Source organism: Melanotaenia boesemani, chromosome 23 (assembly GCF_017639745.1).
Source record: "Melanotaenia boesemani isolate fMelBoe1 chromosome 23, fMelBoe1.pri, whole genome shotgun sequence".
In the NCBI taxonomy this organism is placed as follows: Eukaryota; Metazoa; Chordata; class Actinopteri; order Atheriniformes; family Melanotaeniidae; genus Melanotaenia; species Melanotaenia boesemani.
In genome coordinates, this window is record NC_055704.1 from 18,309,139 (window position 1) to 18,439,548 (window position 130,410).

At 39.9% G+C, this 130,410-nt stretch overlaps 1 protein-coding gene across 1 annotated transcript; it reads left to right on the forward strand.

Annotated features, from left to right (window-relative positions):
• The first annotated feature begins 2,857 nt into the window (after nt 1-2,857).
• LOC121635125 (piggyBac transposable element-derived protein 3-like) lies at nt 2,858-45,959 on the forward strand. The gene is made up of 5 exons (XM_041978193.1): nt 2,858-2,935; nt 3,181-4,309; nt 4,576-4,955; nt 45,555-45,710; nt 45,819-45,959. The coding sequence occupies exons 1-5, from the start codon at nt 2,858-2,860 to the stop codon at nt 45,957-45,959; spliced, it is 1,884 nt and encodes a 627-aa protein (XP_041834127.1).
• The last annotated feature ends 84,451 nt before the right edge of the window (nt 45,960-130,410 follow it).

Genomic DNA, 130,410 nt, shown 5'->3' on the forward strand with positions numbered 1-130,410 from the left:
TTTCATAAGTGTGGACAGGTAGGCGAGCAATAATTAAAGCTACTTGTATGCAGGATGTCTCTTTACGTAAAGTGGCAAATCTTGTCCTTGGACTCTCAATCAATACATGTTTATCAGGATTTTACAGTATAAATACACTCCATCCCTTAGGGAAGCATGGATTTGGTTATGATGTTAATTCTCCGATTCTTCTCACAACTGACAAAAACTAATGAATCTCTCCTCCTGTAACTTTAGTGGTATTGGTCATGATACACTGTCATAAAGTCACATTCGTTGACTCGGTCACAAGTCGGCCCAATTGGAAGCTTCATCTAAATTCCCAAAAAATTTTATGTAAAAATGCTAATTCCACTCTTAAAAAGAAGAACCGTTTACCCCTGAAGCTTGTAGTGTAGATACCACTTATTTCACCACACATGAAATCTAATAGCCTTGTTGAAATGTGCCGCGAGGGACTCGCACACAGTGAATGCATGTCTGAAGTCTGATAAATAGCAGAGGCGGATGAAGAGACATTAACTGTAAGCGTCCTGGGCACTGTAAAAAGACAAACTGCTTTATTTATCAGACTGGCAGAAAGGCATTATCCCGACAGGCAGAGGGCTGCAGAAGTAAATAAAACACTGTGGCAATATGGGGGGAAGAAAAAACAACGTACAAAGTGTGGAGTTAAAGGGAGACGATTTAAAGAGATGAATTAGAGAAGAGGAGTGAAATGTGGAGGAAACAAGCAGCAAGTGTCAGGCGAAGAGTTGAAGGATCACCCAGGGCCTAGTAATCATGCCCCGTAGAGCTCCACGTCAAGCAGCCCGGTGTGAATGAGTGATCACACCTACCTGCCCCTGTTTGTTCCCATCTCACTCTTTTTCTTCACTATCTCTCTCTCTCTCTCACACACACACACACTGAAAAACACTATGTGCGGCAAGTGTAATATCTGCCCACTTCATGAAATAAATTGGCCACCTACCAAAGACAGCAAGAATCAGATTACCTCCGGTGAGAAGTCAGCTATCGTAATTATTGTTACAGAATGTGTCGAGAAACTGTTCAAATATGTCATTCCAAAACATGGCCTCGGTGCGTGCGCCCCCTGAATTAAAGATATTTATTAACAATTATGAATTAATTGGAGAAAATATTTGGTTCATATACGGCGGTGTAATGTAGGCAGGAAAATGTGATGAGTTCTTGGTTTTTATAAGAATATCATTAACCCTCGTGTAATTAACCTCGTTCAAAAATTAACCACATGTTATTATCAAACCAAGCAAATAATTGAAGCAGCAGCTTAATTTATAATTTGACAATTTCTTTCCTCTTTTTTTTCCCCCTCCATCTTTCATGTATTCTTTTAATAAAAGAGGAAATGGAGAGAAACATTTAACAGCGTTGACTTTAATGAACATGTAGTGTGGTGAAAAGGAGAGGCAGAATTATCCAGCATTAATAGCATCTGTGGGCCATCCTGCCAAACTGAACAAGGTTGTCCCAGAGAGCCCAACCCCTGCCCCCTCCTAGTTTAAAAAGAGGAAATGCATGAAGCAGGGCCTCCCATACTTTCTTTAAGACACAGACAGAAGCCAACAGGGAATAATATAAAGATTTGGCCCTTGTGGAACACAAGCAGTCTTATGTATGGGTTGCACAGACCACCTAGGTCTTTTATGTCAAGACATAGCTAAAGAAAAGAGAAGAAGGGATTCGGTCTGTGTAGTAAGAGGGTGTACTATATGCTAAAAGGAAAATCCCAAACTCTCCATGGAACGTTATTTTAGGACTGTCCGTTGGGGCAGTTCTGTTGCTGTGCACTTGGATAACTTTAATGTTAAAAAGTATGTTAGCTTGTGAAGTTATATCACATGGGTTTAGAGGAATGTGACAACATTCAATCAAGACAGTCAGTGTTGTCTACTTCACTGAATTTACAAGTTCTGTAATGACTTCCATGCTTAATGAGACTGATATCAGCCTTAACATGAAAAGAACTTTTTAATTTAACACAGTTTTGTGTTTTAAAACCAGAAATATTACTGAAAAAGTAGTTACAAGTAAAAGGATGGTGACTGAGAGATCTTCAAATCAAATAAATTTTTTATAGAGCATTTTTCATGCACAAAGCAACATAAAGTGTTTTACATAATAAAAACAAATTATGCATGTTAAAAACAAAATTTAAAAGCCTTCACACATATATAACAAAAAACTAAAACACACCTCACACAATCGCACACAAACTCGCACACATCCGGCAAAGCGTGTGGTATTTAAAAATAGAAAAATATATGATTATAAAAGTGAAAGTCTAAACAAAATCAAATAAAATTCAGCTATAAGCTAAGCTAAAAATAAAGATCTTGAGCCTTGAGACAGCAACAGTCTCTGCAGCCCTGAGGTTCAGGCTGTTCCACTGTCGAAGCCTGTAAAGTTCTGCAGCTTAAAGAAACAGTATGAAGAATTTTGTGACATGCATTAGCATAAGTTGCAAACTGTAACCAATTGAAAATCTCATCAGTGTTGGTAATGTAACTTTTAATTGTACCAAATTAGATTTATAGGATTACTTTAATTAAGAACAGTGAATTACTATGTAACCTCACTTGCTGAGGAAAAGTAACTATTACTTAGATATGAACTCTCTTTTCCATACCCTGTTTCCTTTGGTTTTTAACCCTTTCACGCATCACGGTCACTACAGTGGACACATCTTCAAATGTAATTTTCTATTATAAAAATAGGCTTTTGATGTCACAGTTGCATGTCAGCCCCTACAGTGGCCCCTAGCACATGACCCCAGCACTGCCATCCTGTGGTCATTGGTTGCAACTGCACGGACAAATTGTTGACATCCAAGATGGCTGCTAGCAAACCAAACAAGCCCCCAACCTCTGGGATTTCGACTGCTAGCTTCTATAGTAGCAGAGCCCTGCAGGTAAAAAAAATATTTTGGGATAAAGTAACATCTAATAATCACTATAGCTTCAAAAAATTCGATGCATGACTTTGATGTTCTGAGGAAATTGTAATTTTACATCTGTCCACCTGTGTGGACAGCATGCATCAAAAGCACTATTTATGTTAAAATACATGCAATTGGTTTAACTCCTTATTTCTTGAAAATAGTTTATTTAGAGTAATGTTTTCGGGTAAAAAACAATCGTTTTATGTTTTTAAAAGGGCACACGTGCAGAGAAGGACAGGAGGGTGTACAGAATCGTAGAGGAACTACCATCTGTGTCCAGCGATGATGATGATTGCGTGAGCGATGAAGATTGGCTACCACCAGGAAAACAATCAAAGACAAATAATACAGTTGATGACAGTGAATCGGAGCCCGAGGAAGATGATGGAGCACTGGATGCTGAGGAGGAAGCGGATTCAACACTTGATGAACCCCCAGAACCACCATTGAGTGCTAAAGCAAAAACGAAAACACCACAAGAACCACCACTGAGTGCTAAAGCCCCGAAAAGAAAATATGTGTGGAAACACAAAGATGCTCCATGGGAGGGAAGATGGCCAGCCTTTTCTGGAGAATGGACTGTAAACGTCCATGCAACAGAGCCAGTCGAGTTTTTCATGCACCTGTTCCCAGAAGAGCTGATAGAGCACATAGTACTCCACACAAATCTTTATGCACTCCAGAAGGGAAAGGAGAACCTGGCATTGACAAACCCAGAGCTGAAAACATTTCTTGGAATAAATCTGGCAATCTCATACATCCGCTACCCAAAGACCAGAATGTACTGGTCCTCTGAGCAAGGGCTTCGATGTGATATGATCGCCAATGCAATGTCTGTTAACCGCTTCGAGCAAATCCTGAGGTATCTTCATTTTGCCGATAATGCCACACAACAGCCAGGAGAAGACAAGCTGGTCAAAATCAGACCTGTACTGGATACTCTTCAGAAGACCTTCCTCTCTGCAGTAGATCCCGAAGAGTGCCAGTCTATTGATGAGATGATCATTCCGTTCAAGGGACAGTTGTCCATTAAACAGTACATCCCCAAGAAACCAAAACCCTGGGGTGTGAAAGTCTGGGTGAGAGCTGGTGGCTCTTCTGGATACGTGTACCGCTTTGAAGTGTATCAGGGTGCAGCCATAAATGTTGGGATCAGCCAACTGGGATTAGCTGCAGATGTCATCTTACGCCTCTGTGATGACATACAGCACAAGAACCACAAGGTGTTTTTTGACAATTTCTTTTGCACCATTCAGCTCATTGCCCTTTTGAAGCAACAGGGCATCTATTCCACTGGCACATGCAGAACCAACAGGCTACAGGGAGCACAAGAGAAACTCAAGAGTGAAAAGCAACTCAAACAAGAAGGAAGAGGAGCTTGCTCTGTTGTCACCAATGAGGAAAACGTTACTGTTATTCGTTATTTTTTCGTTATTCTTTATTTGCACATCGAAATCACAATACAAAAAAAAAAAAACTTTAAAAGATGGATAAAAGTGCAGGAGAGAGGCAGAAAGCCAAAAAAGGCTTAAAAAGGCTTACTGTCACACGTTGGCTTGACAATTCACTGATCCATGTGGCATCTTCCTGCGTTGGCTTGTCTCCAACAGATATAGCCCAGAGATGGAGCAAGAAAGAGAAAAAGGTGCTCAACATCAAAAGGCCATTCTCAGTGAAGGTGTACAACGAGTTTATGGGAGGGGTAGACCAGATGGATCAGATGGTGGCCATGTATCCCCACAGACGGAAGAACAAACGGTGGTACATCCGAATCTTCTTCCACTTCCTGGATGTCACTGTTGTGAATGCCTGGCACCTCCTCAGAATGTCCGGCTTGGAGCAGAATGGTCTTCTGTCATTCAAAGCATCAGTGGCCCGTGCATTGATAAATGCAGGCTCCATCCAGATCCGGAAAAGGGGAAGACCAAGTGAGAACTCCCCACCTCCACTTCCTGTGAAGCGCAAAGTTGTCTCCAAGGTGCCACCTGAGGTTAGGTTTGGACACCCTGGAAACCACTGGCCACAGCTAACCAACACGAAAAATGCCCAAAGATGCCAAGATCCTGCATGCACAAGAAAAACAAAGTACATCTGCATTCAGTGTAATGTGGCTGTGTGCCCTGGGTGCATGGGACATTTTCACCTAAGACAGATTTGGTGAACATAACTAGAAAGTACGGGTACTAAGAGTGGCATACCTGTGCATCCAGTACAATGTAGCTATGTGCCTTCTTTTCAAATGACAGTGAAGTAATGACGGTGAACTATCACATAGTTTGGTGGTTTGGTTAGTGAAGGAAGAAGCGATTTGGGTGTTACATATTTTGGGTTTCAGTGCAGTATGGTTTATTTTGTGAAGCACTATATTTTTGGTTTCAATGACATTATGGTCACATTTATAAAGCACTGTACTTGTGGTTTGAATAACCTAGGGAATACAGGCATTTTGGGTTTCAGTGGCAATGGAGGCATTTGCATAGTATTTTGAGTTTCAGTGAAAATGTAAGCTTTCTTATACAGAACTTTAATGTGGGTTTCACTGACAATAGAAGCAATTTTGTAATGTTTATAACTGTATGTTACTTAAATGTTTAAAATGTGAATTTACAGTTTTAAAATGGGAATCTAAATGTTTTACAGTTGAAGATCACACAAATCAAATGTTTACATCAGTTTTCATGTTATTACTGTACGTTTTTGAAATGTTTAAAATGTGAATCTACATATTTAAAATGTGAATCTATGTGTTTTACAGCTTTTAAAGTACATTATATTTTATTCTACTTGATTTTTTGGGGGAGTTTCTATTCTCTGTTTCAATACAATTCATTTTCAGCAAAATCGACCAAACGCATGTAGTCCACTTTAGTGGACATGTCACTAAAAGCTTACAAAAAAGACATAAAAAAAAATTCAAAGTGCATTGTTTTTTTATATGCCATAAGTTTAATAAAAACACATAGTAAAAATTTTTTGACTGAAAATATCATAATTCATGCATGAAAGGGTTAATATCAGAATACATCTACCTTTCTATGTTATTGACTTTACCTTATAACCTGTTTTATGATTAATAATCTGCATAACAGGAATGATGGACACAAGATCCCCAAAACAGTACTTTAAATATTACATTTACAAATGAAAATCAATTCAAGCATTTTGGCTGAATTCATATGGTCGAAAAAGTTGTTTATTTTTTATTCATGATATTACAGAAAGTGCCAACACTAAAGTGTCTCTCTTCCGTCCCACATAGCCAGCATCATCTTTAGAGCAACAGATTTACCCAAATTGTAAGCTAGCAGCAGTTGTTGTAGCATCACCACTGTTGTGGAGTTGTGATCAAACCATATAAGAAGCACTGTTCTTTTTCTACCTTATAAGTACTCAATATTACCTAGACACAATATGCATTTCACTCTGATGTTGCTCTTGCCCTTTTCACTTACAGATTTAAAGTAATGCAAAAACTTTATAGCTGAGTAAAACTGAATTACAACTTTCCTTGCACAAAAACAATAGTAATGAACAAATGGTATGCATTCCAGTAGGACGAAATACTTTGTCTAAATAACTATTTATTTATTAGGCTGAGACTGTACTTGGTATAGCCGCTACCCATCTTTCTGGGCTTTTGTGTCGGTAGTTGGAAGAACGATCTCTTGGTGTCTGTGAAACAACTATCTACGGCAGCAAACCACAACACAACTTTTCGGCATATTTAACAGAAATTGTTGTTCCCAGATGTTTGCGCTTGCCCTGCACCTGTAAAGAATCCATAAAAAATTCCTGGATCCAGGCGGTGATCCAGATCACCCCCAAATTCTAATCACTTGTTCCTTATTCAATTTCAGAGATTTCTTGACAATTTTCTCAAAGTCCGCCCAAAACTTTTTGAGTAATTTTGCTAACAGACAGACAGACAGACAAACCAGTGTTGCTGAATACAGAACTTCCGCCTTGGTGGAGGTAACTATACTGGCTTGACCCATACTTGATCCCTCTTTAGCTGTGATTCACCAAGAAATCTCCATCTCTCAATCCCTCAAAGGAGGAGTGGCTGTCTGCCAAATCTGCCTCATCACTGACCTCAATGGTCTGCCACTACGATTCTTCAGGACAGATGTTTAACTGCCATACAAAACTCTATGGCTCACTGCCTATTCAATCACTCATGTGACAGTTAACGGCCCTCGGTGGCTAATGATTTTCTGTCATGTTCAGGCCACACTGTGGAACACGAGGATTAAATATCGGCTGACGATGGACACATCAACTACATCAATGGCCCCTTGTTCATCAGCCAAACCTCACCCTTGCCAGGTTTACCTCTGGAGCAAAGTGAAGTATGGCTCCTCCCTGAAGGGCCACTTTGTTCTCATCCTGCTGTCTGCTGTTAATACTGTATGCTTAACAGCCTGTGGGAAATTTGGGAAGTTCTCAAGAAGCATCATTTGGATTGAGAAGAAGACAAGCTGCTATGTTTCAAAACTTTAGGAGAGAAAGTATGAACCACTTTGCTAAGTTAATGAACCACTGCTGGTGCTCCTTTTTCATCCCCTTAAAAATGTTTTGGCATGGCCACTCTTTCCAGAGTCATTCCTCTGTTTATCATCAGATTTTACCTTTCCTTTCCTTTTCTTTTTCCTTTCACCCATCTTGGAGTTGTACCACCTTCTTCAGGAATGTCAAGTTGTCTGTGTGTACACAGGGATTTTGATGTTTCAGGCCACTGGTTCTCTTACTCTGCAGGCTTCTTACAAGCTCGAGTTCAGTCTTGTTTTGTGTCTGAACATGCATCTTGTATTCACCCTGACTTCGAGCAGGGCTCACTTCCTCTACACATCAACATTGTTTGCTGGATGGGCATCTGTGGCCGGGGTTGTGTGGAAAGTTTGGGGTATTTATTATTCAAAGGCCTTGTTCCCTATGCTGTTTTAGCAAAGGGAGGGGGATATGGATGCAGAGCTGACACAGTGTCACTGACAGGGAGAGCTTCAAAATCCATCAGTGGATGGATCCACCATTATTTGTTCCAGTCTGGAAAGGCCTAGGTTGGCTCACACAGGAATGAAGCGTGTCTTGCACCACAATGTTTGTGTGTGGGTTTGTCATGCATATATACGTAGATTTATGTGTGTTTATTACCACAAACACTCATTTTTCAAGCTTTTCACTGGTTGATTTTTATCATGTAGATTGTGTGTGTAGGGGCTTTCACCTACCTGTCATATCTTGCTTTGTTTTCGCTGGCCTTGGCAGGTTGGAAAAAGCAGCTTTTATTGAGCCAGCCTGAAAGTTTATTCCCAAAAAATCAATTCCATTGATCTGCTCAATTCATATGTGGCTTACTATCTGTATTTACCCAAAACATTGCATTTAATCAATGAAATTAATACCACTCTTCTGCTGCTTCTGGCTCACACAGCCATGCATGCACTCACACACTGACAAATCACACACTCTTTCCCATTGCAAACAGCCATAATGAACAGATCCAAATGTCTACAGCCTTCAGTCCTCCCTTACTCCCACCAGGCAACCCAACTTTGCACACTTTACATACAATATTCATGCCATATCTGAGAAAGAAGATTCACGGTCTGGTCATCTGAAAAACCCTGGCAATCACTGATTGTCTCTTGTCCTTATGAAAGAGAATAATTCTTTAACATGCGCCAAGACTGTTCAAAAACAGTCTTTTTTGATGAGTGACACTTCCCGTCCTCCGGATACTTTTTATGTTTCGAACTCATTAATAAAGCAGCACCTCAGAGAGCGAGGCACAGGAGTCACGAAGTGTGTGTATGTGCGCGAATGTCAGCGTACGTGTGTAAACTTCTGCTGTTTGAATTGTCAGGTGTGATTTTGGGACTCTGATCTTCACACAACAAGGTTCAATGACACCGGTTGTAGTGCTATTTATCGTTTTCCTCTCTGACAATCCAAGAGGTGTTACGGTAGATTGTCAGAGCAAAGCGGAGGTCTTTTTTTTTTTTTTTTTTTTTGTCAAACACTGAATATTAAAAGAGTCAAAAGTAAGAAGTGGAATTCCCTGCAGTGAGGTGTGTTACCCTCAAAAGAATGAGGGGGAGTGAGAATGATAAATTACAGGATGAGCCCTATTAAAAAATAGTTCTGTTACATTTTTTCACCTTCAAATGTCATCTACAGCTCGCCGTATCTGTTAGCATCTTTTGTTCTGGATTTTTCTGTCACATAGTTGAACTGCGGCTTGCTCTGTGGTTCACACTATCACAAATATAAAAGATCAGTGCAAATTTGCTTATCAGTGTGTTCTTTTAACATCTGTTTCGTTGCTTTGTTATGAATTTTAGGAATCAAATGCGCATGGTTGCATTAAAGTATTTAAATGGTAATCTTCAGCTTCTCTTTTGTGTTTCCATGCATGCTTGTGCCGCCGAATTGCCCGTGTTTAGGCTGCTCAGGCGTCTGTATTAAAGCTTAATGCACTTCCACTCTAATAAGACATGGGGATTTTGATGAATGCTATGAGTGCATGTTTTGAAGTTGCACAATATGCAGCATCTTATCTTTGTAATGCAAGTGTGTTTATGAAGCCTTGAGGTACAAGAATGTTTTCTAAGTGAGCCTCTCTCTGTGGAGGAGTGCCTAACACTTACAATGCATACACACAAACACACACGCAGAGTAATTTACAACTGTAGGCTTTTAGTCAGCATATTAAATGTGTCAACTCATAAAGTAAAATGCTGTAAATGTTTTCAATATTCATGTTTTCGTATTTGTCAACCAGCATTTCATAACAAATTCATGAAAAAAGCCTCTCAAACTGCATGCCGAGAGACGGCTTTGTGCACAGCATACATTTTTGAAGAGACACATCCATTTAGAGCTCACCATCAGAGATTTGCATCACAAGCCTTTGAAAAATAAAGATAAATATTTTGTATCATGCATTTTTTAAACACCACACCAAAAAACATAATTCCTAAGATCAGACTGATGCTGGGAGTAATTACTTGTTTTGGCTCAGAGCATCACTAATAGACTTTTATGTCACTTTGTTTAGTGAATAATTAACACTTATACAATATGTACAATCAGAGAATTGTATTATTGATCATTGTAGTTGTTTGTCATATCTTTTTGGCAACAGCTTGTGTGAATAAATAACAAGCTGCCTCTGTGCACTACATGCAGAGCTCTTCAAGCGTGTGATTCATCTAAAAGACAAATACCTGCTGTTTCCTCCCTTGTTAGATAGAATAATGTTTATGAAATGGGGAAAATATGGAGTGTTAAGCTTTAAAATAATCTTTAGATTTGGGGAAATTTTGAAATGGAGTCACGTTTTTTTAATAGCATGCAACCAAATTAAGGAATGCCAAAGGATAACCCACAGAAAGACACGTGTTAATACTATCAAAGCCACTTGTTGGATCTTATTCAATATCATACTCAGATGTCTACACCTTCTTTTCTTTTGTTTACATCCTTATCTAATTACTTATATAAAGCGAGTTCAATCTTTGCTACTTCAGTCTGCAAATTTGTCATTTATCTTTTAATGGAGTGGAAAAAGTGGCAGGCTTTCCTCATGAATGCTGTCACTTTGTGATGATAAACAGATCACGAGTAATGAATTAATTTGGGAGAAGTGATAAACAGCAGCAAATTAACATGATTTTCTCAGCTTTGTGTTGACAGAATATCTAATGAAAAATGAAAGGTTCTTTTTTTTTTTTTTAAACAAAGAGTACAAATATCAACCATCAGATACCCCCCCCCCTCTCTCTCTTCCTCCTCCTCTTTTTTTCCATCTTTTGCTGTAACCACCTGCATCTTATTCCAAACATTCCACAGGTTTTTATTGGGAAAAGGGCTCATAGCTAGCACATAACCTAAGAGTTGGAAGTGCAATTGCTATCCCAATAAAATCACATTCACAAGCATGTCTAATGGGCACAGGTCCTGCAATGTAGAAAACAGTCTTCTTGTGATCCAAAATAAGTTCACGGCCACATCAGTGGAGGTTATGGGGCTCAGCAGAGCGGAGCATAGCAGGTGTTGTGTTAGTCGGTCTGACTGTGTTTTAGCTTTCACTTATGAACCAGGAATTTACAGCTGAAACATCTGTCTGAGATCATCTAAACCCAAAGGGTGTTCACATTATCAATTAATAGAATATTTAAGTGTTTGAATGAAAATAGGTCCTCATGGAATAGACTTGCACACATCACAGCAGGGAAGCACAATTAATTGCATTTTCGGAGGAAGCAGAAGAGGCCACTCCACAGTGCAGAACATGGCCTTATTCATCAATGCGCTCTGTTAACATCATACATGGTTAGAATTGCATTTAAAATCAGACTAAATAACCTTCAGCTATTTATGAGAAGAAGTTTGAATTGAGCTGTGGCTTCATCAATTATCAGCAGCAGAAAAAGAATGAGGAAAAAAAGCACATCAACTCTTTAAGTCCATTAATGACAATGAACAGTGTGAATGAATGGATTTAAAGTGAAAAGGTTTACTTCCTAAGAAAAATGTGAGTGAAATCAGGCTTTGATGCTTATAGTGGACTATGTGCCTCAGGACAGTCTTCAAGACAGTTGTATTTAGATGAAATGGTGTAAACACAGTCACCAATTGCCTTCACTGTGACTCTGTACGTAAAAAGCACAATGTTGTCAGCAACTCCCCATTGCTGCTATGGAAACAGTTTTATTTGCACTTGTTCATACAGCCACAATAAAATCCTATATATTAGCCATATTAGCTTAGGTGGCTTATGTTAATTCCTAATAACCCACATATAAGGCTAATGATATTTCATTTCAACGTTATACATCTAAAAATTTACTTTAAGTATTAAAAATCCTTTTTTTCTTTTTGACATTGACGACTTTGGTGGCGTGGTCCTGCTCCATCCCATGAGGCAGAGAGAGGGCCTTACTGAGCATGTGCAGACTGAGTATCTTCATCTAGCTTGATTCTCATAAGAGAAATTGAGGGCGTTAACAATTACCCCCTACTTAAAAGTTCTTCTGGGTGTGTGCAACAAACTGATTGTTGGCTGTAAACACTGCTTCCCAGCTGTACTTTGGGTCACACAATACTGCTGCTCCCTCAATTTCCTTGTGCATTCATCTGTGAAGTGGATAGTTACCATTGGGAAGAGATGATGCAGTTGCAGAAATGCACATCACTCTTAATAAGAGGCAGACAAAAAGGTAGACTTGTTTGTTTGGAACCTTCCCTGCTTGGCACAGTAGATCTCCTAAGGTTTTGTTCCTTCTGCACTGTTACCCTTTTTCATTAAACCACAATGCATAATTATATGGAGAGTCAGTGGCATCCTCCATTGTTGTTTAATTAGCCAGATAATGTTGTTACTCGGTGCTGGAAACCCTTCATTTGTCTTGCTTAAGGAGTCTCTCTTTTTCCATTACAATAGGGAAATTGAGTTAGTTATTTATTGTAAGATGGATAATATGCAACAGTAATAAACAGAGCCAATTAAATCTTAATGAGCTCCAGTTTCTTCAGTTGCAACGTATGATGGCTTGCACCCGCATCATCTTCTTTCCAGTTCTTCTGAGTGTTTGTCATATACAGTAAAAAGACTGTAGCATGCAAAGTATTGTTTGTTTGAAATATATAGAAGTCAAATAGAAGCTACTCAGTCCCACAAGTCTCCTGTGGCATTTCTTATGTGACTTCAGTGATGGTGGACCATACGTGAAGTTACAGACAATTATTGATCGTTCCGATATTCTCCAGCACTTAACCTTTACACTAGCCGAACTGGGTATGAAGTCCTTTATTGAATGTGTACTTTTATGTTCTTCTCTGGTGACAGGCCTGATCAATAGTCTCCCTCCTCACTCTCATTAGAAGCAAGAGCTTTCAAGACTATCTTTAGCTGGGAAACTATCTGCATATGTGCCCTAAGAGCTTTTTACTAGGTGGACTAATTCAGCAATGTGGTGCAGCTGAAGATTTTATAGAAAGTGGGGGGAAAAAAATTCAAAATTAATTTTCTTTGTATTTTCTGGGAGTCCAGCTGCATTAAAAACACTATAAAATTACTCATAACTTGAGCTTCATTTTAAAGTACTGAACAGTGAAGAGTAGTCCATTCCCTCCTCTTACTGATAGATTGTCATCATGTCTTCCTTAATCAAAAGATTGGTTTTCTTCTCTCCTCCTGCTCCCAACTGTGTTGGGTGGAAAAATGGAATGTGGAAAATGGAGGCCTGTTCCATGGAAGAAGACTGCTGACAGTCTGCTTTGAGTGGTACTGTTGCAGGGTGACTGATACTCTGGGATAAGATTGGATAACTTAGTCCCACTAAGGTGTCTAGTGCTGGTCCTCGAAGGCCACAGTGCTGCAGGTTTTAAATGTCTCTGATCCAACACACCTAATTTAAATTAAATGGCTCTCATCAACAGCTTGTTGCCAAGTTTTGTACAAATATGTTGACTCATAAATGTGATTCGGGTGTGCTGCAGCAGGAAACATCTGAAACCTGCAGGACAGTAGTCCTTGAAGAACCAATTTTGGACACCTCTGGTCTAAGGATCTAAAGATGTGAGCCTTTGGTTTCAAAACATTTAATATAAAATAGTCCATTGCATTTTCTCTTGTTGTCTTGTAACCAGTTCTTCTGTTCCTACTCTTTGGCTGTGCACATGTGGAACCTGCATGCCACTGCCCAGCAACAAATTCCTTCCTGTGTAAGAAAGACTGAAAAAGTTTTATCACTCCATGTTGGAGTTTGACATTGCTCATGTGCATTACCCAATGTCTATGCTGAATCAATATACAGTGCCCTAGTATATATAGTAAAAAAAGGCAATCAAGACATATACTTTTACTCTTCTAGTCTTTATTTCTCCCTATGTAGGCATGATGTTTCCAGATAAGCACTATTAATCATTCCCCTGCATCTGTTCGTTCTTGTACACTTTCACCTGAAAAGTCTTTGCACTCGGAAAATAGCGCTTCTCCTCGCAATTGTCTGACACATTATCTCATTAAAATGTACAAAGAAAACTCCTTCTCTTTATCTCTGATAATCTAATTAGCATCAGCCAGATGGTTTAATAAGGGATATCGGCGCCGTTTAGCCTCCCAAACGGCCCGCTGGAGGAGAACAGTGGAGGAGGCTCCTCTCCACTCTCCTCTTCACTCTGAATAGCTCTCCAGGGTTCACATTATTGCTTCCTCTGCCTGAGGCGAACCACTCCAACTCAGGAGTTTAGGGAGGATGAATGCATCCAGGAGAGAGACATGCTCAAAGTGAATCAAATAGGCAGAGATGTTGGATACTGTTGGGAATGTTTTAAACCAAATAATGGCAGATAACTGACTTCACCTTTAGTTACCCCAAGGAGCCGGATACATTTCAGATTAGACTTTAAATCTTTCGCAGATAAATCAGTCCATTCACTGTGTGTTTAATTGTTGCCTGTGTAACATTGTACCAGTTCTAAGATCGTCTGTGCTTAGGCGATGGGAATTTTGAAATAAAAAGAAGCAGTCTAGAAGTTATATCTTCCAGTGCAGTGCTGGGAGCTTTGTGGTCCTCTAACTTACAGCTGCTAGGCCTGACAAGGCACCAGTTAAAATAAAGTCAGGTTTCATATCATTAAGGAGAAAAAAGTTCTATGTCCAGATTACATTAGAGAAGTCTTAGCCATCTAGTCTCTCCAGTTCTGACACTTCTCTCTCCGTAATGAGCGGATGCTGCTGCAGCCAAGACATGAATGCTCAAGTGAAGTCCGGTCGACAAGACATCCTCGGCCAGGCCCTGCATTGGCAATCTAGGCAAATACGTCGAGCAGAAAGAGGCTAGCCGGCAAGCCAAGTAACCAGACAGTGGAGTCAGTCGCTACAGCCCTCAGAGCCAGCAGTGAGAGAGACATGCTCAATTAACTCTCCAACTTCAGCAGGGCTTTTCCTGCTGGCCAGTGGAGAGGAACAATAATGACTGGATTTAGAATAAAAAGATGTGCACATCTACAAAGAAAGGGGTGTGAGTGGGGAAAAGGATGAGATAAGGGGCTCCCATTTAGATTGACGGTTAGAAATTGTGGAAGGTCAGTGCGGGCTGTGAAGCATCACCCGGGCAACTGCTGTGGCAAAAAAAAAAAAAAAACATAGTCCAGCCAAGCCTGATCACTGGTTGTGAGGCTTCACTGCTTAGTTTGCTCTATTTCTCCCTCCTTTTGCTTTACTTTTCCTCTATCTCTACTTGAGGATCTGAAATGGGGCCTCCAACATGTCACAGGGCAGTAAGAGAAGCTCTTTTAGGAATGAAATAATGGGATTTTTTTTTGTAAATATATAATGCCCACAGAAGATCAGTCACATTAAATGAGGGTAGACCAACCTTTAAATACCCGTGAGTTGGTCTTGTAATTCTGATCTCAATAGAGGATATTTGATTGGAGTCTGTCCCAAACATCTGCCTTGTTTTATGGCATAGAGCACGAGGCAGGAGGCTGTCCGGGGATGCTAATCAAGTGTTTATTACAAATAAACCAGATTCCCAAGCTCTAAAGACGATGCTTAACAAATACAAAGCAAATTATTTCTCAATCAACAACATTTAAACAGTCATTAGCAACAGTTGTGCAAAAGTGGCCTCAGGTAAAATATTTTAACAAGCATCTCTTCCTAATCTGCGCCGCCATAGTTTACATATGCAGACCGCCGTGTGCTAATTGCACTCAGCTGCAAATTGAAACAATATCTAATTTGTCAGTGAGATTAATTAGGCACACGTGCAGTTGTGCATTCCTAAACAAGAACCCACATAAATAACACCAGGTAGAGCCCTGCAGATGGGAATACTAACACATATTTTTTCCTCATTAAAAAACATATAATCTAAATACAGTACCAGAAATTTGGGTTTTATGACTCCACTAGACTCTCTTTTCATATTTTCAGCAGTGGTTCCACACTGTTTACATACAGTGTTCAACAGTTTAAAGGAATTTGTAGAGACATATCCTTCCTCCCATCATAACAGTAATTACATGCCTCAGCACTCGACACAACCTTTCAGTATTTCTGCACTAGAGGCACTTTTTAAACTGTTGTACAATCAATTAAACTCCCCTCAGCCCCTTCTTCATCTTTGCTGATCAGTAGCTTCAAAGACATTCATAATATTCCGACATACAGCATACTTTACCAATTTACAATGTGTGTGTGTGTGTGTGTGAGAGAGAGAGAGTGCATCTCAGTTTGTACGCTCATGCTTTTATGAGTGTGTGTTCGTGCACTTGTGCTCATGTATTGAACTTTACCAACTGCCGAGCAAAGATCACACAAGGAAGGGTCTCATTAAACTTTGAGCTCACTCAAAACTTTGACACACAGAACACTGAGAGTTTGCATTAGGAATATGAATGCCCATATTAATATTGTGTTGACCTTTTGCCATCCACAGATTCAGTACCGCAGTCCAAACATAAAGAGGCTGTTTTTAATTCCTTAGTCTAGAGGAGAGAAACACACTTCCATGCACCTATTAGTGGGGGAAAAAAATCTTTTTTTTCTTCTCAACTTAACGTCATCACATCACACTGACATGAACATTTTTAAATGTGCTTATAGCTCTGATTTTTAACATTCATACTGATAATTAAATGCATATTGGGTTATGTAAAAAGCATAAATGTTCCTTGACATGTAGGCAAAAAGGCTACAATTAAAAATGCTGAAGCACACTTTACAAAGCAGGTTCAAGGAGCGCTAAGACTCCAAACAAAGCAAATTCATTTAGTTTCTTTAGTGACACAGACACAATTTCCAATTGTTTACGGCTAATTTGCAGCTGTTTTCCACACATGTAAACGCACCAGCCAAGTAAGCTGTGGTCTGTCACGGTGAATGCCCTTTTTTTCCTTCACGCTTCTGAGAGAAGTGTGTTAGTTTACCTCCAGGACATGGATGGTTTGGGGGCCATAACAAGCAATAGGCAATATGACAGGAACAAAGGAAATGCATTAGTCAGACATGTTGTGTGTTTCTGGGAATCATCTCTGTGTGGAGTTCACTTCAGGAGAAATTACATTTTTACTTTGATTTAATTAAAGCTAAATATTGGGCAATCGTCAGGCACTTGGCAGGGTATGCTTGACACTGTAATTATCTCCTGAGGTGCTTTTGTCCTAAAGGCTGCATTCATGCGTGAAACCAATTCCAGCGTTGACTTGTCAAGGACTCCATTTTTTTTTTCTTTTTTTGTTTCTTAAAAAAAAGACAATGTTTGCTTACCTTTAAGCTATCTACAACCTGTCACATGCATGCTGACTTGATGTGGTAACTTTGACTTTCAGACCTGTGAAACAAGAAGCTGTTGAAAAAGAATCAGATCAACTTCTTATATAAAATATTAGCCATTTGTCCTCCGGTCCAGCATCCAAATAACTTAATCACATGATAGTAATAAGGTGTTTGGCAAGGTGTGTGATTTATAAAAGAAAGCAGTATGTACATGTACACATTCACCTCCACTGCTGTATATATATATATATATATATACATATATATATATATATATATATATATATATATATATATATATATATATATATATATATATATATATATATATATATATATATGTGTGTGTGTGTGTATCAACAATATCTCTCAATTCTTTCTGTTCACTCTGTGCTCTTCCTTTCACTCTCAGTTTTCTCTTGAATTATTCACTAGTGTCATCATGTTGACCTGTTCCTTGTCAGTGCTGTAGCAGAGTGTGTGTGTAAGCCCGCACTACAGCTGTGTGGGTGCATCTGTGTGTGTGTGTGTATGTGTGTCAGGGCAAAGCAACGCTCTCCTCATGCAGTCCTCGGCTGTAATTTGTGTCACTGACTTGAGTTTGATGGGTGAGCAGCTTCGCACAACACTGTGTCACGGGGTTGGGTGGTGGTGTGTGTGAGTGGAAAAGTGTGTGCCCTTGGGTTTCTATGTGTGTTTGTGGGTGTATATTTGCCTGCCACGTCCTCATGACTTTGTCTGTCTCCATCTTGAGATGTGGACATGTGAACCTGCTACTGTGCACTCACACCTGTGTCTGTGTGTCCTTGCATGTGTGTGTGTGTGTGTGTGTGTGTGTGTGCGTACCTGCAAGGATGTACAGCAGTGCAGCTCTCTCCTTTCCTTGCCTGCATTGGCACAGTGTCACAGTGAGGAGCCCGGAGGAGACATCCAAGGCCGCGGCGGTGAGGCGCTCACAGCTGCCACTTGTCACATTAGTCAGCTCAAATTTGGAGGAAATCAATTCTGAACCTTAATTCGCTCGACGACTCCCACGCCCGGTGCAGCCGAAGAGCCCGGCCACCAACGGCAGCCCCCTCTCCCTCCCTCCCAAAAGATGAGGAATAGAATCCCGGGGGAAACAAGTCATCAATCTTAAATCACCTCCTCCAAACTAATGGCAGTCCCAACCCGGCCAGTCCTGCTAAATTGAATTATTACTGGATTGACGAAAAACTGCTGAGAATATTTTTGAAGGAAGGAAGGGAAGGCTGTGTGTGTCTTAATGACAGGAAGTAGAGGGGAACTGGTCGGAGTGAGTCATGATTTGGGGGGGGGTTAGAAGTTTTCATACACACAAGTGCACAAACACAACTTGCCTGCGCAAGTGTTTGCACGTGTGTTCAAAAATGCATGCGCCTTAACACCAGTCAACCATTTAAACACACTCCCTTTCACTTTTCCCTTACTCCTACACATACATGCACCACTTACACATGCATTTTCTCTGGCTATGTACTGTATGCTAATGTTCATCATCAGTCAGGACAGATTAATGCACCAGCTTTCAGCTAGACAGACACAGCTACTGCATAGACCACCCTCTCCTTGAGACACAATGCATGGAGACAGGAGTGTGGATAAGGGGGCTGCAGACATGGCTCTCCAGCTAAGGAGCCTTCAAGACATAGTTTAAGGTGGGTCTATCCATTAGCTTCTATAATGGTGTAGAATATAATAGTGAAGCCAAAAGATATCAATTTAAAAATTAACTGTGAATTTAAGCAAATTTGTCACATGGTTGACTTCATTTGTCTAGATGGAAATGGTAAAACAACCATCTTTTATAACTCTTACAATGGAGGACAAAACAAAAGAGATCAAGCAAAGATTACAGTAAAAAATAATTGGACTGTTCTTGGACTGTTCAATGTCAGCTCAAGCAATCATAGAACTTTCTCAGTCTAGAGTTTTGTTTATCTTCTCTTTGATAAAAAGATTAATCCTTTTGTTGGAGAAATCCAAAATCCTTTTATTGGTAAACCTGTCAATTGCTGATGGGAACGGATGCTGGTCTAGAAGGTCCTAGCCACACTCGATTCAAGGGAAGAAAATAGTCTTTGTAGTCGTAGATAATGAAGAAACAAGCATGTTGGATCTCTATACAAAGCAGCGCTGATTCTGCACTGTTGGATGGATCGACGGACGGATGGACATCCAAATGGGCAGAGGGTTCCCAAAACATAGCTTCGTCTGTTGGCATGGTCTGTACTGTAAAAAGACAAATTGTTTATTCTGGGTTTGGAGTGTGTTGCTAGAGGAGGAAGAGTTTAGATATATCTGGGTCTTGTTCACAACTAAGGACAGAATAAAGTTGGAGGCAAATTAGTGCAGCGTCTGTCGTGATGGGCGCTCTGTATTGGTCTGTCATGAAGAAAGAGCATTGCCGTACGATTTGATGTTTAACATATGTTGCAGAATTGTTGTTAATAATCAAAAGAATAAGATTAACATGATGGACCAAACTGAGTATTCTCTTTGAGTATGGCTGTATCCACTGTTTGGTATAAGGTGAAGGCTCAGAGTAAAGTTCCTTCTCCCTGTACTAAAAATACCTTTCCACAATGTCTTCTGGGCATCTCTAAGGAAAGATGTCTTGGGCATGCTTCATCTGGAGGAGAACTTGAGCCTTAAATCTACATTTATAATAACTGGTGCTGTATAGAAAGAATTTAGTAAAAAATTGACATCCCTGGCAGAGCCATTTATAGCCATTTATCCACAAAAACTTTTTACCACTACAAAAACATTTATTTAGCTGTGAATACTTACATTTATTCACAGCTACTAACTTCGTTTGTCTTAAAAGAAATGCATGCTTAACCTCCTTGCCTGCACCACCCAACTCTCCTTTATAGAAGAAGCTGATGGAAGGCTTGATCATAACATGTATGTACTGTCTAGTGAGTGCCACTCTCTGTCAAGTGTATAGTGCTGTAAACACATTGAGTGTGTCAGCAGAGCCGATTGTTGAGACATATTTACCGTTCCTTGCTGTCACCAAATGCACCACGCATTCAGAGTTACAACAGCCTTGCGAAGCACATGAAAGTGATGGATGAAAGTTTTCCTCTCCCAGGGCACAGGGCTGAATTAAATTGAAAGCTACTGTTTATTTCCCCTGTGCCTCGTCGCTGAATCAGGTTTGTTTGCAATTGATTTAAGCCAGGGGGGTCCTTTGTGTAGGAAAGGCTAAGGTTTTCCTCTTGATGGAAAAGATGATTGAATTTGTTTTGTCTCGCATGCCTCTCCGCTTGCTCTCTTTCTATCCATTGCCTGTGTCAGTAAATCAGATCATCGCACTCCCCTGTCAACACACGCTCCTTGTTGAGCAGTCAAAGTTAATTTGCAAATGTGCCTTTGATTTTTTTTTGCCTCCTTTCCTGCATCTTCTTCTTAACTTTTTTTTCCCGCCACTTTTGAGAACTTCTTGTTGTTCTGCTTACTTATTTGGATTTTCTAACTGACTGACTTATTCAGTGGCATGGCAAAGGCTCACATGCTGCACAAACTGATAAGATGACGACTCCTGCCTCAGCAAGGTGATGTCTCATACCTTCTCAGAGCAAAATGCTGCCACACCAAGCCATGATAGGTTTCAGTCCCTGGTTAAGGGGAGCTTGTCAACCTGATTTCCTTTGTAGAAGAGCCGACTGCAGTCTGAGGGCTTCCTGTGGGGAAATGGCTACAGAATCATTATTCATTATCCAAGGCTTTGCCTGGGCCCGTCAGGAACTCTCCCTCGGCAGCAGTCCATCTCTATAGCCATTCATCATGGGTCTGAATGGAGCTGAGAGGGAGAAAAGAGCGAGACACTTAGGCCCTCCACTGGTGAGGCCCTAATGAAGGCCCCTCGCTCTACTCTCATGCAAACACCTCAGCGATATTAAGCAGGGTCAATTATCGGGTTGCTCTCAGGCAGCCATCAAGATACTGGTCCTACATTTGAGCATTAAGTGTTTAAAGTCCAGCTCACTGAGGAATAGGACCCACATTAAATGTAACTTAAACTGAGCTGTTTTAAATGAATTCCCGCAGTACTTTTTAAAGGCAGCACTTAACTTTTCTCTTGCGTTATGCTTCCTTTTAAATCAGGTTATGTCTAAAAATTAGGTGCTTCCGTATGAATGCTGTGCTTTCTATAGCTTTAATCACTATCCCTTATAATAGCTTTGCTCTTACAGTGCTGTGTATTGACTTACATTTGTTCAGTTCAGTGGATGGTTTTATTGAACACAATAAACCATGTTGTCAACAGATCTCTCCTGAGGATAAAAGTCATTCGTGGGCACATTTAATGCAGTAAGACAGTTTGTGAAGAATAATCTGGTGCATATGCGCGTTTGCTGTGCTGTCGCTTAGGTGTTACAAGGGTTATTAAAGCACAGCAATTGTGGCTTATTATTTGCTCTAAAATGCATCTTTAGCATTCCTTGGCTCAGCTATGCTACCATTGAGTACAGTTACAGCTACAAGCTCAGCCGCAGGTGCATGTAGAGTACATGTGTGATTATGCATTTCCTTCAGGCTAATCTGATGAAATGATCCAGTTTTGGGGAGGCATGGGTCCTATTCTGTTCACAGTCTGGGGAATCTCCAGCTCATTGTTGGTCGCCCTTTACATTTGTGTGTAAATCTTTACGTTTGCCGGTCCACAGGAGACTCGTCAATACTCAGAGCTGTACTGGCTGTGGCAGCCTCACTTCTGGGAAAACATTTGCCTTGAAGTACCGTCTTTCCTCATCTTCAATGTCAACCCTGGGGCTCCAAGACAACATATGTTCTCTGCATGTCCCCAAGACATGGCAGCCAGCGTGCACTCTGCACTAGCTAGTTGCACAAACGCATCATCACACGGCTATGGTCTTCCTCACAGCTTCCATCTATATCTACTCCAGCAGAAAAACAGATGGCCACAAATTATAGCGACAGTTTTGCCTTAAAAGAACCCTTTACAAACTCACAGCAGCAGCCCCCCCGTCCCCCCCGTCTCTAAAATGACAAAATCATTAATTGGCATTGCGTAAGGGCTGGCTGCCTTTGCAGTGTCTCGCACAGCATGGGTGCCTGTCTAAAACTCACAGATGTAAAAGATTAATCTTTTTGCCTTCAGGTAGGTGAGCTGGAAATCAGTGGGAAAAAAAAAAGGCAGTGCTCCGAGCCGTTTGGTTAGGGGGGAGAACAGAGAAGAGGGCACATCCGCACAACTGCAGGAAGTATTCAATATTTTGTCCTTGAACAGACCCCATGTGACAGTTACACCGTTCTTGTAGAACATTACAAGAAAGAAGTGACTGGAATATTAAAGATTTTGGATAATTTACATCATATTTAGTTAATGACATTAAAGAAATTTTCAGTCTGTAAATGATTATTTTAAGTTTACGTATTTCAGAATTTTGAATTTGACAGTTTTCATTGTGTTTATTTTTGTTTATTTGCATTTCTGGTGTCTTTAAACTGATAGCTCACTATATTTGCAAGGCCTGAGAGATTTAGAGACAAAAATTTTAGACTACTTAAAGGTCAGTCAGGGGGCTTCAATAAAGCACATTCATGCCAATGACTGGTCCTCTCAAATCTTGTAAAACAAAGATACGTCTATGTGTCTCACACAGGGGTATATTATAGAATATTACAACCAAGATTAAAGGTATAAATATTAACAACTGCTCATTGTTCTTTGACTTCAATGAGTGTGTTTTGACATGATGAAAATTACTGCATAATCGTTACCCGGAGTTAAAAAAAGATATGCCTAACATGACATGTGAAATAACATGTGAATAATTAACAATAATTAACTGAGAGTTAGCCTTTCTGTAAGACAGAAAGAGGTAGTTCTGTCTACCATCACACTACTGAGACAATCCAGGTGTCCATCTTTATCTTAACTCTCTGATCTGTCATTATCTACCACCACCCTAAATTAATAAAATTGTGTGTTGGATATTAGCTAGGCAATAAAAGGATGAATATTTGATAACAGAGGTTCAGACACTGTTATTACTTGGCCATTACATCAGCACTGTGAGCCCGCACCAAAGATAGGTGCCACTTTTTCATGTCAGCAAAAAAAAAAAAAAGAAAAAGATTTAAAATCATCACCTTATCATACTGGATTTTGCCTTAAACTCACATTACATTTAAATTTCTGATTGGCCTGGAGGTGGAAAAACATAGATACACTTTTACGAGAGCTGAATACAGATGATGCAAATATTTAGTTAATGTTTCTTTTCTTAGCGGCAGCAGATTTTCCTCCGTTGTTCGTACACTTTTATCAGTCTGTCAGTCCATCTGCTTCTTCACTGTGCAAAATCTTCATATCTCCTTTCTCTTTAAATCTTCCATTTTTCTTTTACCCTCTTCTTTTTTTGGTGTTTTTATTTCCATTAATCTTTTTCGAGGACTCTCTGTAATCCATCTCCCCAGCCGAGAGGTATTCCCTGAGGGTAAATTACTCTGGAGGCCTGCCTGGCCCCGCGCTGCATCAGATTGACCCTCAGCTTGTTTGCCATTTTGTATACTGCACTGTTTATTTAACAAGGAGCAGAGTGAGTGTGATTTCCAGGGACGGGTCCCTGTGATAGTAGCTTTGACACCCTGCCTGAGTAATGACCCTCATTATGGAGCCTCTGACAGCTCCCTGAAAGGCCTGATTTATGAATATGCTGGGACTGCAGCCCCACAAGCCTCCACATACCAGTCTCTGAGCATGGTCTCCCTTCCTTCTGTCAGCACCCAGAGACTGTACAGACATAAGCGTGGGCGTTTGCACGCAGATAGCACCTGCATGTGCACCTTAAAATTAAATGACATATGCATATGAAAGATGAGGCCATTTGTTTATCGTACAATCACTCCTTCTTTACTGTTCTCCCTCATGAAAATATCAGGAAAATACAGTCTCCCAGGTGGTCCTTAGAAAGTTGGTTTTAAGATTTTATTGCAAAATAGATTCTTTTGTAGTTAATTTCATTCCAAATTAGAGTTTTTGGTTTGTGAATACAGCAGCAACCTAAAGTGAGTTGCATGTGCTCATTTTATTTCATTTCATCAAATCTTATTGGTCAGTCCTTCATGAAAATTTCACAAATCTCACCCCTCAAGGATTAACCCTATTCATATTAACCCTTCTTAAATATCACACATATCAAAGGGCAACATAAATAAATTATGAGTTATATATATTGCTTCTTTCCCCCCCTTTTTTGCCCCAGCAGAATCAATTAAGCAGGCAGAAAGGAAGAAAAAGATGGTGTTTGGAAGGCACTGCTTGGCCAGGCCTTGAGAAAACCATGCCTACTGGAGGGGAATCAGAGGGAGTGAGGAAGAGAGGAAAGAGGCGGTTGCACAAATACAGAAAGTGGACAACAGAAAGAGAGAGGAAAAAGAGAAAAGAGTAGGGAAAGGAGAGAGAGAGTGGGAGGGCTATCCAAAGAGTTGGAGAGAAGAGGTGGGATATCCACCAGATATGCATAAACAGGAGACAGAACAGGCAGGCGGGCACGAGAGTGAACAGCAGCAGATAAAGCTATACGGGCTTGTCAGAATCCAGCAGCTTGGCCAGTGATTTATGAGGATCCCTAGTCAAGACTTCCTTCTAAATCCTCTATCCGGCAGCCTTTTGTTCACAGCAAAGATGCCCCCCTTCTATGAGGCACACACCTTGATTTGACCAGACCTCTCAGACATGCACACATATCTCCTGAGTCACTTCCATGCTTATAGTCATATGCTATCTGTACATCATTGATTCACTGATCCTTTTAACATTGCAGTTAGTTTCACATTTCAGTTAACTGTTTCAGTCTTGCTCCAAGAGTAAAAACTTTATTTGCAATGTTTCTTTTTTTTAAACTTTCTGTTTTCATCAAGTTGCAGTTAAAAAACAAACAAAACAAGTACAGGCATGTAATTTGCCATTCAGGCTCTGCAAGGAACAAAGAAACAGTTGCTTATAAGAAGTGCTAACTTGTATAGTCTGACCAATACGTGAACAAAAACTTGAAATTAGAACTCCAAACCTCAAAGATATGCATTAAAATATATCATTAAACAGCACAGCAGGAAGACAGGAGTCACCGAGTCATCAGTTGATTACAACTGCTGCAAGTTTATACATATTATTTAATGCCTGTTAAGTATACAGCCATTTGTTTCAGCTTTACCTCTTTTCATTTGGGTAGTCATTACTAAGTTTTTACCATTTCATGATGCAGCTTACTTTATTCATGATTTTTCACTGGTTTCAGAACATTATCTTCTCTACTCAATAGACCTTTGACACTCGCTAGTTGTGACAGATGAATGATGGCACATACAGCGTGGTTTGTGTCAATTTACTAGATTACTTGATGTAACCTAAGGGTTTAAGTTTGAGGTCATGAAAACGCTGACAAGTATAGGCTGCAATTTGTGGAGGTGCTTATCATAGTTGCTATTTGTCTTTCTGAGAGTTGCCTTATCGGGGAGGGTCACTAACTGATTTGACACACAGATCTGCATGCACACACATATTCTTTTCTCTGGTTTTATGCCCTGCATTAAAAAGCCCTGGATAAAAGGTAAGGAATATGCTTTATTAACTTTAAATATGCATGATATTTCAGAGGGAAAGTGCAGCACAGCATCAGGAATGTCCAAAAGCTTGACTACTTATTTCTCTCTTTTTCCCTCAAAAACTGTAAATAATTAAAAGCAGCCAGTATGGGAGGTAGAGCGAGAAGAGAAGAAAGAGGGAAAAGTCAAAGATATTCACACTCTCTGCATAAACACATTTTTATAACTGACCTCAGATGCCCCGAGACATCAAATCATAAAGATACAATGCACAACTGTCTCGGATCTCTCTTTCTTTTCTGTGCCCAGTGCACAAGGTTTTAACACACAGGCAGATTCACAGCTGATTGTGCAGAGAGCTGCTTTTTTTACAGTCTCGGCCTGAGAGCCAAAAGTCTGGGGAGTCACTCCTTTGAGATTTCTATTGCGTTAAGGGGGCTCAAGTTGAAAACTGATCTCAAATCAGGCCAATTGAACAGAAACTTCTAATAAAAGTCAGCCTGTCTTTGGACTTGTAGCTGTGACTGTAAGACCCCAACCCCACTGAAAGAAAAAAAAAAAAAAAACACAAAAAAACAAATATTGACACAGTGACACAATCTCTTATTAGTATATTGATTTCCTTTTGACTTCATATTTTTAGCCAGAGCGTGAAACAGCTTAGCTCTGTGGCTCCAGGCTCACAAGAAGAGGCTTAGCCCTATTAGCAAATGGGGATTCTGCAAACATGACAACCACACATTCACCACAACTCCCTTGGTGATATAAATAGATAAAAACATAAATGCATAAACAGGCTGTGAAAAGCTGATTACATTAGTCCCCTCTGATTCAGGGGAATCCACAGCTGAAAATGAAATCAGCATTGCTGCCAAGCGCAGCCTCTGTCAAATGATATATTCCAACTGTAAATGAGATACACAAAATTGTTTTTATATCATTGCACGTTATTTGGCCCCTTAATCTTCTGCTACAGCAGCAGTTGTTTTTCATGATTATTTCAGCTAGCAGAGTGATATTTAAATGAATAAACACAGAGTATTTACCCAGCATCATTGAATTGTCATGTTGGCTGCATCGAGCTTAATGGCCTTCTAGACTCTGGCTCTATTTATGGAAGTCATTTTATCTTCTGTTATTTATCCTCCTCTTGCCTCCAACACCCTCCCCTGATTTTCTTTCTTTCCTCAACTTCTACAACTGCCTTAGTTCACTTCTCTCCCAATGCATTGCCTCTCTGTTAAATTACAATTTCTTAAAAAAAGTATATGTAATAAAGGGGGTGTAATCCCATCACTGTCTGTCCTTCACGCTTCTCACACAATGATGTATTAATGGCACAGCCCTCTAATGAATGGAAGACACCAAGTTGCTAAGTCTCTTTTAAGATGTCATTTCTATTAATTTTCCTGTCTCTCTCTCTCTCTCGGCTCTGATGTATTTTGTATTATTATTTTTTTAATCCACAATGTATTTGAACCGTTTAAACTGTAACACTTGCATATATGTAAAGATTTGTGTCATATTATTTGTAGATACAGTATATAAATGTAGGGATGCAGTTCTTCCATGTTATGTATTGAATATCAAAGCTGACAGAAGCCAAAACTTGAGAAACAAATTACCTTAGCCTATTATATCACAAGAAATAAAAGGAAAACAGGAATATACAAGTTTAGAGTAATATGAGTTCTGCAGCACCGCTGATCCCGTTATCTGGTCAATATCCACCTCTTTTGAGCCGACGTATACTGTATGGCTTAATCTAATTTGTGGATTTTGGTTTACATCAAGCTAGACAGGCCCGCAAACCTTTCCCCATTTACATCTCCATTTCCTTCCAGCCATGCAAAGCACCTTTCAATGATGAAGAAGAAAAAAAAAAACATTTTGAAAGCTGTAAACCCTGGATGGGCTAAATTACCAGAGTGCAACAGGGGAGAAGCTTCATCATTTGTGTTTCATGCCACGGCTGCAAGAGAGCATGCTGCCATCCCTCACCGCTTGACTGGGCAGATTATGCTCAGGTATCAGCCACAGCCAAGAAAGCGAATTACTTGTGTCCAAATAGAGTTGTCATTTTGGAAACTTGAGATGCAATCATTTCCATGGGAATGGTAATTATAGAGGATAAAAACCACCTTACTGTCAGATGATGGCAAAGTATGAGACAATCACTCACTAATGAAGGATTTACATGTGTGAAGTGAACTAAGGTACTCCCTTTCAACTCTGGGATGCTCTGTTTCTTATTCTTAAAGTGTTCCTTCAGTTTAGTGGTGGTCCACTTGTATTCTTTGTACAGTACCCAAGCAAAATAAATATTTTTACTCGGGAGGTCAATATAGCAACTCTGTAACATGAGTGACACATTTTTAGATAAGAAGCAGTTACTGTTCTCAGTGCCTCACCTTTCTACCTAACTTCACATAACTAAGACGGTGTATTTTTTGGTAATGTAACCATGAGAATAGCACAATCAGGAGATTATGCTAGAGTATAGTTTTTTTAATTGTGATAGCACAATAGATTCCTAAATTATGCCACTTCATCCAAACCAAACAATGACAGAAACTAGAAAAATAAGGAATGTAAACAAGAAAGAGGAACAGTTGCTTTCTAAAGGTGGTCTACAATGTTAATGCTATATTTACAAATCCTCTGACTTTCCTCCAACCTTCCTCTAAGCTAGTATTCTTATGAGTAAACATTACAAAATTACATTTTTCAGCCTCTTTCTAATATTTTCTTTGTCAGTGTACCAACACCAAACTGAGACATGTAAAGAACATTAGCTGAAGAAAAAAAGTTATATTCTCTTGCATGATTGTTCTTTTTCTGATGTTGATCACAAGGTAGAAACATTTCTACAGATCAGGTTTTCTGCTATGGGGTTTAGCTTTTTTTAATTGACAGTTTATGAATGTGGAAACTGTGTTATATGTGGAAACTGAGCACACGTGGGAATTCATTTAAGAAAGTTTGCAAGCTAAGACTTTAATGTGAAATATGTAAAAACTGACCAAATATTTACATACAAGCAGAACTTAATTGGATTAAATGGTGCTAAAGTGGCTAACTGAGACTTCATTGATGGGGAAGAGATGATGATGATGCGGTTATAGTGTGTGTTTCAATCTCTGATGATAAAATAACAGGATAAACAAGCTGCTGGCATAATGTTGTGTATTTCCCACTAATGATAATTCTTCAACCTCCAGAAGATAAGCAGGTTGCAATGTTACATTTTCAAAGAAATAATATGCATAAACAGCGGTGAGTTTTTATTGGAGAATGTTATGTTTAGTAGCTTTCTTATGGAAATCCAATCACTGTTTGAACTTCCTTTGATTTACAGCCTACACAGAGCGGTAAAATGCTAATCCAACAATAACTGAGGCAGCACAATATGCTGCAAAGCCATCTGACTGTAAGGCTTATAAAAGCAAGGGGAGCAAAACGAACAAACACACTTCGCTGGACAAACAGTGTGACAAAGCTAGTCCAGGCTGTGTCTTCCTCTTCGCTCTAGACACATGTGCTAATAATAATCTCCAAAACTTAATTGTCACGCATTTCCAGAACTATTAGTCACACTTTACTTTTACAAATAGGCAAGTTTATTTGTATACCACATTTCATGTACAGGACAATGCAAGACAAAAAGAGCTAATGACCCCTGTTAGAAGCTCTGATTTACTTAAATGCGTGTGTACCACGATGTTGTGAGTGTTGTGTGTCTGTATTAATTTTAATAACTGACCATTACCTCACCAATCATCACTACCACCAGTTAGTATGTCTTCTTGCACAGACTGGGAACTTGGAAGTAGTGTAGTAGTTTTTTTGTTTTCTTAGAGGGTGGTGACATGAAGAGACACAGGAGGGGCTTCTTGTTGACTCATGGGTCTTCATGTTGGTTTGAAGTAAAAAAGCCTCACAAAGCTACTTACCACAGAGCCACAAAAGAGTAAAGTTACTTCATATAAACAAACTAAGCTCTAAAAACATCACATAACAGTTTTAAGTGAAGGCTGTGTACAGTATGCTTTAATATGCAACATATCCTTGCAGAAATATCCATTCAAAGCTATAACTACTAGCTTTGTTTTCATTTTAACTAGGAGTTTATGTTTCTTTATGTGTGCAAAATAAAATCATATTATGAAAGAAACAGTTCACTTAATGACATCCAGTGGAATTTTCCTTTTTTTTTTTATTTTGCTGCTACATGTACCATTAGAAACAAGGTAATAGTCATTACAACTTCTCAGCTGTTGCTGTCTGAGTCTCACCTTTATGCCCTTTGGCTTCAACTTTGACTGTCAAGGAAACGTAGCATGAAAACCACGATCAAGCTACCTTAACACGACTCCGCCTCTGCAAACACCCTTTGCATGCATATACACAGCCTCTCTAAATGAATGAATCTGTTTTATTATGACGAGCTTGTGCATTGTTCACCCCACCGATACCCAATCACTCATTTTCCCACTAAATACCTCTCCCTCCCGATGGCTTCACTTGGTGCTCGGTCGAAAAGGTCACACAATTAAATGGCTAAGGCCTTCTGTTCATGTCATAGAATGGTGATGTATCACTCCAGGCTGGCTGTACGTGTACCTGACACACTGTGAGCATGAATATGATTTCAGAGATCATTAAAAATTTAACAGCGTGACCTAATTACCGGAGCTCCCTATTCAGATTCCAAGCAGTAAGTGAGATGGAGAGAAGAGAAAGGAGGAGGAGGATCTGTGTTTGGCAGACTGAGCCTCATCTGGAATCAATTATAATTACTTTATGTTGCTACTTTGTCAATCAATATGGAACGAGCTGTAATGGATTGCTTAGGTGTCACATACTGTACTTGGAGCTTTGAGGCACTGGTGTTTGTGTGCTTGCATCGGTGGTGGAAGTCTCGGAAGAAATTGCTGTAATTAGTCTTTTGTTTAGTGTGCTACATTTAAGTGGATAAGGTTTGTGAACCCTATCGTTTATCCTGGAGTCAGTTGATTTCAATTTTAGAGTGATGCTACTGTGCCCCATAAAGGCATTGAAAGCACAGCTCAGACATGTATAATGATCTCAGATCTGTATAGACAACACAGAAAAAGAAAAGGAAAAAAGAAAAAAAAACACTATTGTTTTCATTCAAATCAACTTCCTCTCAGGCTTTTTTTCCCCCTTTTTACCATATTGATTTCTCAGTACTGAGTCGCAAACAAGGCAGATTACCATTATCTGCTGTTACAAAGCGTTTCAGGAATCTTTGACTGAAGTCATAAAAACCCGGGGCTTTTCATGTCTTTCTGCATCGATTTAACGCTTGTGAGAATGAATTGCAGATCAATTGGCTTACCTCCGGGCAGACTTAATGAGCAAGCAAAACACAGAGGCCTGTTGTTGGCCGCGTCTCACTTCATACTTTTCTACTACCATAAGAGCGAGAGGGAGAAAGAGGAGCAGGAAGAAACAGTGCAATGATTTCCAGTTTCCTGCCCTCTTGACATTTTTGAATAATGCTCAGCCAGACATTGTCCCTTAACCAAAGATGATTTAAGGCAACTCATTTTTCACTCCTGACTTGCGTTTGCAGGACATCAACAAAGCAACGCTGTGAAATTTTGTCCTGTAATCTGTGTGACTAATAACTGTCTTAGTAATTTTGTACTCAATGAGTGGATCTCATTATTCACCTTCTAAAACAATCTTAAACTTTTTTTTTTTGGCATTTTAAATGAGACAGTCCCTGTATGGCATCTTATCTTTGAGAGTTTATTGCATCCATCGCAGTACAAGGAAATAATGTTGCAGTGAAGCTTTGCAATGCCTAGCACTTCATTACCCTTTGTTTATCCTATTGCATCATTCCGATTTCTTCGCCAAGTGCTTGTCACTGCCACATTGACTTGAATTTCAGCTCTAATCTCACTTTGTCCATGGCCTGAGCTTAACCGCACGACTGCTGTGTTTAACTCACTTTCCCTCTGCTTTTCACCCGAGGGATTTACTATAAACATTTACCCTTTGCCCACCTGGGATCAATAAGGGCTTTTGCCATGTGGTAATCAGATGGCACTGCAAGTCCTCTAATCAGCATCTATCCAGTGAGGAGGCTGAGAGTGTGCAGTTGACGGTTCCTTGACTCCCCGTCCTGTCTCGCTGGCTGCCTGTCACCACAGTCTGTTTATATCCAGGGGACCTGATGGCAGGACGCAGAGTCATCCTGGCCTTTCCATTGCCTTTCTAGGCCCTTTGAGTGAATGTGGGTTCACCCAGGAGTCACAAGGAGTTGATAGAACTTCACATTTTTGTCAGGTTTTTGCTTAGTTTAGTGGTAATGGAATGGTAGCGCCACAGTGTGGCTGGTGAGAAACAGTTTTGAATGATTGAAAAAACATTATTTGGAAAAATACAGTAGATTTGATTAGACTTGCAAAAGGGGGACAAAAGAGAATTAAACAGGTGGTTTGAAATTCAAGAACATTTTACTCCTATGTGCTTCATTTATTAATTACTGCAGGCCTACACAGCATATTTGAGACAACACAACAAAACACAAAATACTAAACAGATAAATGCTGAAAAAAACCCAACAGAAAATGTGATCTAAACAAGCACCAAACTAAAAAAAAAAAAACAAAAATGAAGGAAAACAGGAAGATAAACAATGACATAAAAAATAGAACATTTAAGAAAACATTACCAACAAAACTAAAAACACAACAACAGTTTCTGCAGTGTCAGCATTTATTTTTCATGTTTTTTTAATGTGTCTTCTAAATTGTGTGGTCTCGTTTTTTTTGTCATTCTGTTGTGTTTTGTTTTTCTTTTTACTCTAGATGTGTGTCTGGTTTTGTTTTGTTTTTTTTTTTTTAGCTTTTTTTTGGGGGGGGGTTATTGTGCAGCTATAAAATCTAAAACTTTCTCCTCTTCCTTGACTTTTGGAATATTTGTGTGTTTTTGGTTTTGTTGAGTTTACTGACATGTTTATTTGTTGTATTTTCTCTGTTACTGTTACATTATGCACCTCTGTATCTCTGGAGTTTAAAAAAAAGAAGTTCAGACATTACTATAGGTTGCAGTTACAGTCATTGGGTTTTCACTTTATCAAATGTTCACAGAGTCCTCCGTCCACTTCTCTCTTTTCACCAACAAAAGTTAGTATTTAAGCTTCCATACTGCATCTAAGACGAGACGTGCAGGAGGTTAAGAAGCTGTTAGGAGTTTGTAGACTTCACTGGTCTGGACCTGAGTATACCTTGGTGAGATGAGAGGTATAATGTAAAAAGAGCTTGGCAGCAGGAGTGCACAGTTGAGGGACCTGTGAGCAGCGTCATGTTGAGCAGGAATATTCACAGCTGCCGTAATTGCTCTGCAATGTTTTAGATTTTGTGGTGAACATGTTTCCCTATTGTTCCTGCAGATATTATTATACTATATGGGGAGAAACACAAAAAGTCCCTCTTATTGTACAAACTAGGACCATTGAAAAGCACACTGTTCTGAATATGCAAGAAGCACGTCAACAACTTGCTCATAACCTACTATTAGTCTCGCCTTCTTCAGCTCTTATCCTTCTTTTTTCCCTCTTTAGAAGAGAATGGAAAGGAGCCCTAGATGGATTGCAATTCATTGGAGTTTCATTGTATGCAGTAATATACACTATTAAGTGGCGGCATATAGAAACAAACCTTTGATTAAAAGGATTTGAATCACAAAGAAACAGCAAGACCCCTCCTCAAGCTTTCAGTTAATAAGGATTGCTTTTTGACTTGGTACCTGCACATGCTGACTTTTGACACCTGTGGTTTTCAAGAGGGGTATTTCTGAAGACTCTCATATGGCGGCAACCCCAGATTAAATCAAGTCGGCTGTAATAAAGTATAATGTTATATTCATTTTGTCATCATTACTGATTCCAGTGCACTAAAAGGCTTGTGGATTATAATGAATTTCAAATAAGTTCAATGTGCTAATGGGAGAAGACGGAGAGTAGTGTGGATTACTAATATTAGTTATGGCTCTATGTTTCATTAGACTGTATTAGGAAAGAGAATATTCAAAGGAGACTTTTTTTTCCTTTACATCTGTGTTTTTTGATTGTCAGTCATTTTGAACTTATTCACCATAAATGTGATTTTTTTTTTTAACAGTGTTTAATGATAAACTTTCAGATTTCTTTTGCATCTGTTTATTTACATTATCCCATCCTACAGCATGTAGGAATTAAGAGTATTAGTACACATTGTTCAAAAAGCAAGATTTCATCCGTCTGTTTTCTATACTGCTTATTCCAATTCAGTGTCATGAGAGAGTCGGAGCCTATTCCAGTAAATAGCAGACGTAAGGCAGGAGACACTCTGGACAGGTCGCTGGTCAATCACAGGGCCAACATAGGAAGATAACCATTCATGCTCACACTCACTCCTGGGAAGAATTTAGATAGATTGGACGCCTGACATAGATGTCTTTGGATGGTGGGAGAAAGTCAGAGTACCCAGAGAGAACCCATGCAAACTGTACAGAAAGGCCACTGTTTCAACCCCTCCCCAGGTAAAGGCTCGAACAAGCAAACTTCTTGCTGTGAGGCCACGGTGTTAACCACCACACCACTGTGCAGATATGATTGAACTGCCGACAAAATAAGATAAATAACAATGGCACAGACTGCTTAAAAAAACAGGCTTTCTATACATAGAATCCAAGAGCTGTATTTATCCGAGGAAAGGGGTGCAAATCTATGTAAGTATCTCCACTGTTTGCATAATAGATTAGAAATTAGCATTTTTGTTCATTTTCCATGTATGCACAGTGCCTGGAAGAATAACACTCCATGCATATCAGATCAGCCTGCCTACAATTTTGCGCAGTATATTATTTGACAATCTAAAATGTGTAATTTGCATGAAATTGCTTAATTAAAACACAGTCACTGGGGGTATTAATTTCTTTGTCTGACAGTGGAGTGTAGTGAGGGGAGAGCAGGGGAGATGTAAAACGCTGTCAGATAGCGCTGTCACAGAGGCAGAGAGGAAATTCTGCCACGTTTTTTTTTTTTTTTTTTTTTTTTGTCCGCCCTCTCCTAACGGCACCAAGCGATGAGAGAGGATAACGCCTGCCCAGCTAATTTGGGTTATGGTGGTAAACGGAGGCCACTGCACTAGAAAGATACTGGGTGGGGGGAGGAGGGAGGGGGATCACAGGAAGAGATAGAAAGAAAGGGTAAGAGACTAGCAAAGCTGCCTTTGTACCATGGTATCATTGTTGTCCTCAGGGTGGAACTATGCCAGGCAGTTGATGATGATACAATCATGTCAGATACTACTGTGTAGCACTATTAGGCCTACATGAGTGTTTTGTGCCACAACCTTCTGGTTTGTTTACATATGTTCCTTTAATATTTTCACATTACACAGGGTAGGCCCATGGTTTTATTACTATGGGTTTGTTTAAAGTACAGCTGTTGTGTCTTTTTCCTTTTTTTTTTTTTAACCTTCTTTGCTGTCACAGAAATATAACCCCTCTTTTTATGGTTTTGTTTCTGGCATGAAATCAATTGCAGGAACCACAATGTGAGCAGTGGATCGAAAACATCCACTCATTAATTGTTGCCCATGCCTTTGGTGCTGCGCTGCGCTCTGCCATTATAAATGTGGGAATTGCAAGTGGAAAAGGGCAGCGAGGTAGGCAAAGGATGAACCAAAGAGATTCAGAAAAACACACAGGGAGGAGGAACTCTTTGGAGCATGACAAAGAGTGAGATTAAAGCTCCTTTCCCATTTCCAGTTGGCCCTGTGTCTGTGTGTGCAGCCCGCGCATCTGTAGCCTTTTGTCTTAAATATCAAAGGCAGCAAAGGCGCGTTAACATTTCAGTAATTCCAAAGTTACATGAGGAGTACATGGAAAGGCGGATAGGGCGATGAAGAAGTTATCAAACTAAGAGAGAGGGTGTGTTTCTTCTTCTTTTTACAGAGATGCTGAGAAAGCTCTTTGCCAGTTCTTGTGCTGTACCGATCAGTGGTGGCGCAACAAAATTAAAACATTTCACTGAGGGATACAGTATAAAACATGATAATAAAGACAAGGAAAAGAAACTTCACAAGCACGCAAGTAAAGAGAAGAAGGCAAGACAGTGTAGCATGAGTCAAGAAGGATTAAAAGAAGCTACAGAGAGAGAGAAATGCATATATTGGATCTCAAGAATTGAGGCAGACAGGCGGGCAGGCAGGTTCAGTTAGGGGTTCTTGTCACTGGTGTCAGCAATGAGGTTGAGGCAACGACAGCAGCACTGAGGGCAGGCTAACACTGACAGGACCTCCACTGCAGCCTTGACGGCCAGCTTCACTGGGACCTTAATTGGTCCTTTGATGTTGCTGGAAAAGGTGGTGAAGGCAAAGGAAATGGAATCTGTCCTTCTCTGCTGGCATGTCATTATATCACTGTGTTTATTTATGAATCACAACCTTATCTTTTTTTTTAAGCACACCTTAATAGTGCCCTATTTACTGATATTTTAGCATTTTCTTTTCTCTCTATGACTTACTTTGACTCTCCCCCTTTCTTTTGCTGCTCTTAATTCAGCATGTCGTCCTCTTTTTAGTTTTTTATTTTATCAGGGTTTCACTTCAAAGGTCCCCCTTGTCTATGCTACTCTTTCATTTTCTAGTTTTCAGTGACTTTTTTCTAATAATAAATCCACATTTGTATAAACACTGATGTCAAATATTTGAAATTGAGTTCAAATATTTGTTCTTTTTTTTCTGCATTACCACATTCAAAATTTAGAATTTTTAAATAATTGTCCAGGTAATAATAATGATTATAATAATGGACTCAAAAGCCACACAAAGCACTTAAATTTTACCATTAGTCCATTGTCCAATTATCCATTTTTGAGAAAAGTAAAGATAATTGAAAATAATGTAGAGCTAGTACATGCAATGTTTACGTGTTCATACTGCTTATTTATTTGGTTTGACAGTCATATTGAAAAAGTACAGAATATCTGCTGGTTTCTTAATACAGCTTCACCAGGTAAGACGAACTTTGTAGGGTATTTCTGTTTATTCCCGGGGCTGAACCTTATTTAGGTTGGATGATCATTGGCCGGCTCTGGTGTGGACATGAAAGCATCTGCACTGGTGCTAGATCTTTCAACCCTTGTAAAAGGGTTCGGTAAAGGAAGATAAACATTATATTCCTTGTACGGGGTAATCTTTCATTTTGGACTTAGTCAACCAAATACCTATTGTTATCCAAAGCTAACAATAGGATTTGGGCTCCAGATATTCTCTGTTTTTCTTCAGGCCTGTCAAACTTTTCCATTTTTGTCCTGAACACTTTGAAATATACAGATTGTGAATCTTAGCATCCTTTCTCTGAAGCTCTGCTAATCTCCAACTTATCATGAAGTAGCTACATTGGTCCACCATGTAAAAACTTGTTTGACGGCTGTAGGGGCGGCTGTAGCTCAGGATGAAGAGCAGAAAGTTGGTGGATCATTTCCCCTGACTATACGCCAAAGTGTACCTGGGCAAGACACTGAACCCCACAATTCCTCCTGATGTGTCTATTGGGATATGAATGTGAGTCAGAAAGCACTCAGTATGTAACAATAGAGTGCTCTATGAGTGTGTGTATGAATGAATAAATATTTTTATTTAATCCCTTATTAGATTAGTCAGACACATTTGCAAATAAGACATTTTTTCCTGTGCCATCAGACAAGACACACCAACAAAATATATAAATAAATTAAAATAAACAGGCAAAAAAAAAAAAAAAAACTATACAATGTTTGTGAATGGGTGAATGTGACAGTGTAAAAGTGCTTTGAGTGGTCAACATGACTAAAAAAAGCACTATATAAGTACAGTAGGGCTGCAACTAATGACTATTCTGATAGTTGATTAGTCATCGACTATTAAAACAACTAGTTGACTAATCGGATTATGTATCTCATGATTATTATAAATGGTTCTTATTTCACTTTCAGCTTTTAAATCTTGCATAAGGTTGTTATGCAAGTCTGACAAGCCTCATCTTTAAATGTTCGGGCATTGCAGACGTACTTCCATGGTACACAAAGTCCGCTATTTTTAAATGTGGATTGTATGTTTCTTGTTGCTGATATTTCAATGGGTATTTTTGTATGACTGCAGTCTTGTCTGTGATGATTGTTGACTCTGTGCTGCAGTACAAATTTCTGCACAGGCGGACAATAAAGTCTTATCTTATCTTTTTAGCTTACAAACCAATACAAGTTAGGGGCCTTCCCCCCTGACACTGGATTGCAGTTAAAACGCAAAAGTATTTTAGCAAACCACCCTTTCATCCACACGAAGCCAAGGACTAGCCTCCATGAAGCCTCAACAAGCCAGGTACCAAAGTGGAGAAGTTTGAGTCCGCTACCGTCTGCAGTGCTGTGCGGACTGCGAAGCCGCACAACTTGAGGATATGACATCAGAGACATCCTTTTGCCTTAATTTTTGAGCCAAACAAACAATAAGTATGTGACGCTCTCAGAGTGAGAACTAGCTGTGAAATGTGACATGTCCCATCAGCAGGCTTAGAAATTTTGTAAAGTTTTCGATGTGGTTGTAGAAAAGTCCAAAACTGTTTGAAGCTCATCACTTTTACCCCCTGTGCACTTATTTGTACTTATATTGACTCTCAGCAGAGCTGAGCAGTGTAACCACCACAGAATGATTTTTGACTTTGCATTTAAATAAAATTGTATTTGTTCTATCTTTGTGCAAGAGGTAGAAAAACAGTGAATGTATTTAATTTATTCAATTTCCCAAAGTCTTATTTTTCGCAGTATAACACTAAAATTTAGATATTTGAACTTGGCTATCTGTTTTTCCCCCACATTTGATTCTGATGTCTGGCTTCTCCTTCTCTCCGCTGTGACTGTGACTTCTTACTAAAATGCAGACAATTAAAGCAACAGCTGTGTGTCTTTATAAATATTTGTAAGCAAAGGAAGCTTTGTTTATGTCATTTATATATTGCATGTGCATGTGCATCTCTGTGTTCACATCAAGGCAGTGCAAAGGGTGTGCTGTATTAACAAGAAAGGGTTTGTTTGCGTGTGGATGTGTGTGCGTTGCCATCCCTGCTGCCTCTGCTGATCAAATGCTGCAACAAGGGTAAGTTCTGCTAATGTGGGGTGCTGTTTAGAGCCAGGGACTCCTTTTGAAATGATGATGATAATGGATTCAGTCCTCTCATTAATGGAGTCCGAGAGCTCATTAGGCAGCAACAAACAAGCTGGTGCAGGAAATGCCAAGTACCCCCATCTGCCTCTGTCTCTCATTTCATCCATGGATGTGACCATGTTACTGTCATTTACCTCAAACCCTCCCATTCCTCTCCACAGGCACAAACACACACCAGGGGGCACCGACACACACAAACTGAGACACACACACACACACAGCAGTGTTTTCTAGTCCTTAGCCGATCCACTTTTCCAACCTCCCATACCCAACTTCAAAGTCGCCCAGCCTTGGTGCACTCTGCTGGGACTCCCCGAGAGACTCTGGGTTGTGGGGTCAGGAGATCAAGAGGATTGAAATTGATCTAGTCTCTTTACTCTTGCTCAGCCCTCTTTAGCCTCTTGTCATCATGGACAGCTCCCTATAGTGGCATCGCTACACCTGCATGACTTGGGGAAAAAAGAAAAAAAAGGTCATTTTTATCTTATTTCCTCTCCCTGTCTTCCCAGATTAGAATTTCTTCTTCTTTTTCATGACACACTGACACTGAAAGAGCATAGTGGTGATTTTATGGAACTGGCTGTCCTCGCCTCAGTATTCCATCTTGGTCACTTGTCATTGTATAGCATCAGTTTTGGGAGCCAAATGGAAAAAGAAAGAAACTAGTCACTGTTGAGGAGAATAGTGTAAATTAAGTCCTTGTTCATGTAGCCATGTTTAGCCATTTGGCTCTAGCATACTGTACCTGTGACAGCTCTGGCTGAGTCCTATAGGTGCCACGTCTGTAATTTTAACCTCACCTTCTCTCCTCATTTCACTCACTTGCTGCTGCTCGGGCACTCCACTTAGAGCAAATCCCACTGACAGGGAGATAAGAAAATGATCTTTTGTGGCAGGAACTCTTTTGTTCAACAGGTTGTCAGGCAGAAGGACAAGGACAAATTTTACGTTTCATATAATTTATGCATTACCCTAATGTTAAGATTGAATGCAACGTCAGCTAAGATGTCATACATTTATAGTTTATCACATTGTCACAATGAATTACTGTTACTCACATGTAAATACTTAGATTTGCACATCATAAGCTCTGGGAAACGAAACCTAAAGATTGACAGTAGTGTCTTTTCAATGTCTCCTTTAATTAACTCTTTTGGAGACTAAAAGAGTCATCTGGAGAAGAAATACCGTGGATGACAGAGTTGTATATGTTCTCCATTCTCTCTCCATTGTTGAAGGAAGTGAAAGCTCCTTGTCAAGGAGGAGGAAAGATCAGAGTATGAGTTCCCCAAGAGCAAAACTCACAAGGGTCCACTCCAGCCTCATAAGGACTCTGTTATCCAACATAATGATACATGCCGGAATTATCAATTACTGCTTCACAACTTGCTATTCTCTAACTAAAATGCACCAGAAACTTTACCTTTCTCCCATTTCTGACATATTTTTTATTAAGTATTCATTCATTTAAAAAAGAGAAGTAAAATAGCATGGCTGTGATGGAGGAATGTGTTTCCTTCTCGTTCTTTGTGCATTATAATTATGGGCTTGAGGGATATCAATTAAATGTGTCCAATTACAGAATGCTTCAAAACTAGAATATAAAGTTGTGCCTCCTTTTTTGATCTATTTACTCGCAGCCGAGGCAACAGAGAGAAAGAAGGAGTAGGAAGTTTCAAAAACATCCTCTGTTCCACATGAAAGGGGCATTTGATCATATTTTTTTATTTTTGTCTTAAAGAGAAAAGCTTGCCAATGAGGAGTCATTCCCCATTAAAGTCAAGCAAAATTATCAGGCCTGCATTAAGGAGCTTTAAAAAAAAAAAAAAAAAAAAAAAAAAGAAGATATGTATCATGCATGTGGATATGCATAAACATGATGGAAGAGCTTAAGTAGAAAATGAGATCTGATGCCGTAGTGAAGAAGAGAAAACCGGCGTGCTCTGAATGCATTTAAATTTAAATATTCATGTCATTATAATTCTGAGGAATGTGGAGCGACCGTATGATATTTTATTGAGGAGGTTTTAAAAAATGAATGCTGTCCCTACTCCTTAATAAAAATCCTTGCCTTTCACTCGAAGTAGTCAGTCACAGACTACTGTGGGTCTTTCGTTATGTGACAGGATGGAGCGATTGGGGCGAGTAGACAGGAAGACAGGTCGCTTGTAAAGCCGATGGACAGCTAAGTATATGGACTGGACAGCAGCTGCAACTCTCTGCTAACATACAGTAAAAAACATATCCAACAGAGCGAGCTGACGAGATATCTATTATATGATCACACTGTACGGTACCCTGTATGACATCACTGATGAGGGAGGGTGAACACAAACATGCTAATCTTTTCCCCCCATGTGAGATACATAACTTACAAAAGGCACTGGTGTTAATAAAAAAAGCAAAAAAATCCATCTAAGACATTCTGTTTTAAATGTTGTGTCTCTTAGTCTCTTAAATATCTTAATTTTGAAGATGTAAATGTGATAAAGTCATCCACCAAGACATATTACATTCTGCAATGAAGTCATTGCGCTATGTTTTTTAGGTTTTCCAGTCCCAGTTATTCTCCATTTCAAGCAATTCTGACCTGAAGGAGGATCCTGTCCAATCTTTATCTCCTTTCAGACAGAATAGAAGCAGTAAGATGACAGGAGATGGAGCGATGGATTCAAAGGAGGAAAAAATAGTACTCAGTAATTATACTGTTTGACTGAAGGAGAGCTGCATCCCATGCTCAATGGCTCAGGGCCATGTTGTGGAGGGATGGGTGGAGGTGATGGGAGAGCTGGTGGTACTCTGGGTCTGCATCCCTTCTTCCTGTTAATTATCTTTTGTTTGCCCTTGATAATCCAGATGCCTGGTGTGCAGCCTGTAATGAAAACCCTGAATCACAAGGTCTATGTTTAAGAAAAAGGAGAAAAAATTATGGTGGTGGTTGGGAAACAATGCCGTTGTCATTACCACATCATCAGAGCATGATCAATAATATATGAAATGCACATTAAGCAGGGAGGGGCAGGAGTTTATGAAAATGACTTGTGTGAATAGATTAAATTACAACTATTATTACTTGGCGTTTGATGTCGTGCGTCAAAGTAATTACAAAATGTTTAAAAAAGAGAGTGAACTGAAGGGATGAGTGGAAAGGGAGTCTTTCCTTCTAGAGTTATAAAATTGAATTTATGTTGCTGAGAAAATCATGTCTCGAGTCCACAGCACCGAAATGTAATCCTCTAAATAACAATTTTTTAATTTATTCCTTCTGTGAAGTAAGATCATTAGAATTTGAATAAAGCGTGCATGTCCACATGATAAAATGCTAATATAACCCCCTTAGTGTGCATTTGTGTGTGTCTGTGTGTTTGGTATTGTGTAGAATTGTGATAACCTAGCCATCAGTTGTGTGTCTCATATTTCCAGTCTTCTTTGTCCCTGATGTAGCTTTACAGTCGTCATAAATCTCTCAGCCAAAAGTGCTCAAACCTGCAGGTCCATTAGTTTAGAACTCCACCCCGTCTTTTTCTCTCCAAAAATACACAAGGACTGACATTGGTTATGGATTACACCCTCATAAATCATTGCCTCCTTCATCTTGCCCTGATAGAAGCATGTCATGGTGAATAAGCCAAACAAGATGGCCTCCTAAGAGCTGCGTCAACATGGTGTTTGCAGATAGAGCTACTCAGAGGCTTTGTCAGGGGATTAGGGTGCTGAAGGCAGGGCCACGGTTGGAGCACCTAATTATCTATATGTTAATGGGACGTCACCACATTCTTTATTCTGCATGGTGTTTCGGCCTTGCTGTGTATTTCCTTGCATGTTTGTGTGTGTGAGATCAAGGATGAGTGCGGGAGGAAGCGGGGAGTTTTTTTCTAAATGACATGTATGGCACTGATTCTCATTTGTTCAGGGGAAGTTTTCAAACTGTGGAAACGATGTTATTACACTTTGCCACAATCGCGCCTGTGTAATGTGCTATTTGCCATGCCAGGCCCGGATTTCGCAGATGGAAATTAGGGGAGAAAATTGCCACTAACTACTCAATTACTGCGCTTGATGGTTAGGCTGACCCCAGTTGGCAGCAATGGCAACACAGAGCCAATCACCTTCCCCAAATGGCATTAAATTAGAATAGGGAAAGAGGACAATTGCACATATTCATCGGAGAAAGACATTTGAATTACCTCAGATGCTTTGGCTTCATATTGAACAATTAAGTGCAGCGATGGGATTTTATGGGATAGTTTGGAGGCAAGGCGCTATGTTAGTGTGATGGAGGCATTGTAAAAAGACTTTGTCCTTGGATTTTCAATCTGACAATTAAAGGAGGCATTAGTAATTTAAAAAAACTGTGAGAGAACCTGTATTGTCCATTAATCCTTTGACAATTAAGGAAACATTTAGTCGTCGACCTGGTACAAAATGTTTGGTTTGTGATATTCATTAGGCTTTACATCTCTTGTTCAAGTTGGATGAATTAGGCTGCAAGCATGCCCGAGTCTTTGCTTTTCTTGGAAAAAGTAATTTGATTTGATTCAACTGTTATTTCAAATCAAAAGTTGACTTTTGGACTCTGTCTCCCACTGTTGGCTTTAGTCATAACACTCAGAGCAGCACTGAAAAATATTTTTGATTTCTTGTGCCGCTTTTTCCTGTGTTTATGCTGAACTTGCGAGGAATACATTGAGGTATCGTGCTTTTAATCGGTGTAATATTTCACATTTAAGTTGATGTTTGTGCTGCGTGTGATGCATTTATCCAGCTGGGAAAGATGATCTGCACAAGGCACTCGAAAGAATAATGTAATTACCTGATTCACTTTCCAGAGATCACTTCCTCAGTAGAGGGGGAACATTTAAAACCACAGTGCATAACCTTTTTTTTCCCTTACTTGCACAATAGTTGGACGAGGAGGGTTCATTCAGTTCCACTAATGCACACAGTATCAAAACAGCAAATTTAAGAACAATCTTTGCCTGGAGTTTCATCTCAAAACTGTTAAACTGAGCATAGAAATTGTGCTTTTACTCCAAACAACAGATCACAACTTTATGTTTCAGCTCACTTTTCAGCAGAGGCAGCAGCAGGCCGCTGCGGTTTCACCTGACAACTGGAAGTTTAAGGATCCCTCCTCATGCAATGTGTTTTTTTCTGACAGAATCTGCAGCATCTGCAAGTCTGTAATCAGTATAAACCACAGTTTAGCTAAGATGTGTTTTCCCCTTCCAAGAGTTCACATGTGTTTACATTGCAGTGGCAGACAAAAGCTTTGACTAACTGCAGCCGGGAACAGTGTTCTGGCAGCTGCTGAAACCACTGGCAGGCTCCATGCTCATTTATCTCATCTTTATCGCTAAATCAATGGCCGCTCTCATAAGGGATGGATAAAATGGGTTGTTCTAGGGCTAACTCTTCTCCTTTCTCAAGGCTTTTTAGTTCTGTTTGTGTGTTTTCACTAATCTAGAAGTTGGCTTCTACTTCTAACCTGTGGAACAACATTGCATGCTTGCTCTGCAGCCTTTTAAGACTGTGTGTCTGTGTGGGCATCTGAGCACACTCTGCAAAGGAAGTGACAGAAATGCTGATGGAATTCTAATATAGTGCCTTATTCTCACTACTTCAGGCAAAATGGCTGCAGCAGCAGCAGATTTCGCCAAGGAGGGCACTTTTTGCTCACACAGATGCACATACACAATTCTCTCCAGCAGAATCACTAATAACACGGATCCAGTGACTCTTTCTTTTTTAATCACTTTGCCTTTTTATCTCAGACATGCTGTTTGCAAATGCATCATCACTACAGGGGCAAAACACATACCCGTCCTTCTTCCATATTCAGTAGGTAAGACATCAAAACAGTTTCATCATTAAATTGCTTACCATTTGTAGCCTTTGTAGCACAAGAATATACAATAGTTTTAAATCTCCCCATCCTCTCAGAGAGGAAAACAAAGAGTGCTATTAGTTCTTTATAGCAATGGAACGGCATCCCAAGGTTCTGTGCGGGGACATACCTTTTGGGATCAATTATGTGGCCACGGGCTCTTTTTAAAAGAGCTGCACCTGATTAAAACTCTGCCCGTTTCCCAAGGTCCCTTTGTGTGGAGTGCCGAGGCCCTCGCCACGGCTATTTATTAGCATATTGTCTTTTAAAGGTCATTGTCTGTTTTGCACAGTCCCACTCTATCTAGAGTGGGTTGGTGTCAGATTCATTTGCCATTGTTCTGCAGCACTTGCTGAATGAGTGAAGAAAAGTTGCGTGCCTTTCACCACCACCCCCCCATGGACAAGACCCGCTTGTATTGATACAGAGGCTGTGGAAAGATGGTTGGTGGTGGAATGCTGTCACAGCTGGTGAGGGGTTTTTCCTCTAGCCTTTTCTACTTCTTTTTTTTTTTTTGTAGTCGCATAGGAAAGGAGTTTCCAACATCCTGGCTTGAGCTGTTATCTTTGTCTAAATCAGTTGTCTCAGAAGTGTCTTGACAAAAGAAGGCAGCATGTTGAACATTGGCACACATCAAAGAGGAGCTGTAGAAAACTCAGGCTCGTGAGCGTGGATCAGTGGGGCGGACGATGGAGCAACGAGGGCTTTCTGCAGAAGAAGCTGTTGGAGATGCTGGTAATAGAGAAGAGCATGAGGGGAATAAGAGTGAGGCCCTCAGTGGTACAGAAAGCAGAAGAGACCTGCCTGTTTGCCTCAGATGTGGTAAATGCTGTTTCCCTGTAGACTCTATTAGAGTTTCGTCTGGATCCTACGTTGAGAGGCGAGGGGATGTGGAGGGTGTGGAAAAAGGAAGTGAAAAAGGAGGAGCAGGCTTTAGGAAGTGAAAGAAGAGAAGACATCCTCATGTTGTTTTGTGTTTCCTGAATTGCAAAGTGCTGTTAACGGTCATTTTTATGTCCTTATGATGTCCATGATTACCAACCCAGACATGCCAAACATTTGATCGGCAAGTAAGTAAAGCTATGAAAGCAAAAATCATACCTGTCATACCTGGGATCAGACTGAGTACAGTAGGAATTGGAGTTTTTCTTTAAACATTCCAACAATTCTGAACATCAAAGTTTGATTCATGTAATAGCTTAGCAAAGAAGCAATATGATTTAATCTTATCGAAAGTACAATATTTAAAGGATATTTAATTCTTGAAGAGTTATGTAAATTATTAATTTTTCCCTTTTTGTATATTTCAGGTCTTTAGGTATTATTAAAAAAGATAAGAAGGTATTGAAAAACTCTTTGCTTCCAGATGATCTCCCCTATTCTGTTTTCTAAAAGTTTAAAAAAATATTGATTCTAAATATAAATTGATTTAATTAGCAAGCATCCTCAATGTGGATTTTATAGCAGTAGCAAAGGTGGTGTCACCTTTTGGTTTTTCCACCATTTTGAAGCCTCAAGATGAACTTGTAACTGGAACTGTAGTTTAAGATAAGTGCACATGGCTGAAACCAAATCACACAAACAAAAAATAAACAAGACTGAATAGAAAATCAAACCTTTAAGCTTTTTCACTAGGCAGGGTCATGCTTTTCTGGAAAATCCTTTCATAAGATGTCTGCTTTCCATTACAGCACACTGCTATGATAGCAGTTTTAAAGTAAATCCACTTTGGCTTGATAAGTTCTCTTTTCTTACTTTTGTGATGCAGTTATTGTGCCAAACAAGGTTTGAAGAAACAGGTATGACATGTAACGAATGGCTTGTGCTTGGAGAGCATAAAAAAGACTGAAAGCAACACTTGTTTCCACCAACAAAACCCACATAGATGCTACTGTTGTACTTGAGTTGGGAAGCATCAAAACAGAAGAGCCTTGGAAATCTTCATCCAGTTTGTCCTCTAATTGACTCAATCAAGCATGATTTGACTTATATATGTAGTTATTTGTGCCTTAAGATGATGTTTGTTGTAAACCGGCTAATAAAAGAAAATCCTGTTTCACTTTAAATAGAACTAAAGTGACAAACCCTGTGATTACTCTAAAAAACTGTGTAGTCTAGTGGTACACAAGGGTCACCAAACTAAATCTTTTCCATAAGACTGCTTAGTGGTTGATGGGGCCATAGAGGAACAGAGACAGTAGTCTAAGCAGAAGAGATGTCGCCAGCTACTGCAGCTGAGTCAAGTTATTATCGTGACAAAGAATAATGAATAATAAAAACAGAAATCTATCAAATGTTAAAACCCACCAAGAGAAATAGTTTTTGTTCTCCTTGAAGGATTATTGTCTTTTTGTTATCATGCCAAGGAAAATCGCACAAAGGACAAAAGTGTGGAAGTGAGTGCTTTGCTTGATGAGACATCAAGAAACGACACTGTGCTTCAACTGTAAATCAGCTGATTCTTAAACTTGCTTTTGAGCAAAAGTGTCACTTTGACAAATTTAAGAAGAAGTAAGGAGGTGATCTGTGCATTTTTAGGTCACAGGGTAATGAGGTACTCTCTGTTTTACATCCTATAGAAAAAACTAGACTCAGCTCTCACCTGGCAGGAGGACTTCACTCTTTCTTGACAAATATGGGCTGGTGCAAGTGTGTGTGCTTGAGCCCTCTGTGTGTGTGAGACCAGATGTCTACCACAATATAGAGATGAGTAAAATCCTTAAATATGAGGACCTTGTGCCAATCCTCGCTTCTTTAAAGGCCTATTTGAAGGTTAATGCTTCAGTTTATGGTCGATATAAGAACAGCATGTACTGAGGGTTCCCAGAAGGGCTGTAATAAAATATTTGTCTGTCATGCGGTGGAGATACTGTCCGCATGTGCTGGAGGGTAGAAGCTTGGTGGGATGTGCATGTGTCTCTGCTTTAGCATGTGAGCGTTCTTGAGACGCTTTCCACCTTTGAGGCAGACACAGACAGAAATAGAGATGAAGAGTGTGTGTGGCATGTTTGTGTGTGTGTTGTGGAGGAGCAGAACGGGGATCATGAGTGACTCCAGGCATCCAGCCACATCTGACTTTGATTAATTGGCCTGGCGTTCTTGTGTCTCTCCACTGACAGAAAGGTAGACCATGGAGCAGTGCAGCACCACCAGGGATGATCTGTCTTTTTGCTTTCTTTCTTTTTTTTTTGTCTATCTCACTCCTCTGTCCCTATCATTGCCCCTCTCTCTCTCCATTCTTTATGCGTGCTGTCAGCAGGTGAAGAAGACACACTCCACAGAGCTTTGCCAAGTTAGCTCAAATCACTGGGACACACAAAAGCACTTCTCATGGAGGGAGGGGGTATAATGCAGTTCATTGTTTCCTGACAGGGACCCTTGATGTACACGACTTTCTAATAGGAGTAAAAAAAAAACAGAGATGAAGTTAAACTCTATTTGTAAAACATATCTGTTGCTTCTCTGTCAAATATAGTAGGGTCAACTGGACTTGGTCCCTCTGAGTTCTGCAGTGAAAATGATTGGCAGACCCTTAAACAGTTTATTCCAGTGTGTTAGTTTTCAGGAGGCCACAGGAACCAGTCTAGGAGACTGATGGTGAAATTTGGCTTCAAACACTTAAAAGTCCTCAGTCGAAATTGTTAAATCAGAGAGTGAAGTAGACACCTGTCATAAGAAAAAAAAACAGGGCTTTTCTCCACATCACCTGTTTATATTGAAAGCATTAGTCATTATTAGACAGCCAAAATAGCCCATCGTTTTTTGTGATCTTAAGACAGCCATTGAATTGAAAGGAAAGAGAATGCAAATTGAATCATTTTTAACAAGCACATATAATTCCGCTCATTTGGTAAGCCTGAGCTCTATGCGGTGAATGTGTGGGTGAATGTCAGGTAAAATGTGTGTGAATGTTAATGGAAGATTCCTGCAATGACTATAATTGCTGCAAAATGGATTATTGGAAGAGATATTTTTTTCTCTGTGGTGTTACTTGACCTCATCTGTGTTATGCTTTCAGTTCAATTTCTTGGTAATTTTCATGACCAGGTGAGAGCTGCTTCTGTTGATAGTAGCTGATGTACAATTAAGCATTACATAAAATACTAAGTATGTCAGTGTCTGGACTTTAGGTAGGCTACTTTTGGCATCAAAACATTTTCTTTCCTAAAGAAATTACAAAGCCTAGAATTCATCATGTCTTGCCTTTAAACCTGTAAAAACCACTCAGCATCAATGTGAACTTTACAGATGTGGACTCTCCTCTTTAACCTACAGGAGGCAGTGTCCATGGTTTAGAAAAGATCTTTTAATGCTATTTTGTATGTAATACTTTAAAATCTCCAGTCATTACCAAAATATTACAAGTAAATACATTATATACTTTACTAATGATGTTGGTAAAGTATATAATGAATATTGGGGGCAAATGTGACCATAACCAGATAATGTCCCAATGCCACAAACCATGCAAAATTGCATCATGTTGATATATCCATTTATATTTAGAACATTATAGTTTTGTTGGAGTAATATTACTGTTTGGAACTTTCTAATGCTGACAGTGGTGGTGAGAAAAAAGAAACTTTGTCTCCAGCAGCTGATCCTCTAAAAAAATATATCTGTGTTCATCAGTGTGTGTTATTGCAATAAAAACACTTGTAAATTATCTTAAATTAGTGTGGGTATGGCTACAGATATGTCCTTATTCTGTAAATGGGGATATATGAATATGCTGATTTGAGCTGGCCTACATCCACACCTGACAACAGCGCCTTGTGTTCGGTCTCAGCAGCGAACAGCTAGTGGCTAGCCCCTGCTGACCCCTGGCTAACTTCTCCTCTTAGCTTTCACTAGCGTTTATTTATTTAGTTCCTCACAGTGCATGCAAAATAGCTGTACAGCCCTATTTTGAAAGAAGCTTGGGCTGGCTGTTCTGATGTTCTGTGCGGCACGTGCAAACTGTCTAACCTCAGCTTTCTGAGATTATTCTGGTGCTCTGTAGATTCAAAACAGAAATCCCCAGCCATATAACTGACGGCTGATAACACATAAAAACATCTCTTTAACAAGGTTAAAAAATAGATTTGTACTTACTGGTAATTTGTAAAGTAATTGATTGCCATAAAAATGTCAGAAACCTTTTACATAAAACATCAGGGTTGCTGATTCACCACTAATCTCTAGTATATTAGCTGCCCAATACCCAACAGGGGGATACATGGTGTTAACATGCAGGAACGAGTGGCATGAATCTCTGCCAAGTCTCCCTCCGCTTTCCTCCCCCCTCGCTACCTCTTTCCCCTTTTCCTCCCATCCCTTCTACCATCAGTGTTTAACCCTGCTCAATTTGCCCGTCTGGTTGAAACAATACTTGTGATCAGCGCGTGTAATGGCACCTTATTAACCCCAATTACCACAATTAAAACCCTGCTGCCACTGGGCCCCTTTCAAGTCTTAATTAATCAGATGGCAGCCAAGAGGCCGTTCGGTGCCACCCCATACACAAGACACGCTCGTACACCTTCTCCCCAGCCTTGACCTACCATGTGGCCTCACTAAAAAGCACATCTGGCGGAACAAAACGTCTCCATGCTGGCAGACAAATGCCTCGACTTTACAAATGAAAAGACAAGCCTCTCTCTTTTACTCTCTCTCCCTTTCCATCTCTGTGATGTGGGTATAATGAACATTACAAGCCCCCTTGGCACAGTGCCTTATTGGGAGGGTTTGGAGAGCTGCCCAGTTTGTTCCTCGCTAATTGCTTAATTGATGCATTGTTTTTACTGATGATACGGATTTGCTCCCCCGCACCCACCACACTCTTTTCCCTCCCTACTACTGCACATGGATACAGATACAAAAAGAATTACACCCTATTAGCAAGTCATGGTCCCTTTCAGCACACTGTATTAGAGACTTAAAACCATTGTGATGGCTTCCTAATTGAGTGCAACCACTTGATGTAACATAATGCCATGTAAATACTCCCCCCCCCCACTCACATTTCATAAGCAGCCGCAAGAGACAAATGAATATTGAGCTGCCATTGTACTAACAAGAGACTCTTTTATGGCCATTGCGGAAATCACTTAAACATTACTTACACAAAGGTCCTTATTTCTTAGTTGGTGCATTAACCGTCATTGCTTTTCACCAAGGCAATGAATTCAGACTGTAGATTTGTCCGGTCAGGATAAATAAATGGCATTTAGTTTGTGTATTCTTGGAGAGTTTAATTAGAGGTCATGATGGAATCATCTTCTTGGAAATAAGTTGGAGCCTTGTGATATTGTCTCTTAGGAGGAGAGAAAAAAAAAGAAAACACTGGTTAATGCATTCTTTTTCTTGATATGTCTCTTTTTCTCTCTCAATCTTCGACTAACACAGAAACAGGCACATACACACATGCCGCCATGCAAACTCATAGGCTTCTGCATATTCTTACTGATGTCTGGGATAAAGAGAATGTTTTTCCCTCCATCCGTGTGTTTGTCCCATACTCCGTCAGAGAGCAATCCCTCTCTGAGGGCTTGCTGCCAAGAGGGGCCAGGAATCAGCCAGATGAAGGTGAGCCTGGTCCACAGAGAGATGCTAAAGACACAAACACACACACACACACACATTGAGAAACGCATGGCCACAAACAAGAAGTAGTGAACACATCCTGCACACAAACTCACAAAAGCAGCTACGAGCACATGTGTACACACAATAAGAAACAAGCGCACACACAAACACAGACACGCACAAACTTCAAGGCCTCAGAGAGGGTGAGCTAGAGAGAGTAGGATGTTATTTATTCATCAGGCTTTCTTGTAGTCGGGAGGCAACAAGCCCCCAGAGCTGTAAACACACAGAGACACAGGCCTTAGTGAGCTCCAACCCTGGGAATAACAAGTGGTCCCTGTATACAAGCATGCACACTCACTTTCATGGGATGCCTGCGCAAACACACACACATATTTCGGGATGTCAAGGCCCTGACAGAGCAAAAACAAGACAACATCCTTCCTGGGATTGAAGAAAGACAAAAAGCAGAGCACGTTGCAGGACAGGGTCTCTGCAATCTAAAGGGCATGTGTAAACCACCGTTGCAAAATCACAAAAGAAGAGCAGACTTTATTCTGGAGCATGATGAATTGATTTTTGTACTTTCATACTTACTTTGACTGAATATTAATTGAATCAGGCGGGAAGGATGGGATAGAAGGGCAGACAGGCAGGGAAATAATCAATCTTAGGGTAAAAAGAAAAAGAAATATGCTGAAGGAAAGGGATCTGGCATTCCTGCGTAAAAATAGCATCCCCTTTAAACACATTTGCTATTATCTCTGCGGTGCAGCGCAGAGTTGTGCACGCTGCACTCCGGCCCCCCTATGGAGCCAGACAGCAGCATTTACATGAAGGTTGAGCAGAAGAGGGGAAATTACAACTATTGACTTGCCTTTCTACACAGTTTATTGGATTATCATAAAATGGTGAGAGCACCATGGTTGCAGCATCCTCTGACTTCCGTGGTGTGAAGAAGACTTTGGCGTTTCTGCGTAGGCCTTCTCCCACTTAGTTACATCTCAGAGCCGATTCACTTTGGAACAGTCTATACACAACCATGTGGAATGTTAAATCCAACAATTTTTTCAATTGTTTTGTCAAGTTATTAAAGATAAATGACTCCAAAGTCTAATTACATAAGTATTCAACCCCCTGATGTGCCATGCCAAGTAGAGCTCCAGTTTATTTGGCTTCAGGACACGAGAAATTCAAAAATGCACATCAGCGGTCATCATTCTTAAATGAAATAATCTACTAGCTTTGACAGTTTAAGATAACCAGCAAACCACATGGACTATTGTGAAAATTTTGTGGAAACTGACATGGATCCCCAGTTTGTGCACCATCATTGTCTTTGCATGGCGTTCGATTTAGGATCCTGCATTGGTTTCATACAGGGTTAATGTGAGGGATGTCATTTAAGTTGAAAATGCAGCAGCCAGCTATTTGTACAAAGTTGTTCTTCAAAGTATTCTTTTATGTTGTGTAATTCCATAACACACCCAAATACACATCTGTGTGCCAACCAACAGACCTCTATGTGTCACAGCAGTGTTTGATGTGCTTCATCTACATACAGGCTTTTGTTAATCTGCAAACTGTGGTAATATTCTGTACAGATACAGGGGCGACATGTCGGTAACCAAATGTGTAGAAAAAGGCTTGCACTGATGCAAGTTTGGCTGAGTTTAATTTCTGCTGAGTGGAATGTGAGAAAATCTAAAGAAGGTTGAAGGCTCACCATCAAGAATTTATTTTAAGCTGCTTTTTCTGATAAGTCTGAAATTAATCAAAATATGGCAAAATTGGAAGGTTGTAAAACTTCATAAAACCATGTTTACATATAAGGGTGTGTTGGTGGAGAGAATCAGCAGTAGAGCCACCCAAACAGCCTACTCAGGACCAGAGAGTACTGATACGGTTAGTCAGATCTACAGGGACCTGCTCTTAGCATCTGTTCACACCAAAGCCCCCCCACCCCCCCCCCATCCCGAGTGTGTTTTCCTGTGCTGTGTGTGTCATGTTTGTGTGTGTATTTTTCATCCTGTACACATATAAGTACATTCGATCCACTTTGTGATTTCTGCCACTTCAAGCACCCTCTTTTTCAATGCTCTGTGACCGAACACCTGCTGTATGGCAATCTTTTAATGAGCGATCCACCTGAGAGAGGAGGAATAAAGGAGCAGGAGGAGGGGAAGGATTTCATAGGTCTTTTTTTTTTTTTGTCTTGTTTCTTTTTTTTCTCCACTGTGACACCTGTGCCATGTTAAAAGATGGAAAGTGTTTTCTTCTTCTGCAGAGCCACATACTTAGCTTTGGTTAACACTGCAATCGCACTGCATATAAGTGATCTATTAGGAAGAAGAGGCACACATTCATACATGGCCCCATATATGCAAGAGTGTTATTATTGCTTACATGAGCTGCCTATTTATCATTTTCTGCAGGATAGAAAAAAGCAAAAAAAAAAAACAAAAAACAAGCAAAAATAACGAAAAAGCAAAAACAAATAGGTGTCCTCCATGGCATACTAAGAAGAGAGTACCCACTTTTTCCATTATTCTCTCTCATCTCTGCTCTTCTCTTGTTTTTGCCCTTCACTTCTTATTATTACTCCGATTCTGTCTGGTTACATGCATGCATGTATTTGAGCTTGTGTGTGTCTGGAGAGTTTGTGTTTTTTGGGCAGTCAGAGCAGTGAGGAGGCAATTTGTAAAGGGGCCTCAGTTACAATGCTAACTTCAAAAGCTCCTTCAGGATGCTACGCAGTCTGGGCCCATATCAGTGGGTGAAATCCTGCTTTGTGCAGCATTAACTTAACCTCCTCATACATTATGTTCTTTGAATTTGTGTACTTAATTAGACCTTTGGGTGTGCTCAAACTGGCTGTCTAATTTATTTGGCACATATTCACCAAGGTACATGTGCTTTTTGCCTACTCTTTGGGTCCAATAAATGCTGGTCTGTTATTTTTATAAATTAGGTAGATTTCATGATCTTCTCCCAAGACATTATTTGATAAAGAAATTTTAGTATTGTCCATACCTATAGCCAAAATCTGGCTCTTTCTTTCAAACCTCTTTTAACTCTGCAAAATACAAATAGAAAACCTATTTTTCATCAAAAGTACAGTTTTTATACATCTCATCTTTTCTTTGTTTCACAGTTAATTTCTTTTTACACAGAAAAGTCCTCTGATTGACGTGCTCATTGAATGCACCACTAATACTCCAAAGGCTGATCAAATGGGCTGATTGTATTTGTACATACACCATTAAAAGCCTCAGTGGAGATGTTTTTTTTTTCCTCTTAGAGGAGCGTTAGTGGGTGGGTGGGGGATGCGCTTCGCATCCCACTACTCCAGTTTTCACAAATAGTCACAATCAATTAGCTAGCCAGATCAGGCTAAAACCCCATTTATGTTGAGATGAGGATTTAACTGCACATAAGAGAGGAAGTTTTATGAACTGTGAAATATTGATGATGTTTGTGTAAATGCCTTTGCTTACTGTATGACTCTTTTAAACTGTTTATAAATTCTAATGCAGGGCCTTTGGACTTCCCGCAGTTTGGGTTTGTTACCATTTAATGCAGAAGGGTGGAGAGGCGATGAGCAAATAAGCAAATGCCTGCAGAGATTGCTAAGCCAAGCTCTGAAGTGCAAATGAGCTTCCTCCTCTTTTGGTTCTTGATGTTTTTTTTTTTGTTTTTTTTTTTTTTATGCATTGACACTGAAATATGGATAACATGTTTATTTTAACTTGTGTATAATGTACACGTCAGAGCAATAACCAATAAAAACATTTCTCCCTCTAAAGCTGAGGTCCTTAATGAAATTAGATGTCAGTTCTGCAAAATTTCTGTGGTGCCATTATGTTGTGTGATATTACAGGGCACCAGAGCTCACTAATGACTTAAAAACTCAAACAACAAAGTCCAGATGGAAAAGTCAGGCAACTATGTGCCACGAGACAATTATATATATAAAAAAAAATATTAGTCCCAGCTGCCCAGCAGACTAACACACTGTGCAACGTTTGAATTAACTGTCAGTGTTTACATTTGGGCAAAACTTTGCGGACCCTTTCACCTTCTAAAAGCCACTGGCACAGCTTGACCATCTTTTTCCTCTCTGCTGGAACAGCTTGAATCGAGGTCTGATTAAAAAGCACAGGCACTGGCTGCGCTTTCCTGGAAGGTAAGAGCTAGCTAGGAGCCTGGTCGGGGCCTCAGGGAAATAAAGATTTGGATCAGGCTGATTTGAGTAGATGAAGATAGAGCAGTAATTACAGACATCCCAGATCTCAGCAGTAGATATAGCAAGCCAGACCCACAGCTTATGGGTGTGTGATAAAGATGGAGCCCTGTGTATTGGCAGGAAAGCATGCTGGATGATGAAGGAAGTGGGGAGTCATTCTGTCACTGATCCATAAAATCACATGAAATAGGACCCCGGGTAAGTCACTAACTGCGTGACATCTCCTGCCATGGTACCAAAACAAATGTAGGCCATTTAAACAGCAGAAAGTGGTTCTGTATGCATCACTTACATGATTATGCCTTTTGTATTAGTGCTTTCCCCCTCCTGATGTCATTAAAATCATATTAGCTAAACCATTTGAGAAATTTATTTATTTACATATTTTCTTACCATCCTTCCTTGTTTCCTATTTTCTTACATTACATTAAATACAAAAAAATGGGTAATTTTTCCAGTTACAGACACTAATAATACTAAATTTCTGTTAGCATGTAGCCCATTCTGATCACCTTGTTTTTAATGACTGCATCCTTACGTGAGTCTCCTTCTAGCCAAACCTTTAGCCCTCCATCCCTCCTCCTGGTTGACATTTCAGACGGGCCCCTGAGGGCATGCAGAGGGGAGGCATTGAACAAGGTAATTGCAGCGAGGTTTCCCCTCACTAAATTAACCTCTGCTCAGAAATTTATTGGCCAGCCGCTCTCCAGGATTATTTAAACTTGCCGTTATTTCTGTGTTGAGCCGTAATACACTCATGCTTTGTGGGCTTTATTTATACATATCTATATGCTTTTTTTTTTCTTATTCTTTTGCCTTTTCACTCAGAGGTTAGATTATGCAGACGTGGACATTGTTTTGGGGAAGTGACAGCAGCCATTAATTCATTACAGGCAGACCCAAGCTTTTGGAACATTTTTAACTGCTCACCTGTGGAAATATAAATGAGGTTTTGTATTGACGGCTGGGTGAAGTCAGTGCGCTTTTAAGGGTCAAAACCGGGGACATTACAGTACTTACACTGTTGCTTATGTATGCCACTTGGGAAGAATGCCAAGGGAATTGTTTTTTCTCTTTTTCTTTTTGCTTTTACCTTTCTCAATTTGGCTTCCTTGTTCTTCATATTTTGCACATTTGAACCTGGCCTCTGACTTCAGTTTAATAATTGGAATAATAAAGCTTATTATGGTATGACATTATAAATTCCACAGTCTAGTTGTAGAATAGTTTCTTTTTCTGAAGGGTGGCAAACTAAGAAGGCTGTATTGACTTTTTGACAGAAGCACAACTGTTGAGATTTTTCTGTAATAGTGCACACCACAGGAGTTCAACCCCACATGCAGCACTGAATAGGTCCCCTTTATGGCATATTAGAGCAGGTGCAGAAATCAAATCTGCACAATATTAATATTTAAGAAGAATGTTAAAGCATGTCAAGTCAGTGGGACCCAAGAACTTGACCCTCTCTAAACTTTCCTGGTCACCATTACAGATACGAAAGGGATAAATTGATATGCTTGAAATCTTTCCCATCTCCTATGCGTCCCCTCTGTACAGCACATTAAATTATCCAGGGTTCATTTAGCAGGGTCGGTTTAATGTTTTAAGTGTCTCTTTTTGCTGGTTGTGTAACTGAAATATGTCGGCCGGTTCTGAATAAACATCAATCTTTTGTGCTGTGCCTCTTGATGAGATGATTGGCCAAGTCGTAAAGCGGAGACAGCTGGTGGGGGTGATGTCAGCTCAGCCAGGATGGACAGTCAGAGCATCATGATTTACATTGCATCTGGCATTTTGGCCAACCGGTGGAGGGGAGTATCAGTCAGATTTATTTGACTTTTCTTTCCTCTCTTCCTCTTCTCTTCAGCTCTTTTCTCAGCTTTCTGACAGGCCCTCAAGTCATTCTAGTGTGTCTGCACATGTAAAAGGCTCTTTTAAGGAGGAAGTTAGGAGGTTACACTCTTCTCCTTTTTTATCTCTCATTGGAAAGCTGCCAATTTATTCATACAGCCCATGCTCAGAGGATAGAGGAGACAGGAAATAGACAATGTCAGAAACAGCTAACATTGAGGTTAGTTTGTTGTATGCAATGTGTAGCTATTTGCTCATTTTTCCCTCACTAGCTTCTATGATGCATTCATCCATCAATCACCTCCATTGCTCACATCCCGTCATCTCTTAGCACGCCAATTTGTGAATCAGCTTATGATAATGGCCCGATCATCACAGGGCAGACCCTTGTTGAAATGAGATCGGTTGCGACAGTGCTGACCTTTCAGGGAAGGCGGGAGTGGTAAAGCTGCCACGCCATAACACGGTCTGTTGAGTAAGCAACTTACAAGGCAAGGTTACTGCTCCTGGAGAGAAAAAAAAATGGATGTGAGATATGGAAGGAAAAGTATGCGTGTGTGAGTGAGAGAGAGGGGGAATGAGAGACATTGTTCTGATTATGATTTCACAAGTCGATTAACTTTGAGAGTACGTGTGTGTGTGTCTTCTGGATGTTCTGCTGATGCAGGTGGTTTTATCATCTGAACGTGCAGGACACTGACGGGCGGGGCAGGTTGATGTAGACGATCTTTGCGCGTCAGATAGAAAGGCATCAATCTCAGGTGAACGGCTCCGATCCTTTCACTCAAATCCACCCTTTTATCCACTTGGGTGCAAACGCTGTACATCCAGCACAGCATACACTGATGTTAAGGCCAGTCATGCAGAAAGTATACATTTTAACTTTTGCCATAGTGTGTTTGTGCATGTGTGCATGTCCGGGCAAAATGGAATGTGAGCGGTTTTTGAGGGCACACACACAGATTCCTGGCAGTTTTCTTGGATGTTTTGCCCTTCCATAAATAATACAGCTGCCTGTGGCATTGCTGACAGGACCTGTAATGGAGTCTGCATCACCAGTTCGAGTGACTGACCAGGTGACTACCCACTTGACTGACTGTTTTATCTAACTGTTAGAGCATGAAGCAGCCAGATCACATGCCTGACAACAAGCGAGGGCAGGTGAGACTCTGTGGGCCAGTTTGTGTGTTTGTGGATTGCTTCATATGTCACTTGTCTGTCTGTCTGGGTGGATGCAAGAACATATGAGTTCATCTACCTGCTTAAGTGTTTCTCTGACCACTTGGTGATGTACTAAAAAAAGGAGAAGAGGAAAAAAAAGAGAGAGAGAGAAGCGCACGATCAATCTTCATTCGGTAATTTATGAAGGCGTCCAGTTGTCAGGTATCCAGCAGTGACTAGTACAACTCATTCTGCTGTGCTGGGAGGAGAGTAGATGGGTGGGGTGGGGGACCCCAGGATATCTGCGCCTCCTGTCACCTCCCCTCCCTCCTCATCGGCCTCTCGTACAGTGCCTGCTGCCGTCAGCAGCCCAGAGGCATAGCGCAGGGAGAAAGAGATGGAGGACGAAGCGAGGGAGGAAGCCAGGTGGGATTAACCCTGTGGCCACCCACGGCAGGTGCTGAGGCAGCCACGCGTCCAGTCTCATTAAGGAAAGGGAGAGAGGGCAGCATGGCAACAAACACAAGGGGGGAGGCTGAGAATGTACATACTCTATCTACTGAACACAAACACACTCACATTCAGTAAGCCCCAAAGACTGGCACTTCTGTGGATACACGCTGACATTTGCCTGTCTATTTTTTCTACTTGTTCCCATTCTTTCATATTACCTGCTTACTATTTTTTTTTAGTCCAAATGTACTACCTTAAGGTGGGGTTCACCTAGTCTTGCTTGCTTGCATGCATGTTAGGCCACATCTGTGTATTAAACATTGATTTTCAAGTAGTAGCACCCAGGAGAAGACATCAAAAACTAATTTGGTTCACAACTCAAGAAGTGCATCAGAGGTCAGACCATCTTAAACAGGAAACAACAGGACCCCCTAATTAGCCTTAACATATTAGAAAAAGTGTATCTATGTTTGTGATTGTGAATGCATATAGCAGGTGCGTGCAGGTGAGTTTTCTACATGTTTAGTGCTAATCACTGCTAACTGTGGTCTCGTTCCTGTTTTGTGGCCTGAGTGCACTTTTGTTTCTACTTTTACAAAGTTCCTGTTTTAATTAAAGTAGCTGCAAAATGCGTAACTGCAAAAAATCTTAGGTCTATTACTAGTGCTTTCAACATGAGTATCTTTACATCATCCTTATTTAACTTGAGTGTTTTAATAAGGCTGCAGAACTGACCTCCATCATTAATCATGTGAAAATAAGGGAACGAAAAAAAAGATTCTCTTTGATCTTTAACTTCTTCCTATTTGCTGATCTTTTAACCCATTTCTTTGCTGCTCGTTTTATCAGTTGATTAAATATTGAAATGTACTTTTAAGTAACTTTTTAAAAATCTGTGTGGTCAGGACAAGTGCTCTGTTTCTTTTTTCCCCACTAATTTCTGTGGATAGTCCTTCTATGTGACAACATTTTGTGTGGTGAATTATTCAACCCACTAAGCAGCACTTTGGGCCAGTTTCCCCCCAGTTGGTATCTTTGATTGGGAAAATGGGGGCTGATTTGGGAACGATAGCCCCAGGGCTGCTGGCCTAAGGCGAGCTCCGGGGGGGACACTGGCCTCCAAGCCCCTCCTGGCCCCAGGGAGGTAAGATCCGTCCATGGCCGCTAGGTCTTCTGGTCTCCAAAAGACAGTCCTTGCCTGTCTGCGTCTATCAGCCTATGCCTCTGGAAGTGAGGTGAGTTGCAGGAGTGGCTCCACAGAGAGTATCAGAAGGATGAGACACTTTTCTGCGCAACGTCTCTCCCCTCAGCCAGAGCCTCCGTCTCCCGCGGCTGCCTGGGCAATTTGTCGGTCGACCTGCCAGGAGCAGAATGCAAATCCTCACCGGAGGAGATGCACTGGGGCCTCAGTGCCTGCCAGTTGTGTGTGTGCGCACGCGCATGTGTGTTGCCCAGCAGTCTTTTCCCATTGCAGCCTAACAGAATAACTGTCATCAAGACCTCGGTGTATCATTGTGGGTATGTGGATGTGTGTAATGTATCATCTCACAGCTATAGTATCACACTCTTTCTTTCCCACTCTGTCTGTGAGCTAAGACACGACTCTCCTTCACTGCTCATCAACCCACCGCTCCTAATTTATAGATGGGCATAAAAAGTCTGTATTTTCTCACCTGCATACCTTCCACCTACCCCTGCATAGCCCCAGTGCGACAAAATAGGACACAATACATTAACCATGTGAAAGTTTTCTCTTTTTGTTTCCTCCATCTTCCAGTTTTCAAGTTACTTTCTCCACTCAGATAATATGGCTGCATGTAAAGCTAGTTAATGATGCTCATTTGACCCACACCAACCTTTTCAAACTCTGCTTTCAACGTGTCAGACAAACTCTGCAAACAGAAAAGAGTACACGACTGAAAGGCCAAGTTGAGCAACATGCTGCTCTCCAGCAGAGGTCACAGAAGTTTTCAAGGACTGCTCCATACACAAGATGAAAGCGATCATCTTAACTCTCATCTCATCTTCACCACTCCAAATACCACCTGGCTCATTCTGTGCTGTCAGCACTTTTTATCTAAAAAATTAATACTTTTTTCCCCCCTCCCTGGTCAGATATGGGGTACTTCATTCGTCGCAGTTTGCCCGGAGTCCTTCGCATCTTCAGAATGTGAAAGATTTGAAGTCATGGATAAAAGGCACTTTTCTAATCAACACTTTTTTCCTTAAGCACTTCTTTCTTTTTAAAAGCTGTTTTTCATTATTTATAAGCGTTCTGAAGGTGCTACTGAGCTGATTTCTCTCACAAGGCCTGATATGAGGCCGATGGAGCTTGCAGAATTGATTAGATAAGCTTGGAAATTACAATGTCGAGCACGCAGTCCTCTGAAATATGCTCTAAAATACACCCATCACGAATATTAATACCCAGGGCTTATAAGCACATATTTGAATGCGAGAAGGGAGTTGATTCGTGAAGTTTCATGGACTGTCCAGTATGCATTGCCATATATTGCTGATCAAATAGAAAATTACCACTCTTTTTTGAATGCCATTGGCCTGGTAGTGATGGGAGGGTAATCACAATTTCATCATTAGCTCTTGAACATTCAGAGCTAATTTCTGTTTTACTGAATAATTCTGAAAGATGTTAATCAAACATATAAAAGTGTATTTGAAATATTTAACCAAACGATATTAATGAAGATCAAAGGGTGGGCTGTTTTTAGCGGATGTTATGTGAAAGGCCTGGGTAATAGCTGGGTCCATAGGAGCACATGAAACACTTTGTCTTCTGCTAAATATTTCATGCCCAGTACCTGTTGTATAGTGCTTAATGAGCTATGGGGGGAAATGGTGATTTATCATGCAAAGTTTTCAAAGGAAATGCAAATTCAGATATGCACACACACAGAGCAGAGGAGCGCAGATTCCTTGCAGACTCCTTATATACTTTCTTTTTTTTTTTTGTCAAGTTGCATAGACAGCTACACCACATTTCCAGGGTGAATATTTTAGCCCTGGAGAAAAGCAAACTCAAGTGAGAGCAAGAATCAGGGGTCAATGGGGTGTCTTTAACGAAACTTTCCCTCTCTTCACATTTCTGCACAGCACTGGAATACTAATATGAGCAAGGGGGAGATGACAGAAACGGTGTGGATGTATGTGTCAGGGAGATGAGGTCAGCTCGAGACATACCTATGTTAATGCCCCCCCATTAATAAAATTAAATTGACTCGCTGTTGACTCCTTAAAGTAGCAAAGCTCAAAGTGGGTTTCATCAAAAGCTGCATGCTTAAGAAAAACTGAATGTAATGTGAATATAATGCTGTTTGAAACCAGAAAGAGTTTACTTTGAAAAGTAAGTAAACTCAGACAAAAACTTTTTGATTATTGACAATCCTGTTAGACAAAGATCACCAAATATTGAGGTGTGACATTATGAGAGAGACGCTTCATGAGAGGGCCAAGTGTCAACAAACCTCGAAGTGAAAGAGTGACGACGGAGTGAAGAGCCGATGGAAGAAGGGCAGGACAACAGTGGGCGAGTGGCAATCGTCAGGTGATTAGAAAGACTCGTGGGCTAGGTGGACCTACAAAATGAATAACGGTGCAGCCCAAACCACGCCGTAAGGCTCAATGGTTTGTGATTTGCAAGTTGATAAGACAAGAAGATTAATAATGCCGCATGATAATGGCTGGCTGAAGCTCAGCTGGGGAGATGGTAATGATGGGATATTGCTGTAGGAGCAGTTCACTGAGCCACAGTGGAGTGAGGGAAAGACGGAGAGATGGAGAGGGGAGACGGACTGATGGAGAGGGAGAAGCTGCAGCTGCATGGAGGGAGGAGGAGGGGAGCACTCATCCCAATTGGCCCTCAGGATATGAGAGTTTGAAAAATGAGAATACAGTTATCATTTTAATTAGATATAACTTTTTTTTTAAATATATTAACACACACACACACACACACACACATATATATATATATATATATATATATATATATATATATAACAGGGAGTTCAAAGAACATATGCATTTTCCAGCAGTGTCCCATCATAATTCTTGAGTGACAGTTTTTGTTAATTAGATTTTTTTTCCTCTTCAGGTGGAGTATTTTGCCATAGGGATTAATGACTTGGGGTTAAAAGGTAAATCCTATACCATCACATGCTCTGAGGTAGATTACACAAAAATTATATGCAGTATATAGTTGATTTTTAGCATTGCTGAACCCTAATATTTGTTTTAAGTGGCAGTGTTATTATTTATTCACTGTTTATTAGGGGTATGTGAAAGTCAGAATGATTTTTGTTACCTTTTTCTCACAGAAAGCACAAAATACTGCCCCAAAAAGTAAATTTTTTCTCTTCAGAAGCCTAATCTCTTGTGGAATTTCTACATTTTTAATGATCTGGCTTGATTATGACAAGCTGTTAAATGCTGTGATCTATTTCTGCTGTTTCCTCAGTACTGTTGACTTGTGTGTTTACACCTCAGACAAACATTTTGTCAGATTCCAATTCATCTTAATAGCACCATTTTGTCAGCTCCTGTTGATGAGCTCTCAGCGCTGTCTCTTTGCTTTAAAGGCGCTCATGCTGGGACAGCTTAGATTCTGATCAGACCGCTTTTCATCTCCCAAAGAAACTCATGATTGCACAATTGGTTTTTAAGCTAAGCCAGTTCCTAAAAAGAAGCTGACAGACTGGAAGCTTTGTTTTGCATAGCCCCAATTTTTTTGCATTGTTTACCTATGCTGTAGACACATGATCTTTGCATTGCTAAGTTGTCTGTGTATAAGACGTTGACAATATGTATAAGAAACATGAGGGTGGATGCAGCACTCAGTTATGGCTTAAATGTAAAATTATACAGTCTAATTATTCACTCAGGTAGGAAAACGTTATTGACAGAATGACATTTGATTTCTTTGATGTCAGCACAGCGACACACATTCCCACATGTCTCTTAATGAGTCAATAATGGTCATTAAGACCTAATTAACATGGCTGAATGGCAACTTGGTGCCTTCAGTGTTTCCTCTAATACTCGGGAAAATAAGAAATTACATGATTCAGCCGAGTGTGGGAGTCTTGTTTGTGAAAGTAATCATTGCTAACGAGTGACAAGTTAATTATGTGACAAGTTGTGCTGAGAAGATCAACTTGGCTAACAGATGATGTTTTTGATAGCAGTCCTCAAGAATAGCCTCGTGGCAGCTAAATTGCTCATTACCAAACATGTTAACAGCAGTTGCTTTATTTGCAGAGTGCATGATGCGGTGGTGTTTTCACTTTGCCTCAGATTCTGCTTCAAACACATGTCAGGGATTGCAATCAGGGTGTGATTTCACATCACTTGTTTGTTTTTAGAAACAGATTCTATGATAGTGAGTGAAGTGGAGGTTGTTTTGTCAAAGTGTTGAAAACTCAAACTGAGATAGAAACCACCTAGTTAATGCCACCTAGACTGTGCTAATAAAATCATAATTCTGTAAGATTTTATCTAGATTTCCTCTTAGATAACTTTTAATTAGGCTGACGTTTGTTTGGCTTTTCTAATGCTCCTTTCCTTTCTTCTCACACTATGTATGATGGGTTTGCTGGAAGTCCCTGCTGCTAAAAATCCTGGTGACAGAGGCGTTGTTTGTCCAAAGTAGGATTGACACTCAGTCAGGGCCCTGCCTGGTCACCCCCCATCAGAGACATGACACAGCTGTATTACAGACATGCAGCCTCACACGTTTGGTGCCCCTGTAGTATACAACCATTAAGCGACCAAGATGATGTTCAGAACACCTGCGGTCCACGCCCCCAGCCCCCAATATCCCCCTCACTCCACTCCCTGCTTTCAGCTTTCTCCATCTTGCAGCGATAACAGATGACAAGGGAACAACATGACAGTGTCAATAACTATAATCGTCCCTAGGCAGGAAATAAGGAAGCAGATGTGCCATGTCAGCCCTACATGCCTTCGATATCCTATAATAAAACGAAGTGGAGAAAAATTTTAGCAGAAGAAAAAAAAAAAAAAACAATCAATAAAGCCATCTAATGGTAAATATGAAATTGCAATAGGAGTGCATATTATTTTCCTTCTCTGAGGATACTGTGCAGATTATTAGGATGAAGGGCAGAAGCCTATTTGTATGTAAATGGGAGATTGATTGTATGTATTTGGTGGCAGAGGAGCTCTATACAGGTACACACACACACACACAAAGAAGACTGTGAGACATCTGTAGAGTCCAGTCATCAGACAGCTGTTTTTGTGTCTGTTCTGAAAACCTTATGACAGAGAAAAGAAATAATACAGAAAAGACAGAGGGTGAGAAAGAGAGAAAGAGATCAGTCTTCTGGCTGCCAGCTCCAGCAGGGCTCACCTCTCCAGAATATTCTAATTACCAGCCTTCCTCATTACAGATGCCATGTCAATGAGAAAAGGGAGGAAAAATGGAAGAAAGAACTTCAAGCAGAGAGGAGCAATTCTGTAATTTCTTAATCACTTTTTTGGCAACCTTTGCATGTTCCCTGTTTAATACCACAAATTGAATGTTACTTTGGTTTCTCTCTAAATATGCTATCATGCTGTTGCAACGGTGCTTAGCGAAATCTATTATTGTCATTTGCATAGGGGCCTTTTTAGTGGCTGGAATCTACACAGGGGCGAAGAACAAAGAGCTCATGAGGGAGAAAAATAGGACAGAAATGATCCGGAGCTGCCTTCAAAATGTGACGTCAGGTCCCTAATGAAATCTTTTGACTGCGACCACAGCAAATGGTGGAATCTATATATGACACTTAATGGTTTGCATAGAAATTAGAGACAGAGAGCGAGCGACGGACCCCCTTTCGCTTGATGTCCCCTGATTAATTTACAGCACTTTTGTTACATCGGCATCGTTCCAAAATAAATTAACCACGCAGGAGATATCAGAAAAGGGTGGTCGGGGTAGGGGGGGGGGGATACAATTTATTAGAGGGAAAAAGTGAGATGAGATTAAATAAAACACCTAATTGACAGAAAAAGTCACCAAGCACAAGGGCTGTTCGCCATTGTTGAAGAGAGGCGTCTGCATGTGTTTGGAGGGTGGGGGGGTAAAGAAGGAGTGAGGAAGAGCTGGCCACTTGATTTCCTATGAAAATTAATCGGCTATCAAACAATCTTGGTCTGCTGAGGATGATTATACAGCAGGGGCAGCGACAGGGGAGGCAAGGGGGGAGAAAGTGAGAGTAAGAGGGAGACAGAGAGAGAGGGAGAGAATGCCCTTTGTGTAGGTGAAATGTGTCGGGGACTGTCATCGTAATATACCTCAGTGAAATGAAGGTTAATTCTGATGTACAGCCTGCATGGCCGTCATTATCGGCGAATCATGAAAATAAATTAAGCCACTGAAATAGATACTCCTGTGGTACGCGGCAGGGATCTCATGAAGGATGGACGGCTGAACTTTACAGATTATTATTGGGAAATAGTGCCGAATTCAATTAATGCACCTAAAAGACACCTTTATAGAGGGCAGCCATAATTTAAATGACAGCAGGGTGTAATTTTGCTTGTTATAAGTCAAATTTGCAGAGTTTCATGTTTCATGCATTTTTCCTCCTTCCCCCAACCCGTTTTATCCCTGTTCTCTTTTTTTTTATTATTTTTTTCTATTTGCTGATGGTCTTCACGTCCTCTAAGAAAATTCCTCAAAAGAATAAACTCGAGCATAATAAAACTAAAAATGTAAAATCCTGTCAAGGTTTATGTTGCTTTGCAGCTGGAATCAGATTAAACAAAAATGAATAAATAAAATAAGAATCCACCGCTTTCTCAGCATTGTAACAATTCTTCATCTCTTCCCAAGTCTTAAAGTATATTTACTGTAATCCTCTGCAGCAGATCCCGCGTCGACTGTTCGCTCCTCTCCCTCGGCATGCGAGACCCCCTGTGCAGACGAGCCCTGCGAAGCATACGGACGCTAGAGCCTTTATGCAGATCCACCCCACCTTGAAAAACCGAGCTATAGCCCAGTGAACTGGGTAAATGGCTGACCTCTCACCTGCGCACAACGGAGAGAGAAGCCAGCGGCTTATTCCAGGCAGGTGTCTGACAAGCAGGCGAACACAGTCAGGGCCGTATCACGTTGACCCTCGCTCAGACCTCCCTTATCTATTAATCTACACCTCTCTGTAACACGGGGGTTGAATTAACACCTCAACGGGGCACGGGGCTTCTGATTAACACACATCACCCCGCCAAGCCGCTGCCTGCCTGCCCAAATAAAGTCAAGAAGACTGGCAAAAGATCCTGAGGTCCACTGGTGTAAATATTAATAAACAAACACAAATATAGTAATAACCACATTTTTTTTCTCGGTTTACATCCACAAATCTGTCTGTACTCATGTGGCTTTTTTTGATCACCATATGCAGGATTTAACATGGTTATTTGTGATGTTTTATGGCAGTTTTCTGAATAACTGGGAAAAATAATGTGCACTCACAGATTTAATATCAGACGACATGTTCCTGTCTGCTGAGTGCCTGTGTCGAGCAGCCCGGCTTATCTGTAGTTTAATTTGACATAAATAGTTTTCCCCATCCAAACAGAGTCCATGTTAAATATTTATGTGCCTGTTTTTTTATTTTATGGAAGATTTCTGTGACGCAAAATCGAAACTGCCTTTATGGCGCATGAAATATATGAATGAAAAAAGGAGCAAGCTCGCAAAAAAATGCTGTATATTGAAAATTGTATCATAAAAAGCAGAAGAGCGGTGCATGAAAATAGGTGGATGAAACCTGTCCGTGTAAAAGTTGTTTAAAAAAAAAAACAAAGAAAAAAGACAAATCTTAATACTAACTTATCCAATATTCAGCCCATTGAGAAAAAGCTAAATGAGAGTGATTGTATTTGAGGTTTGAATGTAGTAATTTAGACAGTTAAAATCATTGGTGTCATCTTTATTTAATCTCACTTATAGCCAGAAATCATATCCTCTCTTTTTCCAAGGCCAAACACACACAAATCTTCACTTCCCTCAACTTCTCCTTTCACTGTCTCTTCTTCTTTTTTTTTCCTATCCCAATTTCCCCCCTCTCAGCTCCAACATTTTAAAGAATCCTTCCACTGTCATTATTAGTATTGAACTCATTTCTAAATTCAGAAATTGGCTGAGGAAGATCATTCATTGCAGCAGATAGTAAAATCAATAGCTTTTGTGTCAGGCGGCAGGGTCTGTCTCCGTCTCTCCGGGTGGGTTATAGCTGAGTGTGTGTCTGCGTGTGTGTTTGAGCTGCCGAGTACAGTAAAGGGTGCAGACAAAAGGCGAGTGAAAACTGGGGGAGTGGGGCCACCTCTTGACGACATGGATACACAGTCGCACACATGCACAGACATGTTTTACTGCTGCTAATCCAAACACACACCTTTTTACATTGATATAATTCACATTCCTTTACATGTATTCATAGACATGTACTTTAAATGCAGAAGAATGGACACATTTACTCATAAGTATTTGTATTTTTATCTATTTTTCTTGCTATTTCTCACACAAACCCACTTCTTTCAAGCTATAAATATGCTGAAATTTACAAACACATTTGCTTAATTATTATGTTATAATATCTGGACCAACACACACTGAACAGTTTTATATATTCACACATACACACACACATTTTTTTTTCCAAATGGAGCCCAGTGACGGGAAGAGGACAGCTTTTCCCAATGAGATTCAAATCAATCAAGTCCTTTTAATCACCACTCTGCTTTTATAGCGTGGCAGTAATGATGGAAGCCTATGTAGGGGCGATCCCCTAAGACCCCCCCCCCCCAAACTTCCATAACCCCCCCCCATTAGGCTCACATTGGAGCCAGCACACACACGCACTCAACTCTGATGATTTTCATTTCTCAATTACATTATCTTATTAACCAATCAATTGCCAGCCTTATCAATAATTAATGTCTCTCCAACTATTAGAACATAGATCAGATTAAACGCCAGTCTCTTGTCTCCTCTCTTCACTTTGATACTTTTAAGTGGACCCTTCATGGTCAACGTCATTTCAAGAGAATACTAAATTAAAAAGTGTTTTTCATATATGCATAAAAATACTGTTTTAATGTGTCATTTACTGGATTTTTTTTCCAATATATATTCTATTATCATTGACTGGATAATAAGCAGCCAAAGTGCAGCAAACATTTCTCTTAAAGAGCCTTAAAATGTCTTTACTTACTGCTGACAAACACTTAAATTAAACAACTTTGTTTTCTTTTTAAGGGTGAAGTCTTAACATCAGATTAAATGACTTTTTTTGCAGTGCGGTGCCCAGCTCTGGCATGCGCTGCTGCTCCTGCTGACTGCCAGATGAGCGCTCAGAGGGGTGTAAAGGAACGCACTTATGGATCGATGTCTCACTCCGCTCAGCCCAGCTGTAGCTGTTGTTTCTCACACAGCGAGGCTTTGTCTGAGCTATGAGGAAAAAAATAGAAAAGAAAGATGAATAAGAAAAAAACAGCCAGTAACAACTGTTTACCGTCTGTCGCCTCAGGCTTTAGCAGAGCCTTGAACTGGTTGCGCCTCGCGGTAGCTCCCTCTTTGACTCTGCCTCAGCTTCATCTCAACAGATGTGGTCAAGAAGAAAATCTGAATCAGTGTGCATTTATAGAGACATGTAGTTACAGAGATGATTTCAGAGTGATCAATGTAATTATATATCCTCAAAATCACAACTTTTTAAATATGAAATGTTTAAAATGTTAACAGAATAGCATCAAGTCCTCTTGCTTTGTGTTCTCAATAATATAGCAACAAGCTACTGAGTTCATTCACTCAAACCCTGTTAGCTGGAGAAGAAAGGAAATCACTCCACTTTTTGCATTGCATTTTGTTCCAACTTCTGGGTTTATCCTCATGACAGTTCTTTAAGAAAGAGAAAAAAAAGGAGATGTTAAAGATATTCTTGAACTAAGGATACGTTTACTCTCTAACAATGCAAATTTAGTTTAAATACATATTTTCTGATACACTTATGTGTTTTTCAAGCAATTGTTTAAAATGAAACAGTTTGGCCTGCAGTTTGACGTAAAACAAACCTGTGGATTTACTTCATGACTCTTGAGATATGAATAAAATCTCTGTGGTGTCTTTAATGGTGGGACAAATGATGGCTTGTGTTTTCTAGAGATGTATATGACAAAAGATTACATCCCCAAAACAGTTGAAACATTAATCAAAAGACAAGTAACTTTATTTTTTTCAATTGTATATGTGTAATCTTAAAAATCCCATTTTTAACATTGCATTCATGGTTATAATTATGCTGATTCATGCCTTGAATCTGTGACACAGTAGGTATATTTTGATCTGATTTTAAGTCAGAAAGTCTTGTAAAAAACCTGTAGTTGGCTAAGTTTTTATGAATTTTTGAAGGCACAAAAAATGGTCTGAAACTATGAGTACATTGGCTACAATCTATACAACTCATCATATAGTCACCAGGTTCGTCACTGGAAAATTTTGACATCATATCCACTGAATTTTGACTGATTTGATTACTTACCAGTAAAGCTAACATTGTTTCCTCTTTTTTCGTGCAAAGTAAACTTTAGGTTAAAATTTTGCTTTGTAATTTGAAGTGCCTTGCTGGAACCTAAAATATAGAAAAGAAAAAGAAACTATTAGATCAGAAACTATACCTAAACGGCAATCTTACATCTGTAAGATATTTTTTTGTTTGTTTATGTATTTAAAAGTGTTTTTTATACCAAGTTTTTAAAGTAATGATTAGCTTTATAGGTACTCCTCACCATATGGTGGCAGCAATATTCAAGTTAGAAATAAGTTTAACTGAAAAAGGAAAATAGAAGGAGCAGCTCACTGCTAGCTAGGAAATAAAACAATTTTGTGTTGCGATTTGCTTTAAAAATGTAAACAGTAAACCATTTTTCCACTTGTGACTTCAACTGTGTTCCTGCAGACAATCCAGCAGGTGAACTTTGTCAGTTTCCAAAAAAACATGAGTGATTGTACAAAAAAATGATCTAAATGTAAGCTAAATTCAAGGTTTTAAAAGGTTTTCTAGATTGTAATTTCATTATTAAAAATAACCATTTGTACAATGAAACATTAACTTACTCTGATAGTTATATATGTATAGATGTTTATGTAAAAAATGCACCTTAATGTCCCTAAAACAGACCAACATTGGTGTCAGGAACCTGGTCCCACTTTTTCACTGAAGGCAGAAAATCGGGGGAAAAAAAAAAAAAAAAAAAATCACCTGTAATGAAAATTACAGACACTTACCGTAAATGCGATTTACAATTTGTTTTACTGTATGTGTGTGGTAAGTTACTGTACAAATTACGGAAATGTCTAACAGTGTGTGAAGCTATTCATTACAAGCCAGTTTACATTTTACACAGATGCCCACTATGGATCATACTCGGAGGTGGTTGGTGATGACTATCCTCTTTTTCCTGATTTGTGTTGTAGGTGTTGGAAGCTTTTCTGGGAAGTCAGACACATTAGGATTGAGGTAAGATGAGAATAAAAAGAAGTAGAAATGTGAGGAAAAAAGCAAGCCAGAAAGAGGAAAGCACCCTTGTTTTCTCTCTCTTGGTCTACCCTTTCTTTTTAAGCTGAGCTTGAAACATCTGTCAGCACTCAGGAGGAGAGAGAGCGGAGGGCCCTGGTATGTAGCAGGCCTAGCCCAGAAATCGCTGGAGCTGCTCAGTTTGGCACGACCGGCTTGTTTATTTGCCCTGACCCTGCTATTGCTTCGAGGTTACGGGACCTGCTTTAGTGAAAGGACCCATTGTGCTGTAGGAAAAAATCTGTTACAAATATTTAACATGGGGGGAATGCAAAGCCGTGGCCTGCAGCCAGCCAGACTCAAGCTGTAAAATTCACTACAGTGCACTTTTGAATTAGCCATCTCCTCCCCCATTCCTTTTAACCAGGGTTAAAATTATACCCCTACATTTTTATTAATGAGATCACATTGTCACAGATTATTAGTCATTTAATAGCCCTAACATCAGGATCCAATGATTTCCTTTAGTCTACATTTATTCCATAACTTAACATTTTAATGTAACATAGAGCATATGTACAAGGGTATTTTAGTTGTAGAATACATACAATGATTTTATTTGATCTGTGCATTACTGTAATTATAATCTTCCTATGTTACATGTATAATGAGCATATACGCACAATTTCTTCCCTTGCATGGTCTCCAGTTTGTGAGCATCATGTTAAACAACCACACCAATGTTTTTTTATACAGAAAAATCTGGAGCACATCCTTTAACTACACTTTTAATTCCACAGGGTAAATTCCCCCCTCCTTCACGTTAGGTCACTAGTAACAAATGCCTTTTCAAAAAGACTGCATAAATTCTCTTTCCCCTTCAAAATGCCATACAGGCTTTAGCTGGAATAAATCAGCTGGTTTCCATCACGTTCGCCTTTTTACCCTTGCTGCCGGACCAGTCGGACACCCTCACCGGCACATTGACATGCAACAAAGCTAATGGTGGCCGGGACAGGAGGGCCTAATCTTCACTAACTGACAAGATTTAAATTGAGGAGACATCTTCCGCTGATTAGCTCCCACACCCACAATTATCCAACTGGGGTGTCAAGCAAGGTTTAACATCTCCACTGATTCTGCTCTCCTGAGACATCCGGGAGGCAATGCAATCGCTTTTAATAACTGCCTCCCTTGCTCCCTCCCTCTATCCCTCTCTTTCTCGCCGCTTCTCTTCTTGACGCCCAGTGCTCCTCGTGCAGACCCCCTTCACCACCTCCACCCGCCCGCCCATTTTGCTTTCTGTCTTCTGTTTCTTTCTGTCCTCCTCTCTCTCTCTCTCTCTCTCTCCCCTCTGTACCTCCACCTCCCCCTAGTTCCCAGTCATTCAAGCTCCCTTCAAAATTAACCTTTCCTGCGAAAATATAATTTCTCACAAAATGAACCCCACTGAGCTATTTTTTTTTTTCCATTCTGGAATAATTTATTCAAATTGCCCAACTCAGAACAGCAGAGCAATCTGAACACTGAGTGGACCCCCAAATTTGGATCTGCGTCTTCTCTTTTTTTTCCATCTAAGGGTAGAGGGATTGAGGAAAAAAAAAAGTTTATGTACCTTGCTATCTCCTGGCAAATAAGAGGACAGACTTTTTTTTCCCCACCTTCTATCCCCAGCGCTCTGGTAGCGGTATCCCCCTCGAGTGTACACCTCATTAAAATTCATCTGATCTGAATATTTTTGCAAATATGGTCTGATTGCTCACCATGACATGAAACATCCCTGTGTGTTATTTTAATCACACGCACCCCAACGGGCAACATATATGATGGCTGTGACATTGAACTTCTCCACTGCTTGACCCCATTTTATGAGCGCACATCATTTTAGGAGGGAGCAGAGGGGGAGAAGGGGGGACGGGAGCGATTTGGAAGTTACCTGGAATGATGGACACGCTTAATAATTCTCTCCTCTTTTTTCTTCATGTGTTCATACAGCATCAGCTCGGTTTAAAGCCCCTCTCAATCATGCTGCAGTCCCCCCTCCCTGCTTGCCTGTCTCTAATGAACTGTTTTCTTCTGGTGATGGAACGGGGACACAAAGCAATGTGATTAATAATTTACTGTTTAGTTTTACTAATTGATCTGTTGTGGGAGCCAGGATAAAAGTGAGGATGCATCCTCGGCGCACAATGCCTTTCATATGGCATTTATCCACAAGTCACAAGCAGCTCCCTCAAGATGAATAATGAACTAAACAAGATCAAATAATTATCACTTGGGAGCAGGAGAGAGAACTCTCTTACAAACACCACTGAGTTTACCTGAAGTTCTTTCTACATATTGCAAAAGAGTGGTGTAGGAGATTAGATGCAGGTTGTTATCAGCAACAAAGGCCCCGTTTTTGCATGGACAGACTTCCTGGTCAGTTTATGGCATTTTACTGTACTTTTATTGTTGTCCATTCTGTTCATAATAAGCACAATCATTTCCATGTAGGCATAAACAAATAGTTTTTGAAGAGTTAGAATAAATTGTCTAGTGGTCTTATTTTTTTATTTATTTATTTATTTTTCCAACAACCCTAATTAAAATTATTAGCTTTTAATTTAAAATACCTTTCTACTAAAATCAGTCTGGATTTGGATTTTGGTTTGGTCTTTGGGTGACATGAAGATTTCCAGTCCAGCTGGAAGAAGCTGGCTGTGAATCTTTGTATTATGTTAAGAAAATAGGCCTTTCTAAGTCATTTAGAACATTTTGTGTCACCACAGAGAATATATGAAATGAACTGCTCGTTTTAATCTAAGTAAATCTGAACTCTTGTATGTCAAATTGTCTTCCCGGCCCCACTCAGTCATAACAACTCAGCGCAGTCAGTGAAGTGCTTCCTGCTGGATCAGATTCAGGTTCCCATCCCTCCTGAAGCTCTTTACGCTATTGTCATGGAAGAAGTACATCAGCCTGAGGCATCCTGCTGGCTCTGCAGGGTTATGAGCATGCTGTACACTTATGACGTCAAGTTTCAATCCCAGCTTCTAACTTTTCTGCCTCTCTGTACAGTCTAATAACAATGAAAGAAAGCCAGGGCTATCATTTTTACTGTACAAGTGTCCCTTTTTACTTCCATCTTTTCTAAGTGCTGTTTTGTTGATGAGCTGCTAATTTTTAATCCAGCTTGGAGAGTTGAGGGTTTGTTGAGGGATGAGTCTGCAATATATTAATGCACAGCACTTGACGCTGGATTTGCATCTTTTTGCTGATGAGCCATGTTGCTTTTTTTTTTCCTTTTTTTAGTGTGTGAGATTAACTCATGTAGAATTTGTTATTTTGGATTACATCCTGTTGACACCATTGGGCCTATTGCAGTTTCTCTGCCACCATATCTGTAATGGTTACAGCTTGTAAATAAGATTTGATATGCTGAGGCGGTGTGAAGCACCAATTTCTCTCTCTGTGTGTGTGTTAATGTGAATGTGTCCATGTTCTCTCAGCAATCTCCTCTAAATATTCCCATGGCTGGCTGAGTGGGTAGAGAACATCATTATGTGTTAGCTGCCAGTAGCATTAGATTAAAGCACTAACTAAATGCCCATATCATTACCCTATTAGCATATGACATATATGTGTATAGGTGCCCGCTTAATTAATGTTGATTGATTGGAATCAATGACTGTAAAAAGGAAGGCTAAGAGGGGGCAGAGTTTGTGGGTGGGTAAGTAGGGTGTCTTGTGAAAATATCCAGAATTAAAGTAAAGATAGTCCTCTTATTTCTGATTTGATTTGGCTAAGCTGCTAAACAGGCAGACAATCTAGCTGCCTTTGATACTCCCCTAAAATCTACCCCGCTGCTTTCCCACCACCAACCCCCCCACTTCAAAAAATAGTTGCCTAATTTTGTCATGGATATTACACAGACACATGCGTGAATCCATGCTGGTTGTCATAATTATGTTAACATAGGGGATATTAAATGAGACAGGCCTATTTCCAAAGGTGAGACTGTAGAATCAACTCGGTGCTCAACAAACCTCGGTGTCAATCATGCAAATGATTCATATTCAACAAAAGTCAAGCGCATCTGTCTGGATGCATTATTTATGTCAGAAATAAGCAGCTTAACCGAATCATGCTAGCAGCTATTAACAAGAGACACACACCTAGCTCACTCCCTGTCTCTCTGCGGAGGCCAGGTTTGAAGTCTAAATAACACAAGTTTGATTGGGCCCATGGAAGCTGAAGAGATCCCACTGAAGTCGGCTGTTTTAAAGAGCTGGAGCAAAGGTATGTCTGTGTTTGTAGTTGTTATTAGGTTGTGTATCTTTCTCTTTTTTTCCCTCATTCTCCCAGTCTCTGTGGGCCAAATAACAGCACGGGTTAGTATTCTGGAGTTACGGCTCTATTCTCCTGTCATGAGTGTAAGGCTCTGTTTTAGATCAACCGTCCTCGCCTCGGCTGATGGACAGCTCTGAGGATAAATGTTACATGAATAAAAACAGCACTGTTGACTGTACAAAGGCTTTTGTTGATGAGCCAAGCCTGCACTGAGGGGAAGGGAGAGGGGGAGCGGGGTTGTGAGAGGGTAAAGCATTGCAAAGAACGTGAAGGTAAGTGATTGGCCTTCTCCAACTTGCTGTTAAAATTCAGCTTAGACCTTTCAAACATGCCTCATTCATAACAGATAGATCCGGATCTCTGCTTTGCATCTTCTTCTGACAGTTTTAGTGTTTCACTTTTATATCCTCTTTTTCTTTCCATTTTTTGCTCCAACAGTTGATATAGCTGGTTACTGTTTTAAAAGAGAACCATGATTACGTCCAAAAATATGAAAACCTTCACATATTAATATTTTGGCTGTTTACTAAAACATCTTTACTCTGCAGCTGCTTAGGTGCAGACTAAATTTTAATATACTCTTCATGCTCAAGTTGGAGAATGTGTTTAGCAATTACAGCTTTTTAATATGTAAAAACCAGCATTTGCATTTGGAAGCTGCTTACCCTGGTCTGAAACTGTAAACTTGTCCACTCTAATGAATTGACAGATTTTCTTGCTTTTTGACATAGAAAAGCAACTTTGCCAGTAAGGTAACATTTAGTCCAATTTCCACAGTGGGAAAACCAACAGTTAAGGAGCCAGTGAAATCGAGGACCGAACTTTTCTGTTCTTCACTCAAAAGATCTCAGCAAAACATGTATGTTGGCTTGTCTACACATATGTTGAATAAAGAAAATGTTAAATTGAGACAGATGTGTTGATTGGACCTCAAAAAAAAAAAAAAAAAAAAAAATGGTTAGAGGCATGGCAATGTCAAATTGAATCTCGTACCAGGGTCCAAAAAGTTGACAGTTTTGTCTGGCAAGTAAATGTTTGCTGTTACCCAAAACACACAGTCAAAAAGCCTCTTAAAGCAAGTTAAACAGGACATCAGTAGAGCGTACTAATATTGAAATGTTATGTTTTGGCACCTATTTTGGCATTGGTATGATGGTTAAGCAAAATTTTATTATTACCATCAAAAGACATGTTGCATTACATTTCACTTTCTATGGCTGTATGGTATGGACACATAGCTGTGGTGATAAATGTCTCTAAACCATTATTTCTTGCTTTGGCATAGTCCAAAACTGCTACAAGTGAAGCTCACTTTCTTGTCTGTTAGTGTCTTGTTCTGCCTTTCAACACATTTGGATTCAACACATTATGACCATCATAACTGCTTGAGATATCGTAAGTGTTTCCACATGTTAGCAGAACAATTGAAATTAGTACTTTGATGGTAATTATAAAGTGAGCTTAGGGAGTCTGACAAATGCTATAAGTCACCTATGGACATTGATATAACATTGCAGAGGGAGCATCGTTTTGTTCTTTATTTCTCTTACAATGTATTCTCTGAGTTGCTGGATTCATCTTAGGGCAACACTAAGCGTCCTGGGGCTGAGAAACCGTATTTCACACTGTTTTATTACAGCCTAGGGCATCATGTGATAGTTGTGTTTTGCTTTACGACACTGCATCAGAATCCAGCAACTGGATATCAACACATTGGCTGTTTTGAACACACATCATAACTGATTCAGCAAAGAAATGCAAGAGGACATTATCAAAGGAAGTGAGTAAAAAATGAGTGAAAGTAACAGAGTAAGAGATGAGACAAGAGTCAACATCGAAATGACTTTTATTCACTACAGAGAGTTCAGAGAAAACACAAGATGCAGGAAGGATGCCAAATAAGACATTGTTAGGGCAAAAGTGCAAAAATCTGCCAAAGTTCAACAGAGTGTTTTGGGACAACTACACCCCAATCCACTTACAACAATACAGGTGAAAGCACTGAGCATCCATGGCAAACAGCAATGGTGGAGAATTGTAGAATGTGTTTCATGATAATGAAAAAAAAACTGAAAGAGACGACCTTGGCAATTGTAGAGTGTAGAACAATGTTATCTTTAGTATGTATTTCCGTATTTCTTTCTATGCAGTGTGGAACCAAGGAAATTTGTGTCATCGGCTCAGTCAAATGAGGCACAGGCACACATAACTGCTTTTTAAGCAAATATAAAGGGTTTGACCATAAGTTAGAGATCTGTTTTTAGGAGCCAGGTCAAAAACTTACAAAGTAGACAGAATCAGATGGATGAATCCTGAAGTGTACAGGGATACACTGCTCAGATTCAACCAAATGCAGAAAGGTTGCATTTGAATCTGAGGCCCCTTTCCATTAAACAAGGAGATTTTGAAGATGACATAGGAGGTAGATTTTGCACTGGCTTTTCATCCACTTAAGCTGGATTCCTTCCTCTCATTTGGTTGTACTCTCTTATCACACAAGTTTGAATATGTTGCAATAAAGAAAACAATTGTGGATCAATCCAGAGGTTTTCCTCTAATTTATTCAGCAAAAATGGTCTTCTGCAGCTTTGGTTTAGTTCTGTACTGTCCAAAAACAAAACCATCCACAGGTTTATTACACATAAAAATGCCACTTTTGGTCCATTTTAGTTCCTGGTACACAGTAACAGTGAGTCATTTCCTTTTTAAGTGGGACAGGAAAAATATCATGGCCTTGCACACACATAAACATCACCAGAACACATAAACCTTATGAACTTAGATTCAACAAAGCTGCATCAGGTGGTCCCCACAAGTTCCCCATCATTTGGCCTAAATACAGCCCTCCATCACAGGGTTCCATTTTGCTCAATATACACACTCACACACCCTGCAACCCTGGCAGCCCTGGTGCAGGCTGCCTTTTACCCCTGCTTATTTAGATGCACTCGACGACACAATAGGGGTGCATTAGCTGCGCTCTGCCTCCCAGCAGCCGTAATTTCATTGTGCTTACCACATGCATTCTACTTGACACTCAGTTCTCTCTGGGATGAGGGCCAAATAATGGGATTTACCCTCTCTGACGAGGGCCTCCTGCCCTTCCCCGCGCATGCACACACACATCATATGAACGCATGTGAATGTGCATTTCTTACATATACCAATAACTGATGTTAAGTGTGTGCATACTACTCATGTGTGCATATACATGACAGTATATGTGCGAATGTGTCTTTCCTGCCATCACATCCAATTTTGTCAAAATCAGGGCTAAATGTGCAGCTGCACCACCACTTTGAGCTGAAAGGATGAGCTAGTTCTAAGTGGACCACAGAGTAAATTGCCTTGTGTGTGTGTGTGTATGTGTGTTTGGGGGGGGGGGCTGATCACATGATGGGTTTGATTTCAGTAAGTTACATATTCCGTTTCGACTTGAAAAGGTTGTTGCACAAGCTTTGAAATACCAAGATGCATGAATGTGGAGCATGTTTTGATTATTTGACAGCATTTTTTTTTTTTTATCTTTTGATGTATTTGCACATGGACAACCATGAAGAAACACAACATGCTCTGGAAATAAGGTATAAAACATATCCATGGCCTTACACTGCATAAAAATGTTGTATATGAGACACAGCCATCAGTGTTATTGCAGTAACATCTGCAGACAGGAACATTGGTGCTCTCAATTTAACCCTTATTTCTTAATAATTAGAATGTAAAATGAAAAAAGAATGAAAAAGGGCTGTAAAAGTTTTAATATGTATTCATGAGACAAAAGTTATGGGGCACTAAAAGGCACCAAACAGCTTCGGCATCACTATACAGCATGCATTTCTTTTATTATTCTGACAAATATATTCACTCGTACACGTGCACACATGCACGAATATCAACATTACAAGACACAAAAAATTAATCAGGGTGAATAAAGCTTGTTTGAAAGTGTAGCTTTTCACAACCACACACATTCGTACACGCATACGGCAGAAGCATTAATTTATTCAGGTTAGTGCCGTCCATTAATTATTACAACCAGCCTTTCTCTCCCCCCAACAATAATAGCCGACGTGTCTGTAGCTGTCAAAAACAAGCAGTTTCATCTGTGAGCAGAGAAACAAACACTGTCGCTTCTCTCAGTTGCGCTGGTGCTCTGTAGTGTAACGGCCTTTAATCAGGCCCTGGTGTATTTTCTGTTTGTTTATTATGTGATAGTGAGAACATAGCCTCCAAATGTGTTATGTTGTTGTGTAGCCTCACTGAACATTTTCCAGGGAGGGGGAAATTGATAGGCGGTTTCATAATTAAGCAAATTAATGAGTTTATTTGGTGAGCAACTAAACACTTAGTACAATGCCAGTTCCTATCTCTGCAGAGACATGAAAAGTCTCTATTTGTTGCCAGGGTTATTTATGCCATGAGTTTCTGCATGTGTTATTCCGAGCTAGCGCTACAGTTTGAATCCCTTTGTTTCATGTTCACTTTTGTAGTTGTTTGCATTGAAAAAGCACCACAGTGTTTTCATGCTGATTTTAAAGCAATGCAAAATAGACTAAGAAAGTCACCACAAAAACACGCCGACATAAAAATTGCTGCAGCTATTGACTGTTTTTCAGCTAATTCAGTCATTTTCCCAATCATTTTTATCACCAGAGGCCTCAGGAATAAGGGATCACTGACTTCTAATATCTGAATCATAATGGCCCCTCTGACAGCAGGCTATTAATGAGCAGCCATTTTGTGCCTTTGACTGTAGTTGCACTGGGCTTCATTAATTTCTACAGGTCTCAGAGGTGAGCAAACAAGGGGGGTTAGGTGAGGGTGGACTCACGTCTCCAGAGACACAACACAACTACTGCTTGATCATCTTTTTTTTTTTCTGTGTGCACTAAAGCACATATATCTGTGTATATCTGTCAGTTGGAAACTGTGTGTATGTGGCCATGGTAACCGGCTTCATCTGATATTTTTGAGTGTGTTGAAAACCGAGGCACAATGATAAACGATGACCTTACCCCCGCTTGTTCGGTAGCAGCGACTCGCTCTGTTACACATGGGGCCACCCCAGGGCCAGAGGAGGAAATGAAAGGGTCTTTAGAGGACAGAAACACCATTAGGTCACCACAGGTGTCCTGCCTGCTGTTTACCACTTGTTCTTTTGGTGTCTCACTCTTTTTTTTTTTTTTGTGCTTTATTCTCAGGTGGTAACAGAGCAGGAAACAGCATAAAGTAGAAGAATTTCTTGGTGTTGTTTACCCTGTTGTCTGAGCATGAACCTGAATTTTGGCCATTCTTAACCTCATGAAGTTGCACCAGCACTGATGTCACAATGCCTCATCTGTGTGACAGTATGGTTTTTTAGCCCAAATGCTGAGCTGCAGGTGAGAATGTGCAAGCCCTTCTGTCTCTAACATCACTTACTGAAAACCAGAAAGGTACAAACTGCTTGAAATTTTACCATAAAAAGTTGACATCTGTGCAGTTTTGTTTGTATCTGAACGATATTTTCTCTGTATGACTCCTAGATATGTAGCAGTGAGGAGGAGGACAACTGCTTGTCAGAACATACTGAAAACAAATTTAAATTCTACACAGGATGAGATAATATCAAACATTTAAAACATTAAGTTTTATGATTTTAATACTGTTTTTTTTTTTTTATTGTAAGAATTAAAAAACTGGTTCAGCCTAAAGGGGAGCGTTGTATACGCAGTAGTGGCCACTAACAGTATGATGGCAGAAAGAGATGTTCCCTCTTCATCTGTCTTTGTACTCCTCCCCTCTTTCCTTCCTCCTACTCACTGCTGATATATCTCTCTTCACTTCGATCCATCCTCCCCTCCCTCACCTCTGTCCTCCTGTCTTCGCTCCCTCCCACCAGCAGAGACAATAAATATCATGTCACGAGGATGGCAATGCTCCTTCATGGAACACTGCATGTTTATTAGAGGCAGGAGAAGTTTAAGAGAAATGCTAACAGTGTTCATTAATGGGCCGCATCCGCGTTTGATGAGGCATGGCACATCCTAGCCACCGGCCAAACGGGAGAACAGGCGGGGTTCTCGGGAGAGGGTGGGGGGCATAACGGCCACTGGTAAACGGCCGGTAATTGCGTCCAAATTGTACGGCAAGAAGGCCTCTCAAGGACTGACAGTGACGGAGCAATTATGGCAAGCCAAGCGAGCTGTGTCAAATTAGCCCTCTCCTCCCTTTCCTCCTTATTCCAAAGCCCAACCCCTTCTGCCTCCCGCTGATGGGGAGTCATATTTCTTTGCCCTACATAGCAGCAAGAAGGGATAAACCCTTGATTGTGAATGATAGGCAAGACAAGCCATGGCAGCTCGATGATTCAAATAGTAAATAGCTTTGTTCCTAGGGTCACATGGGTCTAAGCAGGTATAAAGATGTTTAAGATCCATGGGAAGGGGAGAAGTTTGCAAATAGCTGAGGGGGTGGAGGGTCGGGGTGGGTGTGTCCCAGCAACCCAACTGAGGGAGTCTTCACCGAGGACGGTCATCAGTCAGTATTGCCTGTCAGGAATGGATCACACGCAGTGGAGTGCGTCTGACTTTGGTAATTACAACTGACTGCTGAGCGGGGATGTCTTCTTTTGTGGGCCCACAATGACTGCATAATTTATAATTAACTGCAATCAGTTCAGTCACAAGGATGTTCATCAAGGGTTTTTTTTTTCTTTCTTATTATGTGTATGTATGTTTGTTTTTTTTTGTTTTTTTTTTAGAGTGGAATGGTTAGCAGTTTTCCTATTCTCATATACATATACTCATATCTAAAAATCTTTTTAAATTCTTCTGTCAGTCATAAGTTCTCTGATCTGTTCTTTATCCATCCAATATTGTTTACACAAACCAGAACACAAGAAGAAAGAACAACTTATTGGCTTGATATGCAAACTTTAGTTGGAAGAAATGGGTTTCATGAAGATCGCAGTGAAGGGGATCAATAGCACTGATGATTCAAGGTGTCAATCCATACATGCAAACACATTCTAATTGATTTTCTCCTATTGATTTCACTTGTGCCTCTGTGGCTGTGGTTAAGACAGGAACATGTATTTGTGTTTGATGATAGAATGCAGACGCTGATTAGTCCTACAGCGTGGCGAGATTAACATTGCTTACTTTGATTTATGATTGTAATGCATATTAAATAAACCTCAGACACTCTGTGCTGGGTTTGAATAATAATTAAAGTAGCATCATTTATACGCTGTAATGTGATAATCATCATATGAATTATAGAAACGGTTATTCCCATAAATTTTCTATATTTTCCAAGATTCTTTGTATTTTCATTTACAATTTATCATAAAACTAATTTAACTTCAATAGTAAAGACTTGGTTAAGATAAGGTTTGGAAAGTATGGTTAGAGTTAACATTGGCTTCCAGGAAATGAATATCAATCAGTGTAATGTCCTCTAAAGTGATGGACACATCTCTGTGGTGTGTGTGTGTGTGCGCTCATGTGCCCACGCATATGCGTCCATCTAAGTTCTAAGTCGAGTCCAAGTAAATCAATCTTGTTACTGCCATTAATGTCACTTTCAGCTCATCATTCTCAAATTATAATTAATAATAGATAGCTTATGGGCATAAATGTTAATGCAGAATTGCATAGAATTTTATGTTCTCGAAATGACATGCCTTAGTTAACCTCTTAACATTAAAGAGCTGCTCCACTTCCACGCACATACCAAAAATCCTAATAAGTGAAAACAGGCTAAGAACTTCCTCTAAAAACTTTCCTCTTAGTCTGAACCAAGCGCATTTCTCTCATTTTGCTCTGAGCTTTGACACGATGTGCTTGAATAGTAAACAGTTAGTTGATTATTGATTTTACTCCTAAAAGCAATTTCATCTAATGTGTGCTGAAATAACATGTCATCACCGGTTACTAGTCACTTTTATGACAAGTGCCATTTCCAAAAAGCAGCAGCTTTCCCAAACTTAATTTCTTCTTTACATCTTCAATATCCCTCAGCTTTCTCCTGTATGTGATTAGGCAGATTAGACCACTGGGACCTGACCCAGACTGTATACCATGTATTGATTAGCTATTAACCCGCTAACACTATGTAATCCAAGCTAAATGCTCTCACATTTGATGGCAGCAGCCTGAGTTTGAATCAAGGTTGCCTCAGGACATAAATGTTGATTTCTTCTTCTTCGCCAAGAAAACTCAGATGGTGAGAAGCATCTTTGCAGTAACATTACATATTAATGCCATCTCCAGTTATGTTCTTAAAACATGATGAGTACACTGAAGCTGAGTTGCCTCCAGGATTAATTATTGACACTGTCCTTTGCGCAACCTGATCTAAAAGTATGCTCATGTTCCATTAATAAAAAAGAAAAACTTATAGAAAAAATATGTGTCTGCTGTAACTTAATGAAGACTTGTTTCTTGTCAATATGCTACAACAGTTAGGTCTTATGAACAATGAATGGAAGTCTTCATCACTGGGATTTATTTATATTCTTTAACAACTGCATGCCTTGTCTGTGTGATCCATTTTGAGGCAGTCTGTCAAAGAAATTAGGTCACTTCTTCGTAGCAAATGCATTTTTTTTTTTTTTTTTTTTTTTGAGTTTTTAGATTTGAGGGAGGCGAAGTTCTCCTTGCAGGTTGTTAGCATATATCAGCGACCTTCCTGGCTTGTCTCTCCTGTCCATTCCAGCCCCTGGTGGTATGTTTTTGTTTATTAGTGGGATTCATGTGTCCTCTTGATTATTCATAAGCCATTGTTTTCAAGCATGAACTGCTCCATTCATATTTGTCAGCTGAGTGTCAGTGGATGGCACCGGCACGCCTCCCAGCACCTCCAGAGACTCTCCCTCTGACAAGGACATTTTTTTTTTCCTCCCCCATCTTCTTCAAGCTCCTGTTGTAATGAAAACTAAATACACACATCTTCCCCTGCTGTCTTATCCAACTCTCTCTTGCTCTTCTCTCCTTATTTTATCCTTCTTTCTCTGCTTTTCTGACACCTCTGCCAATGGGAGTTGTGTCTGTGCCCTGTGGTTGTCAGTAGAGACAGCCAATAAGCAATCAAAGTGGCGGCCGGTGGCTGAGACAAAGGAGTACTCTGCTTTTTTCTGAGGTGCTGCAGCGGGCCGTACAGAAGGGCTTGCATGTATAATTAAGTGAGAGAAGGAAGCTGGGGCCACTTAATCTTCCCCCTAATGGTGATCCTAGCTCCATCACTGGGACCCCTCTGGGGGGGGGCGTACCCCAAAGACCCACTCTCTGGGTCAGTGCTGTCCCCCAATTGTCACTGGCAAATCTTTTTTATCGGCCGGAAGAGCTGTTTTCCTGGACCGCTGGCATTGATCCATTCATCATGGCTTTGTTCCTTTAAGAAGTGTGAGGGCACACCAAGGGTCCACCGAATGGGCTATTTATCATCCAGCAGAGAAAAATAGAGAGAGAAGTAAGGAGATGCATATTTCAAACAGAGTTTTTCAAAGACCTTACAATACCCTGACATATTTTCAGAATTGACTTGTTTTGTTATAGTGTTTCCCATCGCTGGTGTGATTTATACGAGCAATGATCATACGAGTAACAAAGAAACTTGCCTGTTTGATTATTGATTCTTCTTCACAATCAAATACAAACACTGCTTGTGTTGATATTCCCTTAAATTTATCATATTGCACAAAAAAGAAAAATGATTTCAATGTTTTAATTGTAGGCAATTAAATGGGTTAAACCATTTTCAAGTTCTACAGTATTCCAACATTTTCAGTAAATTGTGGTTTTGCTTTCATTTTGTATTTTCTAATATTAGCATGTTTTTCTAGTTAGGGTACTGTGCAAAAATCTTCAGACACTCCTACCTAAACAGGAAAGGTGCAGCCGTTTAGTGAAACATGTGCAAACATAAATGAAAATGGTATGACCACCTTGATTCTTCAGTACAGGCTGAATCCTTTGCTTTATTGTACTTTCTTTAAGTAGCCTTTAGGAATAGTTCTCCAGGATTGTTGAAGTACTTTCTAAAGTGCTTCTTTGGATGTTTCTGCCTTTTAAACCATTCTCTGTCAAGATGATCCCACACTGTTTCAGTAATGTTAAGGTCTGGGCTCTGGGGAGGATTCATCTCTTCGTAAAACCTGTTGCTACTGATTTTCAGCCCAGTTTTTGTGTCATTTAACATTCCTCAGCCTTTTCACCCTTTTTCTTCCCTAAAAATTGCTTCTTGACAGCCACCACAGAGAATATTTCGAATGATTCTTTGATCAGAAGGTGGATCAACTTAAGGATCAGATTACATCTCTCTATTTATTGTGAATATCTCTTTTTGAAAATTATTAATCTGCTTTAAATTGATGTTTAGGTCTGACACTTCTTTTGTTCTTCTAGTTTTATCTGCATGTGTTAAGGACAGACTATATACCATACAAAGATGTACCAAGTTTCTGGCTAATTGTTCCTTAGCAATTACCTTGTTTCTGCAAAAACACAATTTTATGCCTGTCATACTGTATTATCATTGGCATTTTTCATAGATGTAAATAAAATAAGAAAACAATTATAGGATTTTATGATTGTGATCAACAATGTGCCAAAAGGTGTGAGACAGTGCCAAAGGCTTTTAAGGAGGAATTTGAAGGTCACTGAAGATGTAGCATGACTGATTCAGTCTGTTAAGTGTTTCATAAGATAAGGACAGAAATTGAGATCTTGCAAGGGTTAGCAGGCCAGCATTTATGAATCTCAATGATCAGGGGGGCACACACCAGGTCAGTGAGTCTGAGGTGTATTTGGGGGCAAGGCCAAGCTTTAAAGGTGAGCAGATAGGATTTCACACAGGAACCAACTGCAGGGAGGCAAACACAGGGGTGGTGTGATGTGCCTTTGTATTAATAAAGAGTCTAGCTGAAACAATTAGAGATGACAGAGGGAGTCCTGACTGATATATGAGTACAGTGATTTACACTAGTCAGGCTGAGAATAGATTTTTTTTTACCTCAGCTGTTCCAAAAAAAAAAAAAATAAATAAATAAATAAAAATCAGATTTTTGAGATTGTCTTGAGCTAGAAAAAGAAAGGCAAAAAACATGTTCAACTTAAGCGACTCTGCTGAGGTTATACTCAAATAATACTCCTAGATTCCTGCAGCTGTGATATTATTTGAAAGACTAGCAACAACAGGACTGAACAAGTTTGGGGGAGCAAACAGAATGATCTCTGACTTATCGTCATCATGTTTTAGTGAACACACTCTATGATTAGACACACAAAGCACAAACAGGCACCGATTTGGTCCCCAGAGACAAAGCAAGCCAAGTTTTGAGTCTCCTGTTTTCCATTGACACAGCAAAGCGCAGCATAATGGGCCTATTACAGGCTACCTGCGTCATGCTTAATTCATAGGGTTGTATTGCTGTGCTTCCTTATTCAGTTGCCTTCTCAAACATGAGATAAAAAGCAGCAGCAGCTAACAGGGTAGAAAGCTCCCCAGGTCCCCAGTGTCAGACTTGGCAGTCCGAACCACTGGTGACCCTTCACTGTCTTCGGGATGAAGGTGAGAATCTGGGGACCAGGACAGCAGAGGAGGAAAGAGGACCCGAGTGACTCAGTCCAAATGGAGCGTCATGTGCTTATCCCTCTAAAACAGACTATTATGTGGCCCCATCACTGACACTAATGGGATGTTACAGTGATTTAAAATGATTTAATGGCTCCCAGGTTGGGGCCCCTAATGGCCCTCTTTATACGTCAATGCGTATTATGAATGGCAATGACAGTGTTGTGAAGTGCCTCTTTTTCTTTGGGTTTCTTTCTCTCTCGCTTTTTCAAGCTGCTGCTCAGGTGGTGTGACAGGTATCCCTTTGTGTGATGATAGGACTGCAGATACTGCAGAGAGCATCTGGATGGTTGACGGGCTCCTTAGGTCTCACAGTGCAGCATGAGTGTTGATTAAATGTCTTATCCATAGGTTTATTTTTTTATTGTGTGTTCATTTAGTCAATAAGCCTCTGATAGCAGGGTTGAAAGTGAAGAACTGTCTTATCAGCTCAGATATGAGTCAAGCAATGAACAATGCAAGCTGTTTGCCAATAATTGGTCTGAAATCAGTGAAAATGCAAAATGATTGTGTTGAATTCAGAGAGGATTCTTGCATGGGTAGTGTCACAACGTTTGGCTATGGCTAAGACTTGTTCTATGAAAATCTTAGATTGTCTTGGATCTGCTATTTTTCAAAGCCTGTTCAAGTGTTCAATTATGCTTATTTTATGTGTCTCTGCCAGGAATCTGAATCCATCTATATGTGTTGTCTAAAGGTTCTCTATTTTACATTTTAAACCTTTATTTTACCTGGAATCTATAATAAGTATAATGAGATCAAATACTCTTTTGCAAGAGAGTTTTATTATTTTAGCTAATATTTAGTTGGATCCACACTTCCTTTTGTCTCACATGTAACACAAACACAAACCATGATCAAGCCACCCTCATGCTTAACACTTGAGAAGGAGTCCAAGGAGGAGAAATTCAGCTCCATTTTTCTCTTGACATAGCTTGGCACCTTGTGGTAAAAAACTTCAGATTTAAGACAGCAGACTTATTAGCAAAGTGCTAACTCTTATGTGGTGAGAAGCAGGAGGAAGGAAAGGTTTCCATTTATGGCTCTTCAGTGAGGTTCTTCTACTCTACTTATTTAATCTGTCTTAATACTTAGAGGATCCAGTGGCCACTGATAAGGTTAACTGCTCATCATATTGATATAATCTGCATCAACTAGCCTTTCAACCCTTTTCAACCTTTTCATTTTTATTGTAGAAATGTTTATCTTGTTACTGTAATATTGCTATTGGGGAATTTATGTGCCGGATATTTTATTTCTATCTTGACATGTGTGCACAATTGGAATTTTAACTTGTCACTTGTAACCATAGGTAATTCAGTGGAGAATTTTGATGTAAAACAGTACAGACATATGCTGAAAATACTTTTAAAAAGTTCAGCACTGAAGTTGCTGAACCACTAAAAACAAATGCATGCTTAATATGCAGGAATCACTTTTTATTCTACTGGATAAAAAGCTAGAAGTCATCTTACGACTGATACCCATCCTGCAATCTACTGTACTTGGCAAAGAACCAAGGTGCTGACATAATTGATTATTTTAATTTTCAAGTCCTCTCTCCTCCTTTTTCATCCAATATATCTGCTTTGCAATCCTCATGGACATTTCACAATGTGGATTAAAGCTATTGATCACCAACACTAAACCAGGTGATGAGGTTAAGCTAATTGCTCATTTCATGTGTCCCATGGAAACCTTTACTCCTAAACTCATGCTCACCACAGTCATTTGTAAAGAACGTTCATAGGTAAAGTTGCAGGCAGTATAGATCTACTCCAGCTTTCCAGAAAAGGACTATTTCCCCATTGTGTGGTCGTTCTTGATGGTCCGAATAGCTGAAAATCCTTGAGTTTATGCTCTGAAACCCCTTTCAACCAGAGGACTTGCCTTAACGTTGTTCAAGGAGAGGAGAAAAAGAACAAGAGACTCGCTTATGTATACGTGCTCGCTTATAGTGTACTTTTGGGAGAGCTTGTGTGAGTGTGTGCTCATACACTTGTGCGTGTGAGACAGAAAGAGAGCCCAGAGGATTGACAGCTCTAGCAGTCATTACACGCTGGATTGAATGCTAGATTAGTCCAAAGTGGCTCAGGGTCAAGCGGCTGCCTGCTCCCTTTTGGCACTCAATGACTTTAATACCAGCTACTGTATTAGTCAATTACTTTAGAGACTAGGCTGCCCTCTTGTTACTTCGCCCACAGTCTTCACTCCTTGCTTTATGAGGCATCCATTTTTAGCTTTATTAGTAAGAAAAATAAGAAAAAAGAACACAGAAAAGAGAGCTATTTTTAATATAAGGGACAAACATGCTTTTTAAAGTTCTAAAAATATTTGTTTTAGTCTAAAAAGAGAGCTAAGCACACTTTAATTGTTTTGTATGAAACAAACTGAATATTTACAGGTTGTGTGTGTGTTTTTTTTGTTTGTTTGTTGTTGTTTTTTTACAGCATAACTTTCAAAAATTCTAACATAATATTCTTTGTTTCAGTTTTGCACAACAGAATTTAAATAGAAACATGTGGTAGAAAAAAAAGTACTTCAAAAGTACTTCATACTTCACTTTTGTCCTCTGACCTACAAAACATCACGTGAGCGCTCTGTCGTAAGATCAAGCTCCTCTGCTCTCCACCTCTCTTTCATTCTCTCCGTCTATCACGGCTCCACTCCTCCCATTAGCTCTGATGTTAAATTGCTCTTGTGCGATTGTGTCACCGGGTTCTTCCTTCCTTCCCTCTCGGGTGACTGATATGACCTTTAGGTACACCGACTGACAATTACTGTCACCGAGAAATTGAATTATTAGCTTTCTCTGCCAACGGAGCCGCAGGTAGGTGGTTGGTAGTTGAGAGTAAAATGCTGTAATTACTTAGCTAAATTGCCATATTATATTTTTTGCCACTCCTTTTTCCTTTTTCATTCTTTCTCGTGAGCTATATAAAAGCAGGGCAGGAAAGAAAAAGAAAGGTGTTTAGCTGTGAAGCTTATAAAAGAATGATTCTGAATGTCTCCTATAACCTTTTCAAGGTGTTGATTGTCAATAGAAGCAATTTAGCAACGTTTATGGAGGGGCTAGAAGGAAAGGTTGCCCTCTTTACTTTTTTTCCTTTTTGTTTCTTTGCCTGTTGGTCAGCATGACTGTCTTTTTTTCTCTTTCATTTCTTTCTCTACCAAGCAGCCAACAATTGATTTGACCCAAGTGTTTCTCTTCTCCAACCCTCCTCTTTATCACACACACACACCCACACGCACACACACACAGCAGACTGGCCAGGCTGAACGTAATTATTTTTTCCTGTACTCCATTTCCGCGTGAGTAAATGGTTTCCTTTGCTTAGCGGCTTGTTTCACAGCCTGTCAGATCTCTCAGTTTGATTACAGTATCTGGCTGTTTAGCAGAAGCCTAAACTGTGTTTTTGTTAATTAAGTAGCATTTGAGAGGGAATGATGGCTGCAAGGGCCTTTGGGGGGGGTCACTTGGCCTCCTCAGAAAGTGAAAGGAAGACTGTATGGTTGTTTTAAATGGGGAAAAAAAGAGCATAGCATACACGAAAGCAGGAGAGGATAGAGTTTACACAATGAACAATAGCTGATACCCAAAAAATCCTTGATTCTATTTTTAACAATGGAAGGTAAATAAAAAAGATCATTAAAGAGCCATAAATTGCACCTTAAATTTTTTTCCCCTCAGAGCATTGATTCATGTTAATAAAAAATAATCAATCAAATCTGGTGATTTGCAGTTTTCTTCTTTACAACACTGCTAGATGTATTGAATTTTATTGTCATTTCAGCCTCTTCTATAAACTGATTAGTTGAGTCCTGCCTCTAAAATGCTGCAGGAAGACCTTCTGCTGATCTCTCTCTGGATTTTATGCGCTGTGCTATTCATCAGCGCTTCACAAATGCTGCTTGTTTATAGTTTGTAAAACTGGATTTCTCTTAAAATGTTGGGCCACAGCAAGAGCAACACATGAAATATGCAGCGTTGCTTTCCTTGCAATGTTTTCCTGTTATTTCAACGGCATCTGAATCTCATTTCTTGCAAAAATCCACCATAGTTTAAAGGGGCCTAGCTAAGTGAGCACAGCAGTCAGCCGACTAGACAGGCACAGACAGATGACGAGTGACACAGTTTTAATTTTTTACATTTTGATGGCTGAGACAGGTTCCTGTTAACTCTGCAGTCTCTCATTCACACACAGACACAAAATAGCCTACACTGTGCTGGCTCTGAAAATGGCCCCTAAATGTCAAAATGTGACTACAGTGTGAAGCTTTTGGAACAATTAAAAAAAATGTTAAGTCAGTTTTACACAGCAGCAGCAGCTGGTATTGAATTGTAGGCCTGTGTGTTTGTCTGCACCCACTGAAAGTTATCCATCAAACAAAAAAAGCTCAGCAAAGATGGAAGTGTCGATACTGATCGACTAAATTTTTGCATTGTTTATTTTAAATACAGCACCAGTGAAAAGTTTGAATGAGTATGTGTCCAAACTTTTAACTGGTTCTGTATGGTTCAAGGTTCCTTCATTATTGCTGGCATGTATCCACATTAAGAGACCATCAACGTAAATAAGACAAAGCCTTATCATAAAGAACAAGTCCTATAATAAATTTATAAAAAATAAACAGCTTGAGCATATATCTGATAAATGTCTAAGTAAATAAATATCTCACAGCAGTACATCAGGGTATCATAAATGGGTAAGATTGGGTTGTTCTTTATTTTAATGACTGAATTAAATACAAATAAGCAACTTAACTGTGTGGAACTACAACTATCATTCTCTTGGTAACACACCAAAGTCTTTTATATCTCGTGTCCTGCTGTATGATTACCTATTTGTGTGCTACTAGGAATTTATCTTTCTCCTTGTATCCCTTAATCTTTCATTTTGCTTTGTCTATTTTCCAGAAAGATGATTCACAGTTCATTCCAGCTATGCATCTTTAAAGCTGATTGTGGCTTTCAAGGTTTTTGTTGATGCTACTCTCTCCCCATCTCCTGCGATTTATTGGGTACCCACTCTTAAATATTCTCTTAAGTGTTTATGTGACTAAAATCTTGCAATAATTTTATTATGTGCTGGACTTTATTGATAATTTAATCCTTAAAGGGTTTTGTCCTCCCAGTGTTATTTATCCAGGATTAAACATCAAAAAAGTAAAAAAAGTAGCACATTATTAAGGTTCAAGATAAGGTTGACTTGTTTAAGTTTCACCAAGTTATTCAGCCCATGTGAAAAAGAAATCATGCAAAGACCAAATATGCAGTAGTCAATGTTCACCTGGTGTTTTACGTTTGTTCTACTTTTCTTATTTGTCTATTGATTTGATAGCATGTGCAGTAAATGTGCTATGACTTCTGGCTCGTAGTGTGCCAGTTAAGCCTAAGAGTGAACTGCAAAGTAAAACCAGGCAAAAGATAAAAGACTGGTGTGATGTTTTATTCTATCAACTTTTACAGAAGGACATAACATGCCTGCTGAAGAAGAGGGAGATACTGTACGCAAAAATAGACAAAGAGGAGTGTGTGTATGATTTTTCTTGCTTAAGGTCGAGCCTGCTCAACCGTTGTGAAGAAGGGACAATTTGCACGCCCCATAAAGGACATTTATGCTCATTGCTGCGTCCCAGCAGATCCCCACTGCTGCTTGTTCTAATTGTCCATGAACATTGTTGGGCAAGATCGAACTCTGAAGAAAATTTCCTCAAATGTGTTCATTGTTACAAGAAACACATTATAGGACTTTCATTATTTTCACTCTGATAAAAAGAATATTGTTATTTGAATTTACATAATTCTCAGAGCAGCTCCAAAGCCACTTCTATAAATAGCTTTATTCAGATTTAAATTGGGGGGAGAAGTCATAATCTCTTACAGTGTTGTGTCTTTGTCTCTCTTTCATAGCACTCTTGTGTGTTTCTCCATCCACTCTGTATATTTTGCATTGGGTTTGTTATGGAAGTCATAATCACCCATGTTTGATTACTACAGTGTGGCCACCAGCCAATAGGAAGATTAACTTGTTGTTCACTTTCCTGACTAATTTGGTAACGCAGATGACTTTCTGCTGACTTTGTGATGTTCTGAATAAACTTGTTGTGTTGGTGAATTTGTCCCACTTTTAAGCACTTTGCTTATTTTATAGATTGGCCTCCAGCTCCAGTCTCACAACCAGAACCCCCTTCTCAGAAACATGTCCATCCTCAGCCTGGTTTGCCCTGAAGTTTGGTTAGAAGTGTTTTACAAGCTCTAGCCGCTTCTGCTTGGCCAGCCCATCTGTGCCCGAGGACATCCATTTGATCAATGTACCATCACGAATAGAGACAGGACTTTCTGCGGCGCATGACCGACTCCAACCCGACTACTTGGGGTGTAATAATTCTGTTTTGTGGGATTTTGGAGTCCAGAGGTAATGCACAATGCTTGAAGAGCATCACTGTTTTTGCCTGTGCAAGAAATTCCATTTACAGGCATTAAACCTGATGTTGGCACAGGAATTTGGAAAGGAAGGATGTGATATATTAGTTGTGGGTTGATCCCAAAAGAAGGATAAAATGTATTTAAAATGAACCCTTGTTAATCCTAATGTTGTTGCTGTGTGGCCCTGAGCATAGAACAGCCCCTCTGTTATTCAGTACTCTGTAAAGTTTATGTGGTTTCAGAGTTATTTCACTACTCAGCCTTCTTCTCCTCCTATGGCTGGTCCATGCTGCTGGTCGCTCAAGTATCCATAAACCAAACTCGCAATCTCTCACCTCTTGCTTCTCACTCCTCATAGTATTAATAATACAAAGGCATCCAGAAAGCAGGAGCTGTCCTTGTGTTAAAACATGGCTAGCCCAGGATATTTCCAAGATCACCACAGTGCTGAACTGTTATTCTCCCTGCACACGGTTAGAGGCGAACCTCCGGTCATTCCAGCAAAATGGGGCTGAGGGCCAAGACTGAAGCGCTTATTGCTACAATTTATTTTATCTTAAATATGCAACGAGTGAACCATCAGAGACCTGCGGGTTGTGCAGCACATAACCTTTATGTGCAACGGCGATGTCATCTGCATTCTTTGTTGTGTTAAGAAGAGTTAAATGACCATTTGGGATGGGCACCGTCTGACCTTTAACCCATGAGGATAATGAGTGAGATGAGGAGAGGCAGGTATAATAGACTGTTGAGGTTGATAGTATCACAGCAAGGGGCAAGCAGGCCTCTCACGCTTGTGCTTTTTCTGCTTCGTATAGATGATACAGACACAGAGGAGCAATTATGGAGAGAAACAGACTTCCATTTCCATCTGACAATAGAGTAAAAGGACTTGGCCTCTTTGCTTAGCCATGCAAACGGCAAGAGAGTTACGCAAAGCTGCAGAGGGTGACAAAGGCCAGCAGCAACCAGCATCTTCCCTCAGACTAATAGTCCTCCCAGGTTTTAGAAATATGGAAGATGAATTTCATGATGTTTCTATTATTCATTAATTCCCAGATAGAAGTGGAGAAAGAGAATGAGGTAGAGGCAGGCAAACGTCTGTGATTATTGATTACGATGCTGAAAATATAATGAACTGGATACAAGGACTGAGTTTTCCTCATACGTTTGGTGGCCTCCCGACTGTCACACCAGCGTGTCTCTGTCTCCAAAAGGGCACATTTATTGTATCTGTGCTGTTGTGTCAAGATGTCTTTGGTGGAGGCGGCGGTGGGGGGGATATATCCTTACTCCCCCTCCCTGTTTTAAACAATCACATGCCAAGGAATTCATTTGTCTTGGTTTGGCTTTGTCTCAGGGGTGACATGCAAGCGGGAGCTCCTTTTGTTGCTCAAAATTGATGCGGCTAACGGTATAATAAAAACGTCCAAAACTTGCAACTCTGTTTGAAGAAGAGCTCCTTTTGTTCTTGGAGAAGCTCTTGGACAGAGGAGATAACTGCAGGCTGTTTTGGTGGCAAGATTAATATGTTGGGCAGTTAAACCTGGGGTGGTTTTCTATTTTTCTCTCACTCTGGCTGTATCTCTGGTGTCACCATCAAAGCTCTCTTTTTGTTCACTCTTGCTGAATTCACCTCAACATTCCCCCTGAATGGTAAACAGAGCAGCACATTGACGAATGGCACGTTTATCTTGCTGCAAGCTGCTTTAGTGACAAACGATATTGCCGCCATCAGGTTTGAAATACCCCACTGAGACATAGTAAGTTCATTCAATCATTAAAGTTGGCTTATCAGCTGAGTGGGATGATGAGTATCTCACGCAGACTTAGCGATTGCACTTAATTGCCTTTCTTGGAAGTGCTGAAAACAATAGATGACAGGAATTTAAAATCAGATGTTTTATTCCTTTTTAGGCAAGTGATGCTTTTCGAATAATTTCTTACACCCATTTATTTATTTATTAAAGATTTTTTTTTTCCTTCTCATCTCATGATAAACAGTAATCTGACACGGCTGAATTACTGAACTGTGTCTGAAGACTAATGAGAGAAATTTCCCTGGAGAATCTTTATCTATTGCTCCTTTGAGAGCACCTTGGGAGCTTTCTTTACTGTCTGTCACCTCCATACAAGCTCACAACCCGGGTCCATCACGCCTTCCATTGCCGATCTACCCCATCTGCCCCGGTGCTGTCTTGCCCATCAGCCCCTCTTCACTCCCCCTCGTCATCCCCCTCCCTCGTCACTCATTGACACCCCTGTGTCCTCTAACACTATCATGTAGCACAGCCATTTCACTTTTGCACCTTGCAATTAAAACCAGAGGAGAGGTGGAGTGAAACGAATACTCCTATACTTTCAACCCCTCATCCCTCTACTCCTCTTCCTCTAGCAGCCACTGTTCCTATCAACAACCTTTTTTTTTTTTCATATGTGCAATACACATGCATGTTAGAAATTCAGAGTTTGTAAGAATGGCAGGCATGGAATTAATTAACAAAGGAAATCTCACCAAGGTTTTCAGTTCAAGTCGATAATTTAATTTTTTTTTCTTTGTTTTTGCTGCTGTGATGGCAGGTGAAGGCACATATGGCAAAACACAATAACACCAAAGTGTAAAAAGTTAGAGTTTCTTTAGGTGTCGAGTAGTGAAGTCTGTTCTCTTCTTCTGCCTAACGGACTGAACTCCGGTAGATTCTGGTAGGCATCTGTGTTCCAAGAGAAGGTTTTGCTATGATTGGCAGCACACACTCACATAGACAACACACACAAACTTGCACACCATCACACACTCACACACACACACTCACAGACAAGTGTGCCCACTTGGGAAGTCAAACTCTTTGATCATTTGGTGTTGCTATGCTGACCTCTGCAGGACCCCCACCACCCCTCCCCCCAGCTCTCTTGTGAATTTGTGTGCGTGTATGTGTGTGTGGCCTAGCATACACTAGCTTATTGAATTTGTGTGTTCCTCTGCACAACACTATATGTTCTTAAAACATGTTTTGTAATATTCTTGAATTAAAAACACATTAAGGAGCTTCATGGACTCTATTTTGTTTTGAGTTACTTGCACATATTGGTGCACTATTCTGCTGCAACTAATACTCACAAAATGTGTCCCAACAAACTTCATAACACAGTATGTTATTTTATTCTCTATTATTGGTGTGTGCCGTTATGGCTCAATGTGTTGCAATAGCTGATTATCACAAATGTACATTTTAATCCTTTTGCGGGTGACTACAGATGGTGTTCATCCTCATACCCACCTTTAACGGCACATTACACCGCCATGTAAATTTGCATGTTGGGATAAAAATATACATATGTAATATGTAAATAGACCTGTATGTTAAGAGTACTGGATTAACTGGCTCAACAGTTTTATGGTTGCCTGTGTGCTTCTGCCTCACGTTTATTTTAATTTGTAATGCATATGTATCTTCCCATATGAAGCCTGTCTGGTAAGTTAATGTGAGCTTTCCTCAATGGCTGCAACCCAATGTAAGATTTTTAAATAATTTAAAGAGAATTTGCAATAAAGAATCTAATTTTTATTCTTCCATCTACTACTATAATAAGACCTCTAAGTCTCATTTTAATGTGATAAGTGGTACAAATTCTCCAACAAGAACTGTAGGACAGGTTCAACAAGATGACATGATTAAATGGTCATTAGTCAAAATTCAAATGAGGGAAAGCGAATCTTAAAGAAATTAATATAAAGGGAAGTCTGTTGACAAGGAGCACAGTAGACAATGGAAACTTTGGGGAAAATTAATAGTGAAACTGAAGTACTATGCAAAGGTCCCAACCCACCTCTCATATCTTTATATTTTGCTTCTAGGAAGCCAAATTTTCTCACAATCCTTTAAAGTAGCTTTAAGTAATAGTTCTCTAGGCTTTTTGATTCATCAAAAATTTTCTGTCCATGTACCTGATCAGTTTCACAGAAGTGCTAGTTTATTTGTTGGTTTGTTTGTTAAACCACTTACTAAGTGGACTGAAGTGATGAATCCTCCCCAGAGCCAAAACTTAAACATTACTGGAACAGTTTAGCATCTTGACAGAAAAGATCCAAAGAAGAGCTTTGGGATGCACTTCAGTAGGTTTGGAGAAAGTCCAAGTATATTTATATAGCACATTTATAAAGAAGTGGGAGAGTATTAGGATATTGTATTTATTAAGGCGTACACTCTTAATGCTTTAAGATAATATGAATTTGGGAAGTGGGTGTTTAGATATGTTGCTCCTTCTACTTGACATAAAGTTGCAAAACCATTCAAATACATGATTTAGACTCATTTTAAACAAGTTGGATGCATTTCTGTTTTCTTTATACTGTATTTAATTATCATAATTTGAATATTCCTTTCAATTATTGTTAATAACATGCTATTTTTGTTATCATTTAGGCATTTCCTATTAAACTACTTCCTGTTTTGGCAGAGTGCTGTTAAAAAACAGATTTTGAACCTCAAGATACCTTTTATGTTAAAACAGAAAATTAAAGACATATAGAAGATAAAATAAATGTGTTATAATTCTTGGAATAGTGAGTGGTCCTAGTTGACGCTAAGATGGTGATCTGACTATTTTTTAGACTGGCCACATGTGGAAAACATTCTGTGCTCAGTAATCCAAACATTGTTGGAGGTAATTAGGCTATAACACATAATGTGGATAACCCAGGAAATTGCATTGCTTGTGTGGCTGTTTTCTTGCCACACAAGTGAAACGCCATTTGTGCGGTCATACATGTTAGATTGATCTGTGATGTGTTTGGATGGTGGAAACTGCTCCACAAACACAGGAAAACTGTCTAGTGCAATGTAGAAACACACACGCACACACAAACATTCACACACACAAAGGCCACATGGGCAAACATCCTCACATGAGGAGTCAGAGATCACAGCTCAGTAAACAACAGTTCCTGATCAGTGTTACATTACTGTTCAATTTTTCATTTGTTCCAAATTGGAAATCTTGGGGTCTTGTGTTTTTGTCCCTCCCTTCTTGTATGCTGCAGTTCCTTGATATTAAACATGGATTAGTGATGTCTAATCTCTTGCTGGCCAGACAAGAGGGAGTGCAGGGGAGGGTGTGTGTGTGTGTGGCAGGGGGGTTGGCATTGCTCTTTCCCTTGTAGAGGCCATTGATTTTCAGGCTACTTACGCCTTGTTTGTATGTACAGACACACTGAAGTGTAAGCTTGTTAAATGTGAAGTGCTTCACCTGTCACCCACAGGTTCATGTCTCATCTTCCTGGGGCTTATCAGCACTTCAACTCACACACAAAATAAGATCTGGGAATTTTGCAGATCAGGTTTCAATGTTGCGTTTGCCATAGCAACCTCTGACGAGGCAGATTGTATCAAGTTTCATCCGTCTGTGACACTGGGATGGCATGCGCTGATGGGTGGCACGAAGCACACTAAGTAGTTTGATCATATATCTAGGATTCAACTTCAGGCCCTCTGATAACGGAACATCAGCTTTATTTTCATGTTAATGTGTCAAGATTATGTGTGGATGGTGCCTGGTTGAACATTTGATCTACTCTTCTTTGAACCATTCAAGAACAAAAAGTCAGAATCTCTTCTGGAGATTAAAATTCACATTGAGTTATATCAATCATATGATTACTCCTCATAATTCATAAGTGCACTTTTCATCTCATCCATAGCGAATCTTCTCCAGTTTGATTTGAGCCCCTAACTACTCATATGGGAAGACAATTTTTGACTGTTTTTCCTAGCCCCTCAGAAAATGAAAAGTTTGAGTTACTGTAGCTCAAGCTCTCTATCTGGCCTTGGTGTTCAGTATTGAAGAGTAGCCCAGGTGATTACATTCTGCGCTCTGCTTCAGCTTATTATGCCAAAACATCACTGGCCCCTTCTCCAAATATATCATAAATAATTATTACAGAGTGCATGTTCAGTGCTCTGGGCTATGGATATAACTTGTTTAGTTTCATACAGCCCAATCAATACAACTCTGTCATCTAAAATTTATGAGAACACCAGCTTGTACTGTATTTTATTTATTTATTTATTTATGTATTTATTTATTTATTTTGGCTACTAGCTGACAGCCTCTTATTTTAACTAATCATACTGATCCATTTGTGTTTCTATGTAGAAATCTTGGAAAAAAAAAGACAAAAATATCTTTGTATGAATTCAGTCAAATGTGTAAGCATTCAGCTTGGTGTATGTGTGCATGCACGCGCTCTCAAACTCAATCCGGCAGGCAGCGCCACCCAAGGGACCCAGAAATTATAGATTGAAGACAGAAGTCATGCGATGACTGACAGCCGCATTCCGTTTGAGGTGATTAGGTACATGAGACCCAAAGAAAACAGACATGATGGAAATTTCAACATCCCTGCTCTAATTTCTGCTGTGGGTAATTATGATACATGATGATCTGTAGACATCATTGGCCACACAGTCTGCTGTGCTCAATCTTTTCTGCTCTAGCTGTCTCTCAGGTCCTCAGCAAGCCCACTCTCCCACACACACACAGCAACACACTCAATTCCATAGAATCTAGTGGCGTTAAAAAGCAGTAGGGCATCATAAAGCAGAAATGAAAGTATGGAAAACATCTGCGGTTGCACTTAGTTTGCTCTTTGGTGGATAAATTGTGTTGGGGGTGGAGGATTGGAAAATATGGCTGTGTCCAAGTGCAACACAATCAACCTACCAGTACCTCAATAATTACAGTAGATCAGTCACATTATCTTGATTATTGATGTGTACACAGCACCAAAGTAAAGTCTCCAGCCTAAAAGCTACGTTAACTGATGCTACACAGTTACTGTCATCAGTAAGGCTGCAGTAATACCCGTAACTTCCCGAAAACAGTTTCTGTTCTGAGCTTTTTGTGTGTTTCAGTGTGCGTGTATTAAATGTTAAAAAATGTTTAATGAAAACCGTTGTATTTAGCCTTCACATTTAACACCAAGAAGCAAAGCTTGCTTGATAAGGCCTGGATATATCAGTCATCTGGGTATCGCTTCCACGTGGTTTGTCACCCGGTACACTGCTGAGTTGGATTGTTTTTGGCCTCCTTATATATATATATATATATATATATACACACATATGTTTTCTACATCTTTTCTACTTACTTTGAATATTTATGGCATTCGATGTGGATGGCAAAGCAAGAATTTCACTGTACAGGGAAACCTGTTTCCTTACTGTGCATGTGACAATAAACGCTTTGAATCCATATTAAAATGTCCAGCTTTACCATTAAATACACTGCAGTTCTTAAGAAAAGGGATTAGCTCTTCAAAAAAGATGTCAATTCCAATAAATAGTTACTTCATGGTACACTTTGTTTCTTCCAACAAGAAAAAAATTTGAAAGGAAAACTTTCATTATTCAGACACAACTTACATTTCAGTGTTGCTAATGTCATTGTGTCATAAGAGATGCTTTGAATACCTTTTTTCTAGGTTTTTGGACCTTGGGGATGGAGACCAAAACTTCTGGAATACTAGCTGATCTCCACTGTTGCAGCATATAAAAGTCCAGCTTCTTTAAATGAGAAAAATAGCAACTTTTAACCAAATTGGCAACTTGAAACATTTTTCATTTGTAGTATATATTTACAAAATAAAAGCCCCAAGTCATACACATAAAATTCAGAAACCCACAAAATTCTATTTCAGTTGCCTTTTTTTATTTAAATGACATTTACTTCCATTACCTCACTCTGACCATTTCACCAGTCCTGTGCATATGGAAATAATTATTAATAAAATGCAGGAAATACCAACTTGAAAAAGTACAAGGAGTAAAAAAAAAACGAACTACTAAGAGGATCCTATTGACTCTGAGAAAAATGGAACAGTACAAGAAGTGTTCTGGATAGCTCTAAACACCACTGCATTTTGACTGTGAAGAATTCATCAAGAAGATGAAATAAACAAAGCCAGTCCTTCCTTGTCTGAGTGGACTCCAGCCGGGTGGACAGAAGACAGGAAAAGGATACAGCTTTTGTTTCCCAGCTGCCTTTTTTGGAGCTACAACGCCAGCCTGTGGTTTTACCCCACCCACTTTATCCAGAAAGATTTTCAATGCCTTAAGTTGCTCACCACCTGTAACACAGGAATTTAAATAATACTACTTTAAAGTATTAACGGTGGCATTCAAAATGTTAAAATCAAAGGACCAATTACTGGAAAAGAAAAGCAATTCAAAGATGTGTCTAGTATCAGTACATTCACTCTATGTTAGGAATAAACAGAGTAAAATTAATTTTCAACATTTGAAAGTGACTGAATAATGTGACTGATGCAAATAAGCTGGATCTTTTAATTAGTCCACATCTGGTTTACATGGAACATACAGGCCACCATAACATAAATTTCACAATTTTACTAAATGAAACTAAAAAATTACACTTTTTAGTCCAAACAATAATAAAGCGAACATGTCAGCAAAAATACACCGTTCACACATTTAGACTCACTGAAACACATCCAGGCTAAGTTTGCACAAAGCCCAAACCAGAGTGAACGTGTTCTAACGTAGCTTACAGCATTCCTTCTAAAAAGTCTTTCTCAGCCTCTGTCTTCGTCTTATCCGACAAAAGCTGCACGTCCCACACTCTCCCTCCCCATGCCAGATGCGTTTAGCATGGCTTTGAACGCCATGCAGCCATATTTTATTGAACACTTTGTTGGTTGATGTTGGAGTCCTCCACAATGCCTGACGATGGGCTCATGTATTAGAGATGTAAGCTTTGGACTGGGGTTGGAGAGGGATGGAGAAAAAGTATAAAAAAAATAAGAAGGGGGAGATGGGGGGGCATTTCTGTTTTGGTGGGTTAGACTGTATGGAAGTTGTTTTTACTTAGCATTGAGTATTAGTTCATGCTTGTTGCAAAGAAAAAGCCTATGAGAGCTCTCAGATTCTCAAGGGTAAACCAAAACTCTGAGTGCTCTCATGTATCTGACAGCTGCACATTGACTTGTTTTCTTTTGCAGGCGTATTTATAATATTGTTTTTCAAGGTAATCCTTGAACCTATACTCGGGCTGACAGTGTGAATTGAGAGTGTAAGAGTTGTTTTTTTTCTTAACTTCTCATTTCCAAACTGTTGCTTTAACTCATTTAGTTTCATTTCAGCAAAAGAATGGCTGCTAACATTATAAATCATGTGTTTGACCTTTTTTCTTTAAACTGAAAGACATTGTTGAATATAGTGTGTATAGAACAAGGCCTATTTGCATATCTAAGGTTAAGCCCAGTTGCCCTTCATATACACAAGGTGAGAAAATACTGATTAATCCCCCATAGGGGTGAGTGTAAAACACATATCTGCAACCTCCTGATTGTTACGTGTAGCAATCAGAAAATTAGACACTGAGATGTGTCAGGCCTTAAATTAGCGCTCCATATTTTAGTGCCATTTTCAACAGTGCGACGCTGCAAAGGCCTCCACAGACAAGAGGCATCTCACTTGATGTCAGACAATCTCCTATCACCTCTGCATCACTTTTCACGCATTGTATAGAGCTTCAGGTTTTTATGGCAGTTATTTTCACGATATTTTCAACAGTTTTTAAGTTACAAATATATTTTGTAATTAAAAAAAAATCTTAAAAAGCAAGCTAATATAAATCCCTTTGTGATGTGTTGCTTTTTCCTGATGATTTGTCTGAGGTTTGCTCTAATTACTGTTGCATATCTAATCTGCAACCCTACAGTTAAAACAGATGTTTCATTTACAGCTAACAATTACACATCAAGGAATCTTGGGGGGAGCATAGGTTTATTTAAACAAAATCTTCACATGACGTGGCCTCTCTACAGCACCTCACAGATTTATTTAAAACGAAACAGTTTGTGCTGATTCTTTCATTTACTTTTGAACGCCCTCATTCAGTCTGGGCAGCAATAATCTGGCTTCCTGTAGACTAAACATGAAATTAAAAAGCAATCTGGTTCTCCCGTATGTTTTAGAGAAATCTAGGAGAAAAAGAAGAACTCACATCAGCGACTTTTACAGATAACAGTGCCACGTCTTGCCAAGTGAAAAGACGGATAAAAAAAATGAATATCTTTTTTTTCTTTTCCTCTTTTCGCCTTTGCATATGTTAGAGTAGCTTGATTAACAGCCGGGCCGACCAAAAGCTAATTATTTTATTGAGTTGTGGGACGAGGCGGGATCCCACCCTGGGGATTTGGCTTTGGCTTTGGCTGCAAAATAGAAAAGGCACTTGCATGTGATGTCTCCCTCCTCCCGGTGCCCATCCTGCATGGTGACAGCAGGATGAGCCCCAGGTATGGGTGGTCTCATCTCTCGTCCATCAATAAGGAGCTTACCAGCAGTACTGGAAATGGGAGGGAATACAATACCGTTGCAATTTGATTTTAAGCCCCACAGGTCAATCTCCTGAACCCACTTTTCAGGCACTGCCTTTTATCATTCTTTTTCCCCATCCTTGAAGTCTGTCTCTATTGCCCTCATTCACTTTCACTTTCTTCTTATTTTCTTTATCACTCTGTCTCCATCATCTTTACCTCTCTGCAAAAATCAGGGTGTGAATTTATTCATTTTAGAGCTGCGTGTAAAAGTTTGTGGTTAAATAAGCAGTTTTAGGCTAAAAGTATCTTAATGATATGTTTTGATGATCATTAAATTTGAAAAAGTTATCTATTATTCATTTTTATCCTATTTTCAATTAGATTAACAACTTACAGTTGACAGTTTAAAATAATGTAATTGTACATTCAGTACTTCAATATGTAACTAAAACAACAACACAATTCTTAATGACAGGCAACATTTGCTAAAAGAGCTTGCTGGCCAATCAGGAAACTAAAAAAAAAAAAAAAAAAGGTCCAAACTAAGATAAGTTATCGTGATGCTAAATTTGACCTTAAATGCTTGGAAATAAACCAGATCAACACTTTTAATTAGAATTGATTCTTAAATAGTATTACTTTGGTGATGTATACAACAATATACATCACTATATAGAAGTCAGTTTCTCATTAATAAATCCAAATAGGTTTCTGTTAAGATTATATAACGTTCTTATTAATTAATGAAAAATTAAAGAAATAAACGAGAAAAAAAAACATATTTCATATGTAAAGAGAATGTGGAGGAAATGATCCATTTTGAGAGTTGTGAAAATTAAAGAAAACTTGGTTAACAGCGCAAAACGAATATAAGTCCGACATCTTGGAAACTCCAAGATGTCGTCCAAAGACATGCATGTTAGGTTAACTGGACACTCTAAATTCTCCCTAGGAGTGAGTGTGTGTGTGCATGGTTGTTTGTCCATCTGTGTTGGCCCTGCGACAGACTGGTGACCTGTCCAGGGTGTACCCTGCCTCTCACCTGTTAAAATGCTGGGATAGGCTCCAGCTCACCCGCGACCCGAAATGGAATAAGCGGTCAAGATAATGGATGGATGGATCTTGGAAACTGTGTGGCTCAGAGGTTGCCAGCTCTGTTCATACTGTAACTTCTAGCACTGCCCTTAATCAGGTTTATTGGAGTTTATTGGAAAAGGATTCATGTACCTTATATGTGCAACATTCAAGTATTAGAAACACTTTCTTTATGCTATTATTATATTGACACAAAGAAGGGATATAAACCTCTAAGCCCTTTTGGCAGCAAAATGTAAGACTGGAAAATTATAAAAAAATTATGTTTCCATTAATGTTGCTGATAATTAACTAATGGCAACTATAGAAATAAAGGTTTCTTATAGGTGACATATATACAGACTTAATTAAAACTGATGTTAACAGAGACAAATGTCCAGGTTTAAAGCTTTGAGAGCTATGTTTGTGAATATATACGGATAATTATATTTCTCATGGGAGGAAAAAAAAAAAAAAAAAAATGGAACTTCACTTGATGAATGAACCTAGGCCCAGGAGGATTATCTGCAGTCTGTACATAAACATGTTATGAATGGAAGCAAAAAAAGAGGATGCTTGTAACACTATTAACAAGTTTATTTGTTTGTTTGTTGTTAAAGTTCATTGGAGTATATTGGAATGGGATTTTTTTTCCCCATGTTTATTTAAAAATCATTATGCACTTGTGAAAGCAGTGTAATGTAGACTAATCCAGTAAATTGATGAGTTTCTAGATTATGCTTTTCTAACTGGATCAGCCTGCTGACTGTCATCTTCAGAAGTGTTCCTCTCTACATCAGTTTCCTGGATGTTACAGTTTTCAAAATCTTTGTAAAAATGACAAAACTGAGCTTGTAGCAAGTGACAGAGCAGGTTTAATTGTGTAAACAGGGCCTGCCTGATTCTCAAAAAAGAACATGTTTTATCAAATATGCTCATTTGCTCACCAGTTCCATTCCAAAAGTCTTTTGCAGGGACTCCATCTCCTCATCCTTGACTTTACGCCACCCTCAAGACACTTGTGATCAGTTTGAAGAAATCCTGGCAACATATAGTTTATTTATATCAGAAAGCTAAAGCTTGCAGCTAGTTTTTTCTCCATCTCTGATGCAGCTCTGTTGGCAATAAGGCTAACTGCAAGACTGCTTCTTAGCTAATGAGAGCTAATAAGTGAAGACCACCATGCAAGTCTGATTATCATGTATAGTAAACATGTATGTATGTATGTATATGTATGTGAAGATCTCAGTAGTGAATGTGCATGTGCACAATGTTGTGTGTGTGTTGCATCTGTGTCACTGTATCAGTAGGCCTGTCTGACTTACTGACCTCACACCTCTGTCAACAGGATGCAGCCCCTGGGCTGTTAGCACTTGCCGAGGGGGGGGAAAAAAGATCTTTATTCACCATTCTGAATCAAAGGCAAGGTGAACAACAAATTGGCTCCTTCATGTCTTCCTCACCAAGTGCTAAGGTTAGGCTTTAATTGTGGCACCTTGGTCGCAAAGCAGCAGAGTTATGGACAAAATAGCGACGCTCATGTCAGTGGACGTGTTGTGAATAGTTCACATAATACCAGTGTATACACAGTGGACACGGAGCCAGCCACCTTTGCTCCTCTCCCCTGTTCTCGCTGAATAAGAATCTGACATAAATTCTGCACATATAAAATTAGTAAATGCCACTGTAGCCGTAGTTAAATATCACACAAACCCCCAGGGAGGGGGGAAGGGTGGGGAGAGATGCCGGCAAGTTACCTTGGCCTATTTTTATGGAAGGGAGGGAAGTCAGGGGTAGGGGAGGGGAGTTTGACTAGAAAAGGAGATGGTTGGAAGTTAAAGAAAAGGAGGAAGGTAAAGAGGAAGAAATGAGAGAGCGGAAACAACTGTATATCATAAGAGGAGGTGGGAAAGGAGTCATCTACGACACAATGTTGCTTTCAGATATGAAGCTGTCCTCCTGCTGCTCTCCTCCCTTTCTTCATATTAAAAAAAAAAAAAAAACTCGCAGAAACTTCTTTCTTCAGCCTCTCATTTGCCATCATTAGAGGTTAAGTGAAGTTAAAACTCTCCCTCTCATAAATTTCTTTGAAGTGAGGAAAACGTGTAGAGTAGGGCCAGGGGTTGTTCACATCGGCTATTTAGTAAATTAGCTCATCAGAAGCAACGCTGATGAAGGCTGGCACCCTGCTCAAAGTGAATTCCAAACCATCCACATACAGCTATGGTGTTAAGATGTTTTGTTTTCCCTGTTTTAATTTTTTGGGATGTTTGATATAATGATGGCAGTTATAGAGAGTTCTTTAAAGCATAGGAGGTCTTTCTTACATCCACATCTTTCTGCACCAGTTTCTACTTTCACCCTCCACTATCTCCTTCCATTGTTACGTTTTTTTTACTGGCCTGTTGCTTCCGCCGCTCGAGCCTGGCAAAGTGCCAGCGCCAGGCAGGAATGCCCCCCTCTTCTAGTTAATTTACCAACAGATTGCCCAGGGCCGCTCTCCATTCACAGATAGGGTGGGGGTGTTTACAGCAGTTAAGTGACAAACTGACAGCTATTAAAGCTTTTATGTAGCACAGCATCACAGAGCAAAGACTTGACTGCCTTCATTTTGTCTGGCACACATGGCGATACAACAGCAAGCGCTTCGCGTGCTGTTGGCATTACGTCTTAATTGGAAGTCCTGGGCTCCTGCCAACACCAGCAGCCAAGAAGCAACAGGTCTGAGACACAGAGGCCTGGCAGCAAACAGATATGTGCAGAGGAATTTTCAACAAGTGTCATTTCTATCTTGAGTGCCTTATTCTAACTGTATATGCTTCATATGCTTTGATATTCTTAATTTAACAGAAAACATAAGCAGCTTGTTTCCAATAAATTAACCTCGTTTTTAATCTCTCCCCTCATTAATGGAAGCAAAAAGAGCAATTTATTGTATAAACTGTTTTTACCAATGCAGCCTGCCTGATACAACACAGCCCAATGTGGTAGTGATTTGCTAAATAAATGTTATTGCACTCACATGCATCAACACCACATGTTTTTTTGTGCCTTTTGTTGGATATTTTGCTGGGAGGGAGGGGTGAGATTCTTTCTCTGAAAGGATCGTGTTAAATTACTCCAAATCGTTTAGTGTCTAACACAGAAAATGGCGTTTCTTGAACATATGGAACCATTTATGTAATGTTTTCCATGTTGATATACAGAATCTATAACAAATGATAATGATTTGCAGGTGCGGGACAGATCAGGCGTCTGTCGATGGCTTGATGGTTTCAGCATGAGTTGCGCGTCCAGTTCTGATGTTGTTCGCTGTCTACTGTAACATGACACTTCTTACTATTTTGTTTAAATAAAATGGGGTAAACTGGGAGAAAGATTTTAAATAGCCATAAGACTGAAAGTAGTTCAGCAAGAGAAGTTTAAATGAAGATTCATTAAGAATAATCTGCTGTTGATGTTTAAAAATGACAAGAAATAAACCATTTCGTGAATGCTTACTAAACAAAGCACACAGTGCTGTCAGGCTTGTTCTTTACTGTCATTGTATTGATTTTTTTCCCTGATAATCAGTGGAATAACACATCGAGTTGAATGATTTTTGAAACACCCAGGGTCTTAATTAAACCTATCATTGAATAGCACAATCACATTATAACAATGGTGGTGTGATGACTGTCTATATATTTATGAGAGTGAACAGATGTTCTAATGATAATCATAGATTTCTATGCATATGAATAACTTCTTCAACAACAAATCTCATAAGGATCCATACTAATGTGACATCTCTGATGTCACCTCGAGAAAGGTGAGAATAAACAGGAGGTCCTGGCAGCAACCTTTGTGACTGTCAGAACAGTTTATATATTATAAGATACAAAAGCTAGTTTAAAAGAAATGGCTTTAAAAAGAGAGGAGGAGATTAGGGTAACTTCTAATGCAAGTAACATGTCCTTTTGGTAAGGTGATATACTGTCGCTGACCACCGAAAAATTTTAGTCAAGGCAGTGAAAAATTGTATTAGAGGGAAAACGAGTGAGCTTTTTAGAGGGCCCAATTTGTCGTCTCCAATAAAGGCCATTGTTGCTCTACAGTCTGGGCTCATTGCCCACTGGTTGTTTAGAGCCAAACTGATGTAATGGATGTAATGTCTGACAGCTGTCGGGGCCTACATGAATTGAGTCAATTTCTACATGCCATGCCAAGTTTCTCTACATCAATATGTATGAGGTGAGCTGAGAGGCCGACAGGGCAGAGGAGAGACTGCTTTACAACAAATGGATGAGTGCCTGTTGTGGTAACAAGAGGCCCCATCTGGTACAGCTTTAGCTTCCCCAGGCTCCATGTGCAGACAGAGAAGAGGTGGGTGAAGGGGAGGTGGTGGTAGTGTATGAGGTCAAGGGGGTTATGTGGCTGCGGAGGGTACACCCCAAGCTCTGGAGACATTTGGGTGAAAGAGGGTCTAGGTCAAGACGGTCGACTCTGAAGACTACCTCAGGCGCCTTTCATGTGGCATTTCTGCTAATATTGTGATGGAAATGGCTAGCTATTTCATTAGCTCTGTATATTCAATGTACATGCACAATCAGTTTTTGGTCTCTAGTCAGAATTTTTGTGGTATCATGTCCAAGAATTTAAAGACGACTTGCATGTTCAAAAACTACTTGTTTGTTTAAAAAAAAAAAAAGGGGGGGGGGGTTGCACCGCAGATGGCTGGTCCAATGTTCTTACCTGAACCCATTTTTACAAAGAGAAAGTAAGGAGGCAATAATCAGAGTATTGGAAGGCTTTATATCGGGCTGGTTCTGCTGGTCATGATCTTACAGACTGAAGTTTGCTTTGTGATAATTGTTTGTAGACAGATAACTTCTCCCAACTAGCTTTTAAACTTTTAAAATGGCCAGTCCTTTTTGAAACGCGTTCCACAGATTTTCTTTTCTGTAACAAGCCATCTGGTGTATTTTGGTTACATTACTTGTATGTTGCTAAGGTCTACTTAGACATGACTATGAACTCAAACTAGAAAGCTGCAGAAGGAATAAACGTGTCATGAAATATTTTGGATTTGTATACTGATACATCCACCTACCTAGACTGTCCTGGAGTTTGTTACCATGACAACATTAGCAATTAATCTTTGAGCCCTTTGGGTTGTGCAACGGGGTCTTTGTGCATTGGGCTTGTTGCTATCAGATCTCATCTGATTGGTATCTGGGGAGTTTGGAGGGTGAGTGAAACCTCAGACCTGAGTCCTTCAAGCAGTTTTTGCAGGGCTGGCAGCTCTCCTACTGGGAAACTGGTGTTGCCATGTGCAGTTAACATGCTCTGCAGAAATGTTCAGGAAGGTAGCAAGTGTCAGAGTTACATCCATGTGGACACAAGGTCAATGTGTTTTTACTAGATAAGAAGTATTCCTCACTTAACTAACAGTGACTTCAAAGATATGGCTGATTAGTGTGCCTGTAGATACCATGGAGTTGCAATAGCTGGTGCATTTATTCCATTTTTAATCAGATACAGTAGGATTTGAAAAAATATGACATTTAGTAGGCTCATTTGTTAAAATATAATAAAATATATAAAATATATGTAAATAATATAAAATATGTTTTAAGTCTTAGATGGACATATTGTATCCTCATCTTTGAGAATGATTTCATTCAAACAGTGAGAAAAGTAGCCAGTAAAAACTCATCTTCTCAATGGTACCCTTTATGCCCCGAAGTGTGAGGTGGATAAAACCCCTGGGATTTTAGTGGATTTTGCTTCTCTGTCACTGATTATCCAGCTATTAGTGGTCTCTGTTTGTTTGATTTCCTCTATTGATTAAAGGCAATCCTCAATCCAACATGGTTTATTGATGAAACAACACAACCTCCGGGTCTCTGGATAAACACGACGACGTGATGTCAGCTTTGAGGGACAGTGACAACAGTCTGTGCTGAAAAAGTCTATACATCACTAATAAACTCATCACTGAGGTTTCCCATAAGAGAAACACAAAGAAATCAACAGCACGAGCAAAGACATGTGATTAGATGCCATCTTTCACTGTGACCATCTTTTACATACAATATTTATCCAATTGATTTCTTTTGATTAAAAATCTAAGCAGTCAACACTGGATTGCCTCTGAAAATCACATTTCCCTCTCTTGTGAGAGATATGTGGCATACAGATTAATATTTAAGAGTCTGGTAATTCATTTATGACAGACGGTTCTTGTTATTGAGAGAAAAAAGTGTTTTATTAAGGCATATTGAGAGGAAGAAAACCAAAAAAAAACAATGTGTTGATGTTTTCATTTATGTGTTTGTCAGTGAAGGGCTGTGAACCAGCAACAAGGGAGTCAGAGATTGAAATGAAAAAAAGAATGAGCTAAATAGAATATTACAAATTCCACCACATCTTCCCTTCCTCTGTGTCAAGAGAACAGATTTAAATATCTATTATTCACACAAACATCTTGTTAGCTAAAGAGTTAGCAGTTTGTTTACTAAATATGTGTTTTGAGTAGTATGAAAACAGCATAGTTGCATAATTCATGGAGCCAGGAGTTGTTTGTTCACCTAACTGCTGCAGTGCAAAATGTTGTGGTGTCATGCACATCCCTTTGCATTAAAAATAGACAAGAGCTACACAGGAAAATCTCCTGCTTTTCAGTCACTTACGCAGACTTGCATGCACACATTAATATTGCAGATTGTACACTGGCACGACAAAGCTTTGTGTATATGTGTGTGTATGCTCATTTGTGCCTGTTTTTACCCCCGTTTGCTAGCTTTCCTTGTCTTAGGAAACAGAAAAAGCTGAAAAATCCTCTGCTTCCTCTTGCCCTCCATGCCTTCCAGGCACCCCCTGCCCCGACACCCCCAAAATTAATCCTCATTTTAAACGTCTGCTCTGGTAGCAGATCAGGGCAGGTGAGAGATAGTCTTCTCTTCCCGCCTTCAGGGCATCTCAAGCTCCATTTAATCCAAATGCCAATTTGTAGCACACAAATAGGAAGAGGCTGCAGCCAGCTGGCTGGTTGGCTGACTTGTTTGGGCATTTTGTGCTCACGCAGTACAAAGATGTGTGAATATCTTCATGCGTGTGCATGTGTGAGTTCCTCTGTATGTGGTTTTATACCTGGTCCTCTCAGCTTGGTGCATCTATAATTGGAGAGAGGGAAGCGTCCGGAGGTGTGGGGTTGTCAGTCACTGTTTGGGTTGCCCCGGGGCCCCTGGCACTCCTGTGGGTATCAAAGTGGCGCTAATTAAATGTGGGCCCTGCCGCATGGCCCTACACATCACGGGGCCAACCGAGAGCACCCGCTCGGCTGTCCTCCTCGTGCCTTTGAGATTCTGCTTCTTGCACTAATTACCCATTGTCCAATTGACTTGCCCATTCTTACACACATTTCATCCCCTATTTCTCTACCAACCCCCAGCTATATCACTAACCCCCTACACTTCCTATATTTATTATTTTATATTTTCCCTGCCCACTCTGTCTTTGGCTTGCCAGCCTAATTAATCTTATGGAAATCTCCTCCAGCCAAGGTTGGCCTCCGATGTTTGTAATTTGATTTGGGGATGATAAAAGTGAAAGCTGGGTTCTGAGATGGGAACAGTGTCATTTCTCTGTCCTCTCACCCGTCCCCCTCCACATCCCAACACTCGGGAGACGCATGGGGGCTATCAATCTTTCCCACGTGCCCAGCAAACTGATATCCCAGAAAATTAACTTCAATTAATAACAGAAATCCCCTGATGCGGCCGTGGAGGCAGGCCGGGGCTTTGAAGGAGAACCTTCAAAGATGTCTCTCTGCAAGTCTTTTATAGGCCAGCTGGGGAGGGGTTTTCTTTTCATTATCATCAACCACCATTTGAACACTCATTTTTCCCTTTTTTTTCTTTTCTTTTTTTAAAGCAGTGACTGTGGACATTTAAATAAAACCTCTGTCAACATCCACACACACACACACAGACATATACACACAAAAAAAATCAATTAGATTCCCTGTGGCAAGCAAAAACAAAATGGCTGCTCATTATGAAACTGCACAACCTGGCCTTTGCCTTTGTGTGCTCAATAAGTCTCTTCAACAAGACCTTGTTTATATGAACCGAATAACCACTGAGGACAGCCATCACATTAGCTTATTGCTGTTTAAAGTAGTTATGTGTTTGAAAACCTTTGGGTAAGGAAGGTTGGACATTAAGGTTGTAGGTAATGATGTACTGTATTTGAATGACTAATACAGTACATTTAAGTCATACACTTATGTGACAGTATATTGTTAGAACAAATATTTATCAGAACAAACCTCATAGGTTAAAACAGAAGCAACTGAATTTCATGGCAAATTGTAATTGTAATTGGTCCATGGAAAAATATTAAAGTTTCCATTTGAGTAATAAAGTGTCCCATACCTACATTTGTTTACACTGTTTTTTGCCCTTGTAATGATCTGGTGCTACCCAAAACAAAAGCCAAAACATTCTTTGTCATCTCCCAAATTTGATGCCTACTTTGTGAAACTACTGCACACAGTACGTACTGGGGTTTTACTTTACATGTACTGGTGAGACTGGGCTGACTACATATGATTGTATGGTGACTCAAAAATCACAGTTTATCACAGTTGGGGTGGTCCTAAGGATGTTTCCACCTTCAGCAGGCTTTTGGGACACATAGTTTTAGCATACATCATAAAACTGACTTGTTTTATGTGTTTTGTCATTTGTTCATATGTATAGAAAGTTTTAAGCCATTGAAACACCAACAGTTTGGTCTTATTTTGGCATCACTTCCACCTTGGTTTGCACTTTCATGTGACGTTTTTCATATAGAGGGGAATTTATTTTTTTATTTGTCTAACAGTTGAGACCTATATGTAAAGAATTAAACTAACTTCAGTCAATGCAATCATTACTTATCACTATATGAATTGTATTAGAAAAGGTTAATTTAAAAGATAAAATTCCACAGAAACTTTTTTTTAAAATAATAAAGCAGAGGGGTAAAGGTGGACACACTTCTTATAAATCACATGAATGACAAGCTGTCTTTTGCTTCTGACAAGCTGACAAGCAAGCAAAACTTGAAGACCCTTTTCTCCTTTTCTTAAGGCCAAACAGACTGGTTTTCTTTGCTTCTGGTTCTTCAGAACTCTAAACTGGGACAGTATTCAAATGCCAGAACGAGGACCTGAACACTCTCGATACACTTAAAGAGATGTTTACACCTACTTTTCTGGAGACAGTTTATAAGTTCCTGCCCTCCTGTTTGCTGTAAATAGTATTATTTTTGTTTAATGGAGTTTGACTTTGAAACACCACCTGAGCAGCATACTAATTAGCCAGAATTGTTTAAAAATATATACAAATGATAAAACTGTAGCCAAATTTTAGTGTTTGATTTTATAATATGAAGAATGCAACAACTTTTTCTTTTTTAACTTGAGAGGAATTTAAATCTTATGCTCCATCATTAAAAATAATATTTTATTAGATAATCTGTAAGAAATTTGTTTCGTCTGCAACAAAAGCAACAATAAAAAAGCAATAACTGGTCTCTACTCCAGTTCCAAATTTTTCCATGCTTGTTGTGTCCTTACACAATCCTTTAACATCTTTTCCCACGGTAACAGCTTTACTTTAAGTGGCACAAATACTACAAATACACCATGCTTATCATGTCACCGTCTCCTGTCACCCGTACAATAAAATACAATTTTTTTTTCTTCACGCTGTCTTTTGGAGTGCTAGTATGCCATGGCGGTCACGTCTGGGGAGAAAGCTCTCTGCTTATTTATTTGTGGCTGTTTCCTCGCCTGTCAGGATAAAGAGGGCAACACGGAGCCTGTCTGAGAACATAATTTCACTCTGAGTGCCTTAGCCTGAAGCACTGAACACAAGCACACACATCCAACAGATACGCACACACATACACTCCCAAGCAGTGAGAGTGGTTGTTGACCTGCTGAATAATGCTTTTAGACCACAGAAGCAGTGCACGATGTGAGTGTGTGTTTGTGTGCCTCAGAGTGGGTGGTTAGCAGCTTAACCCTCCCGCTGACTCCTGTTAAGGGCTAAAGGGATCCATGTCAACAACAAGCAATAAAGAAGATGCTTCATCCAGAGAGATATGCCGGAAACGCACACACACAACAGGATGCACATCCGCAGTCATAACACACAAACACATGTACACACAACAGGCTTGGCATGTCTCAAATAAAATATAGATAGAGGTAAGAGTGTTTGAAGGGTCTATTAGAGCAGGCTGTCGAGGAGTGATAGGGGTGGGATCAGTGTCACAGCTCCGCTTTGCTCAGCTCGGCCTCGCTGCACACTGTGGGGAGCTTGGATTGCTGCCAGCTGCCTGTTTACAAGCCAGACATGTGTTTGATACTGGGCTGCTAGGACTTGATAGCAGCCAAATCCCCTTTCAGGGAAAAATAAACTAGGGGCCATCCTTTAAGGCAGAATAGGCCTTTGTGGAGCAGCTTAGTTAAGCTCTGGATGCTGTGTGAGAGCTGCTGAGTCAGTGTGCTGGGCTGACTTGCTTGAATACGAACAGTTGTTGGTTTCATTGGACCAATCTCCTAAATAGCATCTTAAATTAGTTATTTTGATTCTTTCTAATTTTTTTCTTGCTTGTTCTCTTAGAACAAGAATTTATCTTAGCCATTTTCCAATTGTCCAGTTTTGTTTCTCAACTTTTCTAGATGGTGCAGCTTGTTTATTTATCTTTTCCTGCACCAACTCTCATTAATGGCGACACAACACCCAAGTGTACACTCTAATTTCCCCTGTGTATGCTGCACCCTGTGCAACCAGAGTGGACACCGCTCACTTTTTCTTTACAGAAGCTCATGTTTACTTCCTGTAACGGTTCACCTTTAGGCTCTAAAACTGACAGCTAACAACTTATGGATAAAAAAGAGACAAGATTGATCAAGTTTTACCTGACTACAAGACAGCTGGCAGCTAACTCTCAGCCCTGGCCTAATTATCCCAAAAAGCCATGCATATCAGAAATAGTGGTCTGACACAGCCTGTAGGATATGATATAATGCCATCACATCATGCTGTCGTAGTTGCAGGCTTTTCCCCTGGAGGTCGGAGTAGCTATCGTACCGATTCTAAATATACTGTTGTTCCTGGAATACTGAAGATAAACACACTGCAACTATTCATAGGAAAGGATTTAATTGGCTTGTTTTTGCAGTTCCACATAAAAAAAACTGTTTATATTATCTACCACTAGTATAAAAAATGCAAAGAAGGTTTAACACTTGTGTGGTGCAATGCTAAACGGACGTACCTTTCTCTTCCCTTTGTGACTCTTTAAGACTTATCATTTTAGCTACATATTTTATTCATCCAAGCAATCCTCAATTTTTATCCAACACTCTAAAAGAAATATTTAGAGACTGACTTGGCAGCAAACAATCATGTTGGTGTAAAAAAAAGAAAGTCTTCCACTCTCTTTAGCTAAGGTTTCAATTTTGCACTGCAACACACATTTGCATTCTTGCCTATTCTATTCTTCTTTCTATTCTATTCTGGATTCTTTTCTCAACATGGTGTTGAAAATGACTTTAACGTTGCAATAAACAAGACAAGAGTGAGGTTTATTGATTCATTAATTACTTGTTCATATTCATGTAACCTTTTTATTCATGCAGGCAAGCAGTGAAAGCTTCCTGCAGGAAAAGCTGTGAAGTGGGTAATTAACGTTTATTCAAACTTCAAATCAAGCATTTAATCAGAAAATTCTTGATGAAAGATGCTCTTTTGTGCTCTTGTTTAAAAATAAAACATTTTTGAAAGCATCTTTTGTTTGCACTGAAACAGTTGACTGTGTTGCATTTGTGTAACCAGTCTGACTTTCACCTGGGAAGGTTTATATGTTGCTTTTGGCCCTTTGTTTATTGATCTCTTTTAATATTTAAATGATCCCTTCTCTTGATAATATTAGTAGGAAGCTGCTGGATTTTTTTTTCAACTGCTCTGATACTGTGAGACAAGGTAAGGTGAGCTATTATATCCTAAATATATCAAGTGTAAGTTGTGTATGGCTGATACTGCATATCATACGTCAGCATGTGAGTCTGTATATCTGTCCCTTTTGATCTGAAACCACTGGTTAATTAGCAGCTATGTTAATTAAAACCACACTTCCTTTACATTCAGTCTAGTAATAGAGGTTTTGTTCCTTTATTTCTCACATGCATCCACACTTCCTCTTTCTCCCTCCTTGCTTTTATTTTTCAATCAACACATGTTAGAATTAATTATGTGGGTTTTTGATATGAAAACTGACAATGGATTAGATCTCAGATTCATGATTACTTTAATTTCAACCCATTTGTGCAGACATGGAAATGTGGCATCAGTGAGCCAAGAAAAGACAACTGGATGTACAGTGTATGTGGTTACAAAGGGCTCCGCTCAGTGTAAGGAAATAGTTTGGGTTTTTTTCCTCGTGCCTATGTATATTGTAGCATTAATCATTTTCGCCAAGCTGAATGTCACAGAGTCTGCCTGCTAGCCCTGAATAAACACTGTCATCCCTCTGCAGGAATAACCTTCACATATTGCTCCTGCCATGTGTATGTGTGTTTGTGTATGTACAGTATGCATGCACTTGTGCAAGTCCTCAAGCCTCACTAAAGGTTAGGGGGGCATGTAAATAAAAAAGCAGGCTCAGAGAGTTTGCTTATGTATCTGTACATTCTCTCCATCCTTTTATAGCACTGTGTTGTGTTTGATTAGTTTGAGCCAGTGCAGGCTGTCTCTCCTCACACATAGACGCACACACTGCATTTTCTTTCTTTTTCTTTTTTTTTTTTTTTACGTCTCTCCCCACATCCCTTCCTCTCTTTCCATGTCTCCCTCTAAGTCTATCCCTCGTTTGTTTTCATTAGTGTGATTGCCTCAATGTCTCTCTGACCTTCAGCCATCTTCAGCACTCTCGCCCTTGCACACACACATTCATTCAAACATTCCTTTGGATGATCATTTCTGATTTTAGGCCTCATATCTTCATCCTATATCTCATTCCCTCTTTATTTCTGTCGTTTATAGTGATGCTGCAGATGTTTCCATGCTTCTAACTTTTTTCTTTATACATTCTTGTGGGAAAAAAAGGTCAACAGCAAAGGTCTGAATTACATTTTAGGTCAATTTCTTTTAAAGCTTTTTAATTGACAGTTTGCCAGTGCCTTGCTCTGTGAAAACTATCATGGTGGTCGCAGAGGAAAGATGGGAAATATAAAAAAGGAGGGGGGAGAGAGGGAAGAAGGACAGGCCAGAGGAAGGGAGATGTATTGCTGAGTAGTTTTGACCTTCAGTGGTGATTAGGGACAATTAAGGCTTGAGCTGCAGTTGAAACCATAAAGCCAGTGGGACAGAAAGACATAGAGAAAAAGGTGAAATTTTGCCGATGTGCATCCATTGACACGTGTCCATAAACGATTGTAAAACGTGTTATTTGCTGCTTTTTTCCTCATCAGTGTTTATCAGCAAAGGGAAGACGAACGGCCTGTTATGTGGGGGATGGAGGAATGATTAATATTAATTCAAGGGCTGATTGAAGGCAGCACTCGAGTGAAGTGGCTCATGATGATGTCTCCTGAGCAACTCCCACACACTGCCTCTGCCTTGAGTGGAAAGAGGAGAGGAGGAGAATGGAAGACAAGGAGAGAAGATGCTGGAAGTGACAGCATGAGGAAGATGTGAGATGTGCTGCCATCCACCATTTTTCCATCCCACTCTTCTTTCACCGTGATGCAAAGTCAGATTCACGAGCAAAACATCATTTCATCCCAGCAAAAGATGGCCAACTACTTTTTTAGGAGTTTCTGGCAGCTTTGCTTACTTGCTAACATGATGAATAAGTTACCTTGTTGGATAGTGAAGTAGCTAAAACTGAAGGTGAATATGGCTACAGTGACACTGCAGGTCTTAAAATAAATTTCTGATTTTTATTTTCTTCCACCAGACTCTAGTGTGAACAGACCACAGACCTGAAAGGACCCGCATGCGCTAACGAAGACATGATGTCACACTTAGCATGGCGTGTTACAGACATAATATGGATGCTACATGTGTGTATCAATTTTGAAGTTGTACAATTAGAGCTGACACAAATATGATATAATATTGTTTGTCCATTATTTACAGTCAGTGTTGCCACGTCCTTCCTCCTCTGATGCAGAGTTGTGATGTCTGTCTCATGAAATGTGACATGACTGTTCAAACTGAGGTCGCTTTAAAAAACATTGAATAGACAATTTAGTACCACATATGAAGGTGACCTGGGTTGGATTTATAAAGAAGTAAGTTTTTTTTTTTTTTTTTTTTTTCAGACACATAAAAGACTCAGATATTTTTGACATATGGAGAAAAAGGTCAGATTTACCTTTACTTACCAGCATATTTCTTAGGTAGGTCTAATGCAAGTTAGGAGGAGAGCTATGATAAAAGCTGCACTTAAAAATTAAACTTTTGTCTTTGTGTCTTTGTTTAAAACCCTTCAACAGTCCCCCCAAAAATTGTCTAAACCACCTGCAAATGTATACCCAAATTTAATTAGATGTTGTTCTTGAACCCTTTTGAGTACTTGCAAAAATTGGTCTCTCTGTAAAGTCAACACTCTAAAGCTGTTACTACTATATATTTATTTCAATTATAGTTACATAAGTTGGAACACATAGAAATCAATTTCAGTTTTGCAGATGTGGACAGGAAAATCAAATGAGGCCATAGAATCAAGTCTTACCTTTTACTAGTTAAAATTTGATAATAATTCTATAGAAATTGACTGTCAAGGCATGATCCAAAGTATCCATTTTAAGTCTCCAAATTTATACTTTTGAGATTTTGGTGTGTGGCGCAGTGCCGTAAAGCAAAATGCAGCTGTCACGTGATGCCCTGGGCTAGAAAAAATGTCAGTGTACCATTGAAATAAGTCAGAAGAATTATGTGTTAATGCTTTAAGTGTTTGACTTGTAGGAAGGTGTTGGCTAGTTTGGAAATCTACTCAAATGAAACAATGTTAGAAGTTTAGAGGAGAAAAAATGTTCAAAACTCAGTGCACTTTGATATAAAAAAAAAAAAAAAAAAACTTTAAAAACCACCTCTTTAAAATTAAACACTTTGTTCAGTTATCTGTTACATTAAAAATTGTTATATGAATTTAGCACCACTGAATTCAAGTGTATTAATGTAAGGCTGCCTGGTCAGTCTGTTGGTATTTGCAGAAATTAAATATGAACTAAAATAAAAAATACAAACAGTTAAAATCAACTTGGACAAAGGATTATCCAACTTCTGTTTGATAAAGGTATTAACACAGGAAGTATATTTCTCTGCTTCAAAGAATCTCAAAAATTCTCCTTGGTGTCAATGCTTCCTCTCCATCTCTGTAAAGGCTGACCAGAGGTGTTGGGTTTAGTTATGTTAATGTGCAGGGATCATCACAGTGTGCTCAGTGATAGCAAGGCCAAATAGCTCCGAGGTTGGCATGGAGGTTCTGAGGGTTAGATTGGCAGCCTTTTGAGGTGTGTGAGCAACTGAAGTTTGATGATGTTGGCAGAGGAAGGACAGCCAGAGGGACTGGATTGGCAAAAGCAGAGGGCAAGAAAGGATGCCCTTAGGTGCTATATGAAATTAAGAATGATTAAGAAGCAAGAAAGACCAGGAGCAGTTCTCTGGCTTACTTACAGGAGAGCAGGACATTTTTTGCATGCATAGGGACACTTATGGAATCACAAAACATTAGGCTAAATGTCTTTAATTAGGCAAAAGAGTGTTCTGCTTAAAAACGCACCAAAAGTGGTCAGAAAAAATCTGTTTTTCTCTCAGAGATAAAGTATTTTGCACAGATTGTAATGCAGGTCATTAGTACTCAAATACTGTAAGTTAAAACAGGTGGGTTTCCTGCTGAGAGACAAACAAGAGTTGAGGAGTTGTTGTAGCGTCCGTCAGGAGACGACATTTATTTTGGCCTGGACAGCCGATGTAATTAACTTTTAGACCTTCCTGTTCGTGGCTGCTTCTCTGGGCAGGGGGCGCCAAGGAAAACATGCCACGATTACCCACCCTCCTTTTCACCCTTCTAAACACATCCACATTAATTTGAGCACACTTTTTCTCTCTTTCCATCTCTAAAGTTATGCCCCCTCCCTCCTCCTCTTGTTCCTTACCTTCCAGTCTGCCCTTACTCCTCTTACTCTTCCTGCTTTCTTGCTTTCTTTCTTCCCACCTCTCCCTTGCAGAGCTGCAAGGTATCTTCAAGCTTGGAGTTGTTGTAACCAACCGTAGCGGCTTTCAGTTTCACTCCATCAACACAAAAGCGCTTCCTTACTTTGTAACAATTTTGTACTCTGGGGAGAAGCGCTCACTCTGGGCCTACATGTTAACTTCAACCGCTGTGACACTCCAGAGTTGCTTAACACAGCACTTTTTCCTCATCAGCCTGGCAGTTTTGCATTGGAATGACTGACAACATACAGCCATCAGCTGCATGTTTGTACCTTGTATGTGTCAGAAAAACTACGTTAGAGTTTCCCATAAGTTAGAGTTTTCACAGGTTACGCCCGTCTTAGACTAACTTTCAGTTGGGTTTTGTGTTTGGTGACAAGTTGAATAAATGAATAAAAATGACTTCCAGATGAGGTAATAGCATATCTTAAAAGACGTGCCATCTAACCTCCTTGTCACGTGTGGCATGCATAACCTATCACACCTGTGAGTTGCACAAGGCATTTCTCATCAGTTTCACACAGTCTGGGTCACTCTGGAAGTCTTTGACTATTGCAGGTGCTTTTTGTAAACTGCCCCTGCTTTAGCTGTATCATCGCTAATAATGAATAATGATGGCTGGGGTCTGTTTTGTTTATTTGTCACACTGGAAACAGGATCTGGCTTATTTTGCACGAAGGCTGATAGCAGGCAGATATGAGGTTATAATGGCTGGCAGATGCACTACAGTCGAGGTGTTTGTTTGTACAAGCTGATTTCTCAGACTAAACGGGTATCACGTCCAACCAGCTGCTTTGGATCAAAACAGGCAGCCGGAGCGGGAGGGAAGGGCCCCATAGTCCACCTGGCAAAACAAGATGGGACCCCGACGTGACAGCCAGTGTAACATCTCTGCTAACAAATGAGCTGTTTACTGAGATGATGTGCCTGAAAAAGCTGCACTCTGTTGTCTTTAGCTGTAAATTTTGGCACAGTGAAAAGTAGAGGTTGCAGAAATGGAAAGAAAAAAAGAGACAAAGAGAAATAGTGAGCTTTGTCTTTAGATGGAGGTCAGACTGAAATATGGGATTAAACTAAGGCTACAAAAAACAAATGCTATATTTAGTCTTGATGAGTCATGAGTGAAGAGAAAGTGTCTTCACCTCCTCCTTTCTTTACCCTGTCTGTCTCTTTTCATACACACACAAGGTGATTGTGATGACAGCAACATGGCCTTACAAATCTACTTCTCAAGGTTTTTTTTTTCTCTCTCTCTCAGTAACAGCACTTGTGTAGGCATTTGGTTTACATTAACCAGGCTTTCATTCTGTATGTGAATGTGCTGCTCTTTTGGCTGTCATGCACTGTTGGTCGCAGTCAGACGCCATCAATTTGGTGTCTTTGGGGCTGAAAGAAATAGTAAATCACATTAGTTATTCAGGTAAACAGCTCAGGAATAGTGCCCCCGAGAGCCGTTGGGTTTCTCAGCAGCTCACCCTCAATGGCAAAACGGGAAAGAAAAACACAACGAATGTGTTCGTTTAATGTCGTTAAAGTCGTATGTAAATTTTAATGACGGGTTTAGTCGGCACACAGGTGTGCTGAAGCAAGGGGGCTGAGGTAAAGAGGTTAAGGCTTATGGTCACTCAAACTTTGGCAGGAAGGGAAGAAAGAGAGTAGAGGAAGAAGACAGGCAGAAGAGATTGAATGAGGTCTGTGTTCCAGCAGGTTTCACCATCTCAGGGAAACCTGCTTGGCCAGCAGGCCTCTGCCTTGGGGAATACTGAGGAAATGTCCTCATTTTCTGTTTTTAGAGGAACACCTCTGTGCATTTGCAAAGCACCCCAGAAGCAGGTGGGATTTCTTTTTCTTTACTCAGGCCTAACACAAAAATAACAGCATACTGAAAGATTTTACATGATTATGTAAAATGATTAGAGATATTTTAAATTTTTTTTTTTTTACTTAAATCATCTTGAACCTTCTGAAAGACTTCATAATTGTCCAGGGTTCATCCATCCTCATTCCCAATGCCAACTGAGATGGGTTCCATCACCAAACAAGTAGGTATGGAGAATAGATGTGTGTATTGACTAAATATACATTTTTAAGTTCATTTTTTGCACTTAAATGTCCTTATATTTGGATTGTTTAACAGATTCTACACCTTGATTCTTTACTTTGTTGGAAATGATAGTTCGTGAGATTCTTTGCATCCATCATGTAAAAATTTTACAAAAAGCATGAAAATAGGCAGAACAGGTCAGTTGACTTAGTATAATTAAGCTATTTGCTACTGTAACCTTGTGGTTATACCTCTTTTACCATCTCCTGTCTCTTCAGCAGGAGTGTTTATCTCATCTCAACTGCTCATGAAACATCAAACAGTATCAGCCTTTTAAAAGCAATAAGCATGGCATGGCTGCACTATCTCCTCCTTTTATCACCTGTCTGTTACAACTGGTGCCACTCCATAAATAAAGCCATTACACTGCGAGGAGATGTGTGTAGGGGGGTTCACGTGGGCAGACACACATAAACAGGCTGACATGCACACCCTGAGCAGGTACTCAGACTGCCGTCGCTGGGGAGCTTTAACCCTGAAACCCCAGCCAGCTTAGTTCAGAGACGAGGGGCTTTATGGGACATTGGGGAGCAGCTTGCTTGCAGTAAATAGAATTTCCAGTGGCTGTCCCAATCTCAGATGAAGCTGCCAAATCTCAGCAGGTTTTGGTTCTGATGAAGGTATGTGAGGACACACATCAACACACACACACACACACACATAAAGAAACAACAGAGAAGCCCATGCAGAGAGGAGTGTCTGTGAGTGGCTTCCAGCATGGCTAAGGGTTTTATGCTTGACACTAAAGAATGTGTTCATCTAGAAGTGAAGGGCCTCACTCTCCCTGTCTCTTTCTTGCTTTACCGACTGACTGAATGTCTGACTGAATCTTGTGTAGTGGGTATCTGACAGGGATCTCAACGTGATCCGCTGCAGCTCCCAAAGGATGCAGAGCTAAAGCCTTTTCTGAGCATATTGGCAAAACACTACTTCAGCTGAGCAGAACCAGCTTACGAGGTGGCCTAAAGTTTAGACATCCTTGTTCCTTGACTGAAAAGTCCGCCCAAAAGGAGGGGGAAAAGTGCAATTTGTCAAAATGTACTGCAGCAAAAAGACACACAGTTATGCTTACAGTTTGAGTCATTGGAGGTTGCTATGGATAAGGGAACTGAATGTTGACGCCCTTTTATTCTGTGTATATGAAGAAAAGGAGAGATGAGTGATTCAAAGCTAAGCAAAACTAAGAAATTGTTTAAAGCTGACTATTTCAAATCAGTGGTGTGCCAGTAAAAAAAAATAAATAAAATAAATAAAAATCTGGTTCTCTCAGGACACCCCTGGTGGTTTCAGGGCAAGTGCAAGATTAAATTTGCGCCATTTTCTCTGTGTTCTGTGGCTGGTGTTGTGGAGATGGTGAGGAAGTGGAACATAATTTATAAGGCAAGAAAGGGGAGTTTGTGAGCCAACGTTGCTTCAGAAAGAACAATGAAGTCACAAAGGAAATATAAGAGTAAAGTAAAGAGTAGAGAGGTGGCAATAGTGGAAGATGAAGGCAGCAAAACAGGCACTTAAGAGGTTGTATTGTTGAAGAGCAGAGAAGAAAAACAAGAAAATTTGGGGTGGAAATGTAATTTCTTTGACACAGAGTAAGATCATAATATTTGTCCTTCTTCTTCTTTGTTGGCTTAAGCAGTTCTGGAAATATTTTCACCAGCCACTGATAATATTTACAGCTTTTACATATGGATTCCTTACGTTTCTCTGGGTTTCACACCGCTCAGGCATGATTGAATTCCAGCCTGTTCCTAAGTGTTTTTTGATCTAGTCGACTTGATCCTTGCACACCAAAGCCCCTCCGTTCACACGCTTTACTGTATGTACACACAAGCACACACATCCCATTATACAACATCAGCCAGGCTCAAAGTGGATCATTATTTACTAAACAGGTTGCCTAACAAGAAAAGACGGATTCCCCTGCAGGCTTGTATAAAAACCCTGGAAGCATGGCGGTGGAGCAATATCCATCATAATTGATGTGTTGCAAAGCAGATTACACACATTAGCGCACACTGTTCTAGCAATGACAGCTCCAACTGAACATGACAAATTCTGTAATATGGAAAAAAAAAAGCGTTTTGCTCTCTCTGGGTATTAAAAGGCAGAGGAACTAACAAAGAAGCATTTGCATTGGCAAATGTGAAAGCATGTGTTTGCAAATGCTAGTGTGTGCATCCATGTCTAGCTACACCTCCTCTATGCTCCTGTCTCCCTTTTAATTGCATTCTGTTTGTTCCACTTGGGGTGGAGGGTCCTGTAAACTATTTGGAGCTCAGATCAGCTTCAGCTCGGTGACAACACAGCTAATCCCAGCACAGCACTAAGCTACATGGATGATGAGGCCACCGACGGCTACAGCATTATTTACTGAAAGCAGCACAACAGATGAGCCCCATTGAAGTCGCAGAGGCTCGTTTATTGTGATGGAGCATTAAAAGTGTGTGCTGTGGCCTAATCAGTGTGCTGGATGTTGGAAGAATAAATACGCTTAGGGAGTAGCGGCGGTTTGACTTGCTCTCGTTCTTGACTCCTACTCGGTCCCACCGTCACTCTCCTCTCAGTCTTTTAATCAACTCAGCAGCCTTACAGCAGATCTCTTCCTGGAATTCCTGCTGGCCGACTCTGGTTCTGTATGAATGGTTGACTTGCATTTGATGACATTTGAAAAGATATTTTCTATAACATTATTGTTTCCTTTTTTGTCTCTTTTACTCAGTAAAAAAAGAAAACACATTTTCCTTCTTTTTCTCAAAATTGTGATCTTTGTTATAAAAATCATAATTTCATGATTCCCAATCTGTGGAATTTTCTTCAACATCTCTTTTTGTGTTTCAATAGAAATAACACATTTCTTCCTTCCTTATTTTGCTTTTGACTAAACATTTTAATGCCTTTTATTTGAATTATTTTACCCACTGCTAATTGTCAAATCCATTTTAATTGTAAAAGAAGGCCTGAGCTGTGCCGCGTGTTTATGTGTGACCGAGCTGTTCTGAGTGTCATTATAGCCACACACCCACTCCTGACGACCCGCTAATTAACACCCCATGTTAATCACTCTCAACCCAGCCAATAACCGGTGACATGCCATCATGCAGATCACTTCATCATAACACAGCACATCGTCACACCCCTTTCTCCTCACTTGTGCATCTCATACAGACGTCTCGGAGAGTATTTTGACTCGCTGAGAAAGGAGGAGAGTTCTGTTTCCCTTTAAGAGGAAGTTTGTGTTTAGCAGGACTGTAATGCATAAAGTATAAATACTTGACCGATGACAAAAAAACATGTCATCCTGTGCCTTTAAACCATCGGTGGCTTTAAATCAGTTTTGTATGTAAAGTCTAGCAGCACGTTTATTTTTGTTACCACACGGATTGTCACGTGTATTAGATCTAATCCATTATCCTGATCCTACTTTGCATAGACTGGTTTAAGTGGATGTTGGCTAAATATCTTCTCGGTGAATCTTCCGTTGTGGCTGAAATAATGATTTTGATATAAGTTAAGCTGATTTGCCTAAGCTACCGAGTAATTAACTGAACCTAATCATTTCATTTCAATTCATTTCCATTACCTGAATTATTTTACCACTCTCCCTTTTCCTTTGTAATGTCTGTCTGCTTTAAAGCTACTGTTATTTGCTGTTGCGAGCCTAGCATCTGAACTCTATGACAATACTGACCTCTAGTGTCAGTTTAGGCCAGATCTTTGGCTGCTGTGTGACTTTTAGATGTGATATTTTACCAGGCTCTTTGGTAGTCCTATTTAAGGTAATGAATCCGCTTTGGACAAACTGCCTAGTTCGAAGCTTTAGCCTCTGAACGCCTGCAGCAGGGATTGCCCAGGATAGGGCAGAGGTAGATTAGGAGTCAGTGTAATGAGAGGCAAAGCGTGTCTTTAGCTCACCCTTTGTCTTTGCCTCCTACCACCAAGCTTTGGAAGAAAAGGAGATATACTCCTCTGGCCAGTGGCAGCCACACAAGCATTGATTTTATTTTTCATCATCCTCTCCTCTTCTTTCTGCTAACTTTTTTTTTCTTTTTTCCTATCTCCATCCATAGTTTTCTTTCCTTTTTGTTTTTTTCTATTCTCACCCATGCTGACATGTATTCATGCCAAAGCAGCCTCACGTCCTCGACAGGGGATTGTTAGATCTTCCAGAATATGGAAAAAGACAGACACTTGCCAGCCGCAGTGGTGCGCAGCACATGGGTAATAGGCATAATAGGGTCAGGCCTGCATTTAATAAACAATTACCCATCTATAATAAATGAGTCCAGCTCCTAAGGCCCAGCGCCTGGCTTGGGTCAAGAAGGGGGGACAGGAAAGGGAGAGTAGGTGAAAGAGAGGGAAGGTGAATGAATAATGCAGACGAGATGCCCATCAGAGCGCCCAGTGCCAATTATCTTCCCTGCTAATGATGATCCTGTTGATGCTCTCCCCCAACACCAGCCCACGCCAAATTCTGACATTTGCCCAGCTGCTCCTGCACCAAACCATGCATCCACACAACAAGAAGACAAAACAAAATAAAACACCAAATTACATCCCGTGTTTTTATATTATTTCAGAGAGGAAATAGAAGGGTTTCATGTTGTCGGCAAGGAGAAAGCACACTGGCCATCTCGCCTCTTTAGAATTACAAATCAATCAGGGACTTCTCTTCAGCTGCATCCCATTCAGTCCAAGGTTACCTAGATTACACAAGGTTAAAGTGGTGCTAAAGAGGTGGTGGGGCAAAGGGTGGGGGAGGTGGGGTCCCTAGTTTGATTAGCATGCAACCCTGGCAGAACTGGGGGATTAAAAGGCAGCACGGAGGTGCAGTGGCCAAGCAAAATGGTCCCTGCTCTGTGTTGTATTTGAATAGGCAGCCTAAGATACGTGAAAACAGAGAGGGAGCGAAGAGAGGCTCCTTTGGCCCAGAGGTTCAGAGGGGGGACCTGTGGAGCTCAAGCAGAGTGCTTGTGAAGGAGATAGAGCCCCTGTAGACTGCTTCACCATGGACTCTGGGAAAAATACACAGCCATTTTGGCTCCCCCGAGGGGCCCTGGTCTGTGGTAATAATGGGATCACAGTCTTGACCCTCCCAGGACACCGTAGCACTATTGGATATTCTATTAGTTTCCTCTGCAGTGAAAGGAAGTCTGTGCTCAGCTATATCTTTCTCTCTGAATCACATTTATTTTACTTTTATGCAGCTTCAACAGTGACTAATCAAATTATTTAAAGTTTCCAAGAAGACACTTTTAACAATTGGACAAAGTGGAGCACTTGTTAAAATTAGTCTTCTAGTATATAAAACCAAATACAGCAGGTATCTTATACCCATATCTAATATTCTTTATGCATGCAAGGATATTGTAAGCCATTTACATGTGGGGGAGAAAAAAAGAAAAATCAAGCCCCATTATTGTTCCTTTTTACCATTTAATCCCAGCACTGGAAGATACAGCAGAGATCACATTAACATTTACATTTCTTAAACTACCACCTCCTTGATATGGCTCCAGCTTTCAGTCCCAGCATCTCATCTGCCTTTACATAATATCAAGCTGTATTAAAGCTACATATGGCTCTCCACTGTCTGTGCTGTGCAGATTTACATTTTCCTTAATGATGTGCTTTCATTTTTCCTCCACTATCCCTGTGTCCTTCCCTTCACCTCCAGCCCACAGCCCACTGTGATTTAAAACACATACAACTGTACCGCTGTTTTACTGCAGAATAACACAAAGCGTTGCACCGAGACACCTTCGTTCGCCCCAGCACCCATCTGTTGCACATCTGGAAGTGGTGTGCGGCACCAATAATTGGAAGTCAATTTGTTTGAAGTTATGTATTTGGCATCTGGCTCGATTCATAAAAACTCTGGAAATCGCATTAATTTTATAGCATCTAGAGGAAAGAGGAAAAAAAAGAGCCCCCTTTTTTCTCATCTCTCATGCGTTCCATTGTTAATGTATGTGGGACTTTGCTGGTGGAGTGACGTGGGAGTTTGGTCAGGGTGTGGTCCTTCATAAAAGCAGAATCGTGAGATGAAATACAGCGGAGATAAAAAAAAAATATTGATAAGTTCCTAAGCAGTAAATGTAAGGACCAGACTCTGGCTAAGTTTTACAACTTCACCTTTAACTTTGACCGCCGTCTCAGATCATTTGTTATTTCTCCTGAAGGAAAAAGCTCATCCCGGGCCTAGTTTGCCACATTTCCAGCAGACGGGGCTGACTTGATTGAGAAGCAGCATGGTGTTGTTTGTCCCACAGCTCTGAGTCACAGCTGAAAATAGATATGACACTTGATGTTTGGTGCCTCTCTGCCGGCTGTCATATTGTTATTCCCACTCAAATTTCACCTAATTTGTGCACAAGTCTTGTCACAGTCCAGATCCTGATGAGGGGTTTTTTCCCTCTTCCTCGTTTATATATGTGGCAATGGAGTGCAATGAGACA

Bases quoted from the DNA above. Each gene is read 5' to 3' on its own strand.
- LOC121635125 (XM_041978193.1), top strand. From the start codon at position 2,858: ATGGCTGCTAGCAAACCAAACAAGCCCCCAACCTCTGGGATTTCGACT. The intron at 2,936-3,180 runs GTAAAAAAAATA...TGTTTTTAAAAG, and splicing joins ATAGTAGCAGAGCCCTGCAG to GGCACACGTGCAGAGAAGGA. The intron at 45,711-45,818 runs GTAATAGAGAAG...GTTTCCCTGTAG, and splicing joins AGAAGCTGTTGGAGATGCTG to ACTCTATTAGAGTTTCGTCT.